Raw genomic sequence first — 121,896 nt, forward strand, 5'->3', positions numbered from 1 at the left:
TAAAATACTTGGGGCATTAAAAAGAACCAATATTTTTTAAAAAATATTTTTAGTTGTAGATGGACACAATACCTTTATTTTATTTATTTTTATGTGGTGCTGAGGATGGAACCCAGTGCCTCACACATGCTAGGCAAGTGCCCTACCACTGGGCTACAACCCCAGCCCCCAATATATTTTTAAAAATTAAAAAATAAAAAATAAAAACATTTGGGGGAAGTGACTCAGCTGCATGTAACAGCAATGCAGAAACTTTCAGTGTCACACAAATGGCATTGCCGAGCGTTTGTGGCTTCTTTCAACCTGCGAGTCACATTAGGGGTCTCAGCAAACAACACTCAGAGGATTGCTACTCATTTCATTTATGTATGGAGGTCAAATATGACTTTAAAAGAAAAAGCAAAACTTCTTATGGAAATTTTCACACACACACACACACACACACACACACACACACACAAAATCTCGCAAAGAACTATGTGACTTCATTTGCCACTAATCTGTTTAAAAAAAAAAAAAATCCAAAATCCGAGTTTTGTTGGTCTATGCAAACAATTTTAAATCCATTTTTAGACCCACGTTGGGGTACCCAGATGCTGTGGGCCCTAGCAGACGCTGTTAGTTCCCCTCAAGCTTGCTCATCCTGTGAAAGAAAGTGAGGGGACAACTGGGGACAGCCAGCCAGCCGACTGCAGGACCTAAGTGGCAATGCAAGATCCAGCTGGAGAGACAGGGCCGGTAGGGGCCAGGCCCTGGAGAGGGGACACCAGGACAGCTGGGAGAGGAGCCTTGAGTCTGGTTACTGCACACCATAGGAGAAACGCTGACCTTCACAGATGGACTGCTGGTGGCCTTGGGGTTCAGCCGAGTGGATGGGGCTTGCCTCACTGCTGCCTTGAACCTTCTACAGTGAGTGAGAGGCAGAGCTTTGATATAGGGGACTTATTATCTATTAGCAACTTTTCTCCTCCAAGAAACAAATCCAGTGTTGAAAACCAGACATTTAGAAACAAAATGATATGGAAAGTTTCGTTCTGTGACAACCAAGAGGAACATTCCAATGAAAATGTGAGGCGAAGCCAGATCGGAGCCTGCAGAAGAGGTGGGGCTGGGTTGGGCTCAACATCAGAGAGGGGGGGAAGGTAGATTTGAGGGCAGGACCAGAGGTGGGGTGCGGAAGTCATGCTGCTTATCTACCTAGAAATAAAGAAGGCTGGCCCGGGGAAATAAAAGGTGTGCCAAGCAATAACCTGAATGAAACCCAGGCTCCCCGTTCCCCTGCCAGTTGCCAGCTTCCTAGCCCAGAACACAGCCGGGAATCACCCATCTTATACATTGTACCAGGACTGCACTAGTGGGAGTTGTCTGTTTGAATCACTGTATAGAGCCCACTCTGGTCAGGGGACATTAGAGTGGTTAAGCCACAAAGAGTAAAGCTCAAACTAAAGCTTTAACGGACTGGGGTTTGTTTTTGTTTTTTGGTAGTGGGGACTGAACCCAGGGGCTCCTTACCACTAAGATGGATCTCCAGACCTTTATTTTTTTTATTTTGAAACAGGGTCTCCCTAAGTTGCTGAGGCTGGTCTAGAACTTTTTTTTTTTTTTTTTTTTTTTTTTTTGCGGTGCTGGGGATCGAACCCAGGGCCTTGTGCTTGCAAGGCAAGCACTCTACCAACTGAGCTATCTCCCCAGCCCTGGTCTAGAACTTTCGATCCTCCTGCCTCAGCCTCCTGAGTTGCTGGAATTACGGGGATGCCCCACCACACAGGGCAAATAAAGAATTTTTATACAGAGGATATAATCTTAATCTCAGGCTACTGGGGGGTTTGTTTTTGCTTGTTTGCTTTTTCAAAAAACACTAGCACCCAAATAAGTACAAGGCAAACTTTGTTCCAATTACATGGATTCCCTCTCCCTCTACAGTCATGGCTTATAGGTCTGTGTGGAGGGCCTGGAGATGAGCTTTAGGTGGTTTACTGGTGGTGTCCCCTGACTCATCGTTTCTACTTATCTGTCAGGTAAGACACAGCACATAGGGATTGTACTGCAAGTTCTACCTTTTGGAACAGCTACTTTATTCCTGTGCTGCTCTGGGAGTTCCTGAAGTCAGGTCGGGGCCACTCTCTCCATCTGGTTTCCCTGTCCCTGTTCTTCAAGGCAACTCTTGACCTGTCAAGAGTTAGGGGAAGTTTTAGAAAAGCAGCAAAGGCAACCCCTGTTTGTGAATATTCAACCATTCAACCGAGGCCTTCACGTAGGGTCGTATAGGAAAACGCTTCTGGAGGTGAAGCTGGATTCAGAGAACCGTGCACAGGTCTCCAGAGACTTCGAAAGCAGAAAACCAAAGTGACCCCTTCGCCCAGGAGCCCCCTCCCTGGCATCGCCAGGCTTCTCCTTGGCCTGGGCCTCGGCGCGGAGGAGTGGCCTGTGTCTTCGTTTCAAATGGCACAAAGCCAGGGCGCTCCGGGCCACCAGGCGCCACTCGTCTCCGCAAGGCCAGGTGACAGGTAGGGGGCCCTCGTCGTTACCCACGCCCGTGAGGCTCGGCGCCCTCCACACTGGCTGGCACGGGGACCCCCCGGTCTGCACCTCGGGCAGGGGCGCGCCCGCCATTCACCCGCGCAGCACCGGCCGGCACACAGGTACGCTGTGCACCCGGAAGTGGCGGTGCCTCGGATGCTCTGCGGAAATCGCGCCGAGCCACGCCCCGGGGCGGGGCGTCTCGGCCCTGCGCGCTTGCATCATTGCGTAGGATGACGGGACCACGGGACAGGGAGGTGACGCACACGGCGCGTGTAGCGGCGGTGGGCGGATCCAGCGAGCGGGCCCACGGTAGCCCCGCCTCTTAAAGAAGCCCGGACCTCTCGGTGCCCACGTAGCTCGGCCGCAAGGTGAGGCTCCTTTAAGCGTCGCTGTGACACGTGTGTCAGGCGCCGGAGGCCCGGATGGTGCGCGTGCGGCCGGGGCAGAGGAGACGCCAGCGCCGCGCGGGCCTGCCGCGGGCCGCTGTAGGGCAGGGTAGGCTGGGGCCGGGCGGGGCGGCGCGCAGGCCCGCGAGGGGCTTCCTCCGGGCCTGGGGCGCGGGAAGGGGTGGCGGGGCGCAGGGCACACGGTGTGGCTCGGGGATGACAAGGCGCGCGTCCGCCGGGGTCCGGGGAGTGTCCGCGGGCGCTGGGGGAGGTTTCGTCCTCGAGGGACTGGGGAGGACCCCGCAGAAGGCCATGAGGGTCGGGATGACCCGTGGAGTGCCGGGGATGCGCTGTCCACGAGGGTCTCAGGGTGACCCCGGGGAGGGTCAGTGGTGTCCTCCACGAGGGTCTCGGGGAGTCCGGGGCAGCGCCGGGTTTGCGCTGTCCACGAGGGTCTCGGGGTGACCCCGGGGATGGCTACGAGGGTTCGCGAAGGTCTTGGGATGGCCCAGGGAGCACCCGGGGATGCACTGCCCACCAGGGGCTCCACAGGAACCTCAGGGAGGGGCCAAGGCCTGACGTCGTGGTCCGTGCAGGGGTTGGGTGGGCCCAGGAATGCACTGTGTCAGCAGGGGTTGGTGGGGTTTTCAGAAGTCTTGGGTCCTGGGCTGTGCGGTCTATGCAGGGATCTTGGGGTGACCCAGCAGGGATGGATGGCGCAACTGGACCCAGCTAGGAGCCAAGGGCAGGGGAGGAAGTAACAGCCTGTGTCCAGTCGGGCAGCCTTTACCCACAAAAGTGTCCTTTTTCTAGGGTGCAGACTTTCTCTGAAATGGGCTAGGTCAGAATGGGGAGAGAGCATTTTGCTGGGCTGCAGAGAAGTGCTTCCTTTCACTGAGATGTGGAGAAGGTAGCTTCCCCCACAGTCGCCATTGGAGGGGGCTGTGACGAGTGCCTGCGGCTTGTGATGGGTTGTCTGACATGCTCCCTAGAACCCTTGGTACCAGAGTAGTATCCTAAAACAGACTGAGGAGAGGGGAGAATACTCCCTTGCCCACATAGCCCAGGTAATGGATGCCAAGAAGCAGGCTCCAAGGAGACATGTGGTTTGTCCTTCCCTGGCTCTGCCCAAGACACGCTGCAGAATCGGGAGGCCCCAGCCCTCTGTCTTGGGCTGCCCGTCTCTAGCATGTGGTTGACCCTGTGAATCTCGAGTGCAGTTTATCTTGGAAAAGTGAATTTAAAGGGAGGAGGGAGGGAGAGAATGTATTTAAGTAGCGTCATTTCAAGGAGGCTGCTCGAGTCCTCTCAGAAGCAGAAACGTGTGTCCATAAGCGTAAGCTGTTCCTGGACCGCAAGAGGTCTGGACTGCAGAGAGCATCCTTCCTGAGCCCAGGAGCGTTTATGCTAAGAATGATGCCCACCAGAGGGCTGGCTGGTGATTGCAGGAATATTTTTCTTGGTTCCTACGTCTCAGAGAGAGAGCATTGTTTAGGTCATCATCACTTAACGTTTCTGGTGGAATTGAGAGAGATTAATCTTTCTGCCCCAACTGGAAAAATTGTTCACAATATCCGACTCTGTGTTAGAGTAGTTTGTTATTCCAAGTGGAATTTGGTTAAATTTCCTGAGAGTTTACTTAATCCTCTAGCAAAATAGCTTCTGAACATGAGCTAGTGGACCCATGTTGGTCCAGGACAGGATTCTCACCTGACCATGATAAGGTGTTAAGTCCTGACCAGAAAAATCCAAGTGGCATTCTGGGGAGGTTTTTGGAGGACTGGATGTCATTGCTTTGCAGATTGTCCCTTATTCTGAGTTCATTCCATTATGGGGTTTTTTTGGTGGGGGGTATTGATAGGTTTTTATTTAGGGATGGGATGGAATGGAAGGTCTGAGATGCTGCACAGCATTCTGGGGGTGGGGAAGCTAATCAGGTGCTCAGGCAGCTACTAAAGCGGAGCACTGGGACCACGTTCCCTCTGCATTTTGTATGTTTGAATTTTTGCAGTAAACATTTCTAAGCCTCTTAATTCTATGTAAGTTACAATGACTTTAAAATAGAAGTTAAAGGCCATACTTAGCAAAGTAAAAATTTGACAAGTTTTCTTCTTCTTACTCTTCAGAATGAGATTTAGACTTTAGTGGACCGGTAAGTTTAGTGCTAGGGTGAAGATGTGGAGAGGTGACAGTGTTGTCCATGCACATACATTGCAGTAATTTGTGGCTGGTCAGCACGGTCCTCTGGATGTATCCTGAACTTAGCCCCAGAGATATCCCTTTAACCTTAATGATGACTTTGTTCTGGTTGAAGGTCACAGTTCCCACATCATCCATGGGAAGACTGAAGAGACAGCAGGGAAGAGTCAGCCTTGGGTGATGGTCTCACTGCTTGCCCACAGGTGCTGACACCCATTTTGGACTCTGTACGTGGCAGCGTTGGCCACTGAACAGGCCAGCCTCTCTCTGGGAGTGCCTGAATTGAAGTGCCTCATCAGAGAACCTGACTCCCTGCTGTTGGGGGAGCATCCCAGCACTTTCGGGTGTCCCAGGTGAGCCTGCAAAGCTTTGCCTCTTCATCACCCATTCGCTGTGTGCGACCCAGCAGTTTGTTGCTTTGGCAAGAAGTCTTAGATAATCCCCACTGAACAGCTTTTGATTTCCTCACACCAGAGCCTTGCGCTTACTTTTTTAAAAAAACTACTTTCTTGTATTTCTGTTCTTATATGGAATTAGGTGACCCATGCTGACAGGTTTGAATGACTTAGTTAGAGATCCCTGCTTTCACTAGGGCAGGGCTTTGGGGTGTGACTGACCGGCTGATTCTCCAGTGCGGTGCTAGTACTGGTTACCTTGGGGGTCATCATTTGGAGGGAGTGAGCAGTTTCAGGGACGTGTTTTTCTAAGTGTGACTCAGTCTTAGCTTTGGCTAGGATGGTCGGGGGTAGGGAGTGGGGTGGAGCGAGCATTCCGAGGTGAGGGAGGGCTCTCCCTGGTTATAGTTTCTGTGCTCTGCTAGTGGTGGCAGGCCCAGTGTAGCAAGCTGGCTCTCTGATGCCTGCAGCCACCTTCCCACCTATTTTTGTCTGTATTTTACAATGCCAGAGCAGGAGGATTTATGAAAAGTTCTTGTCCCTGCATGGGTAGCTAAAGATGACAGGTGACCCAGACTTGCTACCTTCAAAACCTGTGTCCCCTCCTGCCCACTTCTCCTTCATTGCTATTTTGAAAGTGGTGGGAGGAGCTTTGTTTAACATTAGGCTATTCTAGGCCTGTTCCTTTGTTCTTTTTCTTCTCACTCCTCCCTCACTTTTTAAAAAATTATTTTGTTTCCTTTTAATTTTTCTTCCCTTAGTTTTAGATAATTTGTACATGCACTGCCTGATAGAAATATGATGAGAGCCACAAATGTAATGTGAAATTTTTACTACAGCCACATTAGAAAAATAAAAAACAGAGGAGGTGAAGTTAATTTTCATATAATTTTTTAACCCAATATATATATAAAATATTATCATTTTGACATGTAACCAATTTTTGAGATGCTTCACATTCTTCTCTTAACTAAACCCTTGAAGTCTGGTGGGTCCTTCTGCTGGGCACTGTCCTCTTTTCCTGTGCTCAGGAGCCTTGTGACCCAGGACCTTGTGCTGACAAGCTCAGGTCTTCAGACATGGGCCCGTGCCCTTGTGTGCTATCCTTTATTACAGGGCTGTGTGTGTGTAAGTAACCAGAGCATGTGTGAGAGTGAGTGATTCCCTGTTCTGAGCAGACATTGGGACCCTGTGCTGTCCCTTTAAGGAAACATCCCCAACTGTGACTTGTGGACACTCGATATGTATTTGTTGAAGAGATGCTGGACGCAGAGTGGCCTGGCAGCCCAGATGCTGTCTCTGTGCATTCCCAGCTCTTCATGTGCTTGTCTTAAACTTTCGGTACCAGGGATTGAACCCAGCTACACCTAACCACTGAGCCACATCCCCAGCTCTTTGATTTTTTACTTTGAGACAGGTTCTTGCCAAGTTGCTCAGGGTCTTGCTAAGTTGGTGAGACTGACCTTGAATTTGTGATCCTGAGCTGCCGGGACTATAGGCATGCACCACCATGCCCAGCTGCGCACGCGTCTCGAGAGGTAAAGCACAGACTCTCGTGGGTCTGTGTCGCCCTCTTTCATGCTTTCTTGTAGGCTGGCAGCTGACCCATGGAAGCTTTTGTGGTGGCTAGCATCCATGGTGACAAGCAGAAGCGATGCTCTTATTCCTGGGATGTAATTTTTTGTGTATTTGTGTTCCTTCTAGTCCCCACAGGAATGCACCATGCCAATAGTCGATAAGTTGAAGGAAGCCCTGAAACCCGGTCGCAAGGACTCAGCTGAGGATGGGGAACTGGGAAAGCTCCTGGCCTCCTCTGCCAAGAAGGTCCTTTTACAGAAGATCGAGTTTGAGCCGGCCAGCAAGAGCTTCTCCTACCAGCTGGAGTCCTTGAAGAGCAAATACATCCTGTTAAACCCCAAGACTGAGGGAGCCAGTCGCCCCAGGAGTGGAGACGAGCTTCAGACCAGGAGACAGGGTACATGCTTGCAGGGCACTGGCGGGGAGGCCTTCACTCAGTGTTGGCTGAGTGAGTGGGCCCACTGTGGGCAGTAGGATCTCAACAGGGAGTACTGGATTTCACATGGGGTCCGTGGGCATCAGTCGAAGAGGTCATGCTGTGGGGTTTCTAGGAAGGAGGTCTGTATTTGGAGGCTCTTTGGAATAAGCCCCCTCTCCATTGACCCCCCTGCCCTGGGTTTAATAGGATTGAAAACTAGGCTTGGAAGTAGAGAAATGGGGTGGGCTGCATATGGCCTTAGCTCGGCACTGTGCCGGGGCTGGTTCCTTCCCTCATCCACACAGGAAGCTGTGTGGTCTGGAAGGTCCCTGGCATGACTGTTCACTGAGTTCCCTGGGGCTTCCAGTCCTGGGAGTGCCATGCCCCTCCAGGGAGCTCTTCCGACTAACGTACATGCTAGGAAAACGTCCGAGGGTTTCTTTTGGAATCTGCCTGTGTGTAGACTTACTTGACCCCTTTTCTTCCTTTTCCCTTTTTTCCTTAGGGAATGAGCGCCCATGTGGTGGTGATGGAGTCCCAGCCCCACAGAAAGTGCTCTTCCCCACAGAGCGCCTGTCTTTGAGGTGGGAGCGGGTTTTCCGAGTTGGCGCAGGGCTGCACAACTTGGGCAACACCTGCTTCCTGAACTCCACCATACAGTGCTTGACCTATACACCGCCTCTGGCCAACTATCTGCTCTCCAAGGAGCATGCACGCAACTGTGAGTGGGGCTGACAGTGTGGGGTGACTGCGAGCTAGAACCCCCCTTCTCTAACCAGATACACCATGCATGCGGGCACTGCCCTTCCCATCTGGATTACCCTGGTGAAGTTGTTGACGTGTAGTAACTAGTCAGACCCACGTTTGAGGTGGAACACACCAGTAATCCCAGCGGCTCAGGAGGCTGAGGCAAGAGTACTGTGAGTTCAAGGCCAGCCTGGGCAACACAGTAAAGCCCAATCCCAAAATAAAAAAGCCTAAAACTTAATTAGATCTGCTGTAGGACAGGCTGTGCAAGTTTGGTTGTGTTCTCCAAACTTTTCTGAAGGAAATTACCCAAACAGAAATGAAGGTTTGCAAAAGATAGTTCCACAGTATGTATATTCAGTTATTTTATACACCTGTATACCAGTGTTTTATGTACACTATAAAACATGTCTCAAAGTAGAAGTTAAAATGGAGTAAAGTAAAGGTGAATTAAAATATGACATCAAAAACCAGGCATGATGAGTTATCTCTGTAATCCCAGCTATTTAGCGAGACCCTGTCTTTAAAGGAAAAATTAAATGGCATGGGGGTGTAGCTCAGTGGTAAAGCACCCCTGGGTTCAGTCCCCAGTACCAAAATAAAGAAAAGGATCAAAAAACTGAAGGAAATCTGAGGAGTCTATTTTAACTATTAAAGAAAGTGAAGCAAATGCTTAAAAGGCTTCCCACAGACTTCATCAGTCTGGTATGATTTCATGGGTAAGTTTCGTTTTTGTTTTCTTTCTTTTATACTGGGGATCGAACCCAAGGCCTCTCATGTGTTAGGTAAATGCTCTACCACTGAGCTACATCCCAGCCCTTACAGGTAAGTTCTGTGAAACTTTTAAGAATTAAATCATACCGATCCTTTACAAAGTCATCTAGTGAATCAGAAAAGAATAGAGAGAATATTCCCCACCTTGTTCTGGAAGGTTCTTATAACTTGGATTCAAAATTAAGGACAAAATAAGAAAGAAAAGTTACAATCTCATGCATGAGGCTTAAAGTTCTAGATTAAATACTAGCAGACTGAAGAGTTTTTCAACACATGAGCAACTCCTGCCCATCATGGGACTGTAAGAGCATTTCGCTGCCAGGAAATCTCTCTTGAAGTTGGGGGGCCACAGCACTGCGGTCGAGGGCCTGGAGCTGGCCTGCAGGCCTGCCTCCCAGTCCTGCTGCTGAATACTACTGCCTTCTCTATGCCGCCTGTCCACGGTGTGCAGAATAGCATCATCTGCCTCACAGAGTTGCCATGGAGCTCAGGTGACTTCTGTGAACGTAGAGCAGGACTGGCGGTGCACAAAGTACTGTATGAGTGACTGCTAATTAACTGTCTATGTAGTTAAGTGCTGTCTTAGTGGAGTGAAAGAGAAAGTCAGCTGAAAATATTCTTGATTAAAAGAAAGAACATACTTAGCAGAGTAGCAATAGCTGGGCATCTCCTTGCTCTGATAAAGGAACATATGCTCTACCACAAAAGGCAGCACAGCACCATTCCAGAGACGCGAGCCTGGCATGGCATGAGTACTGCCCTTGCCAGCTCTGTCGCCACTGTGCTGCTCCTGGCTGAGCGCAGTGTGCCGACCTGCAGTCCCAGCGACTCGGAGGCTGAGGCTGAGCCGTTTTTCAGCTGTGATGATTGATTCAGGAGAACTGGGTCACGTCTCCAAAGCCTGGTGATGTGCACGGTGAGTGGCACTGCTTGGGCAGCATGCCTGTGAGTGAACAGTGGTCGGCGCCTCGGGTGGACTGCCCGTTTTTCCCGCTGCTTCTCCTGTGAGCACTAGCTGCTCTAAGGAGAGGCCAGTGCCACTCTGAAATGCTAACATGCTATAGTGTCCCAGCATTTTATGTGAAATGCATGGGGGACAGTCCTACCTTTTCTCCCTGCACCCAACACACCCCCTGAGTGGGCCCCGTGTGGACTGGACTGTGATCTGTCTCTCTGCTGCTGGAGGCCTGAAGATGGAGGCTGCACCTTGCCAGGGGTCTCCTGGGCAGCACAGTGTGAGCAGCCCCAGAGGGACCTGGGCAAGCCCTGTCCCTGGCCTGAGCAGAGGTGTTCCTGAAGTCATAGGGTTCACTTCTGAGTTATGGTTTTCTAACTTGCAGGAAAAAGTATTTGTCCCTGTGCCACTTAATCTCAGACACTGCCGGGGGTTCGGGAAAACTACCTCATTTAAGTAGTTGCCCTATTCAAGGGATGTTGTATGAGGCTGGGCATCAGCGGCCTTCTACATAGTGACTGGAGGCACCCTTTCCATGTGTCTTTCCTATCCTAATTGAGGCTAGGTCTTGAAAAGAAGTGCTTTTAATAGTTGTTGAAGCTGTTTTGTTTTAAAGTACTAATACCAGTTTTTGCCTAATTTTTGAGTCCTCTAACTATTACTATCATTTAAAAAATGTAATGAATGCATATGCTTTGACAAGTCAGAAGTCCACAGTGGAAACTAGATTTGTGTGTGTTCTGGGGAGTGGGAAGCAGCTGTCCACATGATGGCGTTCCCGCGAAGGGGAGCACAGGGTGGCAGGACCAGCACTGTGTCCACGGCAGGGTTTGAGGAGCAGGTTGCTGGTAAGCGAGACCCAGCTCATGGTGCAGTTGGTGTGGGTTGAGTTCGTAAGCACACAGCCAAAATGGCACGTGTTGTTTGTGGCTACGCACCACGATCAGCACTGTCCATACACAAATGGCCTCGTCCAGAGTAGTGGTCACCTGGACGAAGGAACCTGGAGAATGGGATTGCACAGTGTTTCACTTTCACGACACCTAAAGTGGGTGGGCTGGGTGGCATTACAGTCTTTGTATGTCTTGTATTTAAAATAAAATGGGTCTCAATTGTAGAGGAAGAACGTGTCGCTCTGGTCTGAGCCTAGTGAGAAACCAGTTCTTTACCTCCAGCAGGGGTTGGCAGGTGGATCTGGCCCGTGACCTGGTTTGTAAGTCAAGTGTTGTTGAACACTTGCACGCCCATCCATATTGTCGGGCTGCTTTTGCATCACAGTGGCAGAAGTGCACAGCTGTGGCAGACATCGTGTAGTTTACAAAGCCAAATATATTTGCTGTTTGGACCCTCACAGTTTTCAGCCCTGATGAATAGCAGTGAGGTATTTACTGCACTCAGGAGAGCTGAGATACCTGCATCTGAGGTGCATACTGAGGAACCATCAGGAAGCTCTGAAATATGTAAGCCTGTCGACTGAGTGATATAACTTAGAAATGTAAGGAGACATTTTTCTAAGCTTCCTGTTGGAAGTCAGCCTTATTCTTTCTGTAAACCACTGATGCAGCAGGTCAGGGACACTACCTGCAGTGCTGGTGTGCAGTTGGTGGAGCTACGGCTTCGGGTGGGCCACGTCCACCACCCCAGCACCCTCCAGCACAGGGGACATTTCCCTGATGATCCCTGGGATCTCAGCCATCTAGCTGATGACCTTCACGCATCTGGTTAGGTCCAGTTTGGAGGTGTCATTCTAAGTTCTTGAGAAAGCTCTTGTCCTAACGTTGCTTCTTCCATGTGGCAGGCCACCACGGGAGCTTCTGCATGCTGTGCGTCATGCAGAACCACATTGTCCAGGCCTTCGCCAACAGTGGCAACGCCATCAAGCCCGTCTCCTTCATCCGTGATCTGAAAAGTAAGGGTGGACCCACGGCCAGATGCCTGCAAAACACTAGCTCTTGTTGGCACTTCACGCCGTCACACGTGACATTTTAGGAATCCTTGCATGCTAAAGATCCTGCCTTTAGCAGTGTAGACCAAAGGGTGGGCTTTGAGAGTGACTGGACCAGGTGGGTGGAGAAGGCCTCCTGGTGGGAGCAGGTCTGGCCAGGCAGATGGACCACTTGTGTGTGTGTTCGAGACTGGCAGGCGAGCAGTGTGGGGAGGCAGGTGGGGATGTACTGTGTCTTTCTGAGCGTCAGAGGAACGTGCTGTGGGAATCAGATTTCCCAGTTGCTCAGCAGGAAAGATGAATCCACAGTGGCTCTTGAACCTGTGCAGATTGTGGCACTAAAGCATGGTTTGGATTCGTTAGTCTTCTGCGTTACCTTGGGAAGCAGTTCATTGGTGGCTCTTACATCTGAGTGGCACTTGTGCCTTCCTATTAAGGAACAGGGTTCAAGCCCTCGGTCTCACTAAAGAAAGTCTGCAGCTTCCTCACTTAGTACCTTCCCCCGTGCCCTGGTGATTGACAGTGGGGCTGGCAGCTCTTCCCTCCCTTTTGTTTCCTTCTTCAGAGATCGCCCGGCACTTCCGCTTTGGGAACCAAGAGGATGCACATGAGTTTCTCCGGTACACTATCGATGCCATGCAGAAGGCCTGCTTGAACGGCTGTGCCAAGTAGGTGCTCCACTTCCCACTTTTCCTGGGGTTGTGGCCCCTTGGGATTATCCTGGGGAGGCTGTGGCTCTCCGCCTCCCTGGCCTTCCTCTGCAGACAGCAGAGTTCGTGTGTAGACGCTGGACCTGCCAGAGCCCAAGCAGGGGGCTGCCAGGGCGGGACTGTCACCCCAACACCCCGCCGTGGCAGCGTGGCAGGATCAGGTGGCAGGATGAGGCCACAGCACCACTGTCCTGGGCTCAGGGGCAGGGAGGTGCTTTCTCAGGTCTCCTGGAGGAAGCCCTTATCTTTCTGAAGTCACTTTGTTTCTGGGGTGCAGACGGTGGCAGAACATGTGTGCACTTGGGAAGGGTGGTGGGAGAGCTCAGGTTTTCAAGGTGTGACACCGTATGGTCACATTTGAGAACATAGGACATGGCTGTCCGTGTAGCAGGTGACTACTTCCTATGTGTTCTGGTCACCATCTGGAAGTGCTTTTATATGCTCCCTGGGTTCACGGTTCAGATGAGATCAAACAGGGAGTTCCCCCAGTTTCCTGGTAATCACCCAGACTCTAAAAAGAAAGTATTCTGGAAATACTTACCTAAACAATGTAGGAAACATCTAGAATGTTCTTTAGAAAGGTTAGTTGGGTTGTTGCAGTGGTTGAAATAGAAAAACCTCTGGTTTCAGTGGTGATAGTCTTCTGTTGTTCATAGATAGACAGTGATCTCTCACCAGGCTCTTGGACGCTGGTTCCCTGTTCTGAGGGTTTGCTCATGGGCTCTTCCCTCCCTCCCCTACCCCTTTCATGGGATCTAACTTGGGCACTGGTTATTTGCTGAATACCTTTGAGTGCCAGGCCCTGTGGCAGGTGCTGGGAATTTCAAGGTTAAAAGTGAGGAGCTTACAGTGTGGTTGGAAGACAAGCCCGTCAGCCAGCATTTACATCACCCTGTGGGAAATGCAGTCCCCAGGGACTGGCCACATGGGGGAGTCACCCTGCCACCTCCTCTGGAAAGTGACCCTAGCACTTATGTGACTGAAGTTGAGGGGCGTTAGGGTATGGGCCTGGGTGAGGGCCTGCAGAGCAGGTGGAAGGGGCGTGGGGTCTGCAGTATCAGCCAGTCCTGGCCAGGACACAGTCACCTGGCAAGTGGAGGACAGTAGCAGGTGCCTTGGCCCTAGGCCAGACCACTTAGCAAGAGTCGAGTGGTGGGAACTGTTGGATGGCGTGGGCTGGGTGGAGTGGGTGGCTTGGGTTTGGAACTGTTGCTGGGAGATGGAGTCCAGGGATGTGGTCTGAGCCATTGGCCAGTATTGGGAGAGGGGAGGCAGACCAGGTATCAGGTGGACATGGTGCTCACCGTCCGCTGGTCTAGTGGGAGGTAGTAGGGGAAAAGCCCAGCATTCCGTTGAGTGTGCTGGTGGAAGACCCTTTTGGGTTTGGTGACCTTGATGATTTGGATGTGACTTGCATTGTGGTCAGAACATGTTCATGGGATGTCTCGGGAACTTCCTGATGTCTTCCCTTGACTGTCCAGCGCGTAGCCAGTGCTCATGAATGTCCCTGTGTGCTGGGATCTTGTGCTGTCGACTGCATTGCTTTTGTCTTGTATATGACACACTTGCATCCCTGGGTACGCTTGGAACTGGGAGTGACTGCTGAGTCTGGTCACTGCCCTGTCGGGCTCCTTACCTCCTCTGTGTCTCCTTTGCACTGTGGTTGCAGATTAGGTGCTCACCTCTGTCCTGTCTGCTGAGAAGGGTTGCTTTTGTGGTGCAGAGCGTCTCTGTCATGTTCCCGTTCTGTGGTCCTCAGATTGTGCCCTCGCTCCCCAGGCTCCCTCTGCCTCCTCTGCTGCCCTTCTGAGCCCTGTCCTCCATATTCCTACATCTACTAGGTCTTGCTCAGTAAGCCAAACTGAAAATCTTCAATAGGCAAGTCAAACCCCTTGGCTAATTGTTGTGACTGAAAAGTTTGGTCTCAGCTTTTATTGTTGTATTCACTGTCATTACGTAGGGCATATTTCCAGGCGGCTTTTTCATGACTCGTTATACTTTTTTTAGTAGTAAACTTTAGTGTTGTGCTGTTTTGCAATGCTGGAGCTTGGGCCCAGGGCCTTGCATATGCTAGGCAAGCGCTCTGCCACTGGGCCACACCCCAGCTCCTTTCTTGATGTTCGGGCAGATTGGCATGTTGGTGATCTTCTTTTGATCTACCCTTTTAAATGCCTGTGGTCCTGTTTTCCAAGTCCTCGTGCACGGGCTCGTCAGCTTTCCGAGGAGCGCCTCCTACCTTTCTCCCTCTCTTCCTCCCACCTGGGCTTCCCGTGCACTTTGCCAGGGCAGCCTGCCTTCTGATAGGGTTAAGGACAGATGTGTCCCAGGTTAGTTTCCTGCTCTTGCCCTTGTGAGCTATTGGCTCTTTTTGGGTTGGAGCCTTCAGCGATCCTCTTGTCTGCCTGGGCCCCGTGTGGTCCTCGCATTGGTGCTTGCTGGCTTCTCAGCTTCTGCCTGGACTGCAGCCACCCGCAAGTTTGCTTGTGCTCTGAGATTGTGTCCTTGCTGGTTTTTGGTTTAAACACTCCTTCTTTTGATGAGTGACAGTGGTGGTAGATAGTAGCAGTTGACTTTTCATTTCCTACCTTTACAATGTAAAAATTGGATCCCTCCAAATAATTTGGAACTCCCAGAGTCCGGGAAGCATTAGGTCACGGAAGGCTGGGCACGGGCCCCTGCTCTGCAGTGGTGGCGAGCCGCAGTAAGAATCGTGCGGCATGCGGAGAGAGCCCTGGAGGCAGCACACTCGGCACCTGCCAAGGGCGTGGTGCCCGGGAGCAGTCTGGAAGCAGCAAGGGTGCTGAGGGCCTGGGCAGGGGCACTGTCTGGGAGCAGGTCTCCTGGTCTCCTGTGGAAGGCTCCAGAGCGGTGGGATTGGCGCTGCAGAGGCCCTCAGTGGTGGAGGATGGCGAGGAGCCAGGAGCAGAGGTCAGCGTGAGGCTGGGCACCGTCCGCGGACACGACAGCCGCACAGGCACGCACCTGCAGGAGCACTGCGCTCCCCACTCCTGGCAAGGTGGTTGTCGGTGCCCAGGCTCCTGCGAGGAGCAGTGCGGGCGGAGTTAGAAGGTGGGTGACCTGTCCCTCCGCCCTGGGCTGAGCAGGGCACGGAGGGCCTTTGCTCCTGCCTGTTCCGTCACCCCACTGCCCAGGGGAGGACGGGAGGTCTTGGCCTCCACCCATCCCATATTTGGGTCCTCCTTATCCTATTGAGACTGAAAAGAGAAGTGAGACGGTGAGGACGCAGGACTCTGCTGAGCTGTGGCTTCCAGAGAAGCAGGGGCAGGGTTGCCTGTTGATACGGGGAGCTCTGTGGGGAGCCCCAGCGGTGCTGGGACCCCTGGCACAGGTTAGGGTGTTGACTGGGGAGCGTCTCTTGCATCCCATGGAACTGGGTGCGAGTACAGCTCTGCCTGTCGCCTGGCACTCTCCAAGGCATGTGGCCTTCTTTTCAGATTGGATCGTCAAACACAGGCTACTACCCTGGTGCATCAGATTTTTGGAGGGTACCTCAGGTCACGAGGTAAGTGGGGACGATTCTCCACCCGCCTGATGCCTCATCGATTGGAGCTTGACCCAGGAACCCTGAGCCTCCAGGGTGCAGTCACGTGTGCACAGTGCTGGTGCTGGTTTGGGTCCTCAGTTTGAGCTGTTGTCCTCCCACTAAGCGGACTCCCAGACTGGCCCGTGCAGTTGCCCGTCAGGGGCAGGGCCGGGCCAACGGGAAGGGGATGGCGTTGCCGCGCTGCTTATGAGAGGGAGCGCCCACAGCTCCGGACTCTCAGAGACTGGTGTGGTGTTCCACTTTGCAAAAGCCAGGTGGGGGGTTGTAACCCTCTGCTTCCTTTGGGTGTTGGAGCCTGGGTCCCCACATGGGCTGCCCACTGCCTCGTTGTTCTGTTGCAGTGAAGTGTGCTGTGTGCAAGAGCGTCTCGGACACCTACGACCCCTACTTGGACATAGCGCTGGAGATCCGGGTACGGGCAGGCTCTGTGTTCGTGTTGCATCAGGAGAGGAAGTTCAGAGGCGAGGCAAACCATAAAGGCAGATCATCAGAGCAGATGGGTGGGAGACCGTGGAGCCTCGCCGCCCCGTGGGGCATCCTGTCTGCGTGTCTCTCTGTCCTTCTCCTGCATACGTTCCTTTCATTTAAAAAAATGATAAATGGAGCCTGTGTGCCCAGCAGCCACGTGTGGTGCAGCCACCCCGCACAGCCCTGCAGGTGTCGAGGCCACACCTGGGCCCCGTGTTTTGCCGGGCTTGCTGCTGTGTGGCCTTGGGCCTCTGCCTTTGCTGAGCTTCTGAGCAGATCTGGCTGCAGGCTGGATGGAAGGGACTGATTCACGTGGCTGTCACTGTCACCACCAGAGAAAGGGCACAGGCTGGCTCTTTGCTACTTTGTGGTGGATGTTCCCATCTCAGGAGGGGGCAGCAAGTGCACCAGTTCTTATGCAAATTGAGTTTTGTGATTTGCTGCCTCAGCCTTTTCTGGAAAAGACCTTAAATCTGGCGTTTCCTGAGTCAGCCTTTTTCTGCTGTTAATTCCAGTCCCTGTTTTTCTCCTTCTCAGCAAGCTGCAAATATTGTGCGTGCTCTGGAACTTTTTGTGAAACCAGATGTCCTGAGTGGAGACAATGCCTATATGTGTTCTAAGTAAGTGTCCCTTTGCTCCTGGAAGAGTCCAGAAAGTGTAAGACAGGTGTGGACTCGGCACATGTCTTCTCGTGGAGTGACCCCCTGCTCAGTTTCTGAAGAGACTGCTGTCTGTGAACGGTTCTTTCATGACACAAACACAGGAATGGCCCTGTTTCTACAGTGGCTTGCAGGGCTTGTCATTGCTCTAAAGTTGCATGTGTACTGACTTGTGAAGTAGGGACCACTGTTATCCCCACTGCCCAGGATGGGCAAACTGAGGCACAGAGAAGGGAAGGGACTGGCCCAAGGCCTTATCCATAGTGTGTAGCCGAGAACCACTTGCCGGCCTGCCTCCGAAGGGGCATGCTGCACACACAGGTCTTCCTAGTGTTGTGCAGTCTTGTTGGGTAGATGTCCTCATATGTAGTCATTTTAAAGCTGTAACTGCTAAAGAATATTTCCTTAATTCTGCTTCTTGAGTTTTTCATACTCTGCCCAGTTCCTTTGTTCCCCTCTAGCTCTGCTGCCCCTGTCTCTGGAAACTGGTCACCTGCATCCATTTCCTCCCCTTCCTCTACTTGTCTTCTGGCTTTGCTTACAGCAGTTTCCTGCCTGCCTGTTATTTCTTGGCCACATTTGCTTTCATTAGTTCTTTCCTGTGTTGTGCCAAAGTCATTCTTTTTTATGCCTCTGTTGAGCCTCCTGGTTGGTGAGGTACTGTGCTTTGGGATCTCCATCTTCCTTCCCATCTTTGCTGCCCTCCAGTAGCTTTCCTTGACTTAGGGCAAGTTGATTTTGGTGTTTGGCATTTAGAAGGCACAAATCTCATTGAAGACTCCCTTATAGTCCTTCATGCTATTCATGTAGCAAACATGGTGTTCTTCAGAGCGTGAACTGACACCTTTTTCACTCACCGTCTCCATAGATGCAAGAAGAAGGTCCCCGCCAGCAAGCGCTTCACCATCCACAGGACTTCCAACGTGCTCACGCTTTCCCTCAAACGCTTTGCCAACTCCAGTGGGGGGAAGATCACCAAGGTGCGTGCTCACTGCACTCCGGTCCGCAGCCGGGCTGCACTTTACCCCAGGGCCCAGGGACCTGCGTTTCATTGGAATTGTATATGATTGTTATACACAGTTCAGTTTGAGGACCTCTGTCTTACTGGAATCTCTCCTCCCGACTTCCGCTTGTTCTCAGGGTGCTCTCAGTACAGAAGTCAGGGTTTCCTTAAGAATAAGCCTGGTGAACACAGGACTGTAGCTCTGGTCTGTAGTGTTCTGTCTTATGTCTGAAGCAGGGGCGTTGCACGCGGTGGCTTTTTTGTGGCATGTGGAGTGAAGACCTGCTTTTTGCACAGTGGCATTTAACTGAAAGATGTCTGTTCTCAGCTAGAGCCTGGCCATGTGGTTTGGGGCAAAGCACTTGTCTCTGGAAAGATAATTTTTAAAACTTTTTTTCTATAGTTCTCAAGTTACTTGTAAAGCTAATATAATTAAAAATATGTATTAATGTTTTTTGGGGGAAAATGTCTTTCCCTGTGGAAACCTTCAGTTGCTGGGGTACGTTAATGTTGGCATGAGTAGGGTCTGTCCCAATCCATTAGAAACATGACTTACCAGAGCAGGTGGCTGAATCCATTCAGCATCTTCGTTCTGAAGACCTAGACCCCCGCACTTGGCCTGTTCTTCCCCCAGCCTTGCTCCTGTAGAGTAGAGGGAGGGAAACCAGTTGCTCTTCTCATTTTGTAGGTGGGGCCAGGTAGTGTGAGAGCCAGCTTAGATGTGTGACAAAGACAAGAACAAACTGATTCATTCAGTGGGACAGTAAGATCACTTCCCATAAGTGGGTTGGACAGGGCTCACACCTTGGCTACTTGTCCTTTGTCATTGATCATTGACAAGTATGTGTGGGGGGTGGGGGTCACTGTACACCGGGTGGCCCCAAATTGTTAAAGACAACCAAGTGGGGCATTTCATGTGGTCATGGATGGCAAGGGCAAATGGATTCAGGGGTAAAGATTTATCTGCCTCTTCCTTGAATTTTCCAACAGGATGTAGGCTATCCAGAATTCCTAAACATCCGTCCATATATGTCCCAGAGTAATGGCGATCCTGTCATGTATGGGCTCTACGCTGTCCTGGTCCACTCAGGTTACAGCTGCCATGCTGGGCACTACTACTGCTATGTGAAGGTGAGTGCTGGTGTGTTCTGTCCAGTTGCCCTGGTTGGTGGGCTGGCACTACCTTCTAGGGGCAAGCTGGCCTTGCCCGTGGCAGTTCACACTTGGCCTCTGCACATTTGTTCTGGAAAGCGTTGATGTTCACAGTAGTATTCAGGTCCTGTGGCCTTCGTGCACGGAGTAGAAAGATATCTTTAAAAACGGTTCCAGCTGGGCATGGTGGCACATGCCTATAACCCAGCAGCTTGGGAGGCTGAGGCAGGAGGATCACAAGTTCAAAGCAGACTCCTTAACTTAGGGATACCCTGTCTCAAAATAAAAAAAAAAAATAAAAAGGGCTGGAGATGTGGCTCAGTGGTTAAGTACCCCTGCCGTCAATCCCTGAAACCAAAAAAGAACAGTTCCACTAGAAGCTGTATTCTGGGGCTGACAGATATCCTGATCCTGGAGAGCCAGCTGCCTTGTCCTTAAACATGGAGAAATTTAGTCAGAGGCCACATGGTAGGAGATGCCATAGTGCTTAGATCTGCCTAAGTCCCCTTTAAGAAGAGTAACTGGGGTCACATTTGGAGGGTGCACACATTACACTTCTTGTGTGTATGATGTTGAGAACCGAACCCAGGGCCTCACACGTGCAAGGCAGGTGCCGAGCTGTGTTCCCAGCCTTCAGGTGGTACGCATTTTAATGAGGAATGGCTACTGGCTAGTAAGCAACCAGACACCTGTGAAGTGAGGATGGCGGCGTGTCTCTTGATTGTTTTCTTTCCTGCACCCCCGTGCTGTGCAGGCGAGCAGCGGACAGTGGTACCAGATGAATGACTCCTTGGTCCATTCCAGCAACGTCAAGGTGGTTCTCCACCAGCAGGCCTACCTGCTCTTCTACCTGCGGTGAGGAGCCCAACCTCCCCACTCTCCTGTGGAAGGGATTGGGAATCAGCGGGGAACTTGGCATCCCGAGTCAAGTGCCATGCGTCCGCTCCTCTGGGAGGGAACCTTCTCAGTGAAGGCCACTAGCTGTGGAGTAAAAGCCAGAGCCTGGGGAGGCAGGACAGGGTTCCTTCTGCTTCTGCCCTCGTGTTGATGCTGCCATGAAGCTGCCTGGACAGTCACCCATCGTCTTGCCATGCTGCCCCAAATGATTTGTTGCCCGTGTGGCAGCCAGGCGGCACAACTCCCTGTGGGGACGCAGTCCCGTGGCAGGGAAGGCACGGGTGGTGCCTTCTGGGGCTGACAGATATCCTGATCCTGGAGAGCCAGCTGCCTTGTCCTTAAACATGGAGACATGGTGGGGCTGCAGCAGCTTCTTTGGAAGGGGCCTTTCCTTGACCTGCTCCCTGACCTGGAGGTTGAAGGATGTGGCGACTGAGATGTTTCTGCTGTTTTTTCCACCCCGCGGAGGTTTGGGTGACACATGAGGGGTATTTTGCCTTCTGGTGCCGCGCTCTCCCACATTGCCGTGCCTGAGGCTCTGTCCAGCCTCTGGTTGGTTAAGGGCAGGGTGATTCAGGGAGACTTAGGTTCTCTCAGTGGTTTTTCTGCCTTTGCCCTGTCTTCCCGAAAAAGCAGAAATGTAACCTCAACTTCAAGTTACCCCAGTTCTTCCTTGCTATCCATTTTGTTGTGCCTTTGGGCTTCAGTGCAAGTTCCTTGACTCGTTTCCTTCCTCTGCAGAATTCCATGCTCTAAGAAAAGTCCCGAGGGCCCCATTTCCAAGACAGGCTCTGCTCTTCCCAGTCGCCCAAGTGTGGTTCTAGATCATACCAAGAAGAACGTGAGCAATGGGGTTGCTTCTTCCCCACCAACTGCAAAGGTACTGTCTAAGGTGGTGGGGTGAGCCAGGAGCGGTGGTGCATTCCTGTAATCCCAGTGGCTAGGGAGGCTGAGGCAGGAGGAGGGAGCTCAGGTTCAAAGCTAGCCTCAGCAACTTAGCCAGGCTCTATCTCAAAAATGACTGGGGATATGGCTCAAGTGGTTAAGTGCCCCTGTGTTCAGTGCTTGGAACCAAAAAAGATGGTGGGCTAACGTGGCTGCTCTTGGAGCTCCTGCCTCATGCCTCACAGAATTCCAGGGGTCTCCTCACATGGGAACCTCAGCCTCAGTGGGAAGAATTTCAGGCAGTAGTTTTGTGTCAGTCAGCACTATTTTCTAAACCAGCCATCAGCTTACGTTGGGTAGAGAGACGAGTCATGAGAGAGACTGAGCCATCAGACATAACTGATGCACAGGTGTGTCCTGCTCTGTGGGCCTGCTGTTGTTCAGACATGCCACACAGGCTTGCTGGTGGCCCCAAGCTACAGTTCAGCACTATGACACATGGCGTGTGTCAGGGCAAACGTCTGGATTCTGATGACCATCCTGTGGCTCTGTAGGGATCCTCCTTCACCAGCAGCTAAACACGTTGAGGGTGAAAGGACATCATGTGTGCAGTCTGCCCAGATGCTTTAGCAATAGGGAAACGTACCCGGGTCTGCACAACATAAGGAAAGCACAGCAAAGCTGTGTGGCAAGATGCTGGCAGTCGGGGGGCCCCTTGAAGCTATCTTTGTGGATATTCGAAGTTTTTTGCTTAAAGCAGTTGAGAATGCAGTTTTCCTGGCAGGGTGACGAGCCGTTTCCTCCTTCCACCACGCTGACCTTTTCGAGTCAGTGGGCCTTGGCACCTGTCTCTGATGGCCTCCTTCTGACCAGAGAGCTGAGCCCACCCCAGCAGTGTCAGGGCTTCTCTCAGTCTGCAGTGGGTTAGGCACATATGGACCGTTGTCTCCCTTCAGCATTCAGGAAAACAGCAGCTGCAATGAGGCCCATTAGAGCTGATGTAGGAATTGAAGTGCACGGTCTAACTGCAGAATTGGAGACTGCTCTCAGGGGCAGGTTGTGCCTGAGGGTGGCTGCAGGCACCCAGAATCCCGCTCAGGCACATCTTCAAGGCTGCTGCACTTACAGTTAGTATTTTCAGTACATGAAGTTTTCCACATTTGCTGCAGTTGCATAGAAGCTGTTTTTAAGTAGGATTGTGCAAATTCTAGTGTTGTAGAACCTTTGATAGCAGTGTGATGGAAAGCTGTATTTCTGTTAGAAAACAGTAAACTACTATAAAATGTGGCCCACTGGGCGTGATAGCACATGCCTGTGATTCCAGATGCTTGGGAGGCTGAGGCAGAAGGATTGTAAGCTCAAGGCCAGCCTTGTCAACTTAGCAAGATCTGTCTCAAAAATTATAAGGGTGGACTGGGGTTGTGGCTCAGTGGTGGAGCACTTGCCTAGCATGCATGAGACACTGAGTTTGATTTTCAGCACTGTATATAAATAAATGAATAAGATAAAGATCTATCAACAGCTATAAATATGTGTGTGTGTGTAAAAGTTTTTAAAAATGCAAGGATAACAAGAGCTGGGGTGTCGCTCAGTGGTAGAGCCCTTGGGTTCAATTCACAGCCTACAAACAGAACAAAACAAAACAAAAAAATTAAAAGTAAAACCTAGACCAAAAATCTCAAAAGAAAATACAAGTGTGTTCTAACTAAACCTCTAGAAAAAAGAGGACATTCTAAGTTTAAAATCGAGAGATAATTTAGAAAAAGTATAAATTGGCTAACTTAATACATAAATCTTAAAAATCAACAAAGGAACTAAAATGTTTGGGAACAGGGAGCTGGGCACAGATCAGTGGTAGTGTGCGCTAAGCATTTGTTGAGGACCTGGGTTCAATCCCCAGCACACAAATTTTTTTTTCAACAGATGCAACAAAAGCTTAACATTTATAACATAAAAAGCTCCTTCAGATGGTCGCACCTCTCTGCAGTGAACCTGCCGTGGGTACTCGGATAAAGTGAGAGGAGTCCAACAGCAGTGCGGTGCAGAGAGAGGCCTTCTAGAGCTTGGGGCCGGGCAGGGAAGGGTCCAGAGGAGGCATTTAACTGCATCAAGTGTCCTGTGGGCCGTGTTATGGAGTCATACTCTACGGTGTAGAGCGTACAGCACAGGCTGTACACTGACCACACCAGCAGGTGCGAAGCCATCACTGAGTAGAACCTGCGGAGAGGCTTCAGGGGTAGCTCTGAGACAAAGGGGATGCGGCTCTGCAGGCCAGCCCCGAGACTTGGCTGCTAGCACTGACGCTTGGGCCTTTCTTCCTTTGTACTTTTCCTCACTTGATGAAAACATTCTGCTTTCGTCGTACAAATGGTCATGAAACACTAAACATAGTCAGACAAATAGCAGCATTTTTACCACATGCCCAGCCAAGACTTTGCCTCGTGCCTGCTGCTGACTGCGGCTTTGTCCTCATGGCAGGGCCTGGCCAGCGCCCGCAGAGGCGCTAACTGCTTCCTCCTTTGCTCTCCCCCAGCGACCAGACCCTGCGCTGCTGAGAAAGCTGCAGGTCCCCGAGGAGATCGGCACGCCTGTTTCAAGGAATGGCTCTGTGCCAGCCTTGAAGTCACAGAATGGATGCGGTCCTGCCAAGCTGTCCTTGGGGTCCCCTTCCCCCAAACTCTCCCAAACACCCACACACACCCCGTCCCTTCTGGATGAGTCTGGAAAGAAGGTGAAGAAGCCTGCTCCCCCACAGCACTTCTCCCCGTCCCTCCGAACGCCTCAGGGCTCACCTGGTACCAGCGAATCTGGGAGTCGTCGGCAGGGCTCCTGGGACAGCCGAGACACCATCCCCTCTACCTCACCGAAGCTCCTGGCCGGTGCCATTGCAAATGGGCACGGGCTGAAGGGGGAAAACGGGAGCACAGACCTTGAGAAGGGGGTTTCCAGCAGCTCCAGCCCAGAGCACTCTGCCAGCAGTGACCCCACCAAGGTCCCACAGGCCCCCGATGGCACGACCACTCGCATCTGTGCTTCTCAGGAAACAGACTGTCCCTCTGGTCACTCCAGAGCACTTCTGAGTGAAACGGATCCTGCAGTGGGGAAGCTGAAGTCCCCCGCCCTGGGCAGCACCACCCCTGAGCCTGTGAACCTCATGTCTCCTCCACCAGCCAAGAGGCTAGCCCTGTCTGCCAAGAAGGTGGGCATGGAGGGGTCTCAGGCCAGCTGGACCGTAGCAGGGTGGTGGGAGATGTCGGAAGGCGTTGGCCTTCCTCATTCCAGAGGCACAAGGCACCTTTTGGGCATACCTGGCAGTTTGGAGGTTACAAAGCACTGCCGTGGGGTGGAGGAGGTGGGTGTCGAGGGAGCTCCAGCGCTCAGTTCCTGCTGGAGCTGGGCCCGGGGTAGGTCTCCATTTCTGCTGTAGATGTGGTGTAGAAGGGTGAGAGCCAGGCTCACCAGGACGCATGTGGTGGCCAGGGGTGCTGGAGCAGCTTGAGCCTTGGGGACCCTTGTGCAGGTTGGAGCTGGGGTGCCTCTGGGGTCTCAGGGCATGACACCATGCTGTGTCGTGCTGAGGTTTTTGTCTAAGTTTCCTTCCTTCTTCCTTTTTGTTTCTAACCAACAATACTTCTGGTTCTTCTACCACCCCTCCTTCCCTCTCCCCCTGTTTTCTCTTCCTATTCCCTTATCCTTTCTGGGCTCTGTTTTTTGTTTGTTGTTTTTTTGTTTGTTTTAAATTTTTTATTTTCCCTCTTCACTCACGGAAACCTTTTTTAGACCACCAAGTTTTTATTTATGTCAATAACTGCAGGCCAGCACCCTGCGGAGGGCGACCGGCAGTGACCTCCGTTCACCTCCCCCCTCACCATTCTCCGACCTCACCTACCCCATGAAAGCTGCTCACCCCGTCGTTGCCTCCACCTGGCCTGTCAGTAGAACCAGGTGAGCTTTCGTGTGGGGCCCTGGGTGCCATCGGCTCTCCTGTGGTTAGGCGTGCATGGCCGGTGAGGAGCTGCAGAGGGTCCAGGGCAGGCCACCTCTCACCTGCTCCCTTCCCGTTTGGCAACAGAGCCCGCTTGGTTGAAGGCTGTGGAGTCTCTGCAGTCCGGGCATGCTGTTTTTGTCTTATTCTTCATCTGTCTGCTGCGTGCGAGTCATGCTGGGCATGCTGAGGGCTGCCCTGTCCTGTAGCTCCGGCCAGCCCCAGACACAACCTGACTGGGAAGAGAAAGGCTGTGAGTGGGCTCAGAGGCCTGGGAGCCCTTCAGGGCCATCCTGGTTTGCTAGCCAGGGTCACATCTTGGTCTCCCAGCAGTGTGCCCTGCCTCCTTAGCCCTCGGAGCATCCCGTGGGCTCCTGGCCATTGACCAGATGTGGCTTCTAGAATAGGGAGACTCAGTTCTGTGGGCACTGCAGGAACTGCCTTGGGGCTCTTCAGAGCCCTCTGTGGATGGGCTTCCCCCGCGTTCCCTCCTGCCCCGTGAGACGCAGTGACACGGTGCTGGGAACCTCCGGCATGCTGAGGGTGGAGTGGTGCGTCTCTGATCGTGGGGTTGAGGGCACCCAAACCCCTGGGCAGCTGGGGAGGCCAGGAGAGGGTGCTGGCGAGGGGCACAACCACCTGGACTCTCACTGCACGCCTCCGCCTTGCCCGTACCCTGTGGGGCGGCGTGTGACTGTCCGTGCTCAGGCGTGCAGCCCTGGCCCTGGCATGGTAGGTCTGCAGCTGTCCAGGTATTTGTTGGGTATTTTCTCTTGTTCTTTTTTTGTCATGTGACCTTTTTAAACACACTCCAGAAAACACCTGGAGTGGCCCGGCCTTGGGGTGCAGTGTACGGCTGCCGTGGTCTGCTCTGGTGGAGTTGATGGTGACGGTGACAGGAGTCCTGCTGAAGGCAGTCACCCTTTGAGGCTCTGCCAGCCGAGAACACTGTGGCTCTGGGGGTTGGGCCTGCAGGGCTGGGGAGAGGCAGGTCGCAGTCACCTGGCACAGCCCAGTCCGGCCCCTTGCGTGCCCTGTAGGAGCACTCAGCTTTGTGAGTCGTGGTCCTGAGTTATTGGCCCCAGATTCAGAGAAGAACAGTGGTGCTGCGGCCTGTGTCCGCCCTCCTCAGGAGGCCGCTTGCTTGCTTTTTTTTTTTTGGTACCATGGATTGAAGTCAGGGGCACTTGACCTCTGAGCCACCTCCCCAGCCCTATTTTGTATTTTATTTAGAGACAGGGTCTCACTGAGTTGCTTAGTGCCTTGCTTTTGCTGAGGCTGGCTTTGAACTCACGATCCTCCTGCTTCAACCTCCCAAGCCGCTGGGATTCCAGGCGTGTGCCACCGTGCCTGGCAGAAGGCTGCTTTCTTCAGAGGACACCTTGCTCTGGGGCTGAAGGGTGCATCCAGATGTGACTTCTTTTCTGAACATTGTTGCTCAGCAAGTCTGAATTAAAAAACAGAAACAGGAGAGTTTGAAAAAAAAATACTGTGACCTCTTATCACAAGGAGCTAGGATGTACGGTTCTTACTAACTCTGATCTTAAATAGACTTTGAATTTTGTGGTTAATCTATCTTCAGACACACGTGTGATTCGTTGCGTGTCTGAGAATTACAGGGGAATACCTTTTTTAAAGGGGGGTGAGGGCAGGCAGGAAGAGCTCCGCATGGGCTTTCCAGAATGACCTTCCTTATCACCCTCTGTCCACACAGGGCTGTGTCACCTGTCCCCCGATCATCCAGCCATCCAAAGCCGCCTGTCAGCCCTCCCTCCACGTCACTGACCAGTAGCAGCCCCCAGTCCCCAGGGACTTCAGAGCCACAGAGCTGTTCCTCTTCCTGGACTGCCCTGTCTCAGGTCAATGGGGACTTCAAGTCCCTTTCACACCAGCCGCCGCTGGAGGCCAGCAAGGCTCCTCAGAGCCCCTCCAGGAAGAGGAAGAAGCTGCTCATGGGAGAGCCCCAGAAGCCTGGCTCAGCGGCATGCCAGCCACAGCGCCCCAGGGGAGCAGCCGTGGCGCCTCGCAGGAAGGGGAAAAGGAAGAAGAGGAAGTGCCCAGGGGACGTGGCTGCCACAGCCTTGCAGGAGGGTCAGACTCATGGGCAGCCCTGGAGCCCCAAGAGCAGGAAGAAGCGCCAGGTAGATCTTCCGGCTGACCCACAGGAGGAAGAGGTCACACAGCCACAGGCAAACAACCTAGACACCCACCACCTGAGCAGCAGGAAACGCAGGAGGAGGGGAGTGGAGGGACTCAGCGAAATTGGGCTACCCGAGGACCCACCTTTGCACAGGTAAGCACAGGGCTGAGACACGCCTGGGTCTCTCCATCAAGAAATCAGAAGTGAGCTGTGTGTGGTGGCACATGCCAATAATCCCAGTGACTTGGAGGCTGAGGCAGGAGGATCATAAGTTCAAGGCCAGTGTAGGCAACTTAGCAAGACCCTATCTCAAAATAAAAATAAAAAGGGCTGGGATGTGGCTCAATGGTTAAGCACCCATGGGTTCAATCCCGGTACCAAAAAAAAAAAAAAAAAAAAAAAAAATCAGAAGTGAAATAATCCATTCCCAGGTGCAGCGTGTAAAGATATGCTGTCCTGGAATTTTAAAAACATAGTCTGCAGTGGCCGTCGGTGGACTCAGTTCCTTGAGTGACCGTGGAGAGGACAGGTGCCTGTAAGCCATGGCCACCACTGTCTGTATGGGGTGTCCAAGGATTCAGGGTCAGGCGTGTGTTCTCTGGGACCTGAGCAGCTGCTCCTGCAGTTTGTAGGGCTTGTCTAGCTGGACTAGAGTGAGGACACGTGTCCTTCGTCCCTTACGCTGGTGTGGGGGCATCGGCCACTTCTCTAAGCCACGTGCAGAATGAGTGATGGAGCTGGGAGGGGCTGCTGGTGCCACCCTGGGGTCCCTGCGCGCAGGTGGGACGCCTGCCGTTGCATCCTGCATGTGCCTTCGGCGTGCTTGGAGGGCTGACTCTTGCCTCTGGCTCCCACCAGCTGCTCCCCCACGTACCACAGAGAGCCGGAGACCAGGACAGAGTCTCCAAGGAAAAAGAAGAGGAGAAAAAGAAAGCAGGAGTCACAGCAGGAGGAAGAAGAGAACAAGCATCCCGAAGGCCCCGGGAGGCTGAGGCCGGGTGTCTCTGCAGCCCCCGTGTGGAGCACGAACGGCCAGATTCCTGGAGACCGTCTGGGTGAGCGCTCAGGGCATGTTGGTCAGCTTTCCGTCACTGTGACCGAAATACCTCACAGATTCAGGGGTCTCGGTCCACGGTGGGCCAGCTCCATGCCCTGGGCCTGAGGTGAAAGGGTGTGGGGGAGGAAGGTGCTCAGTTGTGGCAGCCAGAAAGCAGAGAGGGGAAAGGGCCAGGGACAGTACCAGGGTGCACCCTGCCAATGACCTCCTTCCTACAGCCACACCCCACCTGCCAGCTGTTTCCCCCTGCCAGGAATCCATTTAGCTCTCAAATGGATTGATCCACTGATGAGGGCAAAGACCCCATGATCCAGTCTCTTCCCAAGAGCCCCACCTCTGGACACTGCCATATTGGGGACCAGGCCTTCAGCACAAGAAACTCTGGGGGAGGTTCCAGATCCAACCACCACCAGGGAGCTTCAGGGAGCCCTGACAGCAGCAGCAATAGTGGCACTTCACTGTCCCCGCGTAGGCCTTTCCTGAGCACTGGCCCATGTGTTGGTCAGCTTTGTATCATTGGTACAAACACCTGAGATAATCAGTAAAAAAGGGGTGTGTTCTGGCTCACAGCTCTGGAGTCTGTGGCCAGGGTCTCTGCCGTTGCTTTGGCCCTTGGTAGGCAGCACCTGGTGCTGGGAGCGTGTGGGGGAACAGCTTTCTCCTGGGGACTGGCTAGGGGTGCCACCGCCCCAGGACCTGCACTAGGCTGTGCTCATTACAGCTTCAGCCTCCTCCCAACAGCACCTTCCTGGGGATGGGCCTCTAAAACATGGGCTCTGGGGGACAGTAGATCCAAACTGCAGCGGACCATTTCTGGCCACAAGATAGTGTCCGTTCATAGTGTCCCTCCCACCGTGGGGCCCGAAACTACACTGCTGGCTGCAGGGGTGTTTTCTGGCTTGTTTTTTTCAAGAACTGACTGGGACAGTAGCCTTTTCTGTTGAGTGGAGTTCTTATTAGCGCCCAGGTCCTGCGGTGTTGATGAGCATTCATCCCTAAAGAATTCTGCAGTTTAAGTGTCAGTGAGGGGTGCGTGACTGTTCCTCTGTGGCTCGTTTTAAGCACGTTTCTCGCCTCTTGTCTGTAGGGCCAGGACAGGCTCCTCTTGTACCCTGGAACAGAGAGCGAGAACCCGACGTGGTCCAGGAATTACTCAGATATTCCGCTGACAAGGCGTATGGGAGCAAAGGTATGTCTGAGCAGGACTTGGTGCTGTCCTGGGCTGGCCTCCTGTGGAGGTAGGCAGGCATCAACCTGGCCTGGAGCCAGGAAGAGGGAGGTATGCATTTGGGTCTTCTTTAAACCCACCTGCCCTGGCCGTGGCCGAGATGGGTCCTTCCCATCTGGAGCAGCTCCAGAGGCCTGCGGGCATGACAGCGGCACACACAGCTCCAGGCAGGCTGCGGCAGTGTCAGGGCCCCTGGAAGGAAGGGGCAGGGCAAAAAGCTCCTTAAAAGCTGCCTTGTAGCGGGCTGGGGAGATAGCTCAGTCTGTAGAGTGCTTGCCTTGCAAGCACAAGGCCCTGGGTTCAATCCCCACCACCGCAAAAAAAAATCTGCCTTGTAAATAGAGTTCCAAGCCCAGCCTGCAGATTTTGAGAGCAAGCATGAGACATTGTTTCTCAAACCAAGGGCTTGGATTTACAAAGACATACACACCTGTCATCCCAGTTACTCAGGAGGGGAAGCAGGAAGACTGCAATTTGGGGGCCAGTATGGGCAACTTAGCCAGACCCTGTCTCACAAAATAAAAATGTTTTAAAGTGCTGGGAGTGTAGCTTGGTGGTTAAGTGTCCTTGGGCTCAATCCCCAGTACCAAAAAAAAGTGAGCATTATGATTGGTGATACAGAACTCTGGACTCACTGATGCTGTTCCCATGTTGACCATCCTGGTCACTCTGCCCCTCCTTATTTCCTCTCATGTCCATTTCTGCCCAGAGGTGACACTCACATTTTGAACATGTGAGAGTATACAGGCCTCATTGGCATCGGCACACAGGTCTTGCAGTGACCCGCAGGGTGGCTTGGGGTACTGACTGTGCTTGTTGTGCAGTTCTGAGCTGGAGTGGGGAGCCGTCTGCAGTCAGTCAGGATGCCATCGAAGACAGCAGGCTGGCCCGCACCCAGACTGTGCTTGACCACTGGGATGAAGAATTTGATCGAGGGAAGGTAGGACATGTGACGTGGCTGTGGGCTGACAGCAGGTCAGATGGCTCAGCTTGGGCTAAGGGCAGGGACATCTTGAACTTGGAGAAGGTGGCCAAGGGAGACTGGAATGGCTGAGCCTGGTGAGGCTCGGCCAGGTCCAGGTCGTGTGTTCAGTGACGTTGGCCGTGCGGCTGGCAGCCCTTAATCAGTGCTGGGGTGGCAGGGCCTCCCACGGAGGGCTGCTGCACACGTGGCATGAGGTACACCTGTACCCGGGAAGCCCATGGTGCGTAGTCAGGCCACCAGCCAGGGCTTGGGCAGCAGCCCTTTCTGGGAATTGTAATGCCTGTGATTCTTGATGTAGGAGAAGAAAATGAAAAAATTCAAGAGAGAGAAGAAGAGAAACTTCAACGCTTTCCAGAAACTTCAGAGTAGACGGAACTTCTGGTCTGTGACTCATCCAGCCAAGGCCACCAGCCTTAGCTACCGCCGCTGAGCTCAGTGCTTGTCAAGGTCAGTCATGGGTGCTGGTGTCTGCAGGGTGTCTATGGTGTGTGTATGCACATTCTGTGCGTGGTGTCTGGTGCGTGTGGTGTCTGTGTGTCTGCTGCGGTGCCTGGTGTGTGTATGTGTGGTTTGCGTGTGGTGTGAATGCTAGTCACTGATAGGAGAGGACCTTGTGACACTTTCCAGCTCCCTCAAGATCGCTGTGCCCGTGCCCCGTGGGAACTCACTCGAGGGTGTTCTGGGAGTGTCAGGTCTCTCCTCTCACCAGGTCATGTGCCTGTCCCACAGCCTCCAGAGCTGTCACTCCCTGGGAACTCCATCTGGATCTGAGGAGCGGCCTTGAGCAGACTCCACCTCTGTGTCACCTCCAGGGTGCTGCACCGTGAGCTGCCATGGTGGGGGCTCCTGGCACCTCTGTCAGCAGGTGACCCGTGAGGCTTGGGGCTTCTACAGCACAGACTTGTGGAGACATTCATGACAGGCCCCACAGGAGAAGCCCTGGCACAGGGTGTCAAGCGGACCAGCAGCACGCTGTGGGGCCTCCAGAAAGGCCAAGCGTCCTTGTGGTTGTGGACAGTGGGGTCTGGGTGGGCAAAGCCATGTCCCTAGCTCTGGGGCTGTTCTCCCAGTGTGTCCTGTGCTCAGGGTAGCAGGGGTGCCTTGGCTCTTCCTGGCAAGCCACCCCTTGCTCCCTGCGGGTGACGCTGTCTCATGCCGCGCCCTGCTTGTTCTCAGGCCTTGTGTCTGTATGCCCTGCTGTCTGTCTCAGAGAGGAAGGTCCTGCGCTGACCACACCGCTGCCGCTCCCTTCCTGCACGGGGTTGGCCCTTCCAGAGTATCTCCTCCTCACCAGAACTCCAGGCTCTGTGGAGAGCAGAGGCTGAGATGGGGAGCCCTTGAAATCAATGCCAACGCGTCTGCCTGGTGATTTTGCTGCAGCTTCCTTTCAGCAGCAGTGACCCCTGGGTCTCTGCAGAGGTGGTGGTCTTGGGGATGAATTCTCCATAGTTTATTACTTCATATAGAGCATTTATTTTTGAGCAGGCCTGTGGCTTCCTGCACTGTGTTTCTCTAATATGCTAACCCTTGCTTCTTGTGCATGGTCTCGTGAGCACTGTGGACTCTGGCTCACTGCACAGCTCGCGCCACCTTCCCTGCGTGAGGCCTGCCTGCAGACGTGTGGTGGCCTGGGCTCCCTCTTGGAGGTGGTCTCTGAGGAGGCTGGCACCTTCTAGCACCGCTAAAGGTGCCGGGCCTGGGGCCTGCCTGCCGTCCTCGGCCCATTCCACCCACTCTGCTCAGCTGCCACCCTTGGGGCCTCACCTGATCCTGGTGTAGAAGGAAGATGCACTTTTTTCCTATGGGGAGGTACAGTTTTTCCTGCAGGAGGTTCTTTTTGTTTTCTATCCTGTTTTCATGTTTCCTCTTAAAAGAAGGTGGAGGGCAGCGTGGCTCTGGGCCTGGGTCTTCAGCTGCTTCCCGTCCGGTGGGCGGGGCCGTGGCTTCGTGCTCTGCTGCTGGGAAGGCAGGGCTTGCTTTTCCTCCTGAGGCGTTGACGTTCGTTCCTGTATGCACTGTCCCCAGCCATGTTTGTTTTGTACCGTTCTGTAGTTAGATCTTAGTTGTCTTCTAGCGGAGAATCGACCTCCACTCTCGCCCTCCCCTCCTCCAAATCGGTCTCTTTCCCCACTGGATGCACGCTGTCACCCCTTTTCCTGGAGAGACTGTCTCCCTCTCCCAGGCAGTGGAGTGCCTGACCTGACTTCTGACAGTGTCCATCGCTGTCTGGTAGAAGCCAGCCCCTTCCTCCACAGAAAACCACCAGCCAACCAGGGACCAGGAAGAATGAGACCCAGAAAACCACCCACATTCTAGGTGACCGTCGCGTCCCAGCACCTTAGTAACCAACGCTCTCGCCACGGCAGCCTTGGCGTGGACCCTGCCTTTGTGCTTGGGAGTGGGGGGAGTGCGGGCGGCAGCCCACCTGCAGCGGGCCCTCGCCATGCTCCGCACCACCCCTCCGTCTGTTGTGGGGAGCACCTCCCCCGAGTCCTGGCTGTGTGGCCACACCTGCGTGTGTACAGGTGTCCCTGCTCTCTGCACTTCCTCTCCAGCAGCCTGGGGAGCCCCAGATGTTGCCAAGATCTTGGTGCAATAAAGAATGTGTTGTCTGAGTCCTTTCCGTGTCTGAGTTCTTTTCCTTTGACTTTACGAAGGTGCGTGGGAGCCATTTGCCCACCTGTTCCCAAGTCAGGTGGAAGGTTCTGTGTTGCACTTTCAGGTGGCCCTCCACAACTGGCAGGGTGCCAGGCATCCCCCCACAGCCCCAGGTCCCTACTAATGGGATCTGGGTGGAGCATTGCCTGAGTCTTAGAGTTCAAGGTCCGTCTGGCAGCACAGAATGGTCCGGTCCAAACAGACCAACAATACAGGAGTAGAGAGCCCTGTTTACATTGTTCAGTGTGTGCCTGAGTTTTAGACAGAGCGGCCCACTCAGATTTTGATTTGCAGTGAATATTCTGTCAAGGGAATTTGAAGCAGTACATTCCACTGCAGTTGGTTGTTTTATTTGTTGCTTCTTAGGTTTTTTCTTTTTTTTTTTTTAATTAACTAATATTTGGATCTCTGCCAGGAAAGATGAGAGAGAAATAATGGATTTCAGTGATCGGTGAGATTTCTCACAGTTGGCAAGAATGGGGCAGGAAGATGCGGTGGGGATCTTGCTTGCTTTGCATGTGCTGGGATGGAGGGCAGAGTGGCCACAGGGCTGCTGGCAGCTCCTTCTGACCCAGCAGTGTCTCCAGCCACAGCTCAGAAGGTGCAGTAAGACTTGTGTCCACGTGGACTGGGGTTGTGGTCACCTGGGAACTTCATCTAGGCTCTCCTGGACAGCACTAATCCTAAGCACTGTTACCAGCCATGGCAGGCCTGGGAGGAGCAGGCAGGGTCATGTACAGGTGGCTGGTGGCCAGGAGGTTACTAGTGGCAGGAGCAGCCCTAGCGATCCAGGAGAGGTGCTGACTGGCCTGGACAGAGGCCGCGGGCTCCAGTTCAGTGAGTTCTGCTCTGAGTGCTGCTGGGCAGCTCCGTCACCCGTCTTCACAGTCCCTTCCTCTTCAGGGCCTTTTCCACGCTCTCCATGAGGATGTTCCTCAAAAACACAGGGTCTGAACTTTGCCCCAGTCACCTCAGGGATTGAATCAGCTCAAAGGAGGATAAGAGAGGAAGCCTGGCGGTGAGGCTGCAGCCAGACGAGGAAAGGGTGCTCTCCAGGCCTTGCCGGGCCCCTCTGACCAGCCTGGCAGTGGCCAGCGGCCCAGTGCCACATCACTGTTGTCTGAACATTGGCTGCTCTGGGAGGTGCGAGTGGGCCAAGGGAGAGCCCCCATGGTGTGTGGGGTCTCGCAGGCCCGGCTGAGGGCTCCAGGGTGGGTGAGCACCACTGTGATGCACACAGCCGCCAGGAGGGGTGGCCAGTGCTGCTGACGAGCCTTGGACCCAATGATGTGTCAAGGTGGGGGCCAGCCAGCGAACTCGGGGCAGTGACACGGAGTGATGGAGAAAAAGCCCCTGTCGGTGTGGTTGATGAACTGGGTGCCGGGCTGGGTTAACAGGATCTCTTGCTTGGTGGAATCCTGGGCCTATAGTAGCTGCGTGGTGGCCTGGAAGGGGGAGTGCAGAGGGTGACAGGTAAGGTGGACCATCCTGTGAGCGGCCGAGACAGGTCCCTCGGGCATTCACGAGGTGGAGTAAGGAGCAGATACAGTGAAAGAACTGGCCAGGGCAGTCAGTGAGCGGGAGGCCAGGGAGTAGCCAGGGAGTAGGTGGCTGCCACTGGTTTCAGGAGGGTCTCAGTTGGGTGACAGGTTCAGTTTGAGACATGTTGGCATGTCACAGAACATGCTGGGGGTTCCCAGCATGGGAAGCAGGCAGGTGAGTCTTCCAGGTAAGAAAAAGTCTTCCAGCTGTCGGGACTCCTGGGGGCTGGGTGGGCATCCACAGGTCCTGGACACACTGCAAGGGGTCATCAGAGCAGTGAGCATGACCCTTGGGTCAGGGTGGTGCTGAGGGGTGTGCTGTGATCCTCTGCCCTGGGTCTGGGCGGCTGGACAGCTTGCTCCTGGAGGGGTCCGGTAGAACCGGGGTGGCAGTAGAGGAGGGCCAATGAGCACGGGGCCGGAGCCTCAGGAGTGCAGTTTCCTCTGCCTGTCAGGTCCAGGCCAGCTCCAGCCTGGCACCCCCAGGGCCCAGGCCTGTACCTTTCAGCAGCTCATCTGACTCCTTCCTTTTCTGATGGGACGCCACAGGGCTCTAGGTGCTGCCGGGCTGCCCTTTCCTTCTGCAGCCCTCTCCCATTCCCAGGGGTTATTCCAAGGGTTTCCCTTCTCCATGGGCCCAACTCTGGTGGGCGAATGATTTCTAACCTGCTGCTGAAGCCGTCCGCTCTGTCCTCCCTCTGCCTGGTGGTCCCAGCACCCTCAGAGCAGCAGACGCCCAGGCAGGGCCACCCACAGAGGCCAGTGGAGATGGACTCAGACCTCTCCACGCGGGAGCCGTGATCCCGGGCCTGTGTTCAGACTCCAGCCAGCACCAATCACCAGGGGTCATGGGGCATGGTTCCAAGATGTCCCCACGGTTGTGTCTCCTGATAATGTGCGTTTTTAATAACTCCCCCAGGTGGCTGTGCTGGCAGGATCCACGCACAGACCCCATCTGGTGACCCTCCTGGGGCACAGGTGTTGGGGTGGGAGTGTGGGGAGGAGTCACATGTCTGTGCGAAGAAGCCATGGGTCCTGTCGCCCTCAGCTCCTGTGGGAGCCTCCACCTGGACGGCAGCCGCAGGAAGGGAGCCCCTCTGCGGAGATCAGCCTGGAGGTCTGCTCCTCCAGGGCCCCGCCGCGATCTCTGTGCTGCCCACCTCTGTGTCTGTCCCCCTCTTGAGTGTCTTCCACAGAAAGTGGCTCAGGGTGGGATCCAGGCTGGCTTCTGCCAGGGTCCAGCAGGAGTTGGCCCCGTGCTTGGGTCAGTTGTGTCTGTCACCTCTCCATACAGGGCTCTGAAATCCCTAGTGGGACTGGCACCGTGGCGACTGCTGCCGTGTCCTGACACTGGCTGGGCTTTCTCCTACCTGTTTCAGTTAGGAGGACAGTGCTGAGAGGGGCTGGCAGGATGTGGCCACTCATGCCCTCCCTTGAGCAGCCTCTGGGTGTGCAGGTGGCTCTTTTGTTTGTTTGGTACAGGGGATTGAACCCAAGGGCATTTAACCCCTGAGCCACATCCCCAGCCCTTTTTTATTTTTATATTTTTATTTTGAAACAGGGTCTTGCTAAGTTGCTTAGGGTCTCGCTAAACTGCTGAGGCTGACTTTATTTGGAATCCTGCCTCAGCTTCCTGAGCCACTGGGATTACAGGTGTCTGCCACCACACATGGTTCAGTGACTTCTTACCATGGTTGGTCCAGACTTCGACACGCAGAGTCTAAGCATATGGCAAGTGCCGGCTGAGATGTGCACAGGGAGTCTAACTGAAGTCAGTGACTTTCACGGCTGTGTTTTCAAAAGATGCAGACCCTCATCACCCCATGCTGAGAGCTAGCATTGCTAAAATGAACCTTCCCGGGGGTTGGCTCCCGTGATGTTAGAGACCATTCCTTTACGTACAGTTCCTCTCCCTTTCCAATGTCTTATTCTGCTTTTCTGTCTTAGGTGGCTATTGTTAGATATTCCGCTGCAAGGGACCAGGCTTGTTGTCCTGGCCCAGCACTGCCAGCCACCCAGGAAATATTTGTTGAACAAGTGAACTGGAAAAAGTAGCGGAGGAAGCGTGGCCGTGACTGGCATTGGGATGCTGCTCAGAAGACAGCCTACCCACTGCCCGTAAAAGGCCGGAGCTCCAAAGTCCTCCTTCAGGGATTCAGCTCGGTGCTGCCCACCCTGCGCCCCACCTGCCCTTTTTCTTTCTCACATGTGAAAACATTTTGGTGAAGTCAAGTGGGAACCAGGGCATTAATTCTTCTATTTGAAGTGAACGCCCAGACGGTGGCATGGGGCCAGCTGCCTTCTGGGTGGCATGGGAACAGTTGGTGACAGCTGGATATAATCAAGTTCCATTACAAACAGATTTTAAGTGCCACTCACACATAGAAGAAATTGCAAGCTTTAGCAAAGTAGAATCTGGGGTTTTCAAAGCAGGACAATGCCCCAGCTGAGCTGGGCAAGCGGTCCTGTGTGCAGTCTCACGGGTCAACATGCTTTCTCGCCCAGCGCCCCTGCGCTCCCCAGAGTCCTGGCTGCGGAGCTGGCACCGGCAGGCCAGGATGGCTGCTGGCCGTGCTGTGGGTGCACCTGCCTTGTAGCTTACTGAGGATGCTGAACTGAGGCCTGTGCACACTCCACCGGGTGGGAACTGTCAGAGGCGGCTTCCGGGGAGTCTGTGCCTGCCGAGCTCAGCGCTTCCTCCACCCTCAGCTTTCTCCAGGGATGGGAGGGTCACGGCAGGGTTGGGCACTGAGCTCATTCTTTATCTATGAAGCAGGTGTCCTGGTGCACTTCTCAGCCCTTGCTGTCCCTCCCCAGCCATCTCTGGCCACAGTCTGGCTTCGCAGGGGCGGGGCGAGCTCCTCGGGCAGCAGCGGGACCTTGGATACGTCTGGGCGTCTGGTGTTCCCTTGACCTCCATGGCACGTGTGCTGCAGGGGTCCTTCTGCATCTTGTCCCCTGACCTAGCACGTGGCGGGTGGGGTTGGTGGTTGTCCCTTTAGCACAGAGGCTAAGCCAGCACTCATGCAGCGCTCATGGGTACCCTCAGGGGTCATCTACTGTGCCTCTGCTTGTCACCCCCACAGCCTCGCCCATCCCAGGGGCAGAGGGAAAAGCAAGGGAAGATGACAATTTACTGTAGAAAAGGAACCAGATAAAATGAGTGTTAGGAAAGATTGAAAGATGACAGTAAAGTCCCTTAGTGTAGCATCTGATATGATAAGCAACCTCTAAAATTTTTGTTAAAATTAACATGGGTAATACAAGCTGGGTGCAGTGATACACACCTATAATCCCAGCTATCAGGAGGACTGCAAGTTGGAGATGAGCCTGGGAAACTTAAGGAAACCCTGTCTCTAAATAAAATTAAAAGGTCTGAGGATGTAGCTCATCGGTAGAGCACTTGCTTAGCATAGGTGAGGCCCTGGGTTCAATCCCCAAACACTGCATTAATAAATAAGTAATGCAGACCTAAGGTATATCATTTTAAAGCAACGTGTGGTGGTTTCCTAAGGCTGCTATAACAAAGTATTGCAGGTTGGATGGCTTAAAACAACAGAGCATGTTCTCTCTACGTTCTGAAATTTGAAACCAGCTAGGGAAGGGCGGCTGTCCCACTGCAGATTCTCTGAGGGATCCTTGCTGCCACTCCCAGAGGCTGTAGGCCTTCTCTGGTTTGCTGCTGAGTCAGTCCAGTCTCCGCCTCCTCTTGGCAGTTTCCCCCGTGTCTGTGTTCAGATTTCCCTCTTGTGAGGACACTGGTTGTTGGCCTCTGGCTTGCCCTAATGACCTCCTCTGAATTTGATCGCATCTGCAAGAATGTCATTTCCAAACCAGGTTGCACTCACGGGGACTGCAAGTCAGCTCTTGGACATGCGTTTTGGTGGGACACAGTGCAACCCACAGCCGAAGAGATGTTCTCCCCAGAGGCAGCCCAAGGGGCCCAGACTCACTTTGAAGGTTCTCAGGAGAACGTGGATGTGGGCGGTGGTCTGGATTGGTGTCAGCAAACCAGAGAGGCGCCCCAGCCCCTCTCCTGCCTCCAGCTCCTTCTGCTTTGAGGTCTCCATGTGCTCTCTCAGAGGGCGTCCGAACAGGTGCAGGAGTGAAACGGCCGGCTGCAGCTCGCAGGTGCCCTCGCCCTGACCCTCAGGGAGCCGCTTTCTAACCCATCACACGAAGACAGCTAAGTGAGCCCTTCCAAATCCTAATGGGGCCTAACAGCAGCTTGTGACCGCAGTCAGAAATAACTCACACATCCCTCGCCAGCGGACACACATGTGTTCATGTGCAACCCCAGCAAACAGTGTCTGCATGTGAGAGCCATCAACGTGTTTGTTTTGTCTTCTAATCATAAGTATTTGTTTCACACCATTAAGAACCATGACCTGCTGTTTGAGAAATGCTGTCCTAGTGGAGCAACGTCGGGGAACAATTCCAACAGCTGCGCTGCTCACAGGCGCTGTTAGGGGTACCCCTCCCCAAGTCTCCAGGTCCATGGGTTTGTGGTTCAGCCGATAGGGCTGCAGTGCTGATGGTGAGCAGCAAGCACTGCTGTCTCTGTTCTCGCCCCGCTTTGGTCAGGTGGGGAGCATAGCTGTATGCTGTTAGGGAGGAAAACAGCTCAGAAAGGTCAGGAGCCTTCCTGTGACTCGGCTTGGGGAAGAAGTAGGGAGGCACATGTAATGGGGGCACAGTGCTCCATTGCGCCTGGCCTGGACAACCGAGATTCCCCAGGTCAAAAGAGAGTCGGTTCTGAGTGTCCTGCCCCAGGCCCACAGGAATAGAATGCAGTGGGACCACCAAGCACTTGCACCCACCTCACAGACACAGGGGTGCCTGTGGAACCTGACCATCTGGTGACATCAGTGAAGGTTAAGTTCATGAATCCAAGAGAATCAGCCTTGGGGCTGAGGATGTAGTTCAGTGGTAGAGTACTTGCCTAGCATGCATGAGGCCCTAGGTTCAGTCCCCAGAAATTGGGGAAATGCACAGATTCATGGAAATTAAACAAGAGAAGGAGCCTTTAAGAGAGGGCAACAGGATATATGAGGTAAGCATCTAATATACTACAGTTTTCTGAAAGAAGAATGCACTTGGAGGATGTGCCTAGGACAAAAGGGACTCCTAGAGATTCAAAAGACAGCGGGCTGTCTGTCAAAGTCTGTGTCAAGCAGTTCAGAAAACTGAGAAATTTTGTTCCTGCACTGATAGTTTTCTGAGCCCAGGAAGGGTGGGCCAGGGCTGCACATCCGTGGGAAGGAAAGTTAGGCTCCATTCGGCTGATAGATTGAGATCAGTCTCATTTGTCAGAAATAGTCAGCATGGAGATGAGTTAGAGTGGAAGACAGTGACAGAACTGTCACTTCAGAGATCAACCATGGTGGAGGCCAGCAAGTATGGTGAGGCACAGGTCCAGGTCACAGGCTAATGAAAAATAGAGGAAGGACAAAAGCAGTCCCCTAATTCATTTGTTCCTTTTCCATAAGTGGAAATCACTTTGTTGTTGAGAACCAGGTCAACAGCAGGGGAGTCCTGGAAGGAAGGCATTTTTAGAATTGACTAGTAATGCAATAGGCCTCTGAGTGGGAGGGGTCACACCTTCCCTGTTGGAGACTTCTCAGAGAGGTCCTCAGACCTTTTAGGAACACTGCCAGAGCCTCGGGCCAGTTCTCCAGCAGCCCTGGGTGTGGCGCACTGTCAGGTGGTACTCAAGCCAGGAGGATGGGACTACTCTTGTGTGGATGCGTGACCTTGAAGTTCCTTTACAATGGAGATTCAGGCAATTTTACAGTAGGCACCAAACTAAGAGCTACTGTGACTGGAAATGACATTTTTTTTTTTTTTAATAAAAAAGTAATGTTCTCTCACGTTTAAAAACAACCAGACCGTGGAGAGAGACGGTGACAAAGTGAACACTGAACGACAGGCGGGTCTCGACTTCCCCTCTCCTGCTTTGTTGGTTTTTCTGTGTAACCTTCCAGAATGAGACATGCATGACAGCAGACCCACACGCTTACAGGCAGCGTTTGTGTCTATCCATGAGGTTTCCCAAGTGCAAGTGTGAGCTGGTGTGCTGGGGAGGAAGACCCACTAAAACTGCAGGGGTTCACAGCCATTTCAGATTAGGCCTCCAGTCTTAGGAAGGAACACTGACTCCGCACGGGAGGGCCCACAAGACAAGCTTTGTAGCTTTTACTTCCACTTTTGGCTAATCTAAGAGAACCCCACAAGTCCAGGGATCCCCATCAAGTTCTTCAGGCAGTGTTCTGTGTGGGGAGGGGGAGCAGGTGTTTCTGGGACTGCCATTTGGCAACTTTGGGACTTTCCTCTTTCTCACAAAGAAAGAGAAAAGGTCCCCAAATGTCCCAGTGTCTCATTTAGTCCTTTTTTTTTTTTTTTTTAACATTCTCTTCCTCTATTTTGAGTATTTCTTTTTTCTTTCTTTCTTTCTCTCTCTCTCTTTTTAGGTTGGTTCTATTTTGCCCAGGCTGGTCTTGAAATTCTGGGCTCAGGGGATTTTCCTGTCTTAGGCTCCAGAGTAGCTGGAGCTACAGGTGCAGACCACTGCAGCAGGTCCCTAGGCCATTATCTGAAAGAGCCAAGTAAGAGCCTGGTGGGCTAGGAGGGTTTTGATTGGTATATTGCAAGAGCTTACACCTAGTGTGTCTCATCCCCTATGTGTGTCACAGGATCCCTTGACCCCTTTGGACATTAGTTTTTTTTTTTTTTTTTTTTTTTTTTTTTTCCCTTCTTTCCTTTATTGGGGATGGAACCCAGGGCTTCTCACATGCTAGGGAAGCCTGTGCCACTGACCTGAACTCCCAGTCCCAGGCACCAGTTTCCTTGTCTAGGAGTTCATGGGCCAGGATGTTCTCTAGGGTCCTTTCCAGTTCATCTGCTGGTTCATTCGTTCATCAATTCTGCAGAGACCTACTGGGGAATAGATGTGACCAGCCACTGCTCAACACTGCAAAGGGCAACTCAACCAGTCTGCCCAGAACAGCCAAATAAAACACCTAGGGAACAGTCTGGACACGTGTGAATCTAAGAGGTGCATGAATCAGGGTCACTAAAATCCTTAAGCTGGGAGATGAGACGTCTTTCTTTGAAACCTGACCCAGGTAAATTGGGAGGGCAGGTGAAGGAATATAGTGTGAACTCACATTCATTATGTGACTGTTTAGACCGAAGTAAATGAATTCAAAGAGCCTCACCTCCTTGGCAAGCTGGGGTCCGGCCTGACTTTGCAGGTGGATATCAGCTGGGACCACCATGCCCTTCCGTGCCCTCACGACCTTGGGCCTTTGTGGGCAGCCTGGCAGCCTGGCAGCCTGGCTGTGGGCCACGTCCGCTGCGCCACCCTTGAAGGCCTGTGCTACCCTTGCGAAACCCGAAACCTAAAACCGGCTCATCCCTGCGGAGGCGGGCGTGGGCGGCACTTATTCCGGAGGCGCGGTCTGGGGCGGGGCCAGAGGCGGGCGGGACCTCAGGGGGGCGCGCGTGCGCAGGGGCTGACCCGGGAGGCAGCCGCATGCGGTCGGGGGTGCCCGCGCGGGGGCGGGGCCTCGTGCTGGGGCGGGGCCGGGTACGCGCGTGCGCGCGCGCGGCTGCGCGCGCGGGGGGCGGGGCTCCGGGCCGGGCTGGGGCGAGCTGAGCGCGGCGGGACGCGGGCCGCAGCGGGCGAGCGGCGACCGGGGCCGGAGCCCGGCGCCGCGCCATGGAGGAGGACGACAGCTACGGTCAGTGTGGCCGCGCGTCCTCATTGCCGCCGAGCGCCCGGCGCTGCGGCCTCGGGCGCTGCGGCGGCCGGGGTTCCCGGGGACGGTGGTGCGGGACGCGGAGCCCGGGCGGCGGGGCAGTGCGCGGCCTCCGAGGGCCGGGGGCGCCGGGCCGGGGCCGTGGCGCCCAGGCTGCCGGGGCGGAGGCGCGTGGTGGGGTCTCCGGGATGCGGAGGGCCGAGGTCACCGCGCCGGGGTCACGGGCCGCCGGGTCCCGGCTCGGGTCGTAGGGGCCAGGGTCCTCGGGCCCGAGGGTCCCGCGGGCGGGCTATGCGGGGTCTCAGCGGCGAGTGCGCGGCCGCCCCTGTCAGCCGCCTGGCCCGCGCCTGGGTTTCCGGCCCTCCGGGTGCTGGAAGTTGAGTGCCCCGGTCCAGCTCTTTGTTCCGAAATGACACGAGCCGGCGCGGCCCGGAGCCTGGACGGGCGCCCCTCGCCGACCTGGACCCGGGCACCCCGGCCGGGTTCCTACTGGCTGCCGTCGCCGTGAGCCAGCGCCTGGTCCCCATGTCTGTCCCTGGGGCCTGAGGGTGCCTAGGGGGAGACCAAGTTTGCATTTCTGCCTGCAGAGAGACTCCGGTAATGACACCTACAGTCGCCCTCCAATTGGACAGACTGCTTTCAGATTCTCCTGGCGACCTAGCAGTTGGCCATCTACTAGAGCACTGGCCCTTCCAGTAACTGGACATCTCAGGGGTGTCACAAAGCTGTTTAAAATGCTTTAGGTCAATTTTTAACATTGTTTCCCTGAGTAATTAAAGAATGGCAAATAGGATGAGTGGTGAACTTGGGGATTTGATAGGGAAGCACAAGTACAAAACTTAGAATGCCCAGGAGGCCAAGTGGGGTGAACGCTGGCTCTGACTGATGTGCCTCCGAAGTGTGGGCTCTGCCTTGTTAGGGAGCAGGCTTTGACGGGGTATGTTCAAATGTCAAAAGGGATGTTGTTAGGTTTTGTATTTTTTTGCAAGTGAATCATTGAGGAACTGCTTACTGATGAGAGTTGGTTTATGACCTGAACCTCAGATATGTGAACAGGGTGTTGTCCTCCCTGAACACTGGGCGCCTAAGCCTATCCTGTCTCCTCATTGCCTTCCAGGTAAAAGCAGGGTGCGCTTTCCTTTTGTGGTGGAGGAGCAGTCACTTGCTGGCACCTCCAGACTCCTCTGGTTCTGCCCACTCCTGAGGAAGCTTCCTTTCTCTTTACCGTCCCTGGGATCTCACTGTTCTGCCCTGATTTGTTCTTGCCTCTCCTGGTGTTCTTGCCCTCTGGGTGAGGCAGGAAGCCTTTGGTCAGGTTACTTTTAACACAGTGATTACTTTGCCACCAAGCATGACTTGTTCTTGTACTTGGAAGGAGTAAATAGAAGCAGGGTGTATTAGTTTCCTATTGCTGCTTTAACAAATTAACTCAAATGTAGGGGCTTAAAACAACATAAATTTATTATTTTATAGTTCTGGAGGTCAGAAGTCCAAGTACAAAATAGTCTCACTGGGCTAGAACCAAGGTTTCATGTGGGCTAATTCCTCCCGGACACTAGAAGGGACAGTCAGCTTCCTCACCTTCATTGACTCCAGGGCCACCTGCTTCCCTTGGCTCATGGCCCTGTCTGTCTTCAAAGCTGGCAGGTGGTATCTATCTCTCTGCCCTCCTGCCTCCCTCTTATTAGGACCCTTGGGCAGGCATCAGACCCCCTGGTCTGAAAAAGGACTGGAGCCTTATTTCTGGCACGGCCTTAACCTCCTGCTTGCTATATGAGGTGGCGAGTGCACAGGTCCTGGGGGTTTAGGACAGGGGCTTTTTTCCTTTTTCACTGGGCTGGGGATTGAGCCCAGGGGCACTGTACCCTGGAGCCAAGTCTCCAGGCCATGTTTTATTTTTCATTTTGAGGCAGCTCTAAGTTGTGGAGGCTGGCTTCAATCATGTGATCCTTCTGCCGCAGCCTCCTAAGTAGCTGGACATCTTATAAACCACTATCCTGCTGACCACATAGAGAGATGAGAAGGAAGTTTATTTTCCATTTTGTACAATTTTAGAAAATCATTTTAAAAAATTTTGGAAGAACCGAAAAGATTGAATTAAAGACTCCCTGCTCATAGGGTCACCCCACAGAAAGTACCTTCTGACCTAAGATGATCACATGAAGGCCACAACTTCTGATGGTTTACAGTTCGCTGTGTCTCCAGACTACCTCTTTCTCTTGTGGTTACATGGAATCCCCCTGCTGTAGATCAGAAAGCACGCGCAGTGCCGTGCCTGAGGCTCCCTTAGAGCCTCCACGTTTCCTTCTAAGTAAACTCCTTAATATTTGATTTCCAGAATAACGAGAGTTTCACATCCTTTAGGGTTTTTTAATGGACCAATGTTTCGACTGTGCTTTTCCTGCTGTCCGCGCCTTTAAGTTGGTACAGTTACCTGAGTCAGCCTAGAACACTCCCTCTGTTTTCAGCTTGTACCTTTGGGGAAATGCCTTAGAATTTCTGAGCTGTGATTTTGGCGTTAAAAAAAAAAAAAAAAAAAAAAAAAAAGAAACACACCCATTAATGATATGCTAAAGAAAGAGAGTGAATCTCTTGGACGGTTCAATTAGAGAGAATTTCAGAAGCAAAGATGAAGGCCTTTCTGGACCGCTGTCCCCTCTGGAGCCCCCTAGACAAAGTAAGCACATGTATGTGGGAAGAGGCTGATGTTGGTGTGGTGCCTCCAGACAGACCTTTACTTGCCTACACTCAACTGTCTGTGCTCAGGAAAAAGAAAAAAAAATATGAAATTAAGTTTTGCATACCTTGTCTTTATGGCTGATACCTAAGTGACTGCGCAGGTGGGAACACAAGGCACAGGCCATCACTCAGAAGGATGCTTGTCAGGGGCTTTCCAGAGTGTGTTCCCACCCTGCTGAGCCGTGTTGTCATCAGTCTGGACTGCACCTTTGCCTTGAATGACTTACAGATTCAACAGGATTTAAGGTACCTTTTCAACTAAAAGGCAAGGCTGCCTCTTAAAAAAGAGGTATCTGCAAGATGTCCTTTAGTTTTCCAGCTTGTGAGTTACCTTGATTCGCTCTCTCCTTTGGTGTGATCTTCACATTCAGCCACTAGATTCATTATCTAATGCAGGCAAACTAGATCCTGTTTTAAGTTAGAATATCAGTGTTTCAACAAGAGTTGAGGAAACTAGTTTTCAGTTTCATAGTGGAGGAGAACAGGGGAGCAGGGCAGTTAAGAAAACAGCTGAGGGACTTGGGATACAGTTCAGTTGGTAGAGTGCTTGTCTCACACAGCACAAGGCCCCAGGTTCAATCCCAGCACCAAAAAACAGTTGATTTGCATGTACTAGGATTACTGAGGAGCAGTTGCATAAGAATAGACCTGTTCTTGCTAGCTTTGGCCCTTAGGGGTTTGGGGATGTGGAAGGCAAGGGTGAGTAGAAAGAACACAAAGACGCCCAGCTCCAGACTTTCAGGGTCACTTTTCATCTGTAACCTCCATCCTCCTATCCCCTTCCCCAGGGGTCTGGCTTGCTTCCTAGACATGGTTAAATATAGCCCAGGAAGCTCAGGGAACCTCAGAAGAATTAGCCCTGTCGTCTTGATAGTGGGTGACCCTCCTGCTGTGGTCACTAAGGGCTGGGTACCCAGGGCGTGGTGAAGCATGGGGTGGAGGGCAGCCTACCTGCGGAGCAGGGCCACCTGACCATTCAAACCTGATTTAGTGCCCAGTGCTGGGTCAGTGCTTCAGGGGTGACCCAAACAGGAGTAGTTTCTTCTGTCCCCCCCCACCCCCAGTACTGGGGATCGAACTCAGGGCCTTGTGCTTACGAGGCAAACACTCTACCAGCTGAGCTATCTCCCCAGCCCCTGTTTCTTCTGTTTTGATGGAAAGGAATTGTGCTGTAGGCATAAATCTCAGGTGTCCACAATGGGAAAGGGCAGGTGTGCTGTGTTATGGTTTGTGATGAAGACCCTGGAAAAAAGGAGACTTTTTATTAAGATCATAGGAAGATCTGATCACGTTACACCATGAACCATGAAGACCTATAGGTTAGGGTCGATGAGAAGTTTGAACAAGAAAAATAATCGTTAATCTTATTTTTCTTTGAAAAGTTTGGGATTGGTGATTATCTAAGAGCTGAATGTATAGGTGGGTATTCACGCCATCCATAGCTGGTTGGCCTTGTTCCCTCTAAACACTGTGAACCTGTTTTCTTCTTTGGACAGTCCCAGTACTTCCCTACTGGATGGCTGCACTTCCTGACTTCCTAGTTCTCAATGGCAAAAGGAAGAGGTGTGTTTGCCTCACAGGACACTCTCCTGAAAAGACTCAATGATGACCTCTGTGCTTCCTCTTGGGGACTTCTGAGCTCTTGGCAGGCCTCTGAGCCCCCTCTGAATCCTGTGTACAGGTCTTCATGTGTGTGCACTTTTGGAGGACCCTTAGCTTAGTCAGGTTCTCAGGAGGCACCGGCCCTGGGTCTCCACTCCAGAGGGTGCTCATGTCCTCTCTTAGCACACTGCCATGTGGAGACCAGCTGGCCACCTAGCAGTCACAGCCGGTGTTAGTGTAGAGAACAGTTGCCTTTCCCAGGGTGGGTCTGTGGTGCCGGTGTTTCTTGATCAACTACTGCGGGAGCTCTTGCTTTATTAGCTTCAGGCTTCACTCTTGTGCCACACCAGGAGGAGTTGGCCCTTAGGAGATCAGCGTCAGTGTGAGGGAGTGGAGGTGCTGGTCTCCAGGGAGACGTGCCTTCTGCCCTCAGGTGGTAAGCCAGGTGTGGGCAGCAGGCCTTGCAGGGGTCTGAACCCAGGAGAGGCAGCTCAGCAGCTGTTGAGGGGCAGTGGAGGGAGGCAAGTTCCTCCTGGCAGGAGGTGACCTGCAGGGTTGGGGCATGTCTTCCACCCTCCACTCCAGTGGAAGCAGGAGCAGCCCGATGCAGAACCTGTTCTTGTTTCCTGAAAGAGATGACTTCCATTGTTTGTAAATTTCACTGTACACTTAATGGTTCACCTTTATTAAAAGAGCACACTTTTGTGAAGTGAGGGCCTTCTGAGGAGATCTGGGCATGAGGTCACCGCGGGTATGTATTCCGTGGTTGTACCCATATTTCTGGGCTGATATTAGCATGTCAGCGGTGCTTGATGCATGGTGCCAGTTTGCTTTCCAAAAGGACCATACTCTCCTTGACTGTGTCTGGGTACAGGTACTGTATGAGGGCAAGTGTGTCACCGTGAGGATTAGCAAAAGCCTTTTTAAAAAATCCTACCTGGGGCTGGGGTTGTGGCTCAGTGGTAGAGCGCTTGCCTGGCATGTGTGAGACACTGGGTTCGATTCTCAGCACCACATATAAATAAATAAATAAAAAATAAAGACTCAACAACAACTTAAAACATTAAAAAAAAATCTAAAAAAAATAAAAGCTTACCTAGTGGTCACCAATAGTGCCTCGTTAAACGTATTAGCTAGGTCGAAAGATTTTTTCCATAGTTGGTTTTCATACAGGATGATGACTTATTAATTTAACTGAGGCAAACTCTTTTATGGTCCCGTCAAGTGGTGAACCTGGTTCTCTACTGATGTTTTCAGTGTGAGAAAGAGGGAAAGCTCTGGAGGTTGGCCAGATTTTGACTGATTGTAGTCACTATTTTGCCTTCCCTTGATTTTCCTCCTAAAGCTAAAGATCCCTTGACCATCTGCTGTCTTCTGGCCAAAAGCTCTCCTCTGGAGGAAGTTGGGTGAACAGGCCTTGCGGCCTGGGTGATGCCAAGCTGCCCCGCATGTGGGCTGCTGGATTTTCCTAAGTGTGCACCTGGTGGACGGAAACCTCTCAGATGCTTCACGTGTCCATGATCCGGTGGGTGCTTCCTCTACCGTGGGCGCCAGCAGAGTGCCCTAATTTCATGGTGGGAGCCCACGCCCGGGGAAGGAGGAGACCTGGCCTGCAGTGCAGGGTTGGGGAACCCGCCCTCCCCAGTGCCAGTGCTGCAGATGGGGCTTCTGAAGGCAGCTCTGCCTGAACCTGCCCCGTGCCCCGTGCTCCCTCTCGGGCTGCTCCTTGGTTGTCTCTAATTGTTGCTTAGTTTCAGTTGCAGTAATAGAGGCCTGGAGGAGTGGGGAATCATCTAGAAATGTTCAAGAAGCAAATCCCACATCCTCTCAGACTGCTGGTACGTTGTTTGCCTCTCTCTGCACGACTTCAAAACCATCCGGGGCAGGGCAGCGGGTGCGGCGGGTGCGTGCCTGTTGTCGGGGTTGACAGCACGGCTTCTGCTCCTGGGGCCCTGAGGTGGTGACTGGAGGGTGGTGCTCCTGTGTTCCCCTGTGTCTGACTGTTGAGGAGGTTTCTACCTGAGGAGCAAGCACTGTCCGTCTGTGCTGGTAGCGTGGGCATGAGTGGTGGGCTTGGTGGAGGGCTAGGAGCAGGCCTGGGTTTTGGTTTGGGGGAGCAGTTTGTAACTGCTCGTTCAGTCAGTAAGCGTCCCCTGCGGTCACCGTCCCCGTCATCATGGAGGCGGAGGGAGGCATACTGCGAGGGGTTGTCTCACAGTGGACTGGCTGCGTGCAGGTGGAAACCTGGGGCGGACGCAGGGGGCAGTGGCAGCGCCACGTGTTGGGTGGACCTGAACTGGGCAGGGGAAGGTTCCTGGAGGGGCTGGCACTTGGGCAACCAGCGGGTGCTAACTCGGTGGATTCAGAGCAAACACGCTTCAGGCCAAGAGCAGGGGAGGCTGAGGTAGCATGGCCCTTGGGAACGGCGAGTGGCTCTGTGACTGGTGCAGCTGTGAGGCAGGTCACAGAGAGGGGACCGCCCTGAGGATGAGGTCCAGGACTCACTATGCTTGGGCTGTAAGGAGAGGTCAGAGTCCTCAAGAAGGGCTTAAGTGTCATTTTATGACAGTGCGATCCCATTGGCAGTGACCTTGAGAACTGCTGTGACCTTCCAGGTGAGGTGAGGTGAGGTCCTGGGGCAGTGGGAGTGGAGGAGGCGGGAATGAGTGCAGAGGGCGAGGGCAGGTGGGGGTTGGTCCCTGTGCTTGGAGGGGCATCGTGGCACTTAAGGGCCAGCCAGGTTCTGTCTTTGGATGACTACTTGAGGGAAATTCAGACTGAGGTCTGGTTTGAACCAGGAGCTGGGCAAGTGCAGGGTTGCGAGGTACCTCCAGAGCGCTCCCTGAAGGAGCCACCTGGGCAGTTGGATTTGCACCTGGAGGTCTACGTGGGAGCGCAGCGCGTCCAGGGATGGCGGCTGCGGGTGGCATCTTGGCACAACCCTCTGAGGGCTGGTGGAGGAAGAAGTCCGCAGAGGACCCTTCGGGTAACCAGACTGCACCGAGCCAGTGGGCGGGCACAGCAGCTGGGGCGCTGCGGATGGGAGCCCTTTGCTTTTAATTGAGGATAGCGAAGACTGCCACAGTCTTTTAGAAAACACTCCTTTTGGAAGTTTCTGTGAACAGGCTTGAACAGTGGTCAGGGTACATTTCACCCGGAGGGAGCAGAGTCCCGTGTCCTTTTGTTTCTCTGGGCTTCCGTGCGCGGCAGCTGCAGATTGCATGTTGTTGGGAGCCTTTCAGCTTAGGTTACTTTCTCCTGTATTCTCCAGCTCCCGAAGTAGCTTCCAGCTGCCCTCACGATGGAAGTGGAGAGTGGCCTGCTGTCTCACTGTCCTGGCACGTTCAGCTGCTGCCCGACGCGCCCCCAGGTGTCCCGCCGTCCTCCGCAGCTGGCGTGTCTGGGCACACTCCTGCCCGCTCCACTGGCACTGCCTTGGGTGCCAGTGGAGGGTCCCAGCGGGCACTCAGCCTGGTTCATTCATCGCCCCGTCACCACGGGGTCTGCTCTTTCCTGCTGTCTAAATTGTCTGTGAGTCCAGCCCTCCCCGTCCACCCAGGCGGCTGTGGCACTGTCCGCTCCGGGGCTGTGGGGCGGTGCCTGCAGGCCTCCCGGCTGAGGTGGCGCGGCGAGCAGGCCCCTCACGGTGGGGTCAGTGAGGCGGCACGACTGGACAGGGGCTGCTGCTGCCCAACTCTGCGGCGGTAGCTGACCGCAGGCTGTGCACAGCCTTCCCGGCTGAGCACCCTACAGGTTCCCGGGAAGCCCCCAGCTGCCCTGCCTGGGTGGTAGGACTAGATACTGCACCCCGTTCACAGGTAGAGAGGTGGACACCCAGAAATCCCATTCTGTGGAGTCTGGAGCGTGGGCGGGCTGGCCTTGCTGGCCCCCAGCTTGGACCCTGGGCCAGACTCCCTCTGCTACTTGCCCCTCCTCTTCCTTCTTGTGTACTTTTCTTCTCTCTCTCTCTCTCTCTCTCTCTTTCTCTCTCTCTTTTTTTTTTTTTTTTTTTTGGTACGGTGGATTAAACTCAGGGCCACTCAACCACTGAGCCACATCCCCAGACCTTTTTGTATTTAATTTAGAGGCAGGGTCTCACTGAGTTACTTAGTACCTCTCTTTGGCTGAGGTTGCTTGAACCTCAAGATCCTCCTGCCTCAGCCTCCTGAGCCACTGGGATTACAGGCATGGGCCACGGTGCCAGCCTCCACTTTTCTTAACTTACACACTTTGCTACCTGTGGTATGTCGTGTTTTTATTTTTAGACTTTGGAACTTCTCCTGGGATGTGGGACTGGGTTCCATGTCTCTGCACTTGCTGACCCTGTGTGTGGTCATCACACTGGTAGTGTTGGTCTGGAGAGCCCCTGTCCTCCAGGACCTCTGGTAAACGATCGTTGTGTGGCACTGTGGGTTATGCAGCCTGGCCTTCAGCAGCTCCCTGAAATCAGAGTGCCTTTTGTGGCTGGGCGACCAGAATTTGTGAGAGATCCAAGTTCCTGGATAAAGGCCGGTGCTGCCTCTCGGCCTCTGACAGCCTTTCCCCTGCACTCTGTGACCCGTTCACCCTGGAGATTGAGCCAAGGAGTCAGGAGTACACAGTAAGTGACGAAGCAGAACCTGTGGGGCCAGCACCCTTGGCGTCTGCCTGGCCGAGGCTCTGACCTGGCAACTCTGGCTCGGAACAGGGTGTCTTCAGGACGTGAGTGCCAGGGGGCCACCGAGGGTCCTGAGACGGAACTGCAGCTCTACTGGGACAAAAGTAGACTTCAGGGCCCAATGCATGACGTTAACAAGAAGGCTGAACTCGAGTCTTTGAAGGGTCTTTGTAGAATCAGATTGGACCACCTGGCTGCTTGGCAGCGCACTGGTGAAACTGGTCCTTGGCACCTCCAGGTGACCGGGAGACCCCAGCGTCCCCTTGTTCTGAGGCCTCTTGCTTCCTCCCAGTCCTTGTGAGCTGTGGCACTTTCCAGGGGCCCCAGGTTGTCTTGCTCGGCACTTCTGCCTCCTGTCGTGTGGTCCTGGGCTCGCAGGCAAAGTGCACGCTCAGCCCTGCCTGCTTCTCTCTGCCCCCTGGTCCTTACTGCCGCCTCTGGCCCGTCTCCTCCTCTCCACATGGCCTATTCTGACTTACCAAGAAGCATGACTTCCTCCTCGTCCCTAACTTGGACGATGGCTCTCATGGCTGCCCTTGTCCAGACTGCAGTGTCCAGCAGGGAGGGAGAGTTCTGCAGTTGCTAGGGCAGGGTCAGGAGACAGCAGGCGCACCGTCCAGCAGGAGTGCACCCTTGCCTGTGTTCTGGCTTTCAAGGCTGTCCTGCAGGGCACTGGAGAGGCTCTTGGCACCGGGGGTGCTCGGAGGCCAGCTGGTCCAGCTCTGTCACTCTGACCCCCCTGCTCTGTGCCCTGGCCAGAGCCTCAAAGTGCTTGGAACCTCCGCTGGGCCTTCTCCCGCCCAGTCCTCCCTGTGCCAGCCCCTGCCCAGGTCCTCCTCCTCTCAATAGGAACTTGGCGAGACAGCCTGCAGGTCCCTCCCCGCACCCGGCTTGCCTGGTGCCCTTGGTGCTCGTCCTTGAAGAATGGGGGGACAGTAATGGTTGGCCTTCTCTGGCTCAGTTTCTCGTTATTTGACCCAACCCACATACCAAAACAGGTCCTGGCGCATTGGTGCTCAGTTTATTGCCTGAATCATTAGGTCTGCACTGCATCTGTTTTTATGTGGAAACCGAGCCCCATATGCCCATGGGCTGAGACCAGGGCCCCTTGCCTGCATGCGTCCCTGTTCCTTCTGTTGCTTTGTGGCTTATCCAGAGGCTTAGTTGTCACTGCCCCAGCTGTGGGGTAAACAACCAAGTTCCTCCCTGTTGCCTTGTTGGAGGGCTTCACAGATACTTTCTGTGCTTTTGAGATTTCAGTGCAGATCTAAAAAAAGAGGGATTTACTTGAACACCATGGTTATTCTATATGTGAAAGATGAGTGTAGCAAATAACTTCCTGGGGCTAATATAACCTCTGGCAAGGTGATTTATGGTGTATCTCCACTTTAATCCAGGAAGTATTAAGGTGTATCTTGAAGGGGATTAAAAATGGATAGTTGGGCTGGGTGCAGTGCACACGCCTGTAATCCCAGCAACTCAAGAGGCAAGAGGCAGGAGGATCGCAAGTTCAAAGCCAGCCTAAGCAATTTAGCGAGACCCTCAGCAACTTAGTGAGACCCTATCTCAAAATAAAAAAAAAAAAAAAAAAAATAAGAAGGTCTGGGGATGTGGCTCAACCACACAGCATCACTGGGTTCAATCCCAGAACAACAACAACAACAACAAAATTGGTGGTTGGGATTTGGGGTGTCTAAAAGTGGTTAGGATAGTAGCTGGGTGGACACCTTGGCAGAATGCTGCTTTGATGTGGGAATCCGCTGGACAAAGAAGGGCTCTGCTATATTAGTTTCATTGTTGCCGTCACAGATTTAGTGACTTAAAACCGTGTACATTCATTACTGCACAGCTCTGGAGAAGTCTGCTGTGAGTCTCCCTGGGTTGTCCTCCCGAGGCCCTGAGAGACCGTTCCCCTCCTGGAGGCTGCACACTCCTGGGCCCTCAGCCTGTTCCTTCTCTTCAGAGCCCGGTGGCTGGTGGAGTCTTTCTCACATCCCTCTGACAATAGCCCTCCATCTTGAGGTCCTTGGCGCCCACCTGGATGACAAGGACAGTCTCCCTCTCCTGTGGTCAGCCAACTAGCAGTTTCCATGCATTTACTACTTTTGCGTAGCCTTGGCGGAGCAGGGTGTGAGCTCTCAGGGCCTTGCTTCTGCGGCAGGCCAAGTGTTCGGTCCTTCGTGGAGTCCTGTCTCTGTTGAGGCTGACTGCAGTGCTGTGGGCTCCGCCTGGCTTCCTCTAGTGCCTTGAGTTTGGAAGCGCTGTCCCTAATGCAAGGACCGGGGAGGTCAGGGCAGAAGCTGCAGCAAGCCTTGGCGCCGGCCCTGCGTTCTGCTGCTCAGCAGCCATTCCCGAGTTTCTTGGGTCAGAGGTGGTGTGCTGCTCCTTCCTTGGGAGTGCTTGTACTCTGCTTGAGAGCAAGGATGGTTTTCTCCTGTTTTCACTTAGTGGACGCACGCCCACATGGGGGTCTTGGTAGGGAAAAGGAGCGTGTTATTCTAGAAGGAGTTTCGGCAGGACATGATCTGGGGGTGGGTTCCCAGACACGTGCCCTCTTCCCACTGCCACACGGTGGACCTGGTTATGGAGGAAGAGGGCTGGATGTCCGCCCCCCGACCCCCGGGTATGCTGCAAGTTCCTTGGCTTAATTTCCACCCTGAGTGGGGATTCAAGGATACAAAAGTCAGTTTCTGGCTAAATTCTACTGTTCTTTCCCTTTTCTGCTTGCTGTATTTAATCTTTCATTTTCTTACACATATAAATGTCTGTATATAGCATTCTAATGAGAGATCTGAACTTCTGCTTTAGAATATCACATAAGTAATTCCTCCTCATACTGAAACATCAGCTGACAGTGCAAAGCACATGGTTAAAGTCATGTGAAACTTAAGAAGTCAGAGCAATTTTAGCCTAGCTGAGGTGCACCCCTTTAATTCAGCAAATGGGGGGTCTGAGGCCAAGGATCACACATTCAAGGCCAGCCTCAGCAACCTATTGATGGCCCTAAACAACTTAGCAAGATCCTGTCTCAAAAAATAGAAAGGGCTGGGAATGTGGCTCAGTGGTTAAGCATCCCTGGGTTCAATCCCTGGTACCAAAACAAAGAAAAAGAAGTTGGAGCACTTTTAGTTCTCTATATTATCATGTCCCCAAGACCAGTTGATTTCTCTACAAAAATAGGTCACACCTTACTCTGTCCCAGCCTGGAGCAAGAAGGGTGGAAGGAGAGGGCACTCTGTTGGGTTCCGTCTGGTGGAGAAAGCCAGAACCTCAGGACACTTGGGAAGCAGGCATGTCCTCCAGTCTGCAGGGGAGCAGACTCCGTGCTGCCTGCAGCTCCTCAGGAGGAGAGGGTGCACTCACGTGCAGAGCAGTAGCGAGCTCTGAAGGATGGAGCTGCTGGACAGGAGGATGACCACAGCAGGCCGAGCAGGAGCAGAGCCACCCAGCACCCGTGTTAGGAAATGTGTTTCATCAACTCACGTTCATACGTGTGCAGGAACATTTCCGTGACCTTTGCAAGGAGTCAGATCAAACCCTGGCACCAAAACTGGGAGGGAGCTGGGAAGGGGCGTTGGGTATGACTGTCCCTAACCACAGGTACGGAGGAAGGGTGCAAAGACAGATGTCGTAGTCTCTGACTGAATAAGGGGGTGACTTTGATTTTAAGAAGTGATGTCACCAGGTTTACTTGGCATCTGTGACTTTAAGGAAGATAGGTGCTTGATGCTTTGTGAAAGCTGAGATTACTTTTCGCTGTCATTTGAAGAGGACAAGGTCCAGCCAGGTGCCGCAGTGAGCGCCTGTGTCCCCAGCGACTGGGGAAGCTGAGGCAGGAGGCGGCTGGAGCCCAGAGGTCCAAGGCCAGGATCTTGTTCTCTTTGCCTTTAGAATAGAAGCACTCCAGGCTGTGAGAAGCCCACCTGTTGGGCTGCGAGGGCAGATGCCCGTTTCTCATGTTGGTGTGCGGGTGTCTGTGGGTTCGGTCCCGTGGTACCTGTGCGGCTGGAGCAGTGAACCTGCAGAGCTGGTCAGCTTACCTCCTTCAAGCTCGTGATCGGGTGAATTTGGATTAGGACAGTAGTTCCCACACTTGACCAGTCTGTGGAATCACCTGGGTGAATTTTTTTAAAAAGCAGTTTATTCTGGGTCTGCTCTCTGGCCATTTCTTTTTTTCTTTTTTTTTAATATAAGTTTTTTAATTGTAGGTGGACACAATACCTTTATTTTATTTTATTTTAATTTTTTTATGTGGTGCTGAGGATCAAACCCACGGCCATGCGTGCTAGGTGAGCGCGCTGCCATGGAACCCCAGCCCAGCCCTCTGGCCTTTTCCAATGAACTGGGGGCCCTGCAGGGCGGGTCAGGAACGGGTGAGTGAACGTGCACCTGTGCACTTGTGCAGCTGTGGGTAGCCCCGCTCGGGGTGCCAGGCCAGTGCTCCGCCGCGTGCCACATCCCAGTCCTAGATGCTTTTTTAAAAGCACTCTACCAGCTGAGCTGTCTCCCCAGCCCTAGATGCTTATTTTTAAGGCTTCGACATTCAGGACCCCAAGCCCTGAGGAAGACCACCCTCAGAACCCCCAGACTGCGTGGATGGCTCCTCGCAGTGCAGTTGGCCTGTTCTCTGAGCTGATGGTCTGAAAGATCACAGCAACAATTGCCTGTCCCGAAGGAGCCGGGTGCCCAGTTGGTGAGGGCCTGCAGGTCAGTGACTGGGGACGGGGTCTGTGTCCTCTGATTTATGTGGGTTTTGCTTCAGGCCATTCAGCATTCCCCTTCGTGGGCTTGGGGCTTTCGGAGGTTTCCAAGAAGAGGCTCAGCAGATCAAAGAAGCAAAAAATAATCAAGCTGGGATTTTTTTTACTCCTTTATTACAGTTACCAAGTTTGACTGCCCACCGTCTTTGGCTTCCCGAGTGTCTGGTGTGGTTTTCTGTTTTGTTTTTTGAGGAGATGCCCTCCCTGTAGCTGCTGCTGTTGCTAGGCAGCCCCTGGACAGGTGCCAGCTGAGAGCCCCGTCTGTGCAGCGGAGGGGAAGTGGCCCAGATCCTTCACTGTTCCCTCCTGGGCGAAGGAGGGGCTTGGCGCTGGGACGTGGGTGCCAGGCCTGCAGAGGAGCAGGGTGGTCCTGGCCTGGGAGTCTGCTCTCTTCCAGACAGTCGGGATAGGATCGGGACGGAGCTGCAGCAGGCTGGCTGCTTGGCTGGCGAGGGCTGTACCTTCCCCCTCCGGCACCTGGCCCATCTTTGAAAAGGTCATTGTGAAATTCTCTGACACAGGCAGAGGCAAAGGGGGAGCTGTGACCCTCCATATCCCCTCTCCATCAGCATTTCCTTTCTTTCTAGTACATATTCTTACCTGTTCATCTGCCTTAATTCTTTTCTGGAAAATGTGGTGTGTGGGATGTTTTGTAGCTTGCTCTTAAAAAAAAAAAAAAAAAAGGGGGTTTTTCTCTTCCATTAAAATTTATATGTGTAAGTTGGTCTCTGGCACATGCCAGCTACTCTGGAGAATGAGGCAAGAGGACCTCAAGTTTGAGGCCAGCCTGGGCAACTTAGTGAGACCCTGTTTCAAAATAAAAATGGAAAGGGCTGGGGTGTAGCTAAGTGCTAGAATGCTTGCCTAGTGCGTGTGAGGCCCTGGGTTCCATCCCCAGCACCTTAGAAAAGATTTTTTTTTTGTATAGACACAATTTTTAGCAGCCTCTGTGAGGGAAGGACCCCAGCCTCATAGAGGAGTGCAAGGAGCACGACTTGAGAGGAGCAGACTGCACCAGCAAGCAGCCAGCTCACGTAGCTCCATAGACACTGCACGCAAAGAGAGGGCTCAGAACCCGCGGCACAGCCAGTGACAGGAACATCAGTCGGGGTGCCAGTTCCCCAGCCCCAAATCTATGGTGACACAACCGGCCAGGATGGTGGGCTGCGCCTGAGTTGGGCTGGTCTGCCGTGGAGGGACCTAGTTCCAAGGGCTTGCCACCCTGTGGGAACGGCAGCCTGACCAGCGCCCTCCCTGGCAGTGGGCGCATCATGCTGTGCTCTTTGACCCAGTCAGTGCCACCAGCAACAGAAAGATGGGTGGTCTAGCAGATTGGCACACTGGCAAGGCCGCGCACGTGCTTGGGCCCTGGCAGAGCCACCAGCCCAGTGTGCTGTGTGTGGACAGCCTTAATGAACCAGCCACTGCTCCTGTTGGATGGTGAGTGGTTTCCGCTGGGTTCCTGTAGCAGATTGCCCCATGACATTTTCATCGGTGAGACTGCCCACGTTTCCCATTATTTTCCGGGGCCAGGTTCCTGTCGGTGGCTCGCTGGGCCCGGGGTCTGGCCCTGCGGTCTCCACGTGCGGCAAGTTCTGCTGCCTTCCACCCAGGGGTGTGCTGCTTCATTCACCCTTCCGGCACGGAGATGTGTTTGAGTCGTGTAGCTTCTCCATACGATTCTAAATATGACGATTCTAATATCCCCTCTGTCAGCGCCGTGGGGGATGAGCTTGCCCTGAGAACCGCGCCTGGCGTCTGCGCCAGAGAGGCTGGCTGGGCTTCTCCCCGGTCTTTGAAGTCACGTGGCATAGCCCTGTGAGCCAACTGCCCCACAGGCCCTGGTGACCACACCAGGACCCCCATTCCAGAAGGAAAAGAAGAACTGTGACTTTTGACCAGAGGGAAGCTCATTCCTCCCGAGAGTGAGCGCCATGCAGTTTATGTGACTGTAGAATTCAGATGCGGGTTTCTGAGTCAGTCATGGGGACACTCAGGTCCTTCTCCTTGGAAATAATTTCCTCTCATTTTTGATGTTTGTTGAGTTCAGCCAGCAGTTGAACCTTTCCTGACTTCTCTGCTTCCCCATGTCCCTTGTGACTGGCATGGCCTCTCATACACACCTCTGTGAAGGTGGGTCCACAGGAACCATGACTTATCTCTGAAGGATGGTGAGTCACCTCATGCAGTGCAGGAAGGGTGGCCTGTTCAGACTCCAGTGCACTTCTGCTCAGAGACATCGTGGAAGGCAGCCGGGCTTAGCTTGGTGGCTTCTGCTCAGAGACAATCGTGGAAGGCAACCAGGCTTAGCTTGGTGGCTTCTGTTCAGAGACCCCATGGAAGGCAGCTGGCTCTCCTGTTGATTTGTCCTTTACTGTGATTTTACGGTTTACAGACCTTTCCTCAGTTGCCTAAATTTTTCTTTGGCCTCTGAACTCTTTGCCACATGGCTGATGGTCATCTTCTCTCATGGACATCTGTTCCTTACAGACTCATATAGTGACTGTGTTTTGCCTGCCTCTGGGTTCCTGTGAAAGGCCTGAGCCTGTGACTGCTGGAAAGGTGGACTGTGTACCTCGGTCAGAGGGTTGAGTGCCTGGAGAGTCGGCAGTGATTGTCATCAGTGGCAGACCTCAGGGCCTGACAGACGCGGTGAAGATCCCTGCTGAGTGGTAATGAGTGAACTAGTTTCCCCTTACCACTTGCCTGGACTTCTCAGGTTCTTCTTGGAGTTTTTTTTTTTTTTTTTTTTTTTTTTTTTTTTTTTTAATAAAATGAACTTTCTTGGGGCCAGAGGGTGTAGCCCAGTGTCAAGTGCAGATGGTAGCAAGCAAGATACCCTGGGTTCAATCCCCGGCTTTACACATGCACACAAAATTAACTGTTTTGAAGTATATGGTATACAGTATCATTTAAAAGTGCCCTCTTTTTTGGTACTGGGGATTGAACCTGGAGGTACTCCACCACGGAGCCACAACCCAACCCTTTTTACTTTTTGTTTTGAGACAGGGTTTTGCTAAATGTGTTTAGGGCCGTGCAAAGTTGCTGAGGCAGGCCTTGAACTTAACAGTTTTCCTGCCTCAGCCTCCCAGGTGGCTTGGATTATAGTCGTGCCCACTGCACCTGACCTGAAGTGGACAGTTTGATTAAGCATAACTGATGGCTTTGGACACCAGGGAAGCCACAGTCATGTCAAGAGACAGAAGGCTTCCGTTGCCTTGAAAGACGCGCCATGCCATCCCCCACACCACCCCAGCTGCCATGTGACCAGCGTTAAGTAAGCCTTAAAGAAGTTCCCATGTAAGCAGAAGATGCAGATTGGTAAAAAATAGTCTAACTATGTTATAAGTTTTATCAATCAAAAATTGGATTTACCTGAAAAAGAAAGGGACATAAAACTTTTATCATAAGCTGAACAGGAACATTTTTTCTGTTCTTGCTCTGTTTGATTCTCTGTGTAGAAGGAACCCAGGCTGCTTCATTTTTCATCTTGAGACAGGGCCTGCTGACCTTGCCCGGCTTCTCTGAACCTGCCATCCCCCTTCTCTGCCTCTGGGCTGCTGGGGTCACCAGAGGGCACCGCCAGGCTGGCGAGGGTCACCGTCAGGGCAGGCAGATCCAGGGAAGAGGCTTGCTGTGGATGCTGCAGGAGCCAGGCACCCGAGGCAGCTGGGCCTGCCCTTCCTCCTCCTCCTCTTTGGCCTCTTTGACCCTCCGCATGAGCTGCGGTGGGTAGCCAGAGGCTCCCCTGACTTTGTAACTGGGGGCCAGGGTCCATGTGCCTGCAGCCGACCTTGCGACCTACGCGGTGCTGCACCGTCCCTCTCCAAGCAGTTCTTCTTTGAAAGGGACCCCTTTGAAAACCACTGGAGAACTGTTTTGGCTTGAGTGTTTGACCTGCCAGGTGAATGATCTTCTGCTTCAGGTTTTAATCAAAGGCCTCAGTGTCCTTGATGAACCAGTAGATGACAGGAGTTAAGTTAGACACTTCATTTGAATTTGATGAAATTGGTCCTTTCGTAATTGCGGTGTGACCTTGTCATCAGTTTAGTCACTTAGTCCTTTATCAGAGCACTCTTTTCTATCCTAATGGTCATCACTGCTCACTTAATGTTTGGGAGGTGCCAGGTCCCTGGGGTCAGCATCTCAGTCCTGTGGATTCACAGGGGATGCTAGGAGCCCTCTGTCTGGCAGCCTTGTCCTCCTGCTCCGGGACCCCCACACCACACTCTCAGGCATGCACTTTAAGACGTGGGGCCCAGGAAGAGTGCATCTCTGGGGGAGAGTGGTAGCCCACGTGTTCTCTCGGCGTGTTGCTGTGTGTCTGTTTCCCAGCCCGGGAGGGGTCTGGGACTCCCCAGGGAGGGCGCTCCTGTCCTCAGTGCGGCTGTGGCTGCGGGTGTCATCAGGGGTCTCTGCCCTTAGTCTGTGTAGTGACTGAGATGTGGGGTGGCAACGGCCCCTGCGCCACCCTGGCTGGGGCCACGGACCTGTTGGTAGCGTCCTTGGTGCCACCGTGACCACGGGCAGCATGTCGGTGGTACAGCCCTGGAACAGCGTGTATGGCAGAGATTCCCCTCAGGTGCCACTCGGGTATTTGGTACTGGCATTGAGCCCAGGGTGCTCTGCCATCAAGCTGCACCTCCACTGCTTAGGCATTTTTGAGACAGCATGTTGCTATGTTGCCCAGGCTGGGCCTCTAGCTGGCCATCCTCCTGCCTCAGCCTCCTGAGTGGCTGTGGGTACAGGTGTGCACCACCATGGTGACTAATTTCCATAAAAATCTTATAAAATAGGTAGAAGAAGCTTTCCTTTACAGAGAGGAGGACAATAAGAAAGAAGTCTTTCCTTCCCATCCCAAGTCCTGAATGCACTAGAAATGGAAGAGGAGATCTGGAAGCGGAGGTCCCGCCTACACCCTGTTCTGGGGAAGAGGGAAGGTGTCCACCACCTTCAGGCAGGTGGGAGACCCTGCGTCCTCTTTCCCAGTGATAGGGCCTTTGCGCCAGACCCTGGAAATTGCGCGGCCAGTAGCGCTAGTCCCCGGTGCTCGAGCTCCCCCACCCTCCGCCGGCCTCGCACCACACGGGCCCCATGGGTGCCCTGTCCGCTCGCTGCCGCTCACCCATGGCCCACTCAGTATGAAAACCGTGCTTCCTGTGGCTGTCCCCATCGCAGGGAGTGGGGCGAGGCGATGGTGCTCTTGTTCCTGCTCACACCATAGGGTGGGGCGAGCTGTGTGTGGCCCCATCCTGGAGGCTGGAGGCCCAGCTTCAGTCCCAGCACCTAGGAAAACAAAACAAGCAAACAGAATCAGCTCTCCAGCATGAAGCGACCCTGGGTGGCCTCCGGCACCACCGTTGTGTTTCTGTTTTGTTGGGTGATTTGGTGTTGGAGTGGCCTCCACATAGCTGGGCTCCTCGCCAGCCTCCCTCCACAAACACAGCGTCCTTCTGGAGAAGGCTCGTGCCAGAACAGCTTCACCTGGGGTCCTGGGCCTACTGTTTGGCCACGAGCGCAGAGCTGGCTGAACATGTGTCCCAAACGCTGAGACGTATGTGTGTAGCCAGGCAGCGGGGCCACCGGAGCTTGGCCTCTCCCCCAGGACCAGCGAGCGCAGTCCACCACTGTCAGTGAGACATTGTGAAGGCTGAGCGTCGGGCCTGAGGCTCGGTGGTGAGAGAGCTGACTCCCTCTGGGCCCCCATGAGCCTCTGGGGGGGGCAGCGCTGCCTTGCAAGCCAGCCTCAGCCTCCGAGAAGTTTCGGGTGTGGGCTGAGCTCTGGGATCGGATAGGCTGCGCGTATGGACTGCGTTTTGGCCTACGCTGGGTTCATGAAGCCACCCGCCTACTGAAGCGAGTCTTAGGCCTAGGGGGTCCTGCTTAGTTTGTTTGAAGACAGTGACCCACCCCAGCAGTGGCGGACTGGCCGACCCCACCAGCACGCAGGCTCTGCTGTGCGTGGACGGCAGGCTCTGTCACATGGGTGTGGGGCGCAGGCTCCGCGGGTTCCGTCTGCTGTGGCAGCTGAGTAAGAGGATGGGTGGAGCACACGGGTTTTGCAACGGCCGTCCCTGCGGTTTCACAAAGGAAGGGGGTTGTGCGATGAGCGTGTGTGGCCAGAGAGGAAACAGGAAGGCGCGTGCGCTGTGCACGGCCCTGCGTCCACAGCGAGGACAGTGCCACGCCCTGCCTCAGCCTCAGTCCAACTGAGCTGCCCGGAGCGCCAGTCTGAGTCCTGCTTCAGTCCCACACATGATGATTCTTCTAGAAACTGTGAACTGAATTTGGTTTAGAAATGTGGAGAAAACCAGTGAAGCACTAGAAGGATCACATGGACTAAAACTTTCCTGGGCAGCTGGCACAGCAGTGTGGTGGTCCTGGGGCTGGCCACAGTGTCCCTGCAGCGGCGGCCAGGTGCTTGTTGGATCACTGAACACTTTTCTTTGACCTAGGACTGTCCAAAACCATTCCTCATCTCCCGTGGGTGCACATGGCCCCTGGGGTCATCTGGAGCCACAGAAAGTGCCCCAGTGGACACTTTGACCTTGGAGAGTGGCAGTGGTTTTTCCACTTGTGGTTCGTAGAGTCATAGACTGTTTAGAAGAAAGGCTGGGTGTCTGGGCAGCACAGGGGGCCCACGGGAGAGCGGTGGGAGAGGCTGTGGTCTGGACTGGAGAACAGGCGGGCGCAGGAACGTAGAAGACGTTTCAAGATGTGCTTCAGTCAGCATGGTTCAGGGGTGTAGTTTTAAAGCTCATGTGCCTCATAAATTGTACACCGGTGCTCACAGCAGCGTTCTTCACCACAGACAAGGGGCGCAGGCAGCTCAGACTCCATTGCACTCGGCAGAAGACGGTTCCGGGTGTAAGAGGGAGTGAGGCTGTCCACGTGCTGCAGAGCGCTGAACTTGCAAACAGTGGTGCCACATGTAGGAGTCAGACACAGGCCAGGCAGACCCACCGAGGTCGCCGGGGTGGGAGGGGCAGGGATGCACTGGGCTTTCTTTTGGGGATGATGAAAACATTGCAGAACTAGCGGGTGTTGCTGGTCACATGACTGTGAGCATACTGAAGACTTCCCAACTGCGTAGTTTAAGAAGAATGTGTTTTACGGCTTATAATCATCTCAGTTTTTCAAACTAATCCCCTTGAGATCCAAGGTGGGTGCCACCTTCTTGTTAGTCATTTCCAGTGTATTAATCGCAGCTCCTGGCTCCCCGAGGAGGCCCACGCTGATCCATGGCGGGCTGCCGTTCCTGGGCAGCTTTCTTTCTTCCTGAAGCTGCTGCTTGCGTGGTTTCCAGAGAATCCTCCCCTGCCTGGTGCTGTGTGTGGGGTCTGCCCACCACTGTTCTGTAGCCTCTGCGTTTGGACTCCCTTAGAGTTATCCTGGGCCTCCCCGCACACACCGCTCCCATAGGGGGCCTGTTCCCAGGTCCCTTTGGGGTGTATCATGAAGTTCACAGGAGCTCATTCTCTAGAAGTTTCCTAGGAAGGGGTACGTGGTAGGTCAGTGTTCTGAATTTGCCTAGTAGAAAATGTCTTAGCCTAGTTCTTTTATTTAGTATAAAGTTTTCAATAAAGTTCCCTTCCCGTTTTGAAGGGTTTTTTGGTGCATACGTGTTCCTGAGGTTTATCTGTGTTCATCTGCACCTGTGTGTAGCATTTCACTCTTTGAACGCACCCCAATTTAAAAGCTTCAGTTTCAAGCAGGGTACAGTGGCACATGCCTGTAATCCCAGCAGCTTGGGAGGATGAAGCAGGAGGATTGTGGTTCAAATCCAGCTTCAGCAAACTTAGTGAGACCCTGTGTCAAAATAAAATACAGAAAAGGGTTGGGGATGTTGGCTCAGTGGTTGAGCACCCCTGGGTTCAATCCCCAGTACGTTAAAAAAAAAAATCGGGGTATCCGGTTTTGATGGATGCGAGTGCTGATGTGAGCATTCACGTTGGCGTCTCCTGCACCCATGTCAAGGCGGCATCCCCAGCAGCTTTGTGGAAAGATCCTATCCTTGTGGCCGCTGATGGGCGGCACCAGTTCCATCACGTATCAAGTTCCGTCTTGGGGGGATGTTGTGGGTCAAGCCCTATTCTGTGGTCTGATGCCAGTCCCCCGTGTCTCCTATCCCTGGGGTTGTGACGACAGCGCCAGGGGACCTGTGCGCCACCTGGAGGAAGCTGGCACCTCGTGTGCCGAGTCACGGTGTCTGAGCACCCGTCCGTTTCTTCTTAATCTTGGAGAAACTCGAGGACCCTTCCACAGAGGCCTTTCCCGGTGTTGCTAGCCCTGCTGCTGGGTCCCTTCCTGCTGGTTGCTGTCGTTGGCGTGCTCTGAGCTTTGCACTGGTTTTGTATCTAGAGCCACCTTAAGTTCTGTGGCGAGTCTAACCATCCGTGCTCAGGTCTTCTCTGTGTGGACAGTCAGACCAACATGGGTAACGTGGCTCCTTTCCCTCCCGTCTCCAGTCCCACACTGCTTCCTTGCCTGTGGTCTAGGCAGTTCTTTCTGGGGTACTTGGTAGAGAAGGACTGTGTTGGGGTCCTCCAGGGCCGTCCAACTGTGGTCACTCATGGTGGGCAGCCTCCCTCTTTTCCAAAAGAAGCCTCTGAGCTGCCCAGGATGTGTGCAGCCGGTCACTCTGGGAGAGCTTTACCCGTGGAGCACCCTCGGCTTCTGTTCATGGGAGGCCATCCTCGGTTGCTCAGCTCCGTGAACGCCTCCTCTGCTGCTCGCGGTGGAGAACGTGCAGCTGCGTCCAGGAGAGTCCTCCACCCCGGAGGCGGCCCTAGTGTGCCCCGAGAGTGCAGGTGTCCACACAGGGCCCACACGGTCACATCTCTGATGTCAGATAGGCAGCTTCACCTGCTTCCTCTGGCTCTAGGTGTGGCGTCTCAGACGCCTGGACCCCGCTTGCGGCTCACAGCCTGTGTTTCGGGGACCGTGCTGGTCCAGGTGCTCCGGTGTCTGCAGGGTTAGCCAGGGTCCTCCCAGCTGGTGTGCAGCGGCATTGCTGGATCGCACACCAGCGTGCACGTTCACAGGAACACCGTGGGGCGGGAAGCTTCCTCCGTTTCCCAGGCGAGGAGGCCGCAGGCGTGGGGAGGTGAGCATCTGGTGCCGGCCACTGGCCCTGGTGACATTGCAGCATGTCAGCAGGAGCTGCCTTCAGGACAGCGACTGCAGGTGGCTGGGTTCAGCTGGGTGGACGCTATGAGAGCTGGCGGGAAGGCCGTCCTCCCGAGCGGCTCACGGACCCAGGAGTCGGGAAGACCAGTCCGCAGCCTGGGCTTTTGTGTGGAGGAGCCCCTCGTGAGTGCAGTGGGCAGGCAGGAGAGCTGGAGAGGACGTTCACAGCACACTCAGGCAAAGGGCCACCACCACGCCTGATGTGGGCCCTCGAGACAGCGGAAGGTCAGAGGGGAAAAGAGGACGCGTCCGGAGACCCAGCCCCTGAGTGTGTGCCGAGTCTCCCTGTGAGTAGGAGATCTGCAGCCCACAGGCCGCCTAAGCCCAGAGGGTACTGGGGACCCAGGCCATGCCTGTGGCTCTCAGGAGTGGTCGGTGGTGCCTGCTGCAGGCACAGCTGCCTGCGTGGTGTTGTGGCACTCAGACCCTGTTTCCTGACTCTGTGCCCAGTGGAAGGATCCAGGAATCCCGGGAGATGAGTGACCTCAGGGCCAGGCAGGGGAGGTACTGACCGCACGTGTACGTAGTGATGGTGGAGGACACAGGCACTACTGCTGGACACTGACGTTAGCAGCAGGATGGCGAGAGGGCAGGGCTGTGCTGCTCCAGAGTACCTCCCAACAGGGTGCAGGTTGCAAGACAGAGGCGAGCCCCCTGTTGAGGCCTGGGACACCCCTGGACCCAGGGTGCAAGGTGACTGTCGCACGCCCCAACCTGGGGCTCTGGAGGGACACTTCCGTAACACCTGGTGCTATTCCAGCCAAGCAGCATGCATCAGAAGACCGCAGACAGGTCCATGAGGAGCATGGCTCCCAGCATGGGCCAGAGCTCTGTCCAGTCCCGAAACAGGAGGATTGGAGGGCGAAGGAGACAATTTAATGCAGGGGGTTGGGTCCTGGGCCAGGGGAAGGGGTGTTAGTGAGGAAAATGGTGGGTTCAAGAGGGCTGCTGGGTTGGCCAGAACTGAGCAGCCGAACCCTGGTCGCAGTGACCGCTGTGGTCAGTAGGAGGCTGCACTGGGCAGGCTGGGTGGAGGGCACACCCAAACCCAGCGTTCCTGCGACATTTCTGCCAATCTAAAATTATTCAAAGTAAGAAGTTAAAATAAATGCCACTCTGGTTGCCTGCAAGGCAGCCCTCTGAGTCTCCTCTTCAGATGCATTTCCACGGATGCAGAAAGACGGGTAGGGAATGTTCTTTGTGGCGTGGCCTGGGGCACAGCGTGAAACAGACCAGGAGAAAGCCAGAGCAGAGCACTGGCTGTCCTGTGGGCGGCGCAGCAAGGAAACGCCCTCAACTGTTGGTGCTTCATGCCCCCTGGCTCCCCTCCCTACAAGTGCCCGTGCCTGGTGTTCCTGTGCGGCTGAGACACAGGAAGAAAGCACTGTGTGCGTTCAGCCTCCGGGGGATCATCCTCTTCTGCTGCCTTGCGCTGAAGAAGAGCAGGTGGGGACTCATTTAATGTCTGCTGAACTCCAGAAGCCTCTCCGTTTGATCAGAATAAAGGGCTGCCTTTAGGACGGCTTTCTTGTGCCAAGCTGTTCTGAGAGAGGAGTGCGCGAGGCCTGTAGCTGTATGTCTGTCTGGAGGGCAGGTCCCATGTGAGGCGGCACAAAGAACCGCAGGCCACCCTCCAGGTGTCCTGAGCTTGCTGCGCTTGAAATAAGGGCGCGGGTGATGGTGAAGCAGAGGGCCTGCGCTGCCTCACAGAGTGGCCGTGGCGCCCGGAGGAGAGTCCGCCTTCAGCAAGTGTTTTCTGTTTCTTTGCCAACTGATAAATGCTTTTAAAACTTACCAGGTCAATTCTCAAGCAGTACCCCTTACCAGCCTCACTGCATGGCATGATAAGCCCAGTTCTTGTTAAGACCTCCCATTCTTTATCTCTTTTTATTTTTCTTCCTGGTACTGGGGGTTGAGCCCTAGGTACTCTGCCTCTGAGTTATATCTCAGCTCTTTGTATTTTTATTTTGAGGTAGATCTCGCTAAGTTGCTCATGCTGGCCTCAAACTTGAGATCCTCCTGCCTCAGCCTCCCAGGCCTCTGGGATCATAGGTGTGCATTACCATGCCTGGCTCCTTTTATTTTTGATCTGCATGTCCTCTGTCTCTGTTTCATGTCGACTTTTCCAGGTAGGTTCCTTGGCTGGAATGAGCATGTGTGGTTCAGTCAACACAAGCATTCATTCTGTGCATTTTGGGCATTAAACATTTCAAGTAGAGTAGAATACTGCTCTGAGGATTTGTTCCGCAGCGTTAGGTTGGAAGCCAGACCCCTGGGAAGATGAAATGCCTTTATATGAGTGTGAAGTGCAGGTGTGTCTCTGGACCATGGCGTCCGTGTTGGGATTGTCTCAGGAGATGAGGCTGGGGAGCCAGGCATGCTGGTCCTGCTGTGCTGTCTAATGAGAACGGATGGTCCTCCTCACCCACGGTTGGCCTTCAGATCCTTCAGGATGGAGGCTGCAGCACGGTGTCTGAACCTCCTGATTGTCTCCTGGGCACCAGGTGACACACAGCACGGATTTTTCTTGACAGTCACTGCCCTTTCCAGTTGCCTTCGCCTGTGTTCTTCTTTCCTCTACCAATAGTTTCCTTGGTGTTCTTCCTCTGTGAGCTTGGAGCACCCTGACCTTCTTAGCCTGGTCCTTGGCATGCCTGTGGTCACTGGGTCCTCCAGGGAGCCCCCGGGCTCACCTGCCTGTTTCCCAGCACAGCTGGACAGACACCATGCAGAGGAGCAGGCGGGTCCACAGGTGTCTGTGATCGAATTTGGTGCTCAGCATACACTTTGGTGTTGTTACTGTGAAGGGCAATGTGAGTGGCCACCAGCTGGACAATGGGAGGACAGTGTTGTAGACGCACGAGGGCTCTTTCAGGTGGCACAACCTCGGGCTGCCAGACGGGAGCTGTCCTAAGAAGAGTCACAGGGTCACTCTGGTCCGAGCTCAGGCCTCGCTGTGGAGAGATGGTCACTGCGATCAGACGTCACAGGTATCACATGCTGTCATTAGTCCACACGGTGAGGAACGAAGGCAGCAGGAGGCTCAGAGCAGAGCCACCACGGGAGGGGGTTACTGAGGTTCAGATGGCCTCCCTCAGCCACGCCATGCTGTCTGCATTCAGCAGCCACAGTCCCTGCCCCGCCACACGCCCGATTCCTTCCCCCCAGATCTCTTCCCGGTCCAGCACGCGGTCTAGCTGATGCCTCTGAGCCTGTGTGTGCCATCTGCCTCTGCAGCGAAACTCCTCTGGGCTATTGTCTACCCCCGAAGTTAGGGGGTGGGTGAGGGTTGAACCAGGGCGGGCCCTCTCAGAAGTAAGTGCTGGTGGAGTCCCCACGCAGGAACTGGACAGAAAGCGCCCCTCCCGTGCACATCCCTTGGTCCCTGGTCAGGTGTCAGCTGGCGCTCCAGACGCAGCCACCTTGGCCAGCAGAGGGCGGCGTGGCCCCAGCCTCTGCCTGCAGCCTCGGGCACTGCGGTGGTTCCTAACTTGGAGCAGGTGTGACGCTGCCCTGGCAGCCACTTGCGGGTTGCGTTGGGGATTGTCCTTGGCCTCGTCTGTTCATCACTGTGGATTGTGCTGCTTGTACTTTGCCTCTGTGGCGGAGGGTCCCTCTGGGGACTGCAACTGGCCGCCGGCATCTACCCGGTGGCTCTGACCCCACCACCTCCTGAGGGCGCAGCCACCAGCCTGGCACCCGGTGAGGGGTCCTGCACAGACCCTCCCCGGGCCTCAGAGGTCTCCCTGTGCACAGGACCTCAGACTCAGGCGTGGCACGTGGTGGCCCTGGGCGTGGGTGTGCGTGGCGTGCCTCTCAGCTCTTCTCGTGCTGCGTGCTGCGGGCTGAACCACCCCACACGTTGAGCAAGCCTCTACCAGGGCTCCCTGAGGAGAGAATCGAGACCCAGTCAAATCGCACAGAGGACGCCGTCCAGGTTGCTTTCTTCCTTTGTCTCATGTGCTTTGACTCTTTCTCTGATGATACAAGTGTTTGAAATTCTGCCTGACAAAGGCGAACGCTGGCCAAGGGGGTCAGGAAGCCCGTGGCTGCTTTGCAGGGTGCAAGGAGAGTGCATCTTTGGGCCCTGTTTCCCTTGTGCATGGGTCTTCTTTTCAAGGTCTAAAGGAGGCCATGGTGTCTGTAAGGAAAATAGTACAAAGCCATGTTTTCTGGGTAACCTGGTGGAAGTGACCCTTCAAAGAACTGCAAGGCTGGCAGGTCCTTGTCCCAGTCTGTGCCAGATGCCGGCAGCCAGATTTGTAGGCCTTGGTGCCCGGAAAGGAGATTGAGGATGCCTTTGACAGGCAGCCCACACACAAAGGGGCCATGGAACCCCCAGTGGCACACTGTCCCTGCACCCTGGTGTGACAGTGCCAGCCTCCAGCCCCAGGCCAGGGCTCTAGTGCGCCAGCACCTCAGTGGACCTGGGCAGAAGCAAGCCCTCAGCGTGAACAGGAGAACAGACCCACAGAGGACCAGCTGAGGGAACTGGTCATGGAAGCCAGATAAGAAGCCTTGGGTGTTAAGTTAAAGACGTCGTGCCGTGTCCATCTGTGCACAGAATATGTTTGGTCGATCTCAGTCCTCAGTGCCCCCTGCCTCCCCCACTCTCCCTCTGCTCTGACCTCCTTTCTGATTCATAAGACGCCTCCCTTTCTGTCCCCACTTTTTTCCCTCTAGCTTCACATGAGAACACACACCATCTGACCTTCTAAGACCTGAGTTTGGCTTATTCCACTTAACACCATGTTCTCAAGTCTCGTCCATTTTCTTGCATATCGTATCACTTCAGTTTTCTTGTGATGGAGTAGAATCGGGTTGTGTGTATGTAGCGTTTTCTTTGTGGACTGGACCGGTCTGCTGAGGGACACCTGAGCACCCGTGCCACATGGCTGTTGTGAGTTGTGCGTGTGCATGGCTGCGGCACGCCCACTCCTGCTCTTCAGGATGGACGCCGAGGACGCGGGGATCCGTGCCTGGTCCTTAGAGGAAGCTGCGTGTTGGTCTCCGTGGTGTGTTGCTGATGGGCAGTCCCTGTGGCCACATCCCGCTGTTTGCCTTCTTGATGACTGTCATCCCAGCTGGTGGGTTTGGGTTGCGTCCCTGACGTTGGCAAAGCTGTGCATGGTGATTCCTGCTGGCCGTGAAGCTGTGGCCAGGGCAGCACTGTGGAAGATGCTGCTGTGCAAACACTTATTTTGGAAACCGATTGCGTAGCTCATGTGGGAGCCTCTCAACGGCCTGTGTCTTGCGACTGTCCTCTCAAGTCCACTTCCAGACCTCAGTCTCAGCACTGGGTCAGAGCCGGGCAGAGCCCAAGGTGAGGGTGTTGTGGGCTGTGTAGAGGGAGGAGAGCAGGGTGGATGCCCCTGTGGTACCGTAAAGTCCTGTGCGCGTGTGGTTTGGGGAAACCATTTGAGGTGCTGGCCCCTCTGGCTCCAGGCCAGCTGTGGCCCTTCCTGGCCTCCCTGCTCCATGTTGGGATCCCTTTCCTGCTCTGCTTCCGTCATGTCCTGGCTCCAGTGTGCAGGTCGCGCCTTTTGCTCCCTGACACCACCTCCCGCCTATAGGGTCTGCACTCTGCTGGGGGCTGCCCAGGACAGGTGGCAGCTGCGCCCTGTGCCCTCTACTGCCCACTGAACTCCAGCAGGAGCCTGGGAGGTGGGAGGAGTGTGAGGTCGGGTTCTCCCCGCCAGGGGGCGGGGGCCAGAGGGCCTCTGCCGGAGCTCTCGTCAGCCGCCACCCCCACAGCCACCCTCAGCTGAGGGTCAAGGGCCACCACCGTCACCAGCCCATGACCAGCAGTCTCAGCACTGTGGGCCGCCTCCCTGACTCTCCCGGCCCTGTGCTGCTGAGGTTCCCACTCCTGGGGTCATGGCGGCTGCTGGAGCCGTGGTCAGCAGACTTCCAGACGTCTCCCTGTGGCAGCACGAGCCATGCCACAGGGTGTGCTCTCACCAGGCATCCTCGGAGCAGGCCAGGCTGAAACCTGCATGTGGGGTGCGTGGTCAGGAGGTGTGCTGGGCAGCACGAGGCCGCGGTGGTCACTGTGCTGTCACAGGCTCATGTTGGCCACAGGCGTCTTGAGGTGGCCTCGTGCCATCTGCTTCTCGTGTGCCCTTTATCTCCTGGTCTCCTCCCTGGCAGGTGTGGCCAGGAGCACCCCTTCCCCTCGCTGCCTGGCACCCTCCTGGTCGTGCCAGCCTGGCCCCGCGGTGCTTTGCCTTGGTGCTTGCTCTGCTCCATCAGATGCTGGGGGTCGTGGCTGCTTCTGAGCATGCCGAGGTGCTGGTCCCACGTGTGCAGCCTTCCCACAACCCCAGCCTTGGCGCCGGAGGTGTGCTTGGCTGCACGCAGTCCCAGCGCATGCCCGTTGGCTGACGGGACCGTGAGTGGTGCAGAAACGTCCTGTACATGGTGAATCACGTGGTCACTGTCCTCAGGAGCGAACAGGACCTGTGCTGCAGTGGTCGTGAGTCTGTTCTCAGAGCTCGAGGCTCAGTGCCTCCTCCTCTACCCTCTCCTCTTTGGGAACTGCGTCCTGTGCTGCCCCGGCTTCAGAGAAGCAAGGCGGGGACCCAGGAGGCTCTCGCGCCCCGGGTGGAGGGTGCTGGGCACCAGCCTGTACCCTGGCCTGCCGGGCCCGCAGGGATGATGGCTCTGGCCTGGGCCACTGGGAAGTAAACAGTGCAGTACTGACCATTGTGGGACAGAGGGGCTGGCTGCCAGCAGAGCCGTGTGCGGTGGAGAGCGGGACCTGCCAGTGTGTCCTGCTCAGGAGACAGCAGGGTTTCCCCACCCGCCCAGGCCAGCAGGCCCTGACTGCCCCTTCCCACCTCACAGGCCCTGAGCTCTGCCTTAAAAGACAGCAAGAATTTGGCCCTCTGTGCTGCTTAGGCCGCGTCACCACTCGCCTGGACTCTGGAATAGCCTCCCAAGGTCGCCTGGCTTTGGCCTGGCTGTCCGCAGTCTGTTCTGAGCAGCAGCCAGGGTGGTCCTGTTACAGAGGAAGTCCAGATCGCTCTGCTTCACCAGCGCCCTCGCATGGCCACCAGCTCACCCAGAACAGAAACCCGAGTCCTCAGAATAGCCCCCGGGCCTTGCAGCGCTCCCCCGCGGGCCTCAGCCCTCTGAGCTCGGTGCTGCTGCGCCCTGTGCGGGGCCTCCTGCTCGGCTGCTCTCAGGAGAGGTCCCCGGAGCCCTCACCTGACTTCTCTGTCCTCCACTTCCTGTTGGAGTCCCATCTGCCCCTCCTCCGACAGCGGAAACGCCCAGGGCCTGGTGCTGGCTGTGTCCACTGAGCAGTGGTGAATGACACGGTGGCAGGTAGGGTCATGGATCTGATTTACGTCATCAGAACAGGCGGAAGAAGAGACACACAACTCAGGGTAAGACAAGGCACGCCCAGAGAGCACCCCCAGCACAGGAAGCTATAGCTCAGTGAAGGGTGCTTGGCAGGAGGGCAGCAGCCAAGCACCGGAGCCAGCCTTCACGGGAGGGGGACCCCCTCTGCACATGTGGAGGTGACCTGCACCCTCGCAGCTGGGTCAGCACCAGCTGTCCACAGCCCAAGTCAAATGTGTGTGTCGGAGGGGACTGGGCTGGGGGCGCCTGCTGGAGCTGCAGGGTTCAGATGGGCACCGGCTCTGCCTGCAGGTCTGTCCCCGTGGCAGAAGATAGGACACACAGGTGACCTGCCCCTTCCACATTAGGATCACCCCTGGGAGTTGACCCAGCACCAGGAGGTGGGGGTGTTGACTTGGGAGTCACTAGGCCTGGCGTTGAGATGCAGCTGATGGGAGGTTCTCTGGGCTTGCTGTGATGGACAGCACAGAGGACAGAGCATCTGTGATCTGACACACTGAAGGCCAGCAGGTTGGCCTGCTGGTTGCCTCTGCAAAACTCAGTGGTTTAAATACAGGGATATACGTTTATATTTTAACCATTATCAGACAGGAAGGATGGGGGCGGGGGCAACAAAGCCACTGCCCCTATGGCACAGTGTGCCCGTGGCCACCTTCGGAGGACACCTGGACAGTGCTCTGCTGTCTGGCTATACCTGTGTGCTTCTCCCCCATGCAGCAGGGTCCTGCCAGGCCTGTTGGGAAGGGAGGAGCGTGGGAGTCCTGCGCGGAGCAAGGCACAGGTCGCCCTACGGCACCTTGGGCCAGCGTCCACACTGAGGACTCCCGGCCCACAGACGCTTCCAGGGTCAGACACGTTAGCCTTGTCAGGCGGGGTGCTGAGCCAGCACTCGGTGACTGCTTGCTTGCCCCTGGTGAGCGCAGGCGGCTGCCCTTGGAGCCCCAGGTCTGCCCAGGACACACGGCAGCTGGGTCTCAAGAGCGGTTCTGTGGAGGCAGTCAGATAGGCCAGAACATGTGACACGGTGTTGAGACTGCAGAGAGGCCTGGAAGCAAGGCTCCCGGCGGGACTTTCAGGTACTACCTAGAGACCGGGAACGTGAGCTGTGTGAAGATGTCCGTTTACAACTGTGGAAGGATGTCTGTCACGATTGGCAACAGGTGTTCTGCGCAGCATGGAAGTGCCTGAGTGTCTGCGTGAGAGAGAGTACTTACCACAAAGCCTGGAGAGGGGGAGGCACCAACATGCCTGCCGTGCTGCCACCGGGGTGGGACCAACACGCGCTTCACACTTACTACTGTTTTCTGATTTTCACCATGAATGCATTCTGGGAACAAGATAAACTACGTAGAACAAAACCATTCTGAAGCAACACACTTGAAGTTAGAGAGGGGATGCCACCAAAAATGACGTTCGCGCTGCGTGTTCCTGTGGAACCTCAGTGGCACCCCGTTCCTCGGGGCCATGGGGTAGAGAGAGGCGCGGGTCGGTCTGCAGTCAGCCCTGGGCACGTGTGCCCCGGCAGGCAGCCTCTTTGACCTTGTCCTCCTAAGAAGTCTCAGTTAATCTGCCTGTAGGTATCGTCTAATTCAATCCGACCTCTGTGGAGAGCGGGGAACACGCGTGTACCACTCAGGGATCAGCAGCCAGAGTGTGAAAGAAACTAAACAGCAAAAAGACACACAGTCCAGTTGGAATCAAGTAAGTGACCCAAGTAGGACATCTAAGGACGTGTGCACTGAAGAGACGTGGCCTGATGCCAGCACTCCATGGAACCACGCAGGACCTGAGACCAGGGCAGAACCGGGGCCTCCAACCGGGACAAGGCAAGGGTGCCGAGGCCGCGTGGTGCCAGCATGGAAACCGGCTCAGACCAGGGGACAGAACGGGGAACCCGGAGATCATATCCACAGCCACCAAAACGGATGTTGGAGAAAGGACAGCCTCTTCAATAAAAGGTGCCGTGGAAACTGGTCATCCACACACAAGAATGAAAAGTGACCCCCACCCCCCAACATGAAAACATCTCAAAATGGATCCAAGATCTAAGCAGGACTGAGACTATGAAACTACTAGGAGAACATGGGAAATTCTTTTTTAAAAAATATTTTTAAATTTGTTTAATTAATTATATGTGACGGTAGAATGCACTTGGATACATCATACGTGATGGAGTATAACTTCTCATTCTTCTGGTTATGCATGATGTAGAATCCCACCGGTCGGATAGTCATATGCGTACATGGGTAATGGTGTCCGATTCATTCTCCTATCCTCCTACCCCTGTCCCCCCATTGCCTCCCTTCACTCCTTTCTACCTAATCTAAAGTAATTGTTCTTCCCTAGGGCCCCCCCCCCAATTGTGAATTAGCATCCTCATATCAGAGAAAACCATTCAGCTTTAGGTTTTTTGGGATTGGCTTATTTCGCTTAGTATGATAGTCTCCAACTTCATCCATTTACTGGCAAGTGCCATAATCTTCACTCTTTTTTATTGCCAAGTAGTATTCCCATAATATGTATGTCCCACATTTTTTATCTATTCATCTGTTGAAGGGCACCTAGGTTGGTTCCATAGTTTAGCTATAGTGAATTGAGCAGCTGTACATATTGATGAACTCTTTATGCTGTGTTAGGCAGCGATTTGCTGGGACAAGACCCCAGAAGCATAGGCAACAAGGTGAAAATAGATACTTAGGATTGTATCAAACTAAGGTGCTTGTGCACAGCAAGGGAAACAGCAAAGAGAACTCTGCAGAACGGCAGGGGACTTTAAAACTCCATCCAATTAAAATGAGCAAGTGATCTGAATAGATGTTTCTCAAAGCAGTTGCAAAGATGGCCAGGTATATTGGAAAGTGCTCAAGTCACTGAATCATGAGGAAACACAGATCAAAACTACTGTGCCATGCCTTTCCTGGTTAGAATGGCTGTCATGCTGTGGGAGAAGCAGCGCATGCACTGTTGGCTGGGAATGCAAAGTAGTACAGCCCTTGTGGAAGCAGCATAGAGCTTCCTTAGACACTACAGACAGATTCTGCCGCATGACTCCACCATCCTGTCGGGGTGGGACATCGGGGGGACAAAACCAGCATGCGGAGGAAAGGCAGGGACTGCCCTATTTACTGCAGCAGCGTCCATAACAGCTGAGATGTATGGACCAAGGTGGCCACAACAGAAATGGGTAAAGAAAATGTCACATTTATACAGTGGAATAGTATTTAGCCATAAAAGAAGAAAATCCTGTCATTTTTGCAACTTTCAGGAAATTGGAGGACAAGGTGATAAGTCAGGCAGGGAAAGAGAAATACTGCGTGTTCTGTCTGATATGCCAAAGCCAAGGAGTTGGCTCCGCAGAAGTAGAGTAGTGGTCAGTAGTGGCTGGGAGGGGGCGGTGTGTGGCTGGAGACTGTGTGACAGGCAGCAGCACACCAGGGGGCGCCCTAGCGTGCTGAGCACGGGAGGCGAGTGCAGAAAGCCCTGCAGGAGGGGAGGGCGAGGCCTCAGCACAGGGGACGTGCCAGTCAGCCCCATTGGGTCCTTGTCACTCTGCACCAGGGACATGTGCAGCTGGTGTGTATCAGTTAAGAATGTTTAATGAAGACACCAGAGTGGAGCTCCTGTGACTTGGCCACAGGGTTCTTTCTGCCTCCGAAACGGGCTCCCTGCCTCCAGCTTGTGGCCTCAGGACAGTGTGCCGACCTGCCACCCTCAGTCGTTTTCTTGGGAAGTGTGCTTTCTTCTCTTCGTCAGAGGACCAGCAGTTTAAGTGGTTCTGTCCCAAGTACTTGGAAAGCCAAGAGGAAGGCAGCAGCTAGCAGCAAAAGCCCTGCCCGGGCTTCATGGGGTCTGAGAAGAGACAGGAAGAGCCGCCTCCAGGCCAGGAGATGGTTAAGGGCGGGTGGCGGAAGGTGCCTGAGCTGACGGCAGGAACTGGGTGGTGGCAGTGAGGCAGTGCCGCTCCTGGGAGGCAGCAGGCTGATTGGCCCGCACCCAGCCACTCCTCAGTCGGCTCAGGAAGCAGCTCTGAGCTGTCCTAGTGGCCGAACAGCCCCAGGTACTTCTGGCCCCACCCAGCCAAGAACTTTGCTCCGAGTTAGCTCCAGCTCTGGAGGGCGAGCCGCAGGCCTCTGGTGTCTGCTGTCAGGGAGAAGATGGTCCTTAACACGCAGGAGGAGGAGGGTGAGTCCCAGGCCGGGTGAGGGCGAGTGTCGCAGGTGCGGGTGGAGTTCCGAGGTCCTGTAAGGGCAGCTCTCTGCCCTGTGGGGAGAAACTTAGGGACCCACCCAGACTGGGTTTCACCTCTGTCTTCTCGGGGATGCCACAGTGATGCCCAGGCGCTCAGGGGCCCGTGGGGTGGAGGAGCCAGTGAGGCGCAGCGGGTCTCGCCGGCTCCCCTCCGGCCCGCTGTCCCCGAGCCTCCTGCCAGGCCGGCTGCCCTGTGTTTGCTCAGCCATGGGTCAGAAGCTCTGGGAACCGCACACATTCATGAGCACCACGGGCCCTGGACCGGAGCAGGGAGCCCGGGGGCGGAGCACTCGCCCTCCCACGAGAGCCTGCCGCGGACATCGCGGAGCCCATGCAGGCCAGGCCGCAGGCAGAGCCGGCATGTGGGTTTGTAAGTCGTAGTGAACAACATGAGTGAGGTTAGGTGCCGCCTCCAATGGCTTTTGAGAAGGTGCTTGTGAACTTTGGGGTCCTCTTAAACTGTTCCTTTCCTGATTCCCTGTGAAAGCCCCCCGGGGACAGATCCCCTTGGACAGTGCCCATGGCATGAGTCGTGCAGCTGTGCATGTGTGAGACATTCCAGAACAGGGAACTGCCAGCGTTTATGACGATACCTTTTACTGGAAGAGGGGCACAGTAACGAGGGGTGATGCCCGGCCAGGGCTGAGCTGCCCTCGTGGGAGGTGTGCACCTGAAAGGTGAGTCCAGCGAGCCTGGGTGCTGTGTTCCCAGGGAATGGTGTTGAAAGTGAAAGTGGTGACTGTGTCGGTCAGCAGGTGTGAACTGCCTGGCCAGGCTGCGGGAGCTGCTGATCGCTATGCCGCTTCTGCGCTCACTTGCTGGTCCTGGTGCGCCTGGCTGCAGACCCCAGGAGGCGCCTGGAGGTCTTAAGTCAGAGGGGTCCATGTCCACAGCTGTGGGCATCCCAGGGGCTCTGAAACTCAGCTCGTTTGTGCTGAGCGATGGGAGCCACAGGAGGGGCATGATTTCAGGTCACAGATGGAGAGCGACTCCCCATGTGGACGTGGGAGCCCGGCGTGTCTCGCACCCGTCCTGGGCGTGTCTTCCTGTGGTCCGCTTTGAACAAGGGGAGGAGCAGTGCCCTCATAAGTAGACGCCCTGTGGTCTTGCCAGGAGATGCCAGGAGAGGCCAGGAGGTGCCGTGGCAGTCAGGCATACGCCAAGGCGAGTGGAGGAGGTGGGCTTTCCTCGGGCAGGTCCCGAGGCCCCAGGGAGGGGACAGCGAGTGTCAGCAGTGTACTCTGCCAGACCCTCTGCCCTAAGGCATGCCTGATTGGCTGAGTGGGGGTTTCCAAGGGTTCTCTGGAGATGGCGGATCCTGTCCACTGCAGAACTCAAGCCCACAGTCCTTGTTGAAAGAGTTGCTTTCTGTCTCCACCCTGAGCTGGTGCCTGTGTCATCGATGCTCTCTCCATATGGTTTGCTGCATGTAGGATTAGCAAGGGTAGTTACTTGGATACTAGTTTTAATTACCACAGATTGTTTTTTAAGCTATTGAACCTTTTTAATGATGTCCCTATGACTTGCTGCTGAGCCCCCCTGACTGTGATGGACCCTAGCTCCTCAGGGTGGTCCCAGGGCCTTCCACAACTAGATGCCCTTGTGCCCTGGGCCCCGACCTGTGGTGCACCCACATTCCCAGGCTCCCTACAGGCTCAGGACCCGCCCTCCCTCTGCTTCCCTGTGTAGGGAATCTGTTGGTCTTCAAGTCCAGGCTCAGAGGCTGGCCCCTCAAGTGTCCTGGCATGTCTTTGAGCCATTGGTGCCATGGCCACTGTGGCCAGGTTGCTGCTGCCTTTGCCTTACATGCCCCTGCCCACTGGCCGGGCGGGGTCTGGCACCGTGTGAGCCCAGCTGAGGCAGACGCTCAGCCGGCGTTGGCTGAAGTTAGTCTGTAGATCTCAGCAGGAGAGTGAAGAGCCGAGCACCAGCAGGGACCAGGAGTGCCCAGGCCCTGACAGAGCAGCTGGCCTGAGATGGGCGCTGAGGCTGGTGAAGCGTCACCTCAGCTCTCAGCAGACACACAGGCTTCAGAGTCAAGCTTTATTGTCAAGTTGAAAAAATGCACACGGAACATGTGAAGCCATGGGTACCATGTGGGTACAGAGAAATGTTATTCATGGGAAAACACGCCAAATAGGATGGAGTGCGGTGCCTCTTCATCAGGACGTGGGTCTGGGCTGTGTCTGAAACACCCACTGGGTGTCACCACGACCCGTCACTGTGTTCCTGGCCACCGTGCAGCTGGTGTTAGACGAACTGCTCTGGTGGGTCTTGGCAGGGAGACCCAAGGTGCTGCCACTGTGGGTAACACCGTCCCCATCCCTCACTCCCTTCCTGTCGGTCGTCTGTACTCTGCAGAACCAAGAGTGGCTGCATCTTTGTTCTAAGCGGAGCATGTTGGGTGTTCTGAAGCCACATCAGGGGGACCCCGTTGCTGCCTGTGTGACAGCACTGAAGGGTGGCTCTGGTGGGAACTTCGAAGGCTTTCCTGCTGAGTAACTGGAGATGGACAGTGTCCTGCAGAGGTCTGGGTCAGCCTCTCCTTGAGAACAGCTGGGCGTGTGGGAGGTGAAGCCTGCTCAAGACTGAGCTGTGCTGGAAGGCGCGTGGGTCAGGAGGGTCCTCCCCGCTCACTGCAGCCTCGGCCTGCTGCGGGCCAGCAGGACTGCCCAGGACTTGGAAGGCTCAGCCCTGTCAGCGCCTCCAGTTGTTGCTGTACCTCTCTTGAACACCATGCTGGGCTCGGACAGCTCTGATAAGGGGCCATCATTTTCCTGGAGGTGAGGGCAGAAGCCACGTCCTCTGGGGACTTCCAGGCCCTCCTTGAGCAAGAACCGTGCTGATTGATACTGCTACCTCACCAGAGAGCACACAGCCCGTCGGAGTGTGAGGAACCCGGCAGGATCATGACAACACTAGGAGGGCGGCAGCGAGCTGAGCGTAGCCCGGAGGCCTCAAGGGCTGGAGCCTGGGCCCCATGGAGCAGGTGCCTCTTGCCCAGGGAGGGCCTGTGAGCAGCATCTGAGCCCGTGAGCCCACCGTGTGAGTGGACCGCAGTGAGGGCTGGGCCTCGCTGCTCGCCTTCTCCTCAGGAGTTCACCCTGCAGGCACCGGCTCCAGAGCCTCTGCTGTTCCTGCTGACCTTGAGCCCCAGACAGACCAGGTGAAAGATGCGAGTCAGCAGGCGAGTTCGGAGAGCTGGTGTCGGACGAGGTGGCGGGGACGCCGCCAGCCGGCTCTGGGCAGAAAGCACCCTGCCGCTTCTGAGGTCCAGCTGCAGCAGCACCTGCCAGCCTCCCTGCCGGGTCCATCCCTCTCCAGCCCTGGGCGCCTCCTGCGCGGCTTGCTCTCCGGGAGTCCTGCTGTCTTCCTCAGCCCCAGCTCAGCAGCAAAGTGGGGCAACCCTGCATCAGGTTCCAGGGTGCCAGCCTGACTCCAGCATGCCTTCCAGCTCTTTCCAGGGGCTCGCGTCTTAAGCGGGGTGCCTTGGACTGTTGGGAGCTGCACTCTTCTCTGTCCCCGTCCTAGTTGCACCTTGTGGGCACATTGATGGGGCACTCGTTGACAGGACTCCTGACCCTTCTCGGTGAACTCCTTGAGGCTGGAGGCCCGTCCTGTCCACTGTGTGTCCTCCTCAGTGACTAACAGGTGGCCTTGTTGATGTGCAGTAACTTTTAAAAAATATATTATTCAAGAATAAGTCTGAGAAAGTCATTTTTAACACTTCACTTTCTTTGTTCTGCGAATGGTCTTTCCGCTTGCTGTGCTCTCTCTGATTGCGTGGACTTGATCGCAGTCATTAGTTCTGTCTTCCTTAGGCGCGAGGCCCTCAGGCCTTTTGCTCACAGCCTGTCCTCCAGTCTGTCTGCTGACTGGGCAGTCCTTGCCACTGGTCGCCTCTGGTCTTGGCTCAGGCTCAGGCCTTTGCCCAGGTGGTGCCCTGGAAGCCCCAGGGGTGGGTCCACTCTGCTTGGTGGACGCCAGCCCTGGGAAGGCAGAGCTGTGGCAAGCCTGCATATTGCACTGAGTCTTGTGAAGGAGCAGGATTCACCTGCTGGAGTCTTCAGTCCCCAGGGTGTGTATTTATGTAAAAACTAGTGACATTACCTGAAAGGATGCAACATGACCCTTGGGACTGTGTAAAGTGAGACACCTCTAAGAACAGGAGCTTTAGCTCACGTACACGGAGAGCCCGGGGACAGGGGGTGCATAACCAGATGGTGAGTCACATGATGCAGACAGATTCCGAGATGACCTTGTGGACTGAGAAGGCCCCAGAGGGCTGGTCGACCCTCCGCAGCTGAGCCAGCTGGGGTGATCCCTGTGAGGTGGCCCTGGACGAGCCTCTCAGGAGAGCTGGGTCCCCAGCAGAGCAGAGGCTGGACTGCTTCCAGACGCAGGAGGGAGGGAGACGGAGGCTGCAGGTCTCCAGCCTGCAGTTCTGTGGAAAGGCAGAGGCCTCTGGCAGCTTGAGACAGCCATTTCATACATGGCTTCAGCGCGTGCTTTTCCCGGACTCCGTGTGGTTCTCTTAGACCAGTTCCACCATTCTGACACAGGTAAGGTGGCTCCTGCTGCGGCTGCCTCTTCCAACATTGCCTGTGTCAGTGGGCACGCACTGCTGGGTTCAGACCCCGGGTGGCTGCGTGCCAGGCAGGTGCTCTCCCTGAGCACCCCAGGGCTGACACTGGCTGGAATGCAGGCCAGAGTATCTGGGTCAGCTCTAGGGACACTGCCACGGTAATGAGGATGTCCATCCATATCCCCAGCTGGTTGATCCCCAGATAGGGGGCCGTGGAGGGAGGCAGGAGGTGTCGGGGCTTAGGGTTCCCTTGGTGGTTCTTAGTCAGGGCAGTGTTGCCCCAGGGAACATTTGGCAGTGTCTGCAGATGTTCTTGGTAGTCAGCGTGGTAGGGGGAGGTGGCAGGCTCGAAGCCCGCTCCCCCAACACGCACAGAATGGTCCATCCGAGTGTCCGCAGCACCCAGGACACTGTTGAGGGTCCCTGCGCTGGCTCAGTGGTTTTCTTGTTTTCTCCTGTTGCCTGTTGGTACTTGTTTAAGGCGCTGATGTCTCCTCCGGGCTGTCTCTCCCTGTGCTCTGCCCTCACTCCCAGCCCCGCTCAGCACAGGGCTGGGACTGGTCCCAAGTCTGCTTGTCTGGTGAATGCCCTTGGTGACTCACACGCTTCCTGGAGTCTGAGGGCGGCTGCTGGAGACACGTTGTTGTCACCAGCCATCTCATACTGTCATCTGGGCTCAGCTTGCCCAACTCCTCTGACAAGGGCGCCTTCTTAGTAAAGGACCGGCTCTGAGGTGGGTGTGAGGACTCCGCCTCCCCAGCCCCTGGTTGGGGAGGAAGCATCCGCATCTTTCTGTGCCCTGTGCCTGCAGGCCTGGTGAGGGGCTGGGCTGCCCCAGGGGGCGGAACTCCTCAGCGCAGACCCGGCCTCCTGCTGGGGAGGGTGTCCTGAGTGAGGGTCAGCATCCTCCCATGCGCAGCCCTCAGGCTTCGCCTCTGCGGGGAAGTGGCGAGCGGTGCTGGCGGCGCCTCCCCTCCCGCAGGAGGCCCGGAAGGGGTGGTGGGCGGGGCCGCGCGGTTGCATTCATGGAAATGAGCCTGCCAGGAGGCGTCGGGTACGCGCCGCGCGCGGAGTGTCAGCAGAGGCTGCAGCCTTCCCGGCCTCCGCAGCCTCCTTGCCACGCTCATCTTGCTCCCACCTGCCGCTGGGCTGTGGGCTTCCGTCTTCCGGGAGCCTCCTCCCTGCCCTCTGTGCTGGCTTGCACATGCTGTCCTTGCTTCAGTGCTCCCTGCACCCAGGGCTCGGGGAGCTCCGGGGCGCCTGGGCCTGTGGGATCGCTGCACAGAGCCACCATGGCCTCTGACGCCGAGAGCTGCCACCGGCCAAGGCTTTGATGTCGCTGCCCACGGCTGGCCAGAACACTGGGGCTGCAGGAGAGGGGACTCGCTGAGGGTAAGAGGCTGGGAGGATGGTGCCAGGAGATGGGGCTGCAGCTCCCCCATTATGCTTTGCTGCCCGCCTCTCCCACCCAGCAACCGGCAGCAGGAGCTGAGGGTGCGGCTGATTCTCTGCATGCCTCCCCCAGGGATTTTCCTTGGCCCTGCTGATAGGTGTCCACACAGCCAGTGTAGTTTCTTCTTGACCTGAGTCTTGGGAACAGGCCAGTAACCATTCCTGGGGTGCAGCTTTGGTGAGGTTAGAAATAGAGTGGCAGAAAGCAGTGGGACAAATTCAAGGCAGTCTCCCCTTCAGAACCTGCCCACCCACAGCTGGGGGCTCGAGCTGACTCGGTGTCGGAGCCTTTCCTGATGCGGGCAGCCCTTCCAGCGGTGCACACGGGAAGGAGTCGAGGTTGGGGATCTGCTTTGATCCCAGGGCCCTTTCCACTGGGAGACAGGGAGAACATTTAAGTGTACAGAAAAATTCAGGGTTGCATTAAGGGCCAGCATACGATTAGACTTTAGGGATGAGGGGAAGTAAGAGAACTGACCTCTTTTACTTTTTAAGATATTTAAAAAATTTTTTTTAGTTGTAGGTGGACACAATGCCTTTCTTATAATTTTTTTATTTATATGCAGTGCTGAGAATGGAACCCAGTGCCTCATATATGCTAGGCAAGCGCTCTACCACTGAGCTACCACCCCAGCCTCAGAGAACTGACCTCTTAAAACCCCCAAGCCTCTTGGACACAGAAGGGGTTTGTGGCCCAGCTTACAATGTGGCAGTGACCCAGCTGGCAGGCACAGCTTCAGTGCCTGGTCCTCCAGGGTCACACAAAGGGTGGGTCCTGGTGGAGGAGGGCTCCAAGGCTGGTGCGGGAAGGCCCCCACCTGTCCAGCTCTGCATCCAGCCCCCAATCTCAGAGGAGCGGCAGTGCATTCCAGAGGTGTCCAGATGGGTCCCATGTTGCCCCGCCAAGGTTTTAGGAAGGAATGAAGTCCTCGCATGATTGCCTGTTAGCTCTCAGCTGTGTCGAAAGCAGATGTTAACTTTGTTTTTATTAACCACCTTTTTAGAATAAAATTTTATGACTTGGTTTCTGTTACTACCTTGAAATTTGACTTCATTTCCCTTTGGCTAGCTGGTTAAGCCAACGCACAGGCTCAGTCTCGAGTTGTAGAGTTGTGCAGACAGAACGTGGCGATCCTCTTTCCTGTGGGATTCTGTGGTGAACGCCTTCCTTCCATGGGTCAGTTTGGGGGCTCCTTCACACATTTTCCCTGACTGAGAAGGGCTGGCACGGTGAGGAAGCTGTAGTCCATGGAGGCCGGAGCTCTCGTCATGGGGACTCCTGCCCTTGACTGGGCCCCGAGCCCTGAGGCCTGGCTGTCCTCAGAGGCGACATCTCCAAGGCTGCAAACAGGACTGAAGTCTTCTCAAAAGAGCAGAGTGTGGCAGCAGAGCCTTGGCAGCCGACTTCCAGCTCGGCGGGCCCTGGGTGGGCGTGCTGGGGGCACTGAATCAGGGCGGCCTGAAGGGCTGCTGGCAGGCACTGTCTGCTGCCTGTGCTGGAAGCACTGTGCCCGTCACTTAGCTCTTCCCAGGAACATGCTTCTAGAGCTTTCAGGCTGCAAGTTGGGAGCGAGCAACTTATTTTCAAGTGCCCTTCCCAGTCAGCTCATAGTTTTCTGGAAAAGGGAACAGTGTGAAGCAAATTGGGAGTTGGAGATCGTCACTGTTGCACCCTCGTTTGTTTCTGATTGTGGTGAAGTGCCTGTAACAGGGGACGTACCCTCTTAGCCACTCTGAGCTGAGAGTGCCCACCTCCAGACCTGCCCTGCCGAGCCAGGCCAGAGCGCTGTGCTGGTCCCTGGCCACCCGACCCAACTCTAAAATGCGACTGCCCAGGGACCTCAGTCAGTGACATGGCAGTACTTGTCCTCCCTGGTGTGTCTGCAGGCACCAGCCATCTGGCAGGAGGTGTGGATCCGCCCTCCTGAGGTGGGTGATGTGGGGGTGGAGTTGGGAGGATTCCAAGGCTCCACGCAGGACGGCTGCCATTGGTTCCCTGTGGACAAGACTCCTGCAAGGGCACCGTGTGACTCGTGTCTTGGAGTCTTAGACTTTGTCATGCCCCTTTCCACGTCCACTTCCCTGGTCTCTGCTCTGACCAGCTGTCCTGAAGGCCTGTGGGTGGGCATAAGGCAGGAAGCCCCAGTTGCCCCCGCTTGGATTCTGCATCTCTGTGGCCTCTGCCTGCCCGATGCTCTGCCTCCTGCTGTCTTAGATCCCTGCCTGGGACCGTGACCACAGTTGTGAATCCCCAGGCTGACTTCTCAGCCAGGGCAGCTCTACCAGACTCACCTGCTCTCCACCCGTGGAAACCCCCACCCTGGAGCTGCGCGTGGCCTTCGGCTGTGCCGCGTTGCTGACTTCCCAGAGCTGGTGCTCCCTCTCCCTGGGAAAGCCTCCTCGAAGCAGCCTGTGAGGCACACGGTGGTGAGTGTGCGGTTGGGATGGAGCCCTGGAACCACGCAGGTAGCCTTGTGCCTCAGCCAGGCCAGTCGCACAGGGTGGGTGAGGTGCCCGAGCCATGGGCCTGTGTCTGTAGGTGTTTCCTGGGGCTGTCTCTCTAAGGAAGGGACAGGTCTGCTGTCCAGCTGAAAGGCAAGAAGAGGAAGGCAACTGGTCTCAGTGTGCCCAAGGAAAGACACTTGGCTTTGGTCAGGCACTTCTTGTGCCCGCTATCATCTCCTGCCTGCCCTGCCCTGGCCCCGCACAGCTGTGCCCATGGTGGAGAGCAGCAGCTCCATCTTACAGGGGATGGAAGCAAGGCCCAGGGAGGTGAGGAGTTGCCCAGCGTTGGAACCTGACCAGAGCCTGAGTTCTCTGGCCTTTTTCACAAGACAAGCCACTGGATTCTCTGGAAGAAAATGTGGCCTAGGCCGTGGGGTGCACATGCCTGGACCCCCTCCTCGAGGCCTCATTGGCAGGGTCCCTCAGGCGGGCGGTGGTCAGTGCCCAGTGATGTTAGTGGAGCCCCTGCCTGTGGATTCCTTCACCGCTGGGCCCTGGGGTGGCGCCTGGCGGGAGGCCACGTACAGTCATGTGCCTGCACTCGCACAGGCACAGTCTGGCAGAGCCACCACACTGCCCCTCAGTGGGGCCAGTTCTGGGGCAGCTGGGAGCTTAGGCTTTGTTTCGCCGCTGCTGCTCTTCGAGGCAGGGCTGGTGGGTCGGTGCCCCAGGCCTGTGTGCTCTCCTGTGTGCTGTGTTCAGGAAACTCCAGGCTCGCCAAACCCCCTGGAGGGCTGTGAATGGAGAGGAGGGCAAGCCCTGCCTGAGTGGCCACTCTGGCTGGATGACCTTTAGCCTCTCAGCTGGGCCTCAAATCTTTGTTGTACTGTTTTGAATAGGGACCCATCTTACCCGCAGAGAGGCAGAGGCTATACGAAGGAACTGGTTAAGGGTTACAGTGCAGAAAGTAAGGCCGGAGGTGTATCTTAAAGCCAGGCCGAGGGACCTGGTGGTGGTTAGACCTCAGCCCCAGAGCGTGCCAGGGTCCTCCGTCTGGACAGCAGCTGCAGTGCTTCTGTAGAGCAGAACCTGCTGTCACCGGAGCTGTGTCTGTGTGGGACTTCAGGGTGTCTCACGGCCGCTGCCATGGCCACAGAGCAGGGATTTCAGGGTTTTAGACCAGCATCTGCCTTGTGCTGGGTTACTGTCCCCTGGCAGGGAGGGAGGGCACTGTCCCTTTAAGACAGGCCTCCTTTGTATGCTGGCTGGAACCCATTTCGGCTCTGGGACTCTGCCTGCTGCTAGAATCTGCAGAGCCATATTTAAATAAATAAATAAGTGAAAGCTCCCTTGTGTGGCTCTGCTATTCACAGGCACAATGGCCCCTTGTGGTTCCTTCACTTTAATCTCCTCTTGCTCTGGAGCCCTGGAGAGGCAGGTGAGGGACTTGCTGCCCACCCTGACCCAGGCACACACCTGCCGGTTAACCTCTGCAGGGATCCCTGGGCCCTGGGGGCAGGCGCAGGTGGGGTGTGGCCGCTGCTCCCTCTGTGGGCTGCCCCATTGTGCTGGTGGCGGGGGCAGCCCACTGCCCTCCCCAGTGGCCATTCTGTTAGAAGGGTTCGGCGGCCTCCCTGGCACAGAAGCGTGGCTGCCGCACGTGGCTATTGGGGGAGGGAAGAGCCATTCGTCTCTGCCATCTGGCCAGGCCCAGCCGCGCTCTTGTGCGGTCTGACCCAGTGTCCACAGAGGCTGGGGAGGCGGCTGTCCCTGCAGGCCTCCCGGCCAGAGCCGGCAAGATCGCTGCCGCCTGCCAACCTCCCTACCAGGTGTAGCCCCACCGCCAATGCCAGCAGCAGTGACCCCGACCCAGTGCAGCCGTTTCTGGGTTGTCCCTGCCCTCGCACGCAGCTCCAGGAGCCTGGAGGCTTGGTATGGTGCTGCCTGCATGAGCGCCTGCCCGGGAAGCTCCTCCTTCCTGGGGGAGTCCCTGTCTCAGAGCACAGTTCCTCTGGAAAAAGGGATCTGGGTTGGCCTTCTTGGAAGTTCTTAGGTGACTTGTTGGACCAAAAGGGGAGCAGCACTGTGAGAGAAGGCCACCAGGTGAGGCTGCAGGGAGCCATGAGGCTGCCGGACGGAGGGAGCAGCATCTTGTTTACCCAGCTGCTGCTTGGCCCCAGCCTCCTCTCCCTGGCTGCAGGGTCACGGAGTCTGCTTAGTAACCAGAGACTGATGTCTGTCTGCACTGTCAGATCCCGCCCGCGGCGTGCGCGTTCGCATCGAGGAGCCTGAAGACCACTCCTCTCCCTCCCCAGACTCCCCAAGGCAGGCCTCTCAATGACCTTTTTCTGCTTGATCTTCTGGGGGCTGCTGCCAGGTTCCTGGGTCTTCATTATGTTTTCAAAGTCACAGGCTGTCTCCCACTTCCTCCTGTGAGGGACAAGGAAACACATCATTTTCTTGCTTCCATTTTTGATAGTTTATCACAAATTTTGGTTCCTTGGTTACCAAACTTCCTCCAGTGAATGCACAGCCTGGATCACCTGGCTGTAAGAGGGGGCGGCCCCCTCCCTCCTCTCCACCCCCCACGCTGTGTCCACCGGGTGCTTCTGAGTGTTCTGTGCCGCCAGGGCCACCACTGTGGAGCGTCCTGAGCCCTGGCGGGTGGGTCCTCCTGCCTGCCACTCTTCTCTGGCTCCTGTGCTCCTCTTCCCGAGCACTCTTTATTTGCTGGGAGGCTGATGCTGCTGCTCCCGGCTGCCTTCCTACTGGCTCTGTCCCCACTGCCCTTAGTGGTGGCCCCCTCCAAGCAGCCCTTGGGGTCCTGCCCACCTGGCCTCAGCTCCTAAGTCAGTCCCTGTCCCCTGTCCTTTGTCCCTTGTGCCTCCCCAAGTTGCCTCTTGGGAAGGGGTGCAGGAGAGAGAGGCTCCCTGCTCTGAGGTGTCTGAGAGTCTGAGAGAGGCTGGTTTGTCTCCTCCTCACGGGAATTCTGGGTCAGGTAGTTTCTGTGAGAACCCCGAAGGTCCCTCCGAGTCATGTCAGCCTGGGGGTTGGCCTCATGACCACCTTCTCCTTGGCTCAGCTCAGAGCCTCCTCTTACTCCTTGAACTGCCGAGTTTTGTTGTGCGTCTTTGTTTCTCTGTGGGATTGACATTTTTTCACTCCATCTGTGAGTTGGTTTGTTTCTTGTATTTCAGGTCTTTTCTTTTTGCTCTGTGTCCTGCAGGAATGTCTGTTTTATCTTTCAGTCCTTGAGCCCCCTGTTGATTTGGGGGAGGCCTGAGGGGCAGCAGTGTGTTCATCGGAGCGTGTTTTCCCTGCCTTGCCCCTTTCATTGGTTTCCTGTTCTCCTAGGGTCTCTGCTGCTCCCAGGGTCTGCTTGCAGCAGGCAGGTTTCTGTTCCCCGCCTGGCCTGGCCTGCTCCCCTGTGCCCTACTGGCCTCTGACAGCGCCCTCTGGGGCGGGCGAGAACCTCCGGCAGCAGGGTCGTCGAGGGCTCCTGGGTTGCAGCTCCCGCGGGGGGCTTGCTCTGGAGGGTGAAGGGGCACTCCGGTGTTGGGGTGTGTGAGGCCCAGGCCCGCACCCTGGAGGAAGGCTCGGGCCCCTTCCTGTGCTCTCTGGGCTCTGGAAATGGGTCGCCCTCTCTCCTGCTGCCGCCCTTCTCCTGCACCGTGGGGCAGCAGAGGCTAGCAGAGTTCTGTTTCCTTCCTTCACTGTGTTTGAAATAGGACATTGGAAGGAGGGGCAAGAAGCACGTTCCGCCGTGTAGCGGGTGCTGGCCTGGGGCCGCCCGGAGAGGCGTCTCGTGGCGTGCTCACCCAGGATGCCTGCAGCCTGAAGTCCAAGGAGGAGGCCACCAGAGGGCCAGTCTGGGGCCAGCAGCTGCTGCTCAGGGGCACAGTTGGATGTAGGAATTTTTTTTCATGATGTTTTTCATCTGCCTCATTTAAAAAAATCCTTGAATTTGGTCTTGCCTGTGCTTGAATGAAGATGATCTGATTAAGCCAACGCTGTTGCTTCAAAATCAAGCCTCAGTTTTCAGTACCACCATGGAATCGCGGTTAAGAAAAATGAAGAAGTGATGTTAGAATGAGTGTCTGTCTTCTAGAACGTTGGGAAGTCTGTTTCTTGAAGGACCTTCTGGTCCTGTGGACAGAGTGCTTCCGATCACAGCCACTTCCCCTGTCCGCTGTTGCAGTCCCCCTTGGTCCCACCTGCCACCCAGAGTATTTGATGGAAAATTCCTGAATCAGTTTGTAAGTTTTAAATTGTACACTGTCCTGAGTAGCAAGACGGATCTTGAGCTTTCCTGCTCTGTCTTTTCCATCAGTGAGTGTCCCGTCTGTGAAATTGCAAGGAAGGAAAAAGAAGCTTGTGCCCGTTTTGTTGCCACACCTTACGCTGCAAAAGGTGCAGGACAGGGCTGGGCTGGGCACTTGCCCAGCACATGTGAGACACTGGGTTCAAATCTCAGCACCACTGTAAATAAATAAAATAAAGGTGCAACCAAAAAAAATATTTAAAAGAATAAAAATGAGCTCGGTAAGGCGGGCTTGAGTGTGTGTGCGTGTGGCTCAGCACCTGCGGGGGTCTTGGAGCGTGTGAGTGCACTGTTTTACTTTGTCCCCAAGCAGCCCTGTTCTCTTGGTCATGACCAAGGGTGACCCAGAGTGGCCTGATGTGGCCTGTGGTCGTGGGAGTGGTGTCTGCACTGACCTGCCTGGTTCAGGTGCTTGTTCTTCCTGTGGAGCTGCCGGGCTCTCCCAGCACACCAGAAGGGTTGTCCTACTGTGTGCACAGAGGAGATTTGGTCCTTGCTGGATACCAGGGATGTTCCACGGTGAGAACTGTGGTCTGGGAATTGAGAGACCTTGTTCTGATGCTGCGAGCTTATTTGGACATTATTCAAACCTTGCAGGAGGGTGCAAAGCAGAAAGGACGGCCATACCTGGGTCCCAGAGTGGAGCCCTGCTCAGTGTGGTGGGGCCATGCCCCTCTCCGTGCCACAGCTGGCTCTACCAGGTGGTACAGCACCAGCCTGGGGCAGGAGGAACTGAGGTCTGGAGGTGGCCTGCAGCCTCCAGCTGGAGCAGGCGGTCAGGCAGCCAGCCCGATGCACCCTCAGCCCCTTCTTCCTGGTCCTGCCTCCAGGTGTCCTTTCCTGGCTCCTTTCTGTGACTGAGGCCCTTCCTTTCTTAGGCACACCTGCTGAGGATGGAGCCCGAACGACTCCCGGCAGTCAGTTGTTTCTGAAACCAGCTTCTGGTGTCCTTCCTGGTCTTCCGTTTGGTTGATGGATTCTCTGTGTTTTTGGTGAGATGAAAACTTGCTCAGTAACATTTCCCTCCTCTTTGCAGTTCCCAGTGACCTGACTGCAGAGGAGCGTCAAGAACTGGAGAACATCCGGCGGAGGAAGCAGGAGCTGCTGGCCGACATTCAGGTAGGAGGCTGCCAGGAGGCTGACTCTCTGGCATGTGGTGACGTGCTCCATTTGTGCTCAAGCGTGTCCTTCCCAGAGTGTCTCCTTGAGGCCGTCTTGACCTGCCCTTGTTCCAGCTCTGAACAGAGCACAGGGCTGGTGACCCCTGCTCCATAGGTGAGCAGTCTCTTGGCCAGCGTGGAACTGTGCAAAGGTCTGCTCACTACCTGCTGTCAGAGCTGGAGTGGCCCATGGGCAGTTCCTCTGTGCTCTCACCTGGTGGGAGCCCGACAGGCCTCGGGCTTGCTGGCTCCACGTGCAGGGCCCATCTCCGCCACACACTAGCCAGGTGACTCGAGCTCACTTTTGGTTCTTTGAACTTCAGTGTCTTTCATAGACTCACTGGCTTTGGAAGGACTGAGGGAGCTGACGTTTATGAAGAACTTAGTGTGATTTCTGGTCCCTAGAGATATTTACTCAGGAACAGTAATTTTAGTGTTTTTTCCAGCTTCCTTTCAAAACTGCCCAAATTTTGTAGGAAAGAAGCCCTAGCAGCTGAGAGCCGAATGATCTGCTGTGAGGCAGCAAGGGTTTCCCTTCTGAATTTCTCTACGTCGTGAGGGGTGGGGAGAGGACAGGCCTGAAGCCCCGGTGTCCTGTGAGAGCAGACGCCGCCTTGCTCTGTTGGCCTGGGGTGCTTCCGCAGCTGCCCTGGTTCTTGGAGTGCTCCTTCCCTGTAAAGGCGGGAAGCTGGAGCCCTCCATCCTGTGAGAGGCTGCTGGAGGGGAAGGTGGCAGGCAGGGAGTGGATTTGGTCAAGGTGGTAGACCCGCAGCAGATTTGGTCAGATGTCTCCTTTGCCAGCTGTGGGCTAGGCCAGATGCCACCAGGCCTGTGGGTATGAGAGTGCACCTGTGACCTCCGTCACCCTGTTGGATGAGCTGCAGATCTGTCCTCAGAGCCCACCCAAGGCAGCCTTGTCCATGGGGCGGGTGCTCGCCTGGTACGCCTGAGCCGTGAGGTGGGAATCGAGCCTCCCTGCAGTGGCTGCCTGGGGGTGTGGCAGGGCTGTGGGAGAGCTGGCTCCCCCCTTGCTCTTGGGACTGCTTCATCCTGCCGTTCTGCACGGTCTCGGCCAGAGGCAGCAGTCAGCGAGGGTTCAGAAGTGACGCTTGGGTCTGTGGTGTCCCTCTGGTAACTCTGGGCCTTGTGTCTGCAGAGGCTGAAGGAGGAGATAGCGGAAGTCGCTAATGAGATTGAAAGCCTGGGGTCCACAGAGGAGAGGTGAGTCTGCGCTGCTCCCGCGCCTCCCCGCCGCACTCTAGACGCGCACCCTGCCACCAGTCCTCACCCGGAGCGCTGCACCCGCAGGCCCCAGGAAGCTTGAACTGCGCTTAGGTTTCCGTGCCAGTCGCTGTTTCTTCCCCCGTCTCTGGTCCGCTGTGTGTGTGTCTAGGTTCCTGCTCTTTCTTTGTGTAAAGGAAGCTTAACGAGGGCCACCACGAGTTCCGAGGGGCTGGTGTGCCGTGCGCCTGTGCGCAGTTGTGAGCCCGTGTGCCGAGGGGAGAGCATAGATGTCAGTTACGGTATGACTGACAGGAGCTTGTGCGCGTCTTTCTTCAAATGACATGAAATGTTGGTGGCTTCGAGAGCGTAGTTTTGAATGAGCTCCCAGACCATTTCCAACTGCTAGTGCAGTCCACGGGCTGCTTCCACTTCCCTCCTGCCGGGGCTGTTCTAAGCCGGAGTCTGCCTGTCTGGCTTCCTGCGACCGACCGCGCTCTGCTCCTTAGCCTGGTGTGGGTTGGGCCCTAGGGGAAGCGGCCTGCTCGTCACCTCCAGGCTCTGGACTGTCATTTTGGTATTTTGGATTACAGGTTTCTTACTTTCCACTTGAAAAATTGAAGCTTACGGGACAGGGATTGTAGGGGAGAAGTGGGAGAGCACCTGCCTGTCACATGTGAGGCACTGGGTTCCATCCTCAGCACCACCTAAAAATAAATAAATAAAATTAAGGTATTATGTCCATCTATGACTAAAAAAAGAGGATAAAAAATTGAAGCTTAAGAGAAACGAATAGATTAGAGTTCATCAAAGTTTAAAACTTCTGCTCTTGTAAAAGATAACTGCTGAAGGATGAACAGGCCAGTCACGGTGGGGGGATATCTAGAACACGTCCATCTGAACAGATAGACGAGAGCACGCACAGTTCAGTAGGGAAGACCGCCCCACCCGGGTGGGCAGAGGTGTGACCACTCTCAGGACAAGCTGCCCGTGCAGCGCGTGAAGCTTGGTGCCCTTGGGAGAAGGGTGCACTGGAGGCTGCTGTGGCGTGTCCCTCACACCCTCCTGGACGATGAGCTGAAGACTGCTACCTCAGGCTTGGTGAGCACTGGCCAGAAAAGGTGGCCTGTCCACTTGGGAAGCTGTGCACACCCTTGCTGAGGCCCAGCAGTTGACTCCTGGGCACTTGCTTACTCAAGAGAAATGGAGGTGTGTCCACCAGAAGCGTCGGGCTGTTGCTAGCAGTCCACGCTCAGGATGTAAGGGAACCGCCGCTGAGCGCCACAGCGAGGCTGGTGCCTGCACGCTGCACTGCATCCGAGAAGCCCCGTGAACAGACTGCTTTGGCTTGCGAGATTCCAGAGAGACCGAGCTCAGTGTGAGGGTAGAAAGAGCAGCAAGGGAACATGGGGGGAGCAGGCTTCAGCTGGAGTGGTGGTCTCTAGCTGCACACACTCGTCAGAACTGTGCACACAGGTGTGTGCATTGAATGTAAAGTGTGCCCGAGTTCACAAGGGAAACCGTGGCTCTTTCCCGATTTTAGAGGTGAAGCAGTTGGTCAGCACAGAAGAGCGTGGAGGGAGGGAGCACACCTCCCCTAGTCACTGGTCTGGGATGCCCTCATCAGTACCTGGTGTGTTGCCTTGTGTCGTGGTGTCTGCACACACATGTTGAGAACACAGGGCACCATCCGCGTGGTGAGAGCCTGAAGCTTATTACGGTGCACAGGGAAGGGACTCCAGGACAGGAGTGGCCGAGCGCCTGAGGCAGCAGGCTCTCCAGCCCTGGGGACTCTCACTCTCAGCAGCTGCACTGAAGTGGAGTCAGGAACCATGATGCGCTTATCTATGTTTTTAAATCTGGAACTTAAAATGGTTTTCTGGTGTCGAAGTCCCCAAAGGGGATCTGTCCTGCAGATCCCTGCACATCTATGCAAAGAGGATTGGACACTTATGTCATGGTTTTAAGTAAAAGCCTGATGTAAGCACTTCGTAGAAATGCTGAATATTCTTTCATCAAAGAAATGATCTGCCCATGTGCTGTAGGGTTTTAAGCTTTCTGAAGCGCCCACACTGACCGGTTGTCTAAGGCGATACAGGAGCAGCCGGAGTGGTTTTGTTGGGATCCCATTTGGGGGACACTGATATGGAAATTGGAAAGGCCGCCTAGAGAAGGGGCAGCAGAGGGCCTGAGCTCGAGCTGCTGTCTTGTGCTGGACGGTGAGCGTGAGCTGACAGAACAGAGCTGGGAAGCCTCGCATGGCCATGAGTGTCTGCGCAGGCCTGGGAGCGTGACAGGAAGGTCAGCGGCACTTGCCAGGGCCACGGGAAGTCTTCAGCGAGGGACCAGGCAGAGGCAGGACCCCCAGGTCTCTGTGGTTATGTGCCTGGCTCAGTAGGCCCTTTGAGGCTGCAACACTCTCTTACAGGAAATCACAGAACAGGGCTTTCCTTGTGTGGAAATACAGAGCAAAGTAACCTTCCTAGGTTTAGGAAAATGATTAGAGAACCATTTAGATCCAGTAGGAATGTCTAGACATCAGGTTTCACCTGTCAGTTCTAGCTGAAGGCAGCCTGCACATGCCCTCTATAGCTGTGCCTCTGGGGACCCTGTCACCTTGGGTCCTGCCCTCCTGGCATCCTGAGAGTTTTTTGTTTGCCCTTTTAGAACTGGGCATGAGACCAGGAAACGTGCTCCTGAAAGCAGCAACATTTTATAACTTTGCTTCTGAGCAGCCTGTTTGCTCTCTGAAACTATAAAAGTACTATTGTCATTGATGGCAGAACATCCCAAATTTGGATGCACGCCAGAACTTCTATTGGAAGTCTTAAAATTTCAGATTCCTAGGCTCTACCCTGGAACTTCTGAGTGACTCAGTGTCCAAGGGTCCCTTCTCAGACACACTGTGTCAGAGTCTGGAGACGCCATGTATGAGGACAGATTCTGCACACTGGTGTGCCCAGCGCCTCGTTGGGGCCAGGGACAGGCTGCTGGCGTGTGTGTTGTGTGTGGCGTGCTGTGCAAAGCTTGTCTATGAATCTACATTTTTCACTCTGATGCAGTCAAAGAAAACTGCTCATTCGAGCCGCCTCTTAAAAAGTTATGCCTTATGACCCAGCAGAGTCCAACCTGGGTATCTGCTCAAGGAAAACAAAAATGCCCGTGCACGCAAAGAGGTGTACACAGTGCTCATGGCACCTTGGGCGTGATGGCCCATCACCGGTGCCCAGTGCCCACTGTCTGGAGGAGCAGATGCTGTGTCTGTGTGTGGGGTGGAAGGGACATGGTGCTGGTGCACACCAGGCGTGGGTGAGCTGAACGTGCTGTGCCCAGCGGGACCAGCCATGGTCCAGATCATGTTCCACGCTGCTGGCGAGATGTCCAGAGTGGAGACAGCAGAGGACCTGTGGTCTCCCAGGGTGGAGGTGGGAGTGCAGGGAATGGGAATGGGCCTGGGGACCCCCTTGGGCTGGTGAAAGCAGTAGCGCTGGGCTACGGTGATGGGCACAGCACTGGAAAGCCACCGCTGACCCTCAGGCAAACTTAAAGCACACGTGTCCCATGAGAGGCGAGTCGCGCCTTGACAGAGGCTTCTTAAAATCACATCAAAAAAGAGAGCCCCAGGTCCAGGCGGAAGAAACTGCGCAGAGCCCGTTCTCAGGCCCACCTAGCAGCACCCGCACGTGGGGCTGCACGTGGGGACTGGAGGCTCCCGGGCCTCCTGCTGCCAGAGCACTGATGGCCGTGGTGGTTGTCTTTCAGGAAAAACATGCAGAGGAACAAACAGGTAGCCATGGGCAGGAAGAAATTTAACATGGACCCTAAAAAGGTAGGTGTAAAGGAAGCGGCAGAAGCCTTTGGCCTGCGGGCGGAGTTCTGGTGCTCAGGTGGAGCCCACGGGGAGCCTTTTCTGGAGCCAGCATCCTGTGGCGAGCCCTGTTGTCCTGAGTCTGAGGCCTTGGCTCCTGACCTTGACCCCCAACCCCGTGCCTCAGAGGCCACTCTGCTCGGGCTCTGCCTCACAGCTCTGTGCCTCCCTTCAGGGGATCCAGTTCCTGATAGAGAACGACCTTCTGAAGAACACCTGCGAGGACATCGCCCAGTTCCTCTACAAGGGGGAGGGGCTCAACAAGACGGCCATCGGTGACTACCTGGGGGAGAGGTACGCTGGGGGCCGTGAGGCGAGAGCAGGCCTCTGGAGCAGTGGCTGCTCTGCCAAGGGCTGTGGGGCTACCACACTTGGTTAGCAGTAAGCAGGGCGACCCAGGAGTCTTCCTGGCTGTGTGGCTGACCTTGCTGAAAGGCAGGTGGCCCTTGACTTGATGCGGGGGACACTGCCTGATGGGGTCAGCGTGGGTGCTGACTTGTGCTTCTCTCGATCTGCTCCCGACAGAGATGAGTTCAACATCCAGGTCCTGCACGCCTTTGTGGAGCTGCATGAGTTCACCGACCTGAACCTCGTCCAGGCCTTGCGGTGCGTATGCTGGAGCCAGCCAGACTGGGTCCTCCCTGGGCCACGTGGGAACTGTGCTGAGTGGCTTGAGTGGTGTTGCACCCCAGGGCAGGTGACGTGGGACTCCCTCACGTGGCGACCTTGGGATTGGGGAAGCTGATGAAGCCTTATGTAGATTTCGAAATCTTTTCTACTCTTTGATTTAGAAAACCCTTTAATTTCTTGCCCAGATAGATAGTATATTTCATTTCACTTTAGAAGGAAAAAGTAAACCTATATTTTTACTAAATTTATTATTCTGGGACTTCAGAAATTGTCCTTTGGTATTTTCATTGCTGAAGGCAGAACTAATAACATCATCTTTTGTGACGTTACTTAAGTAGATGAAGAGAGTACAGCATCAAACCTGTCCTGCTGGGGTGCTGCTCAGTGGTGGAGCCCTTGCCCAGCATGCCTGAGGTCCTGGGTTCCATCTCCAGCACCACAGAAAAGGAGAAGAAAAACCTGTGGGCCACAGCTTCTCTCTGGCCTCCAGGGGTCAACTGTGGATGTGCTGACCTGCTACCCTGCCCTGGAGTCTGTTAAAATGAGCATTATCTGCTTTTCAGTGTTGTGTATTCTAAGGAGGAGAGTGGTTCTTTTGAACAGGAAAACTGAGTGTCTCCTCTTCTCCTGGGCACTGTGCCTTTGGTGGGAGAGGCAGTGGTGTGGGCCATGAGGCTCCCTGCTGCTCAGTCACTGTGGTGGAGATGGACACCTCGCCCAGCTTCCTTTACACTTGGAAATCAAAATCCACTCAGCAATTCACAAAGAAACTCTCACAAATCCTGGACACCCTCTCTCTGCCATGCAGGCAGTTCCTGTGGAGCTTCCGGCTCCCTGGAGAGGCCCAGAAGATCGACCGGATGATGGAGGCCTTTGCCCAGCGGTACTGTCAGTGCAATACCGGAGTGTTCCAGTCCACAGGTGAGCGAGGCCAGCCCCTCTCTGTGTGTCAGCCTTTGCCACCAGGTTCTTGATACTGGATGACTTCTAAAAGGACTGAGATTCATGCAGAGGAACATTTTTTTAGTGGCATTTATAATAGAAAATGCTTGGAAATGATCCAAAAGTCCAATGTTAAGGCACTAGGAATATAAATTATGGTACTTTTGAACTACAACATATATAACTATTCAAAATCAGGTTCATAGCCAGGCATGTTGACCACACCTGTGATCCCAACAACTCAGAGGATCACAAGTTCAAGGCCAGCCTCAGCAACTTAGCAAGACTCGGTCCCAAAATAAAAATAAAAAGGGCTGGGGCTGTAGCTTAGTGGTAAAGAACCCCTGGGTTCAATCCCCAGTACCAAGGGGAAAAAAATCAAATATTTAAAAACTGGACATGGAGCCTGGTGTGGTGGCATATGCCTATAATCCCAGTGACTTGGGAGGCTGAGGCAGGAGGATTGGGAGTTCAAAGCCAACCTTAGCAGAAGCAAGGCATTAAGCAACTCAGTGAGACCGTGTCTCTAAATAATATACAAAAATGAACTGGGATGTGGCTCAGTGGTTGAGTGCTCCTGAGTTCAATATCTGGTACCCCCACCAAAAAAAAAAAAAACAAAAAAAAACTGGGCATTGTAGCATATGCCTGTCATCTAGCTACTAAGGAGGTGTAGGCAGAGGCAGGAACAGCACTTGAGCCCAGAAGTTTGAGGCCGGCCTAGGTAATACATTGAGACCCGGCCCCCCATTTAAAAAAAATCATGTTTTTATGAAGAACTTTATTGATAATGGAAAATGATAAGATTAGCAGAAAAGCACTGTATAACTGTGTGTGTTTGTGTATGGGGTGGGTATGTGCACACATCAGTTTGATTCAGATTTTGTTGCAGTTTGTGTCCCTAAGACGCATGTGTGATGTCACACACAGACATTTATGTAGAGAAAGTAAAGCAAAATCGGTCATCACTAAATAACGGGACCATAGGTGTTCTGTGTTTCCTGTTTCATACATGGCGTTGTTCTTCCTACTGTGTACACGTCCTCCTTTTGATCCAAAAAAACATTTCAGTCTCAAAGGCTGAATGTGCCCGAGTCTTGCCCCTGTAGGCGGCAGTGCCAAGAGGCCCTGGTGGCTGCCCCGCTCCTGGGAGCTTGGTCTCCCGCAGAGCTGCGGGCACTGTGTCCTCCGGGGCTGTTTCTGACCGGCTCTGCCTTCTTTCCGTAGACACCTGCTACGTCCTGTCCTTTGCCATCATCATGCTGAACACCAGCCTGCACAACCCCAACGTCAAGGACAAGCCCACCGTGGAGCGGTTCATCGCCATGAATCGAGGCATCAACGACGGGGGCGACCTGCCTGAGGAGCTGCTCCGGGTGAGCCGGCGAGGGTGGCTGCCATCCACTCGGGCAGGGCGGGCAGAGGCGCCCAGTGTGGAGTGCCCACTCCCTTCATTCCCTTGCAAGCTGTGGTGATGCCAGCCAGGGATCAGGAGGGAAGTGGTCTGCCAGCTGGAACTGCGGGCCCAGCAGAGGCAGGGCTCCTTCCTCCTACGCATCCGCTGGACATCCTGCTTGCTGGTCACTGGGAGCTGCGGCCAGCAGCAGTCGCCGTCTTCCTCCTCTAGTCTCAGCCCCCAGGGCACCTGCTCCCTGCAGGCACAGGGCGAATGCCTGTGGAGTGAATGGGGGAAGAGATCCTTCTAGAACCAGAGGCATGCAGTGTCGTCTTTTCTCCCAGAATCTGTATGAGAGCATAAAGAACGAGCCCTTTAAGATCCCAGAGGACGACGGGAATGACCTCACTCACACTTTCTTCAACCCAGACCGAGAAGGCTGGCTGCTGAAGCTCGGTGAGTGCTGCCCTGGCCAGGGGCTCCTGGGGCAGGAACTCAGGACAGGCTGTGAGCACAGGCATGCCCCAGGAGGCAGGGTGGGCACGGCACCCAGCAGAGTCCGCGTGGTCTGCTCCAGCAAGACCACCTCCAGAAAGGAAGCAGCTGGCACGGCCCGTGCCCCGGGGACACAGCCGCCTGAGGGCAGACTGCCCCCAAGGGCATTGCCCACACCTGTCCAGGCCCCGTGTGGTGGCCAGGTTCTCTGAAGCAGTGGCCAAGGGCCTGGATTCGCTCCCCAACCCCTTAGCCTTGGGAGGGTGACCAGCCATGTCCATCTTTCTACTTCGCATCCCAGATTGTGCCTGGCACTCCCACCCCCGCCCAGCACATCGTCACTTCCTGCTGCATCTGGCTGCCACAGGCAGTGTGCATGGCAACCTTGAGCCTGGCCCAGCTCAGCCCCAGCTCTCCTACCCGTCCTCGCGCAGTGGTCCCGTCAGCCACACTGACGACTGTTCGTTCAGAACAGCTGGAGTGTCTTCCTCTTCCCTCACCACCAGTGGGCTTGCAGAGACCTTGGCCATGACTTGCCAGGAGCGGGACAGCGGACACCATGGGGAGGAAGTGCTAGGGCCTCATACGTGTTCGTGTCCACACGTGATCATCCTATTGGTTGTTTTGGCACAGAGCGATCTCGACATGATTGTGTCCATGTTTTTGGCCTCTGGAGAGCATCTTCCTGCTCCCGCCTGCCTGGCATTGCTGACTTGGCTCCCACGTGAGCAGTGGGGGCACCTTAGGGCCTGCTCTCCCATCCCAGTTACCGCCTGCAAGCCGCGTTCCTCCCGTGCCACGGCCCGCACGTCAGATGGCAGCAGGATTTACATTTCCTCCGGAGAGCCCAAGTCCTTGGAATCTTTGAAGTCAAGGCTCTAAAATCACTAACCCCACAGGCAACATCCAGATTGCCAAACAGATAGAATTAAAAGAGGTAAAAGGAAACATACTGGAAACTTTAAAAGTGTCCAGGTTTGGATTTACTTACCCTCCAGTGAAATTCATTTAAATGCTAATGCTAAGTGTTAGCTTTGACAGCTTAGGTACTAAAATTAGAACAGAGATTATCCTGATTCTTGTAGCAGGATGACATACAGTATAATTCATGAGGCATCCCATATGTTTACAAAGAAAAAAATATAAGCTGGGCCCAGTGGTCCGCACCTTTAGTCCCAACCCCTGGGAGACTGGGGCAAGAGGCTCCCTTGAGCCAGGAGGTGGAGACCAGCCTGGGTAATACAGCAAGGCCCTGTCTCGAGAACAAACACTGAAGCACCGTAACAACGTGAGCTCAGGTGTGGTCCCGCGTCACGCTTCCAACACTCCGGATGTGGTTGCATCCTACCCACCTGGGCCCTTCTTGGTGCTAATGTGCAGCCTGCGGGACGGGCAGCCCCTGTGGCCGTGTGCGTGTCCATGTGTACGTATGGCCATAGACTTGTCTATTCTTGTGCGTACACATATGTACGTGTGTATCCGTGGGTACACACGTGTGCATTCTCGCACACACTTTAAAAAGAGACAGCCATCTGAAGAAACAACCCTGAGGTCGTTTTCCCTGTTTGCTCTGGGTTCCAGGCAGACTAGTAACCATTGGCCTTAAAATATGGATTTGTGGCATCGCTGGGGCCCGGGTCTTCAGTAGTGCCTTAGCTCTTCCTCTGCCGGTGGGACGTGGCCTGCAAGAGGGCCCGTTGGGCAGCTCCCTCCCGGACAGACGTGGTGTGACTGATGCTGTGCTCTGAGGTTGAGGGATCATTTGATTTCTTTGTTTTAATTTTCTTTTCTCCCTCATTTGTATGTTCCCATGGTTTGGCTCTCCTTTTCCCCGCCCCAACTGCAGGAGGTATGTAACCCAACCCGCTCGCACGCTCTGCCCAGGCCACTCTCATTGCTGCAGCGTTTCCTTATTTTGTTATTTTTGGTTATTTTGTTTTTAATCGCTGGTGGTAGTGTTAATGCTGCTTCTAACTTATCGCACAGTCCCTAGGGAACGGGGCAGGCCTGGGGCTGGGGTCGCTTTCTGTGTCCCTGGACAGCTCGGTGCCAAGGTGCAGGACAGGTTCCAGAGCTCAGTGATGCGAGAGGACGTGCTCAGAGAGGGTCATGAGGACAGAAGATGCTCACTGCATTTTCCTGAAGTGATTGGCAGGGATGTGCTGCATTGAATTCAAATTGATGCTGGGCATAGTGGCCACGCCTGTCATCCCAGCCACTTGGGAGGCTGAGGTAGGAGGATCGCAAGTTCAAAGCCAGCCTCAGCAACTTAGGAAGGTCCTAAGCAACTTAGTGAGACCCTGTCTAAATAAACAATAAAAAGGGCTGGGGATGTGGCTCAGTGGCTAAGTGCCCCTGGGTTCAATCCCTGGTACAGAAAACAAAAAAAGAATTTAAACTGAGATCCATGAATCAACCTGAGGGAAAACCGTTTCAGAAGTGAGGAAGACGAGAATGGAATCTTAACTTCCCAAAGCCATGCGCTTCTGACCCTGGGATTGAGAAGCAGATCAGGAGAAGACTCAATTAGATGACACGGGACATTTGCCTTGTGATGAGAAAAGGAGGCAGTGTTTCCCAAGCCCTGAATGTTGCCAGGTGGAGTTTAAGCCCCGATAAGAGCCCTGCCTGCAGCCCTGCAGCTGTTCCTGGAGCCGGGACCGACTGCAGCTCGGCTCCTGTGCCTCCTTTTGTTGTCACCCTCCTCTGTTTTCGCCAGGTCATCCTTAGAGTCCCACATTGGCCTCCGAGTTATGTCAAGGCATTGGCTCCATTTTCTTATTTGGGCAAACACTGGAGAGGCCAGGAACCCTTCCACCCTCAGTGTTGGGAAGGCCACATCTGTCCCTCAGAGGGAAGGCGTCCCTGGGGGGCGCGAGGGACTTTCAGGGGGGGTCCCGTGAGTTCCACAGGGACTGTCCTAGCGCACATCGATCTGTCTGCTTGTCCCATGTCTGTTTTTCTGTCCTCATGGACACATTCCCCCTGAGTCTGCAGCGATGCTGCTGGTGAGGACTCTGAATGACCAGTTGTCCAGGGAGGCCACCAGCCTTCTACATCAGCAGAGGACTTCCTCCAACTTTGCTTTTTCTCCTTGATTTTCTTCCATCCTGTTCCTTTTGGTATCTGATGCACGTTTTCCATGGTTTGCTAATGTCACCCGGGGTGGTGTCCTGTGACAAAGTGCACGGGCAGTGGCCTGGGTTGGTGGTTCCTTTGTGCTGAGCCCTGTGTGGGGCATGGTCGCTTGAGTGGCTAGAGCCCCAGCCCTGAGTCTGCAGTATGACAAAGCAAAGGTCTCAGTTCCGGCTCTCCCTGTCAGTTCCCGCAGCCTTCCAGTTGTCATGCCTCATCACCTTGGGGTGTTTCATGCAGCTTACCCATCGCCACCAGGGATGGCCTCTGTGGTCAGGAACCGCCAGATGCCGGGCACCTCGTGCCTATGACCTGCTCCCTCTGGGACCCGAGGCTATGCCATGTGGTCTGGCTGTTAACGGTCAGTCCCTGCTCCCTGGAGCTCAGGCACCCAAGCAGAGCTCTGGCCGCCTGGAAGTCCACGTCCTGTGCTCTCTGCAGCTCTCTGGGCTTCTGCGGGCGGGGCTAAGACAGGTGCTGGCAGTTGGAAGTAGCCCCTGTGAAACTGCCTGGCTGTTTGGCAGGCCTTTGGTGAGGAGGGAGGAGAGCCCACGCTGGGGTCCTGTGGACTGACTCCCGGAGCTCTGGGGACTGGCCCTCCCTGTGGGTCAGGACTTAGTGAGAGGGCGGAGCTGAGAAGCGCAGGCACCAGGTGGACCTTCACCTGGCAGGCCTCGGGTGCTCTCCCTCCACGCGGGGTTTGACCGAGGTGTGTGCAGGACCCGTGGTCTGCTGGGAGAGGGCCCCGTCTAGCCAGGCAGCTGAGCTCGGCCTTGTTTGGGTCCGCCTCAGCACAACTCCAGAACCCACACCTCACTTACTGGGAAGCAGTGAGAGCGCGGAGGGGCGCCTGCTCCCAGCCTCCACTGCGAGCCTTGCATGGCCCGGCCCAGCCCTCCCGTAGCTGTTTTTGTGTCTGGCACAGTCTGGAATTGCAAAGGCTCCCAAGCCGGCCTCTCCGCAGGAGTGAGTTCTTTCTGGGTGAAGGAATCTGCTTTGATGCTCACCCAGGACTCTGGAGAGATTTTATGTTCAGGGCACCAGCCCAGAGGACTTAAAGCTGGTGCAAGGTGGGGTAGAGGCTAAAGCACAGGAATTTGGGAAGTGGGTTTGACTGGCAGGCTCGCCATGCCTTCCTCCCCACCTCCTCCCTCCTGTCGTTCCACAGAGCCTTCTCAGGTGCCAGCTGGTTGTCAGTAGCGGCTAGCTGCGCAGGGCGCGGACCCTCCCTTCTCCTCTCTGCTTTGCCCGTGTCCACCAGGCAGGCTTTGGCTGGCTTCTCTCGTCTGAGGCGCATTTGTGTTTCGTGTCATTGTCGCCCCTGGGGTTCCTCCCCAGCCCACGCGCTCATCTTGCTGTCTGACTCCATCTCAGGGTTATCTGGACACGCTTGCTCTGCTCGTACCCATAGACTTTCACTCCGTGAAAGATGCTTTTGTCCTGGCTGTGTCTTGTCACCAATGTCAGTTTTGCCATGATCTGAATGTTCCCCGAACCCTGCCCTGCCCCTCCTCAGCCCTGCCCGAGGAGAGGGCCCTGTGTGTGGAGCCCGTCTGCGGGGTCTCTCGTCCAAGCTCGCTCTCTTTGCTCTCTAGGTGGCAGGGTAAAGACCTGGAAGAGACGCTGGTTCATCCTGACTGACAACTGCCTTTACTACTTTGAATACACCACGGTGAGCACCTGCTGGCTGGCCTCGGGCCCCCAGCCAAACACGGTTGGAGGGACCTGGGAAATGGTGGGATTCGTCCTTCCACAACTCCTCTGGGGCTGGGGAGACGTGGAGGCCATGTGAGAACTAAGGGGACCCCCAGACGGGAGCCCTGGCAGGGATGTGCAGCGCCTTGCCCAGGAGTGCCAGCACCTGTCTGCAGGTGGGGCGGGGGAGAGAGCATTGTGCACAGTGTGGGCTGGGTTTGGAGCTGGCTAGAAAGGGCGAATTTGCATCAGTTGCCAAGGAAGAGTTTGTGACTCTACCAAGAGGGACATGTGAGGAAAGAGGAAGCCACCGGGATGGGAGATTCGGGTTTTCTGGGGTAGCAGAAACTCTGAAGGACTTGATTCAGAAGAAACAGCCCAGGGCATAAAGCTCTGTGGAGGCAAAGCGTGAGGGAAAGCTGGCTTGAGGCTATCTGGATTCCAGGAGGCGGATGGTCCTTCACCTCAGGGAAGTGCTGTGTCTGTTCAGTGGAGGAGGCTCAGCAGCGCCGCTCGGCCACGGCCCTTCCATGGCAGTAGCCTGCGAGGATGAGGCGGTGAAGGACAGTGTCCAGAGAGCCCAGCCGGTGACAGTGCTCTGACAGGGGCCTGGCGCTCACCCGCCTCTGCCGCCTGCCCGGCCATGGGGGCATAGCCCCGGGCGCCCCGCAGGGCCGGGCGGGGTCCTGTGGCTGAGCTGGGAATGCTGGCTCTGTTCTTCCCCCGGCCGTCACTGCGTAGAAGTCGTTGGTCCCATGGAGAAGATCGACACTTCCCCAGTGTGGGCCCCGTGGTAAGGGGACAGCAGGGTCCCCAGGCCCCGGCAGCTTGCAGGTTGTGCCTTGGTACCCGGCTGCCCGCCGTCTCTGTGAACCTCGTGCAGACATGGCTTCTCGTGTGCACAGCAGTGCCAGGTTGACTCGGTGCCATTCCGATGGTCCCCTTGACTGGCAGTAAGTGGCTTTCAGGGCGGCTCTGACCGGGAGCCCTGCAGCCGGCTCTGCTCCTTTCCTGTATTTCAGAGCCTTTCAAATGTTCTAGCAATGTGCTTCAGTTCCATAAAGTAACAAGAAGTAAGACCCCCATTTGAGCCCCAGGTACCCTGAACAGACAAGCACAGGAAGCCGTCCGTCCACCTGCAGCGCCGTGGTCTGCCTTCTTTGCTGAAGATGCCTGGTCCTGGTGTCTTGGCCACTCGTCAGTTTCTGTTACCGTCCTCTGCTTAAATGGCACTGCACAGGTGCTGGGCAGGCCCCTGCAGGGCCGTGCAGTTCTGGACTCTGGTGCTGCTCAGTGATGGGGCCCTGGGGTGTCACCGTTTCCCAGTCAGTGCATCTGGGCAGCCAGGAGGCCCTGCCCTGGGCATTCACAACCCCAGAGGAGAGTAGCACTGGTGGGTGCTTCACGTGAGCTTGCCTGCCACTCATTCTCCTGCGATGCCACAGAAGGTGCTAGAATCCAGAATACCTGGGCCTCTGCCACATGTGCCAGGGATGCCTGAGGGGGAGAGAGTCGAGAGGTCCTGGAGCATCGCAGAGCACCAAGGGCAGCACGGGAGGGTCAGACCTGAAGCTGTGAGCCCGCGCTGTGCACCCGAGGAGGACTTCCAGGAGGGAGCACGCTGGCTGAAGGCACAGGCACCGTCCCAGAGAGACCATCCCAGAGGGAGACTGGAACCCGCCAGAGACCGTGTCTGAGAGGATGTGGAGTTAGGGGAAAGCTAGTGACGTGGGGGACAGGGCACGCCCACAGCCCCAGAAGAGCGGCACCTCCGGGGCAGAGGCAGATGTGCCTTGAGATGAGATTCACTTCTGAAAAGAGGAGAACAAAGGAGCGCTAGCAGCCTGTGCCTGCAAAGAGCTCCAGGAAACTCCTAACGGGTGGGCCCCTTCTAGGCCCGCTGGGTGGGTCCTCGGCCCTGGGTGGAAGAGCCGATGGCCTCAGCGGTCTTCCTGCAGAGGTGGCAGCCCTCGGGGCGGCCCTGGAGCCTCTGTGCAGCCACGCTGCCTTTGGCAGAGCTTACCAGTGGCCGTACCAGACAGAAGGAATGTGGGACGTACTCCTGACCCTCCTTGAAAGATGCCACTGAACAGTAAAATGACCAGAAGAGGCCCCCGTGGGTAGAAGACCCCCGGAGCCCCAAACATCCCTTCAACATAGGCCTGAGGCCAGGCGCGTCGCTCCTGGAACTGTTGGCATAGACACGGAGCACTCTGCAGGTGGTGTCCAGCACACCCTGGCCGCACTCCGCAGAGCGAGAGCGTGTGCTGGAACATGGACCCACACTTAAATATAAAACTGGTACTGAGCACCAAACTTGTGAAATCTGGAACCAACGCCAAAATGCGCAAAATGTAGAACTAACGTCAAAATATACTGGAACAGAACCGATACGTGTACTCAGAGAACTGACGCTAAGGTATGTGAAACACGGAACTTGTACCGACGTCCACTGAGAGGTAGCACGGGACGGGTTCACTGAGCAGCTGTGAGTGGAGGCTGCGGACGGTCTGGACGCTGTCAGCCTGGGCAGCGTAAAGTGACAGAAGCAAAGAGGTCAGGAGGTGGGAAGGGAGGTCTGGAGAATCTTGAGGGTGCTCCCGGACGGTCTGGACGCTGTCAGCCTGGGCAGCGTAAAGTGACAGAAGCAACACAAGTCAGGAGGTGGGAAGGGAGGTCTGGAGAATCTTGAGGGTGCTCCTTATCTTTCGAATGAGGAGTCAGGAGACACCATTAAGCCCTTTCCAACTGGTGCCGGGTGCCAGGCACTCAGGACAGCTGACGAGGGGCAGGAAAAAGCCCTGCCACAAGAAGTGGAAGTGTGAGCGGGGACGCCCTGCTGCCACACGCAGATGGCCCGCCACGCACGCACGGTCCCGGGCCAGCAGCAAGTGCTGTCTGTGCCTTGGGCTGCTGTGGGCAGCTTCTCCTGGGGCTCTGAGAGTCGTACTTGCAGAACTGGGATCACAGGTGCTTCCACAGCGCGTCCACTCGTGAGCTGGGCCGCACCAGGCCCCCTGAAGAGCTGCTTCCTGCTCGTGGGCAGCACACCGCACTGACGGTGGTAGCTGTCCTGCTGAGCACTGCACCCTGGGCCACAAGAACGGCCGGTGACCCAGAGGAGGAAGGGGTTCCAAACATAAACTGGTGAGGGAAACCTAAAAAGCAGTGAGGGAGAAGAAGAGCGCCAAGACCAGCTGTCCTGCAGGGGAGCGCGTCCGTGCTGAGCGCAGGTGCTGCTCTGGACACCGCTAGGAGGGAGGCCCGGGCGGCAGGCAGCTGCCCGGCCTCCTGGCCTGGCGGGATGAAGGCACTCGTTGTTTAGTGGCCTAAAACAAAAAGAGAGCACCGTTAAAATTGGAGCACACAGTATTAAAAGAAAGAAAAAGAACGGCCCGCACCTCTTAAGGTTCTTCCTACTTTCCTTTTACCTTGTACAAAGTTATTTTAGGGACTGTCGAAGAGCCCTTTACTTTGAAGTTGAACACTTTTCCATTTTTGCTGCAGGTTTTTCTTCTAAATTCTGTATAATTAGAATTTTTTTATGAAAGTACCATGTGAAGTAGCCCACTTTCATGAAACCTATTCCTACTTCTTTCTCTGCACACATGTAAGACAGCTTTGCCTCTGTCAGCAGTGATGACCTACTAGTGAGTGGACTTGGAGTGTTTGTAAGTGTTCCACCTTTGTTTTGTTCTTTTCTGCAATATTTTAAGCTCTTTATAGTGAATAAACATTATTTTTACAAAAACAAAGGCAGTTGCCCTTAAGAAAAGCCAAACAAGCCAGAGGTATTCTTGGCCAGAGAAGCCCGGGCGTTCGCGTTGGCTGACCCTGTCTCGGGCGCCAGGTGACTGCCGGGCACTTGGTGCGCTGGGTGGGGAGTGCCACTGCAGCTCACTTCTTTACGTACTTTTTCCGGTGCTGGGGATCAAACCCAAGGCCTCTCGAATGCTAAGCTCCACAGTGAGCTGCACTCCCAGTCCCTGGCATCTGCCTAAAGTTCCGGGATGAGGATCCTAGACACGGAAGCCCTTAGAACTTACACTGTTGCCCAGGAGCTTAACCCCGCATTGTCTGGATCAGCAGCTCTCAGTAGTCTCCCTCCAGCTCCTACAGAGTGGGCCGCTCCTGAGTGTGCGGGCTCACTGTAGCCACTCTCAGGTGGCAGAAGGGGCACGCAAGGCCCTGGGTGAGCAGAATACCAGGACAGACAGACGGGGACAGGAAAGTCGGGGCTCCCAGGGGTGACAGGGTCTCTTCATGACCCCGTTCTACTCCTACACAGGTGTAAGCACTTTCGTTTAAAATCATCCAGTGTCTAGAACTCACATCATATAATGTGACCCTGGTGTCTTGGGCCCAATAGTCTAAGAGGGTAAATGATGTCACGTCCCCACTAAGTCCAAACTATGATAACTCTCAGCTTGCCCACCTGCTCCCCTGGCAGCAGCCCAGCCCAGTTAACCCAGAACATTCAAGCACCAGGTAACCCTAGAAACAGGAGCAAAGAGGGCGGGAGCTAGAGTCAGGGGAACTGGCTGCAAGCTGCTGAGGAAGCAGGTCAGCCATCCCCGCACTGCACCCTGCGGCAGGGCCCAGGTCTGGGAGGGCAGCACCAGTCATCTCTGGACGGAGGGGCCCTTGGCACAGTTGAGAGTGGGGCAGCATACAAAAACAGGATTAGGGCACCCTGACTTCCCCCATTCATCACTCAGAACCCCGCCGATCAGGCCTGTGGTGGGCAGGCAGTGGGACCCTGCCCTGTGCTGGGTCTCCCGCAGGCACAGTCCACAGCTCAGAAAGCCCAACCAGCCCCTGGCTCCTGCTCTGCGGCACATGACCTGTGAGTCCCAGGAGCCCGAGGAAGGCTTCGGAACCAAGAGCAGGTGGAGATCAGAGCCACCAAGCACACAGGCATCACCTGGAGAAGAGGGGCTCTAGGGGAAGACCCTCCACAGCATGAGGAGCCGCTGCGCACCTCAAAGAGGGAGCCACCATGGCGGGGGAACGGGAATGGGGTCCTCCAGGGAGCCCAGAAGAAAGACATACAAGCAAAAGTCTGCTTAGGCATAAAGGCCCAATGGAAGGGCGGGAAGAAAAGCATCAAGAAAGTCTCCCAGGAAGAGTCAAAAGACAGACGGAACATACTGAAGGTTTTTTTGTTTTTTTTCTTTTAAATAAAAACAAGAACTAGACCAGGAGGTCCCACATGTTCTAATGTTCTAGAGAGGACAAGGAAGCAACATGGAGGTGGTCCTCAGCAAAATGATTTTTTTATAAACTGCCTCAAAATGAAGGATGTGCCTCAAGGTCAAGAGACTTACCAAGTGTCCTGTATAGTGACTGGAAATAGGTCCACACCAAGACCACATCCTTATGGAGTCTCAGGACAAGGAAGAGGAGAGCTTCAACAACCAGAATAACCTGGGGCAGAGTGACTGAAAGACAGAGCAGGGACACCATGCATCAGAGCTCCCGAGGGTGCTGTCGCCACCTCGACTGCAGCCCACCGTCCCAGTCCACTGTCGGTCCATAACCATCCTTAGCCAAGGCACCTCAGCAGCGGCACCCACACCCTTCTAGGACCCAGTGCCAGACGCCCCGAGCATGCCCAGGAGGAACAGAAAAGGCTTTGGTTGTAGGAAGCAGGATCTTGCGGGGACGAGGGAGGGAAGAGTCCTCCAGGAAGGACGTGCCTGAGGAGTGTCCTGCGTGGAGCCCTTGAAGGGCCACCCGAGGGGTTTCACCAAGGAACTGGAACCAGTAGGAGACCGCATGCGAAGCAGCATGAGAAAGGAGCTTTTTGACAAGAGGTGAAACCTTTGTGGAAGATCGGCAAAGGCAGCAAATGCTCACACCCTGCACTCCGGCCTCCCTAGAGGAGGTGATTTTGGGTTCCAGGGGGAAAGAAATTTTTCAGGAGGGAAAAGGCAAAGTAGGTTACTCATGGCACAGCCCGACTAGCAGAGTGGTGCCCACACAGACCCCATGTGGCTCTGGGGCTCAGGCAGGAGGAGGATGAACCCTCTTCGGCAGGTGACACTGAGCAGCCATTCAGATGGCGCCTTGAGACGCGAGGCTTGGCTTGCGCTGCCGTTGGGGTGGGAGAGCAGCCAGAGGACCTTGCCATCACAGAGCCCCCTGGTCGGCTCGGGGCCGTTGTGCGTGTGTGGCTCTGATCAGATGCAGAGCTCGGACAGCGGCAGGTGTTGTGCCGCTGGCCGGGTGCTGGGTGAGCGTGCATACTGGGCGGGAGCCTTCAGGAAAGCTGGGCACCCCGGAGGACCAGCACCGCCGGGCCGGGCGTCCGCTCTGTTCTGACGTGAACTTAGGTTCGCCGTGGATCCAGGCGGGCCTGTTAGAAGACGGGCCTCTGAGGGCCGTGCAGTCTGGGGGTGAGAGGTGAGCAGGACACCGAGGAGGGATGGTTTGCAACACCAGGGTCAGGTGCAGGGCAGGGGTGTCTGGGTGAGGCTGGGTACAGCTTCCAGGAATTGCTGGCACCAGAGGGAGGCTGAGAAGATGAGGAAAGCCAGGCAAAGCAGCGAGTCCTTCCTGGGAAAGGGTCTCCCGCAGCCCCACACACAGCCCTGTGGGTCATTGCCAGTCACACTTCAGAGGCACCAGGAGCCCCTGGCTTTCTACCTGCAAGGGACTTAGAGGTACAGGGTTCCAGGTGCTTCTGACCTGCTCTGCTCTGGAACCCATGCCCAGGATGAGGAGAGGATGACTGGCTGGTGAGGAAACAGTGTCCTCACTGGGTGGTGACCTCTTCCTCTTGGAACTGCCCTCAGGATAAAGAGCCCCGTGGGATCATCCCTTTAGAGAACCTGAGTATCCGGGAGGTGGAGGACTCCAAAAAGCCAGTGAGTATTTCTGCTGAGACGTTTGGCGGGGGGCAGAGGGTGGGCCGAGCAGCTCTCTGAATGAAATTTCAAAGTCCAAGGAAAACACAGAATCTGGAAAGTACCATCCTGCCTCGGGCCCAGCTGACCTTTTCATTCACCTCTCGTAGTCGGCCAAAGGGGAGACCGGCGCTTCCTCCGCTCCTGTTCTGCTTGGGTATCACCCACCAACTCTCACATGCAGCATGGAATTGTCCCTCCAGTGGCAGCATCGAGCACCTGTGGCCTGGGCTGCTGGCTTCGTGACCTTGGCACACCAACGCACATTTTCCCTTTGTTTGGCGTGTCGTGAGATCACCGTTGGTTCACAGAGCACAGCAGCCTGCGCCCTGTCAGTAGGAGTAGCACCTGTGTGTTGGGCCACCTTGGCGACAGTCCTGCTGCTGCGCAGTGGGCCTGCGGCCTCTGCTCTGAGCTTCTCGTTTCCATAGGAAAACAGGCCCAGTCTGTGTTCTGAAGGCAGGACTGCGAGTGGGGAGTAGACGGAGCCTCCTCTCCAGGACCCGCGCCTCTCTCGTTGCAGAACTGCTTTGAGCTTTACATCCCTGACAACAAGGACCAGGTGATCAAGGCCTGTAAGACGGAGGCCGATGGGCGCGTGGTGGAAGGGAACCACACCGTGTACCGCATCTCGGCCCCCACGCCCGAGGAGAAGGAGGAGTGGATCAAATGCATGAAGTAAGTGAGGCCACCTGCCCCCTGCCCTGCTGCTCCTAGTGCAGAGTCCTGCAGGAAGACCCCAGGCCACCCCCGGGAGACCTTCAGGCAGTTTTAGGTCTAGGTCGCCACGTGGGCACGAGGTGCCGGCTGGCCTGTCCTGCGGTAGGGAGTAAGCGCAGCTTGGCATCAGCCCAGTGGAGAGGGTGCTCCTGCTCGAGGGTGGCTTCATCCCAGCAGACATCTTTCAGTCGCTTGAGGAGCTGAGGTCCAAGAGGCTCACAGAGTTGCGTAACGCTGTGACCCAAGGCCCTTCTACAGCCACCCGCAGTGGGGAAGCTGAGGCCCTGGAGGAGGGAGCCTCCCCAGGTCACGCGGCTGAGCGCCAGGGCTCTGAGCGGTGCCTCGCCTCTCCTGAACCCCGGGGCCTGCGCCCTCCGTCTGCCCCGGGGTTTCCTTAGAAGTCTCCTGTTACCTGGGCCTTGGTGAGGTCCCTGGAGAGTGGGAGGATGTGCCCCAGGGACCCTGAGCCCCCGCGACACATCCGCATGCCGTCCTTTCCCACTAATGGAGCTGAATACGCCCTGGTTTATTTTTTGCTTTACTTTTTGGTGCTTCAACTCAAACCAGCTTCGATCTGGGCCCAGGCTAAATACTGAGTGACTGACAAGAGGTGGAGAGGTGCTAGGGGAGGAGGTGCTCTCTCCCCGCGAAGGTGCCTCTGCAGATCCTGAGCCAGAGCAGCGCGCAGCCAGAGGGTGGGCTTGGAGGGGCGCCCCGTGCAGTCCTGCGTCTCCCTAGGCCTGTGTCCCACCCTGTATGGAGGAGGAGGGTGGCATGGTGGGCATGCTGACACTGGGTGGACTTGGGCTTACCTGGTGGCAGCCTCTGTGGCCTGTGGCCCTGGGCAGGGCCAGAGCAGCTTCCCCCCAGCAGGTGAGGCTCAGAGCGTGGCAGTTGCCCACCAGCAAGGAGGCTTAAGAGGCCCTGTCCTCTGGACCCTGACCCCATGGCTGAGCTGCGGACACCACCTGCACATCCTGGCCCCTTTTTAAATGTGTTCTCAGAAGTATTTGGCTCTCTTTATGAAATTCTTTTAGTTCATAATTTGAGGTAAGGGTTGTGACTATTCTTCCAAATGAATGCCTGATTGTCAGGATTCCGCACGTTGACAAGTCCTTCCCCTGCTGATTCCGCCTGCTCTCACCGATGGCACCAAGTGCCCGTGGTGACCCTGTGCTTTTCTTGCTCGCCGGCGCTGCTGGCCTCACCAGGGTGTGCTCTGAAAGACTCTCCTGCCCGCTCCCCTCCCCCGCCATCCCCCAGGAAAGTTCTGTTTTTGTGCGTTAGGTCTTTTTCTGGTTTGTGCTTCTATAGTTGGAAAGTGAAGCTTCCTTAGAGCCGTGCAAGGGAGGGTCTTTCAGCTCTTTCACATCGATACTGGGCTCCCCCGGGGGTTCCAGCTCTGCTTAGAGCAGGATGTGCAGACCCCTGTGGGCACGGGCCCAGGGCACTGTTCTCCTCACTGGGCACATGAGCACCCAGGGCATGCTGGTCTCCAGACCCGGTGGTGCGACTCGGCTCGCTGCCCTTATGAGAATGTGCCAAGCTCCGCTGGACCTGAGTGCCGCCCCCAGGGCATGTGCTGGAGATGGAAACTCAGAGAGGGTTTCCTCACAGTGTCGTGGGAAGATCTTGCAGGAGATTGAGTGCAGACGTGATTTTTTCTCATCACGTGTCCTCCTAGGGCTCCTGGCAGCCTAAGTTGGTAGTGGCATGGGCGCATAGCTGCCGCAGCAGAGTTGCATTCAGCATAGTCTGGCTGCATGCAGGTGGCAGAGCTGCAGCCCAGTGCTCCCTGTGACCGTCCTTGAGGGCAGAGTATGCCGGGCGTGCACTGCACAGCTCCAAGAGCCCAGTGCGGGGCTCCTGCGCACCGTGGGGAGGAGTCGGGACCGGTGCCACCCAGGCCCTCCGCCGCTCTGCAGCAGCCTTCCTTGTAGGCATGAAACATCACGGGCAGCTCTGAACAGGACACGCAACTTCCTGAAGGGGTCAGGCCATCCCAGCTAAGGTGGAACCACCCCACCAGCCCAAAATGAAACTGATGTTCAGACTGGCCATTTTCCCTTTGCAGCCACTCCAGGGGGGCAGGATCCCCTCAGGACATGTTCCTGGACTGTGGGGACATGCACTCTGTGAACAGGCTCCCAGGCGGCTCATTGGAGCTGTGGCAGCTCCAGCTGGTCTGCACTCAGGACTGGCCTCACATAGGAAGCGGCTGAGCCTCGGGACTGGAGAGTGAGAGCGGAGAGGGCCCAGCGCCTCGGAGAGCCCTCTGTCGTCCAGGCTGGGCTCTGTCCCCTCGGGCCAGCTCCCAGGCAGCAGTGCTGAGCTTCCTTGGACTGGTGCAGACCAGACGGCCTCTGACCCACCCCTCCTGGGCAGTTGCTGGTGACACACTTGACTGTACGGCACAGAGTCAGAGGTCACCCTGGGAACTGTGGACTTTCCCTCTGAACTAGAATACAGCCACGAGAATGTGTAGAGATTCTGTTCCCGAGTGTAAGTCGAGTGTTAGTTGAAACAGGCAGAACCCCCGAGGTTGTTTTGCCACGAGTCTTTCAGAGCCCGCCACCTAAGCCCCTGTGTCGCCGACCTGGCCTTCCCAGCAGGGCTGAGCAGCAGGGCTGGAGCCGCGGGGCCTCTGCTGGCCCGGCCTCACGTCTCTTTCCCTCTCTCTGCTCCAGAGCAGCCATCAGCAGGGACCCTTTCTACGAGATGCTCGCAGCGAGGAAGAAGAAGGTCTCCTCCACCAAGAGGCACTAGTGCCGCCAGGGCGCCGCCTCGCCACCCGGAAGCTCCAGCCTCCTGCCCACTCCCTGTGGGCGCTGCGGAGCGGGAAGCGCCCTCTGGGCCCGCTCACCTTCTAGAGACTAGCTTCAGCTTTTGCGATTTTCTTTCGGGGGGGAAGGGTGGATGGCACTGGGGAGGGACTGGCGCCTGCCACGTGTGGGTCCTCGGCCTCATCCCAGAGCAGAGCCCACGCCTCTCAGTCCTTCCCCAACACACTTAGGACTGGTGTTACTTCAGAACGGAGGAAAGGAAGCAAAGCCACGAACCATAAAGACCTATTTTTTTAACAACACAGTGCTGCAATCTGCCCTGCCTCGCTGGGCAGCCTGCCTGAGGAGGCCCCCTGTGCTGCTGCGGGCATCCTCCAGGCAGGGCCGGCCAGCCGCCTTGCTGAGCTTCTAGGAGCCCCTGCCCGGGGGCTCCTCTGGGCAACAGGGCTGAGGCTGCAGCAAGGAGCACTGTGGGCACAGAGTGCACGTGCAGGGAGGCCCTGGGCAGCAGAGCACCAGCCCTAGTGCCTGGGCACCGAGGAGAGGAGAGAGCTGACTGGACCCCGTTGTCCTTCTCCCTAGGGTCTGAGGCTTGCTGGGCTTTAATAGGAAGTCAGCATTTTCCTTGAACTAAATACCTAATAACCAAAACTGTGAGGAGGTCTTCCCACCAGGTCCTGGGATGGCCTCACTGCTTCCTGTCTGGTGTTTCTTCCCCCCAAACTCCGCTCCTCGTTCTAGAGGAAGGAGTAGGTCTTACCTGATCCCTGTGGGCCTTCAGCCTTTTCTGCCTCAAAACTGGCCCCAACTGGACGACTCTGGTGGCTCTGTGGTGGCCTCCAGAGGGGCAGGGCCTTCGTCTGCTCAGCAGGGTGCAGCGGAGTGAGGGACGAGTGTCTCCTCTGCTCCCCTCCCCGGCGCGTGTGAGTGGCCTTGCCCCTCCGGACTCTCGGTGTGAAGGGAGCCATGAAACGCAGCGTTCTCCTGCCGTTCTCTCAGGGACTCTCAAGGGCAGCTCCGGCCACACGGCCAGGGCCAGCGTGCCAGTCCAGGCAAGCAGGTGGCAGCCACCTCTCTGCTGCCCCCCACGTACTGAGGGCCAGGGTGTGCGGAGCTGCCTCCGGCAGGCAGAAGCAGGGACCTCACGGGGCTGTGGCCTGGGCCCCTGGGCTCCTACATTCCGTGGGGCTGTTGGCATCTCTGGAAATAGCTCGGCGGAAGAGTGGCGGGCGGGTGCGGCGTCCGGCTCCTGCCTGCAGCTCCTTCCTGGAGTGGCTTCAGCACTTCAGTAGGAGCTTGTGAAGGTGACGGTGGCAAAGAGGTCCTGGCTGGAAACCTGAGCTTTCTGGAGAGCCGGGGCAGCGCCGGCCGAAGCGGGCATGGTCAGGGCCAGCCCTGGCGCCTCCAGCAGGCCAGGCCTCGCACTGGTTCTCACAGATGTTCCCTGGACAGACAGGCACCTGGGTCAGTATTAGTCTATTTATCAGAGATGTAAATAATCCATGTATAGTTTTTCGCCTTTTAGATTATTTTGTATTTGTTTAAAAAAAGTTTTGTCAAAATATAAAGGACGACTGAAAGTTGTTGACAGGGTTTTTAAAACAATAATTATTATTCCAATTGTTTCTGTTTGTTTTTGCCTTGTAAACTCGCGCCAAGGAACTGCAGCAAATAAACTCCAAACTGCCCAGACCACGCGTGCGCGCTGTCTCACCGCGGCCTCCGAGGGGGGTGGGCGCGCCTCCCAGCCCTGGCAGGTGGTCACGCCTCCCGGCAGGAGTGGTGACTTGCTCTGGAAGTTGGGCGGGGTCTGCCTGCTGTTTGGAAGAGGGTAACGAGAAAGCAATGCGCTTAGCACGGGTCCCTCGTTGTTCCGGAGAGGAACAGAGGCGGAGCACCCGCCTGCACAGGAGAGATGTGCCTCGGGCGGTCTGCCTTTCCAGGGCACTGCAGCCTGCGTGCTGCCCGGAGGACAGCAGGGGCAGACCCTCGGGGAGCCGCCCCAGCCAGCCAGGAGGGCTCTGCTCTGGACCCCTCACTGCGCAGGCTCCGTGGCCAGCCTGCCCTCCCCAGGTGGCCCCACCTTGCTGAGAAGAAACCCGCGCGCAGCCCTTTTCCTCAGAAGGCGAGGCTCCCTGCCTGCTGCTCCCCCCATCCCGGGAAGCAGACCTGCTTTCCGCCTGCCTTTCGCCATCTCCCTGTCTGTGACTCCCTCTTGCACGTGTCCTTAAGTCCCTGCCCTTCTGCTTTCCTTCCCTCAAACCACAAAAATGTCCAGATCTCATGCGAGAAACAACTCCCTGAGCTCAGGAACAAGACAAAGGTGCCGCTGGCTTGCAGCCTCGTGGTGAAGGTTCCAGTAGGGGCCTTTGGGCAAGAAAGACAGAAGGCATCGCATGGGAAAGCTGGAGGGAAAGCTGCCGCTTCCCGCAGGCAACATGGGCGTGTGTGGGAATCTACAGATGGGCACTAGGACTAAGAAGGAATTCAGTGGGGCGGCAGGCCTCAGCACTGTATGGAATCCTGTTTGGTGCATTAGTAGTGAACGAGTCCCCACAGATTTGACAATTCCACTACAGTGATATCAGGAAGAATAAATTCTTAGGAATAATTTTTTTCAGTGTAACAGAACTTGTGCATTGAAAACTATAAAACACCATTAAAAGACATTAAAGAAGACCCAAATAAATATAAAGATCCTGAGTTCATGGATTGCAAGATTTAATATTAAGATAATACTTACCGAATTGATCTACACATTCAGTACAGTCTCTATCAAAATTTCAGCTGCCTTTTTTGGTAGAAATGAAAAGCATACCCTAAAATTCACATGGAACTGCAGGGGACCAAGAATTGCCAAAACAGTCTGGAAAAAAAATTTGGAGAACTCACATCTCCCAATGCTAAACCTCACCATCATTGAGGGGAGAGTCAGAGGGGGGAGGCTGTGGCTAGTTGCTCCGTGGCTGGGGATTCGGGGTGGGAGTGCTGCTCCTCAGCAAGGTGGTGAAGGGGTTTCACTCAAGTCAGTACAGGACAGTCAGTGTTGGAGACTCGGGGCTGGGTGCACTGAAGCCAGGCTGGCGGCAGCGGCAGTGGCCAGTCCAGCACCAGGAGGGAGGATACAGAGAGAAACGGTGGATAGTTTTGCCACAAAAAAACCTGATCGCAGAAAATCAGCCTGAACCTAGCTGACCCAGCACCTGCACGGCAACCTGATGTCTGGAAAGTGCCGTTTCTCAACTGGACACAGCTGAGGGGGAGCCCCTGAGGTGACCATGCTGCAGCTGCAGCTGCGGAGCCAGGAGGCAACACACTGTCCCTGCAGGCGCCTAACGGGGCCCAGGGTGTAGCTAGTAGAGCATGAGCAAAACAGGCCCAGAGAGGACGGCACCCGGGTCGCGGCCAAAAAAATGGAGGGGACCTCGAGCCTGGCTGCTCATGTGGCAGCGGAAACGGGCCGGTGCCTCCACCTGCTCTGGGCCCACGTCCGGGGGTGGCAGCATCACAGGGAAGACGGGCTCCTCTGCCCTGCAAGTAGGGCTCTTGGGAGGCTCCTGAGACCCAACCCCCAGCAGAGATCAGCATCTTCCTGCTCCTGGGGTTGTGTTGGTCGGATCTCTCCAGAGCAGGCCACCCCAAAGCCGCCAAAGCCTGATCAGCCCTGAGCCCCAGCGGCCAGCACTCCCCCGCTAGGGCTCTGCGGCAGCTCCTCTCTGGGGTGCACCCATCTGTCTGTGTGGACACAGATCCAACCGCAGTTCTGCCCGCTCCATCCCACCTCCTGATGGCGGGAAGGGGAGCCCTGAGCCATTTCAACCAGCTTCAAGCGTAGGCCACGCCAGGGGCAGCTCAGTGAGCAACACAAAGGAGGAAGCCCTTGCTCTCCTCAGTACATAGCCCAAGAAGAGGCGGAAAGAAAGATGGGCGTAGACTGACGCCATCAATTCCCATCCACTGTTCTGACACCTCGGTAGAGATGATTCCTTTAGTTTTCATTAAGAATGTTTTTCCTCTTTTCTTCTTCTTTTTTTTTTTTCTGTGCTACCTGATTCATGGACATACCTACATACACATATGTGTTTCATTTTTCCTCATTTTTGGCATTTTTAATGTTATTTTTCTTTGCCTCTTTTTGAGGATTAGGAGTTTTGGTTTGTCTATATGGTTTTTGTTTATTACTCTTGTTGCACTTTATGCTAACAGTCATTCTGTGGTTCTTTCTCTTTGCTTTTCCTGTTTTTTCTCTTCCTTCTTTATGACCATCACTTACTATATCTCTTCTACATTCTGTCGACTTCTTGAACATTGTAAAAATCTCTTCTACCTTCCTATTACATTTCCTTTTTTCTTCCTGAACTGTATTTTTACCATCTTTTAGAACTGTTTGGTGTATGTAACTCCTGCCCCCACCATTCATGCTGTGGTTATTAGTACTGTGGATGACATAGTTGACATCTATGTCAACTGTTTACTTGAATGCCAGATCTAGTTTATGGTTTTTTTAGTTTTGCCGTTGGCGGTTGCTGACCCAACATTCCTGTTTTCATGGTAATTAGTTCTGTAGAGGTCATAGTAGGCACCAGATAGTTATTTTAATGCTGTATATTGTTTGCATTGGTTGTTGCGCTTTCTCTCCTTTTTCCATGAAGTGCTGGGAATCTACAGGGACGCTACAAGTTCAAGGGTAGAGACTGCTACTCAGCCAGAAAACAGTGCATTTTGCTCCACACACAAATTAATGACACTCAAATTTTAGCTATACTTTTTTGGTGGGGATATCAGGGATTGAACCCAGAGATTGAACCCAGGGGTGCTCAACCACTGAGCCACATCCCAGCCCTTTTTTATATTTTATTTAGAGACAGGGTCTCACTAAGTTGCCTAGGGCCTCACTAAATGGTTGAGGCTGGCTTTGAACTTGTGATACTCCTGCCTCAGCCTCCCGAGCCACTGGGATTATAGATGTGTGCCACCATACCCAGCTCAGCTATACTTTAATACAGAGAATAGAAGAGACAAAAACCCAAACTAATTACCAGGCCACAAGTAGGAATGGCTGGGGGTGGACACTCAGGTAAAAACAGAATTAACAAAAAAGGCTATGGATACTACACCTATTAGGGTTCTCAATCTAGGTCGCTCTAGGACACTTTGGCAAGAGAAGACCATGCCCTAAAAAGGTCCATACATAGAGTGTAAGATAAATCCATCTCGACACGGAATACAAGAAATATGAAAAAACAAGGTCACACAATATCTCCTAAAGCTCACAATTCACCAGCAACTGACTAGAGATAATGAAGTGGATGAAACACCAGATAAAGAATTCAAAAGAATAATCATAAAAATGGTCAATGAATTCCAAGAGAACCCAGAAAAACAACAATGAATTGAGGATGTCAGTACAGGATATGAATGAGAAATTCAATAAGGAGTTAGAGCTATTAAAAAAGAACCAAATAGGAATCTTAAAAGTGAAAGACAATAAATAAAATGTTCATTTGAAAGTCTCTCTAATAGAGTAGATCATGCTGAAGACAGAATCTCAGAGCTGGAAGACAAAGTAACTGGCCTTGAACATTTAGACAGTATTAAAGAAGTAACCATGACCATAAGGTACAAGAACTCTGGAACAATATTTAAGAATCATTGGAATTGAGGATTGTGAGATGCTGGTTAATGGAATGTATAAACTCTTCAGGAAAATAATAACAGAAAAATCTCCAAACCTTGAGAATAAAATGGACATTCAGATAAAGGAGGTGTTCAGAATCCCAAATAGACAAGATCGAAAAAGAACCTCTCCACCACACGTTATAATTAAAATGCCTAACACAGAGAACAAGGATAGGATTTTAAAAGTCTCAAGAGAAAAATGACAGGTCATATTTAGAGGCAAGCCAGTCAGAATTCCTTGTGATTTTTTAGCACAAACTCTTAAAAGCCAGGAGGACTTGAAATGATGTTTTCCAAGTTCTGAAAGAAAATAACTGTTAAACAAGATTGCTCTGTCCACTAAAGCTATCCTTCTAAATCTAAGGTGAAATAAAAACCTTCCAAGATATGCAGAAACTAAAAGAATTTATGACTACAAAGCCAGCATTATAGAACTTACTTAAAGAAATACTCCATGCAGAAAAAGTAAAAAACAAACCCTGGAGCTCACAAATGAACAAATCTCATTTGAAGAGTAGCTAAGCAGTGAGAAACAGGACCAAATTAAACATTAGAAATGACATGGTAGGAATTAATAAATATCTCTCTAATAACATTGAATGTAAATGGTCTCAATTATCCAATTAAAAGACATAGACTGGGCTGGGGAGACAGCTCAGCTGGTAGAGTGCTTGCCTTGCAAGCACAAGGCCCCGAGTTCGATCCCCAGTACCAAAAAAAAAAAAAAAAAAAAAAAAAGACATAGACTGACAGAATGCACTGAAAAACAAGACCCAACTATTTGTTGTTGGCAAGAGACTTGATACTTGATGTACAGGTAGAGACAGCCACAGGCTGAAAGTGAAAGGATAGAAATTGATATACCATGCAAGTAGAGCCCACAAACAAGCAGAAGTATCTACTCTCATCCAAAAAAGCAGAATTCAAGCCAAAATTAATCAGAAGAGACAGTCATGGATGGGGAATCATAGCTGGGACCAGGGTTCATGTTTTCCTGGGTCCAGTCCTCTGCATGCTTCACTATGTGGAATTTCATGGAATCTACTCATGTCCTCTGGGTTTAGGTCCTTGTACATATTCAGTTGAAGCAAACCTGTAGTCTCCACTGGCTCCAGTTCAGGCTCATGATTTTGCTTGCCATTTTCGTGGTCAGCTTCGTGTTGACGAGCATGATGTCAGGTCTCCTGGTGTTAGTGTCACTCAGACCTTGGAAGCTGGGTTTGCTGTGGGGTGATGGTGTGGGGAAGTGGGGCGTCCAGGGAGGTGCTCAGGCCATGAGGACTCT

The 121,896-nt window shown here is 54.9% G+C and overlaps 2 protein-coding genes across 7 annotated transcripts; both read left to right on the forward strand.

Moving 5' to 3' along the window:
* The first annotated feature begins 2,929 nt into the window (after window positions 1–2,929).
* Window positions 2,930–33,264, forward strand: Usp36 (ubiquitin specific peptidase 36). Of its 3 annotated transcripts, none has more exons than XM_047544983.1 (21): window positions 2,930–3,018; window positions 5,312–5,461; window positions 7,208–7,478; window positions 8,005–8,220; window positions 11,774–11,884; window positions 12,486–12,588; window positions 16,086–16,153; window positions 16,537–16,607; window positions 17,201–17,283; window positions 18,191–18,302; window positions 19,316–19,456; window positions 20,232–20,332; window positions 21,116–21,254; window positions 23,793–24,458; window positions 25,074–25,204; window positions 26,959–27,537; window positions 28,243–28,439; window positions 29,529–29,630; window positions 30,494–30,609; window positions 30,953–31,101; window positions 31,364–33,264. In XM_047544983.1, exons 3-20 carry the CDS (start codon window positions 7,226–7,228, stop codon window positions 31,082–31,084), a joined length of 3,321 nt encoding a protein of 1,106 aa, XP_047400939.1. In that variant the 5' UTR covers window positions 2,930–3,018; window positions 5,312–5,461; window positions 7,208–7,225; the 3' UTR covers window positions 31,085–31,101; window positions 31,364–33,264. The 3 variants fall into 3 exon arrangements, with proteins under 3 accessions (XP_047400939.1, XP_047400937.1, XP_047400938.1); XM_047544981.1 differs by having other exon boundaries at window positions 31,384–33,264; XM_047544982.1 differs by having other exon boundaries at window positions 2,942–3,018; window positions 5,224–5,461; window positions 31,384–33,264.
* Window positions 33,265–42,479: 9,215 nt separating this feature from the next.
* On the forward strand, window positions 42,480–116,624 carry Cyth1 (cytohesin 1). Of its 4 annotated transcripts, none has more exons than XM_047543661.1 (14): window positions 42,480–42,595; window positions 91,016–91,098; window positions 92,296–92,360; window positions 96,123–96,189; window positions 96,404–96,522; window positions 96,754–96,834; window positions 97,667–97,779; window positions 99,028–99,176; window positions 99,541–99,652; window positions 103,014–103,187; window positions 104,422–104,498; window positions 111,319–111,390; window positions 111,953–112,107; window positions 114,837–116,624. In XM_047543661.1, exons 1-14 carry the CDS (start codon window positions 42,574–42,576, stop codon window positions 114,913–114,915), a joined length of 1,368 nt encoding a protein of 455 aa, XP_047399617.1. In that variant the 5' UTR covers window positions 42,480–42,573; the 3' UTR covers window positions 114,916–116,624. The 4 variants fall into 4 exon arrangements, with proteins under 4 accessions (XP_047399617.1, XP_047399616.1, XP_047399618.1 ...); XM_047543660.1 differs by lacking the exon at window positions 42,480–42,595 and adding an exon at window positions 76,955–77,110; XM_047543663.1 differs by lacking the exon at window positions 42,480–42,595 and adding an exon at window positions 82,918–83,153.
* Window positions 116,625–121,896: the final 5,272 nt, after the last annotated feature.

This window comes from Sciurus carolinensis, chromosome 3 (genome assembly GCF_902686445.1).
Source record: "Sciurus carolinensis chromosome 3, mSciCar1.2, whole genome shotgun sequence".
NCBI lineage: Eukaryota > Metazoa > Chordata > Mammalia > Rodentia > Sciuridae > Sciurus > Sciurus carolinensis.

Excerpts from the sequence above, each read along its gene's own strand:
- Usp36 (XM_047544983.1), top strand. The coding sequence starts at position 7,226 with ATGCCAATAGTCGATAAGTTGAAGGAAGCCCTGAAACCCGGTCGCAAG. Across the intron at positions 8,221-11,773 it reads CAAGGAGCATGCACGCAACT|GCCACCACGGGAGCTTCTGC; the intron begins GTGAGTGGGGCT and ends TCCATGTGGCAG. Across the intron at positions 16,608-17,200 it reads ACATAGCGCTGGAGATCCGG|CAAGCTGCAAATATTGTGCG; the intron begins GTACGGGCAGGC and ends TCTCCTTCTCAG.
- Cyth1 (XM_047543660.1), top strand. The coding sequence starts at position 77,083 with ATGGTCCTTAACACGCAGGAGGAGGAGG. Across the intron at positions 97,780-99,027 it reads CGGAGTGTTCCAGTCCACAG|ACACCTGCTACGTCCTGTCC; the intron begins GTGAGCGAGGCC and ends TTCTTTCCGTAG. Across the intron at positions 104,499-111,318 it reads ACTACTTTGAATACACCACG|GATAAAGAGCCCCGTGGGAT; the intron begins GTGAGCACCTGC and ends AACTGCCCTCAG.